Source organism: Gorilla gorilla, chromosome 11, assembly GCF_029281585.2.
Source record: "Gorilla gorilla gorilla isolate KB3781 chromosome 11, NHGRI_mGorGor1-v2.1_pri, whole genome shotgun sequence".
NCBI classification, from domain to species: domain Eukaryota; kingdom Metazoa; phylum Chordata; class Mammalia; order Primates; family Hominidae; genus Gorilla; species Gorilla gorilla.
Window position 1 is genome coordinate 2,612,859 of NC_073235.2, and position 144,179 is coordinate 2,757,037.

Sequence of the window (144,179 nt, forward strand, 5' to 3'; positions counted from 1 at the left end):
ATGAAAAACGTATCTGAAATAAAATTTTAAAGTATTTGGAAAATTACAGCTTAATCTCTTAAAGACAAATTTTCTATACAGTAACCTTTTTATGTGCTTTTGAAATGGGGTATACAATTATTTTCCCTGATGTGAGACAAAATATAGAAAGTTGGCATTTTATCTAAGAAGTTAACTTAGGAAGAAAGAGTGAGAGGCAGAGGAATGAGGGAAGAAAGGAAGGCTGATGATGGGATACCTTATCAAGTTGCCTAATGCTGTATTGGAACCTAATAGGCCTTCTAAGGAGTTTTATTACATAATGCAAGACTCCTCAATCTGGGAGGAGGAAAGGGACACCTACATGAGCATCCCACCTGCTTAAGTAAGAGCAGCCACAAACTGTGGGCCATTCCAGGTAAGTGTCATATCACACCTGCACCAACTAGTCAAAGCCTGGGTCAAAGCCTGTGCAGAACTGATTGCTACAGCAGAGGCTAAAACAAGAAATGGGGCTAAGAGAGTGAAAAGCAGTGCCCATATGTATCCAAAAACAGGTTGAAGATATCTTTAGGAAGGAACAGATAATTTTTTTTATTCATACAATAACAGATGCATATGAACTCCTCGACTAGTCACCCATTCCTGTCAGCCCTTGGGCTTCATAACTAAATCATTCTTCCTTTGTAATCCAGTCCCACATTTTCAGCTATCTCTATATGTTTATTATCTGAAATATTTCTTTGCTCTATACTCTTCCCCTAGTCTTCAACCAATTTCTTTCTTTATTGTCCCAACCCACAGACTGTTATTTCCACTTCGATGTCCCATAGAAGCTTCAAGGGTTTGAAATACCTAAAAAAACAACTCATCTTTCTCCCTAAAACTCCCTCTCCTTCTCCCACTTCAAAATTTCAACTAATGGCTCCCCCTGTTATTCCCACCAGAATCCTGAATGATCCCTGTTTCTCCTCATTCACTCCATACATGTAAATCTCATTAACGTTACTTTCTAGATATTTCATGAATCCTTTCCATTCATTCTGTACTAGAAAGTGTCCCCAGTTTAGACCCTGGTGGTTGGTGGCCTCTTACCTAGGCGCGCTCTCTCTCTCTCTCTCTCTCTCTCTGTGGGTGTGGGTGTGGGTGTGTGTGTCCTGAGAATTTATTTACTTCTGGTTTTTGTTTGTTTTTTAGTATCCAGAATCTACAGGGAACTTAAATCAATTAGAAAAAAAAATAACCCAATTAAAAAATGGGCAAAGGACATGAACAAACACTTCTCAAAAGAACACATACAAATGGCCAACAAATACACGAAAAAAAAAATGCTTAGAATCACTAATCATCAGAAAAATGCAAATCAAAACACAATGAGATACCATTTCATACCGGTTGGAATGGCTATTATTAAAAAGTCAAAATACAACAGATGCCAGCAGGGCTGTAGACAAGAGGAAGTGTCTGTATATTTTTAGCTATAGCCCTACTTCAAACGTGTCCCCATTACAGCCAAAAGAGCGGCCTATCTAAAGGACTGTTCTGATCAGCTCACTTACCTGACTGAAACCTTCAGTGACTCCCATGGCCTGCAGGTCAATGCACTAATTCATGACTATAACATCTGAGATATCCTTGATCTGGCTACTGGTCTAGCCCTCTGACTCACGCTTTATAAACCATGCATTCTGGAACTTTTTAGTTGTTTCCCACATCAGCATGCTACTTCCCATCCATGTAGATTTGCAGAGACCTCCTCATCTTTTTAATTCCCAGTTCCCACTCTCAACATGGGCCATCTCCTACCCACACTTCAAAACCTAAGCAAAACAACACCTTCCGTGACACCTCCATGCTGAGTCAGATGCCATCCCCTTTGTATTGTAGTTCTTTGCTTGTGTGCCTTTGTCTCACTTTGTTCTCTTTAAAATAAACTCCACGAGGACAATGATCACCTGCTATTTGTGTTAATATCTGCACCTAGTGGCATAGTGTCTGGAGTATAGTAGGATCTATTTTCAAGGAAAAAAAGATTATATCTATACCAATAGACATGAATTAGCGCTTTTTTTTTAAAGATAAGCTCCCTTTGAACTAAGTCAATGTTTACAAGAAGAGTTATACTAAAAAGTTCACTTTTGCTGCTTACGTTTCATTTATTTCAGGCAATTAATTCATTGTTATTGGTAAATCGATACTTTTTATTGATACTGAAAAGAGAGAAATAAACTAATGACTATCTCTGTTAGAGTAGATTTGTTCATATCTATCAGTAAAATGTTAATTATCTGAAAGTCAATAATAAAACATAAACTGTGATCTTAAATGTTTTTTAGGGGCTCAAAAATAATTAGAATTCATGTCAGCATATAAAAAAAGATCAGAGTATTTTTAAGATATGATAAAATTTTATTTTAGTTTCTTAATAGGGATTTTTGTGACCTTATAGAGTTCAACTAATTATAATTTTAAAAATAGGATTTATAGAGTTTTAGAATTAGAAACAATTTATAGATTATTTTATTTTTCTTTTGAGGAATCAGGTCATCAGAAGATCAAGGAACACCTATAATGTCACTAGATCCTAATTTAATTTAAATTTCAGAATCCAGGTATTCTAACTCCTGTCTTGATACTATTTCTACTTTATTATGTTGCTTCCCAGGGCTTTAAAAAATAAAAGCTGGGAAATTACATTTGCTTTGCATATACAGCACCAATTATCAAATTCAGCATAAAAGCATAACATGTATACATCAAAAAGAAAACATAAAAACTTCAAATTAAAAGCATCTCAAAACAATTGAATATAATAGGGAAACCTTATACAAATGCAACACTCACCCATTAATAAAAAGAAACCAATTGGAGAAAAAAGAAATTCAATATAAACATGTTGGAATATAACCTAATTCATTTTAATCCAATGCTTCAAATTGAAAAAAATTAGCACTAGTGTTATTTTCCTTTATCATTACAATCTTGCTTTTCATTACATTATGCTATGTTTTGTATTAAACATAAAATCAATTTTTCACCTTAACACATGCTAGAAATACAGAGTCACCATATTGGAAATCAGTAGAAAGTGTCTTTGTTTCTACTTTTTTTTCTTTGAAAAAGCTTTGGGAAAAAAAATCATTTACAATGTTTAATTTTAATAACTCAAAGAATGTAATTGATTTTTGTTTGTTTTTGACATGGAGTTTCACTCTTGTCACTCAGGCTGGAGTACAATGGCATGATCTCGGCTCACTGTAACCTCCACCTCCCAGGTTCAAATGATTCTTCTGTCTCAGCCTCCCGAGTAGCTGGGATGACAGGCACTCGCCACCACACCCGGCTAATTTTTGTATTTTTAGTAGAGATGGGGTTTCATCATGTTGGCCAGGCTGGTCTCAAACTCCTGACCTCAGGCGATCCGCCAACCTCGGCCTCCCAAAGAGCTGGGACTACAGGCGTGAGCCACCGTGCCCAGCAAATTGAATAGTTTTTAACTCAGAGGATAAATGCTTGAGGGGATGGAAAGCCCATTCCTCATGACGTGATTATTTCACACTGCATGCCTGTATCAAAACATCTCATGTACCCCACAAATATATAAACCTCCTATGTACCCACAAAAATTTTATAAAATAATGAAAATATTTTAAAACTAAAAAAAGGGTTTTTTAATTAAGCAACTTTATTTAAATAAAATCATTCTTCCTCATCCTCAGTCCTGGGATCTACCAGAAAGAATTAGCAACATCTTAAAGATGACAAAGTGTTAAAGATAAGCTGCTATTAAGTAAAAGTGTGAAGTGTGGAGGGGACAAGCTGGATGCCTGAACCATTTTGTTCTATCTTTAGGACAGTGAAAGAGCAAGAAGCAGGGTTGGGTGGGGGACACATATTCTGTTGAGCATTGTCACCACTATATTCACTGAAATTCATCTGCATGCTTGTATGTATACTTTTGATTCGCCTGATACACTGAAAATTATATGAAATTGTTCTCTATTCTTTAGATAATTATAATCTAAGTGCTAATATGAAGCTTAGAAATTATATGAAATATGTATGCCCACAACAAGACATTTCAGCTATTTCCTAGATAATAATCTCACTTCACCCTGCACAAAACAGGCACATGATCATGTCACTCTGACCTGGTTTGAGTCCAAGGAGGCTTTTGTTTTTAAAATAATTTAGGTTAGTAGTTAAAATATGAACTTTGGGCCAGGAGTGGGAGCTCATGCCTATAATCCCAGCACTTCGGGAGGCTGAGGCGGGCGGATGACTTGAAGTCAGGAGTAGGAGACTGGACTGGCCAACATGCTGAAACCCCATCTCTACTAAAAAAAAAAAAAAATAGAAAACTTAGCTGGGTGTGGTGGCGGGCACCTATAATCCCAGCTACTTGGGAGACTGAGGCAGGAGAATTGCTTGAGCCTGGGAAGTGGAGGTTGCAGTGAGCAGAGATCTTACCACTACACTCCAAAACAAACAACAAACAAAAAAATTCTAGAGTCACACTGAAAATCTTAACAACCTGCTTCTACTACCCATTTTTTAATTTTTATTTTGACCTGATTTTAGATTGATAGCAAAATGCACAAATAACACAAAGTGCCCCCTATGTCCCTCACCCTACTTCCCCTAATGCTAACATTTTCAGAGCCATCCTTATGTGCTCTATAAAAGAGCAGAGTTCTCCTTTTAGAGATTTGGAAAGATTATTAAAAGATAAGTTACAAAATACAGTACCTGACACGTATAAAATATTAAATAAATACTAGCCATGCTTAATTATTTTGTTTTAAGTCTATATGAGTCAAGTTTTAGTAGAAATATGGGCTAGAAAAAAAAAACAGAAAGCGGGACTCTGTGATCCGACTTGGGCTTATAGAACAGACTGCACTAGTTTGTTCTCATGCTGCTAATAAAGTCATACCCAAGACCGGGTAATTTAGAAAGGAAAGAGGTTTAAGGAACTCACAATTCCACATGGCTGGGGAGGCCTCATAGTCACGGCAGAAGGCAAAAAAGAAGCAAAGGCACATCTTAAATGGTAGCAGAGAAGAAAGCTTGTGTAGAGAAGCTCCCATTTTAAAAGCATCAGATCTCGTGAGACTTATTCGCTACCAGGAGAACAGTAGGGGGAACCCGCCCCTATGATTCAATGATCTCCACCTGACTCCATCCTTGACATGCGGGGATAATTACAATCAAGGTGAGATTCGGGTGGAGACACAGCCGAATCATATCAATGACTAATGAGAGTTACGTCCAGAACCTAATGAAAACCTGTCTGAGGCCACATTCCCTGTAAAGCAGATTTGAGATAGAGATTTGTGTAGAGAATATTTAACTGGGTAAAATCCTAGGAACCAACAACTGTGGCGAAAAAGCTGAATTGGATAAAGGGAGTTGAGATGTGAGGCAGTCACAACAAATACCTCAGCTAATCTCAAGGGGGAGCTGAGAAGCTGGGGCGACCCTTCAGAGTTGCCCTAAATTGAGGCAGGAGTATGGAGTTTTAATACCTTTCACTGGCCATTCTTCAGATACGAGTTGTCCCCAAGGATGGACATCAGCTTGACAAGTTATTAATTAGATCTCCTGAGAATAAATTCTAGAGAGAATCAGCTGAGAGGCATGATTTGCCAACACTCCCAATAGCTGGGCAAACTTCAGTTTTGAGGGAGGATTTGGGTCACACACAAAAGTCTCCACAACCAATTATTCATGGGAAATTCTATGTAGGCAGAGCTATTTCATGGCCAGTTAATCAAAACTACATAATCTATTTGGTTAAGCAAAAGAAATTAAAAAGATAAAATAAAATCTATGTATTAACACTCAAAAGTTTTTTAATGCATTTGCCTTGCATTTCGTATGTTTTGCCTTGCCTTTTATATGTTTTGCCTTGCATTTGTTTATTTGCTTTTAAGAACCTTTAGAGAACAATAATTACTAATATAATATGGAGTAGCACAGCATAGACGAGGGAAGCTAACTCTCTCCCTTTTCCCAGAACCTGGAACAGCTAAAGATCCTAAGCATTGTCAGCTTTGGTATCTGACATAGTTTGGATGTTTGTCCCCTTCAAATCTCACGTTAAAATGTGATCCCCAATGTTGGAGATAGATGCCTCCTGAATGGCTTGGTGCTGTCCTCTTGGTAATGAATGAGTTCTTACCCTGTGAGTTCATGCGATATCTGGTTGTTCAAAAGAGACTGACACCTCCTCCCTGTCTCTCTTGCTTCCTCTCTCACCATGTGATATGCTGGTTTCCCTTCACCTTCCACCATGATTGGAAGGTTCCTGAGGCCCTCCCTGGAAGCAGGTGCCAGTACTATGCTTCATGTACAGCCTTCACAACAAGGAGCCAAATAAACCGCATTTCTTTATAAATTACCCAGCCTCAGGTATTTCTTTATAACAATGCAAATGGGCTAACAGAGTATCATTCATGGACAGTGAGTGTATTAGTCAATTTTCATGCTGCTGATAAAGACATACCCAAGACTGGGTCATTTATAAAGAAAAAGAGGTTTAATGAATTCACAGTTCCACATGGCTGAGGAGGCCTCACAGTTATGGCAGAAGGCGAAAGGCGCATCTTACATGGCAGCAGGCAAACAGCAAATGAGAACCAAGTGAAAGGCGAAAGGGGTTTCCCCTTATAAAACCATCAGATCTCATGAGACTTATTCACTACCACTAGAACAGTGTGGGGAAAACTGCCCCCATGATCCACTTACCTCTCACTGGGTCCCTCCCACAACATGTGAATTATGGGAGCTACAGTGCAAGATGAGATTTCAGTGGGGACACAGCCAAACCATATCAGACAGTAATAACTTTCAATTAAATATAGCTAGACTTTCTGTCAGTGGGTCACAGCAGTCTAGAGAACACATTGAAAAACTCTGGGAACAGCAGATATAGAGGTCAGATCTAGAGATTTTGAACAAAGTTTAGTGCTACAATGCATTGGTGACCACAGACAAAAGGTGTCTGTTGTTGTTATAGTTTGTTTTCTGTCTTGTTTTTCATCATGGGAGGACAAGAAGAAAAAATGGGGGCAATGGTGAAGGAGAAATGAAAAAGACCTGCTTTTCTATGGGTGGAAGCGACTAAACGAGAGAATAAATTTGGATCACACAACAAATGCAAATCAAGTTAGAAGCATGAAAGGCATGATTAAGGCCATGGTTCTAATAGAGATCAGCCAGCGGAACCAGGATCATGCCACACCGAGAGAGGCTGCAGAGCCATTGCCTTCTCTCCTGTCAAAGCTAAATTAATGAAATGGAACTCACAGAAGCACTATGTAATCAAATATTGGTGGGACACAAGCAAATTCTGAAAAAGTTTCATTGATCAGTGATAATATCTTTTGGTGTAAATATCTCCTCAAAACATTTCAGGAAAAAAAAATAAAGCTATAATTTTCCTTTAGAAATATTTAACTTTGTTATACTAGTTTACTTATTTTTTACCTAATACTTCTGATATATTGTTATGTAGGTTAAAGATGCTCGATTCATGCCACTGTGGAAACCTCACATAATTTAGGCAATAATGCAAATTCTTTTCAAATTCTTTTATCAGTGTATTCACTTTATTTTTATTTCAAACACAATACAAAATTACAGGATGCTATCAAAGTGATGCTACAAAACCCCACTAAAATTTTTTCAGTTCTTCAAATCACACACTTACACACACACACACACACACACCACATGCATTCCCCGTACAGACCTTTTTTTGGGGGGCCTGAGTAAATAATTGCATTTTATTTTCAATTTTTCATTTTGAAATAATTAAAGACTTACCAAAAATGTTGCAAAACTACGTGCCTTTTTGAAGTAAAGTCTTGAAAAAGTTGTTTGGTATATCCTTTATAGTAATAAAAGAAAACACGTGTATATTCTGTTGATTAAAGGCATGCTGAGATCGTCAGACATGTGACTTCATCAGAGACTCCAATATAGAGCGCAGCTGTAACGACATCCTAAGAGTGTTCTAACTGAAATGTGTTGGAAGAAGGTTCTAATTTTTTTCAACCCTTCTCAAGTTGGCACTCAGCAGATTTCCACTCTATAAAAGTAACTCCTGCTCTGCAACTAATGTTCACAGATAAGCTCCAAACATATTTACAGCTCCACTTAAGTATAATGTACACACAGTAAAATTCACCCTTTTCAATGTGCAATTTAATGGGTTATGGCAGATGAATATCATCATTTGACCACAATCATGATCAAGATACAGAAAATCTGCATCATCACAAAACGTTTTCTTTTGCTGTTTTGCATTTGATCTTTTCTCCATTCCTGAACACAGGCAACCACTAATCTGCTTCTGTTTCTACAGTTTGCATTTTCTAGAGTATCCTATTAGTGGAATGATACATTGGTGTCTTTCATGTCTAGCTTCTTTCACTGAGCATAATGCTTTTGATATTCATTTATATTGCTGTTGTATCAGTTTGCTCCTTTTTATTGTTGAGTGGTACTCCATCTACAACTGGTTTATCCATTTACAAGTTGATGGACACATCTGCTATGAACTTCAAGGATGAGGCTTGGTACGGATATGTTTTTATTTATTTTGAGTCGCAGTGGAATTATTTGGCTATATGATCAGTACTAAGTTTAACATTAAAAGAAACTGCCAAACTGCTTTCCAAAATGTCTGTACCATTTTGAAGTCCCACTAGCCAGGTGTGAATAGCAATTCTTCACATCATGTGGTATGGTCAGTTCTGCTCGTGTCAGCCACTCCAGTGGGTGTACAGTGGTACCTCAATGTGGTTTTAACTTGCATTTCCCTGATGACGGGTAACGTTAAGTATCTTTTCATTTGTGTATTGGACATCATCTCTTTTTAAATTAAAATATCTGTACAAATATTTGGCCCATTTAGGTCAAAATATTACGTTAAATGAGTTATTTGTGTTTTGTTATTTAGTTTTTTAGTTATGTGTACATTCTAGATGAAAGTTCTTTATCAGACATATTTAAAATTATTCTGTCCCAATCTGTGGTTTGCCTTTTCATTTTTTGATGCTATGTTTTAAGTTGCAAAAGTCTTAATTTCATGAAGTCCAACTTACTATTTTTTTCCATTTTCATCCATCCTTTTCTTATCTAAAAAATTTTTAGCTATTGTAAGATTATTAAAAATTTTTCCTATTCAGTAAGCTTTATACATTTTATATTTACATTATGTATAAAATACATGTTGAGTTAATTTGAGGATATGGTGTGAGGTAATTCTGAAGTTCATATTCTCCATTTAATATCCAATTTTAATAGTACCATCTTTATAAAGACATTGATTTCCTTATTGAAATATTTTGGCAACTTTGGCCATGTAAGGCAGGATATATTTCCAAATTATTTATTCTGTTTCACTGATATATATGTCTTCTTCATGCCAGTAAGTTTACTGTACTGTTTAGTGTAGCTTTACAATATGTCTTGAAATTTGGAAAGTTTTCCAACTTTATTCTTCTTTCTAAAACATGCTCTGGCTATTCTAGGACTTCTGCATTTAAAAAAAAAAATTAGAATCAGCTTTGTAATTTCTCCAAAAAGGCCTATAGGTTTGACTGGGATTGTGCCAAATCTGGAGATCAGTTTCAGAAGAATTATCATCTAATAAGTATGACATGTATATTTACCAATGAACTTGATACATATTTCTACCTATTCAATCTCTCGTATTAGTGATTTAGAAATTTTGGATCAGCATACCTTTTATTAAATTTATTCTGAATTATTTTATTATTTTTGAGGCTATTATAAGTTAAATTGCTTACATAATTTTATTTTCTAATTGGTGTTGATTGTGTATAGAAACACAATTGATTTTATTTATTGATCTTTCATCCTACAACTTTGTTAAATTCACTTCATACCTCTAGCACACTTCTGCAGATGCCTAAGGATTTTCTATGTATATGTTGACATCACGTGAGAATAGTATTTTTCTTTCTTCCCAACTTGGGTGTCACTTATTTCTTATTTTCTTTTCTTTTCTCTTTATTTCTTTCTTCTTTCTGTCCATTCCTCCTTCCTTCCCTTCTTTCTTTCTCCCTGTTTTAGAATCAGTTTTGTAATTTATCCAAAAGGACCTATAAGGTTTCATGGGAATTCCACTGAATCTAGAGATCAATTTCAGGAGAATTATCATCTCATAAGTATTAAATATTTATCAATGAACTTGGTATATATTTCCACTTATTTAATATTGAATGCAATACTTTAAAGAACTAGGGAGAGAGGACATCATTGCATTTTTCATAATCTTATGTAGAAAGTATTAAGGCTTTCACCATTTTAAGTAAGATGTTTGCTATAGATTTTTTGTAAACACATAATCAGTTTGAAAATGTACTTTTCTATCCTCAGTTTGCTGGGAGTTTTTAATTTAAAAAATGTGTTACATTTTGTAAATTCCTTTTTTGCATCTATTGAGGGTGTCACGTGATTTTTCTTTTTTCTGTCAGCATGGTAGATTTTCAGTTGTTGAAACCAACTTGAGATAAACCCCACTTGGTTAAAACACATTATCATTTTTAAATATTCCTAGACTCAATTTGCTAATATTGTATTAAGAATGTTGCATCTAAGTTCATAATGGTTATCAGTCTGTCATTTTTGAGTTGTGATATCTGTATTTGTTTCTGATATCGAGAGAATCCACGTAAAACATCTACTTCTGTCATCAGTAATAATCTGACCAGGGATAACACCAACAGTTAGAGAGGAACCTGTCATTACCTGTGGCAGCAGAGATATCAGAGATTCCAAAAAGAAAAGCAGGGTTAAAATTTCAAATATAATCACATGAAATATCAGAAAGCCAGGGGATAGAAATATAGGAGAGCAAAATCTTAGAGGTCAAAACAAGTAGTTAAGTACTGCACATGATAATAAAAAGTAAAATCTTTTCCTAAGGCAGAGCCTGGCTGCTGCCTAGCTTCTTTGACAATTCTTGGTAGGCTTTCATGGCTTTATAAGGGCTTATACTTTAGGTAAAGTTATAGTCAGGGAAACGGTGGGTGTAGGTTGGCTCTGTAGAAATGAAGCATTACAGGAGCACTGCAGTGAGAAAGAAACTGATACTGATGATACTTCGGTCACACTAATAATACATGCTAATGATAATCATAGCAATCATGGTAATGACAGAAAATATATATATATAATATTAACATGCTTCTATTTGCACATATACATATGTGAATAGAAACATTGATTTAAAGACATGAAAGTATAGAAATAGCCTACACCTGATAAAGATATGCTCATACACAATAACAAACCTCAGTATAAACAGAGATTTTGATGTATCACAGAATTCTGCAATAGATCACAATTTTGACACTATGGGAAGTGTCATTTTCAGAACTTTTCTTTATCTCCATTATCTCCATTCTCTATTTCCAACATTCCTGGAGACTGAACTCAAGGATCAGTAAATATTCTCAACCTTAACCATAGCAGACTTCATTCATCCCATATATGCTTGTTATTTTTCCCCATTGACAGAAGGCATTGTACCATGAAATATACAACATATCTCTGACACACCTGACGAAAACAAACAATGGGGAAAGATTGACTATTTAATAAATGGTGATGGGAAAACTGGCTAGCCAAATGAAGAAAGCTGAAAGTGGACCCCTTCCTTACACCTTATAAAATAATTAACTCAAGATGGATTAAAGACTTAAACATAAGATCTAAAACCATAAAAACTCTAGAAGACAACCTAGCCAATACCATTCAGAACATAGGCATAGGCAAAGACTTCACGACTAAAACACCAAAAGCAGTGGCAACAAAAGCCAAAATTGAGAAATGGGATCTAATTAAACTAAAGATAGCTTCTGCACAGCAAAAGACACTATCATCGGAGTGAACACACAACCTACAGAGTGGGAGAAAATTTTTGCAATCTATCCATCTAACAAAGGGCTAATATCCAGAATCTACAAGGAACTTAAACAAATTTACAAGAAAAAAACAACCCCATCAAAAAGTGGGAAAAGGATATGAACAGACACTTCTCAAAAGAAGACATTTATGCGGCCAATAAACACATGAGAAAAAGCTCATCATAGGCTGGGCGTGGTGGCTCACGCCTGTAATCCCATCACTTTGGGAGGCCAAGGCGAGTGGATCACAAGGTCAGGAGTTTGAGACTTGCCTGGCCACTATGGTGAAACTCTGTCTCTACCAAAAACACACAAAAAAACTTTAGCCAGGCGTGGTGGTATATATCTGTAATCCCAGCTACTCAAGAGGCTAAGGCAGGAGAATTGCTTGAACCCATTAGGTGGAGGTTGCAGTGAGCCGAAATTGTGCCACTGCACTCCACCCTGGGTGACAGAGTGAGGCTGTCTCGAAGAAAAAAAAAAAAAAAAAAGCTCATCACCCCTGGTCCAATGAGATACCATCTCGCGCCAGTTAGAATGGCAATCATTAAAAAGTCAGGAAACAACAGGTGCTAGAGAGGATGTGGAGAAATAGGAATGCTTTTACACTGTTGGTGGGAGTGTAAATTAGTTCAACCATTGTGGAAGACAGTGTAGCAATTCCTCAAGGATCCAGAACTAGAAATATCATTTGACCTAACAGTCTCATTACTAGGTACACATCCAAAGGATTATAAATCATTCTACTATAAAGACACATTCACACATATGTTTATTGCAGCACTATTCACAAGAGCAAAGACTAGGAACCAACCCAAATGCCCATCAATGATAGACTGGATAAAGAATATGTGGCACATATACACCATGGAATACCATGCAGCTATAAAAAAGGATGGATTAATGTCTTTTGCAGAGACATGGATGAAGCTGGAAACCATCATTCTCAGCAAACTATCACAAGAACAGAAAACCAAACACCACATGTTCTCACTCATAAGTGGGAGTTGAACAATGAGAACACATAGACACAGGGAGGGGAACATCACACACTGGGGCCTGTCAGTGGGTAGGAAGGAAAGAGGAGGGATAGCATTAGGAGAAATACTTAATGTAGATGACGAGTTGATGGGTGCAGCAAACCACGACAGCACATGTATACCTATTTCACAAAACTGCAAGTTCTGCAAATGTATCCCAGAACTTAAAGTGTATGTATGTGTGTATATATATATACACACAAATGTAAATGTAAATGTAAATAAATTGAAAATGGTAAAAATAGAAATATGTTTCCTACACAAATAGTGACATAATAAAGCAAGATAGAATGTATGTTTGAGTTAAAAAAAATTGCTTAGAAGACAACTTGAATTCCATTCCAAGGAACTAGTTTTCAAAAGTTTACAACCAGATTTCAGTTTGGCAAAAGGCAACAATGCTGTTTTGAAAATAATTTCTGAAAAGAGCTTCCCCAGCAGTTCCAAATGGCAGTCCTGATACAAGGAAGTAGGGGCAATTTTGTTACCACCAGGAACACTGAATTTATTTTCAGACCTTGAAATTCTGGGAGGCCCTCGAATAATAATCAACTACAATATTTTACTTTACATAGAAATATTGTTTTAATGTTAATATAAAAGCTTGTATATGAACTAAAATTGTCAATCTGCCACTTTTAAGAAAGAAGAATCCATTATGTCCCTAATCTATAGTGAGTTGATATGTTCCATAAGCAGTTCTGGAAGGAGGCTACACTTAGAGCATAAATTGGTATAGATCGCTTTGCTCTCACAGATAGCGACACGATATTTTCTGCTGAATGGGAAAAAGTTTGAAGGCATAAATCAAGATAAAGCAATCATCTGACAAAGAATTACAAAGAGGCCCCATACCTTTTTCTTAGTGAACTCCATGTGACACATTGATTTTCCACTGAAGATAAAAGCCAAAATCATGTGTCATCAATAGAAAGCAAGCAAAACTATTTGGTTCAATATGTTATGGTACTTAACAAAAAAAACTTGCAGAGAGAAGACAAATCTAAAATGTTGCACATGATTCAAACAAGTCTGGATCAGAAGAGACATTTCAGAGGTCACTGCTAGAGAGTCGAGGATACATTAGAGAGAAATAAACTCCTGCTTTTTTGTTTATCTACTTACATACACAGATACTGTCTGATGAAGATGATTGATATCAGGTATGGTATTTGATGGTATAGTCATTTACAAAATAATTCATCCCTTATGATCTAATGCAATTTTCTTCATATTACACGTGTATATTTAAATACTTCCTTGTGAAGTGGAGGCTAGCCAGGCTGCTGTTAGCATATCCAGTACATTTCTGCAAATTCCAAAATGGCAAATCCCACAGTTGAAATTTCAACCTCTCTAGCGTCCCTCGGCTGGAGTGCATAATCACGGCAAAAGTCTGCAACATCAGAGGTGGCCGCCACAGACACAAAGTCTATGTTTCTCATTCCATTCTACCAAATCTATTCAGCAGTCTGGGTGAGGGGGCTTGGCAGTATCTATGAGCAGAAAGCATTCAAATGGCTGGTATATGTGCTTCCGGGGAAACTAAGGGGAAAAAAGAGAGAGGGAGGGAGGGAGGGAACAAGAAAGAAGAAGGAAACTCAAGGAGAGAGGAAGGGAAGGAGGCTGGCAAGAAGGGATGGAGGGAGCAAGGGAGGGAGGAATAAAGGAAGGAAGTTACACCAAGTTTCAAAACTGGCCACGGACTGAGAAGGATTAAGAGACAAACGGAATTGAAAGCATTTATGTTCATACTCGGTATTTTTCTTACCCATTCTTGCAAATTAGTAATTTAAAAATTTTCATTTCCACAAATCCACGTGTTTTCTTGTTCCTCTCTCTCCGCTCTTTTTCCTTCTTTCCTTCCTGCCTTTCTTCTTTCTTTTCAACATAGGTTATATAAATGTGTGAGAGCTATCACTAGTCTACATTAATCATCAGGATTTTCCTGTATATTTCCAATTAAGATGACCCATAATAATATTCTACTGTAATTTTGGAGGGTCCAAAATACTAGATGGCATTTAGTGTTTTGGAAATCATGACAAGTCTAACAGGACTTTAAAAAACCTATCAAGACATCTGATGTGTTTTCTTGCCCATACACTCTTTAATGAGGTCTGCTTGACCCTTTCTTCTTCCCTTCTCTAGTCATGGGTTCTTCACACTGAAAACTAAGCTTTGCATCAGTGTTTGATGAACAGGTGACATAATAAACTGCAGTTACATTTTAAATTCAGCTCAAGATGGTAGATGAGAAATCTAAGATTGTGAAGTGAGATTTAGCATGCTGTTCAGTATGCAACAAATCTGAGTGTTGCTCACACAGGATTCATACCAACAGGCTCCTTCCAAAACCTTTCCATGCAAATTCTAGCAAATGCACACTTGGAAGAAAAATGTTCCATGAAGTTGTATATGTAAATTTATACTTTCAGCATTTATGTATATAATTTCAGGGGAAGTGGGATCAACTTAACATTATTAAACATAGTCCAATGATATTTACAACATAACTTCAGAAACATTTTATTACTAGAAGTATTTTAAAAAGGATGTACCATTTAGGATTTAAGACACACCCCACAAATGAAAAAACAAATGAGATTATAAACAACATTTTTAAAAAAATTATGCCATCTTTTCACTACAAAATCCTCCTGGGGGAAAAATATCTTTTCCTTCATTATTAAAGGATGTTATCAGAGCACAGTGGAATTCTTTCAGATTTAGTCAGAAGGTTCTCTGGAGTTGACAGATCTATTGGAGAATATTTTCTTTGAAAGTCCATGTCCTTTCCCCAGGCCTACATCATATATAAATAAACATTTCAGAAAAGGGGCCATGTTAAGAAAAAGTGGGTTGAAGATTGTAAGACCTGGTTCCTGGGTGCCAAATAATTCACAAGTTGGAATAAGCTGGGTTTCTGTAACACTTCTCTATGACTGCCATTGATACTGAACTATGCCAAGGAACTAAGTCCTACCAAGGAAAAGCAGGAGGAAAACAGGTGTAAGAAAACATTTCCTGTCAGTGTGTCCAGAGATAGCATGAGTCAACAGCGGCTCCTCATGAAGCCATCGATTCGTAACACTGGAGTATCTAGAATGCATCTGGGTCGAATTATTAAAAAGAAAGTTCTTCTCAAGCTAGTTGTAATGGTAGCTAATTTAAAAAATTAATGTTCTGCGATTCTGATAAAAACCTATGTGGTGAACCAACAATAAAGGCGGCTGGAGATATTGGTATGAAATAGTTATTTTTCCTTATATACCTGGACGTTCATGTAAGAAATTATACTTTTGGAAGGTCTGTCATATTCTCAGTGTATAAGAGTTGAATCATTTTTAGAAGTTATTGTCAGAATTTTGCTTTAATAGTGCAGTAAAGTGTGCATTCTCTCTCTCTCATTTTCATTCAACGGCCTCTACAAATTGAGCCTGGCTCAAAGGTCTTTCCCTCTTGGAATATGACTCCTCCCCTGTCCCTCTACATAGGCTGTTCTATAACAAATTATTTTGCTGTCTTGATTTTTCAGAGACCTCATGCTAGTAGTAGAGAGCCAGGAGAAAGTGAGATGTCCTATATAAAAGGCCTGCTAGAAAAAGAAATCAGCACTGAGTTCTAAGGATACTGAACAACTTTTTAAAAAACAAGCAAGCCATATTAAACACATTAGTTACAACCAAATTAGATAAAACCATGAAAATTATCCAAGAAGAAAAAGTACATCACCTGTCTAGGTTTAAAATTGCTTAAGGCTGCCATCCAAGGACCACCTATGATAACAAATACAGTAGTCTGTATTGACACAAAGTTTTAGTGATAGACGTAATTACATTCTTCTGCTGGTGGTGTTCTAGAATAAATGGAATATCTGCTGATCAAATCTGAATGCATCCCATAATATTAGCATGTAGGATCCCAGATCTGCAGGCACTATCTCTTTCTCAGATCTACACTTTGAATATTATGTTAGTTAAAATGAGAAGTATGTTAGAAAATGTCTTTTACAAAAGAAATATTGGCTGAGTATGGTGGCTCATGCCTGTAATCCCAACACTCTGGGAGGCCAAGGTGAGAAGATCTCTTGAGCTCAAGAATTTGAGACCAGCTTGGGCAACATATCTATAAAAAATTTTAAAACTTAGCCGGTGTGGTGGTGCACACCTATAGGCACAGCTACTTCAGAGGCTGAATCAAGAGGATCACTTGAGCTTGGGAGTTTGAGGTTGCAGTGAACTATGAACATGGCACTGAACTCCAGTCTGGGCAACAGAGTGAGAACTTGTCTTCAAAAAAATAAAAAAGAAGAAAAAAATAGGAAATATTGTGTTCACATATGCTATGGTACTCTTTCTTATATAAACTATTTCTTTGCAGTATTCTAGAGGATTTAAGACAAATTTACCACTGAATAATTTCATATGGTATATTATTGCATTAGTATAGTATGTTATTATATAATTAGTATAAGTGACCAGTGCTGCAACAACCACATTCCAAAAAGTATTGTGATCCTCCAAAATTACAATGTCTAAATGACATTATTCTCCTTCATGAGACCATTATACCTTAATTTTTCAGCACCATGAAAATCTACAAATGCCCTCTAAAATATATTTAGAAAACGTGGGGAAAAAATAGATACAGTTTCAGAAGATACATATATTTTGAAAATTAGCCTTTTTGGAATAAATTATTCTTTATGACATATAAATAAACACATTTTTCAGACTGGCGGGGTAACATTTGCATCAGTCAAAATAATTAGATTACTAAAACCTGTAATCTTATTAGAAAAATGGTTTATTCAGAGAATCATTGGAATTATTAGCCTTCAAGCTGCTATAGATTGAATCTGATCAAAATAATTAAGATAATATTATTTCATTTTTCAGTATAATATCTCCTTAGTATTTCTGTTTCTTATTTAATATGTGATTATATTTACTTCTGTGAATAATATGGATGAAGATCATTACAGTGTCAAGATCACTGGGTTCAGAGCACAGAAACCTCAAGTCTATTCTTTTTTCTTAAATACCTGTAAGACTTTAAAGAAGACAGAGTTTCTGGACTCTAATTTCTCTATCTGTAGAATAAATGGGTTAGACCAAATAACTCCTTTCTGCTTATAAATTTTCTAATTATATGACTGAGCTTACACCTGGAAAACAGTCTATCTCCTGTATAAATTAATGATAGAAATGAAAACCACCACGTTTCATGAAATTAACCACATAAATATCAACATCAACTGCTCAGAAGGACTTAAGTGCAAGTATCACAGGAATTCTGAAGCACAGAGAACTAAATATAAGAAATGTAACACTCTTCGTATTTTCAAAGAAGATTTTAATAATATATGTAAACACAGTAGCCTGTTCATAAGAAAAAAGAAAAGGGACGTCTTAGCATATTCAGGGTTCAACCAAAACTACTACTGGAATGTAAGTCAAAGTAATATTCACCTAACTGTCATAATTGGCATGAATAATTTTAAGTAAAACACTTTTATTTGATATTAAATGTGAACAATAAGCCAAAACAGAGAAAATTAATCAATTGATCATTTATTGAAACTGAAATAAAAATATATAATTATTGAAGCCTCTTATATACATAAACCAATCATTGCTTAAATGAGCTGACATACTAGCTCCATAGTTTTATGTCACTAAGGAACTCTTTTGAACACAATAAAGAAACCAGAATTGAGCACAAAGAATGATGAACTGGGAAGTTCATGGCTTTCTATCTACTAATTAGGAGTACAATCATTCAGTCAAACAGCCACTCAACAAACATTTAGCATACAGCTTCTGGATACCAGGTACTGGTGTAGGTGCTAGAGCAACAAGGAAATAGTCCCTGCATTCAGTGAGCTCACAGGCAAGTAAACAAGTAAGTATAAAGACTGCATGACTGATTGGGAGTGGTGGTTCATGCCTGTAATCCCAGCACTTTGGGAGGCCATCATGGGCAGATCACGAGGTCAAGAGATCGAGACCATCCTGGCCAACATAGTGAAACCCCGTCTCTACTAAAAATACAAAAATTAGCTGGGCACGGTGGTGCACGCCTGTAGTTACTTGGGAGGCTGAGGCAAGAGAATCAGTTGAACCTGGAAGGCAAAGGTTGCAGTGAGCTGAGATCACACCACTGCACTCCAGCCTGGTGACAGAGTGAGACTCTGTCTCAAAAAAAAAAAAAAAAAAAAGACTCCATGATAAATGTGTATCTACAAAGGGCACAAAGGAATGAGTAGCTAATCCCCAAAGCCATATGGAGCAGTCAGTATAAGCTTCAGGAAAAGAAACTGAAGTAAAAAGCTAACCTGAATCTGAAAAAAATGAGTAGGTATTTTCCAAGCACGTTTCAGGGGAAAAGTTGCAGGATGCAGAAGTCCTCCCAAGTACAAAAAGAGAATGAACTCTGGACAACTGGCAATTTATGGCACACAGGAATCAGTAAATGTAGGGATGAGAGGCACACAGAAACATGGGCAAAAACAGGAATTTTGACTTTATTCCATAAATCATGGAAAGCCACCAATGGGTTTTAAGTAATAAAATACTAAGACCAGGTTTGCATTTTAGAAAGATCAATTTGATTTCAGTGAGGAGGTCCAAAAATGAGAGCAGCAAGGCCAGATAGAAGTCCTGCTGCAACTAGCTATGGTTAGAGATGCAGACCAAAACTAAGGTGAAATCATTTAGAAGAAAGAACGTGGATATAAGAGCCATTGGTTTGGCCTCTCCACATCATTTTTCTAATTTTATTTTCATTTATTTATTTATTTATTTTTTGAGACAGAGTCTCGCTCTGTCACCCAGGCTGGAGTGCAGTGGCGTGATCTTGGCTCACTGCAAGTTCTGCCTCCCGGGTTCACACTATTCTCCTGCCTCAGCCTCCCGAGTAGCTGGGACTACAGGCACGCGCCACCACGCCCAGCTAATTTTTTCTATTTTTTAGTAGAGATGGGGTTTCACCTTGTTAGCCAGGATGGTCTCGATCTCCTGACCTCGTGATCCACCCACCTCGGCCTCCCAATGTGCTGGGATTACAGGCTTGAGCCACCATGCCCAGCTGGCCTCTCCACATCTTTACTGTTATACTGATAACATGGGGATGAAAATAAATATTATTTGTATTTAAACTATTATTGTTATGTGAAAATTAAACAAATAACATACTATGATAACATCGGAGGTTCAAGAAATATTAAGTCTTGAAAATAGGAAAGATGAAAGGAAGGAAACAGGGAGTGGGGAGGAAAGTAGGAGAAAGGAGAGAATATAGGAATGAGAGAGGAGGAAAATAATAAGAAAGAAGTAGAAAGCTAGGTACGGTGGCTCATGACTGTAATCCCAGCGCTTTGGGAGGCCGAGTCAGGCAGATCACAAGGTCAGGAGTTCAAGACCAGCCTGGCCAATATGGTGAAACCTTGTCTCCACTAAAAATACAAAAATTAGCTGGGTGTGGTGGCAGGCACCTATAGTCCCAGCTACTCGGGAGGCTGAGGCAGGAGAATCACTTGACCCTGGGAGGCAGAGGTTGCAGTGAGCTGAGATCACACCACTGCACTCCAGCCTGGGTGACAGAGAAAGATGCTGTCTCAAAAAAAAAAAAAAGAAAGAAAAAAAAAAAGAAAGAAGTAGAAAAAGATATAGTATTTCTTAATCAGCAGAAGCTACTCTTATTTTTCAATACTCTACCTTTCTAATGTATCACTGACAAGGAAAGGTCTTGAATAATTGACTGAAGTCAGAATAGGTAAGGCACTCTACCTGTGGATACATGAGAGGCCTTAAAAAGTTCATGGAAAATGTATATTATGAAAAAAACTATGCAAAGGTTTCAATTTTGGCAGCAAAATAAACTCATACTAATTTATTATAGCATGTTTGAACAGGATCTAGTTTGAGACAGTAAGAAGGAGTAGACATTAGTTTGAAAAGAGCCCCTAGCAGAGCAATGTAAATTCTGCTAAAATTGAAGCAAGAACAAACATTAGATTATGATGAAGCTTGAGTGAAAGAATGGTGAAATCACTGATGCTTTACAAGAAGCTTGAGGGGACAATGCACCAAAGAAATCAGTAGTTCACAAGCGGACAGCTTTTTTAAAGAAGAAACGAGATGATGTGGAAGATGAAGTCCACAGGGACAGATCATCCATATCAATTTGCAAGGAAAAAAATTAATCTTGTTTGTGCCCTAATTGAAGAGGACTGATAATCAACAGCACAAACAATAGCCAACATCATAGACATCTTAATTGGTTCAGCTTACACAGTTCTGACTAAAAAATTAAAGTTGAACCAACTTTCCACTGCATGGGTGCCAAAAGTGTTGTGCTCAGATCAGCTGCAGACAAGAGGAGAGCTCTCAATGGAAATTTTAAAGAACTAGGGTCAAGATCCTGAAGGATTTCTTTGAAGAATTGTAACAGAAGATAAAACATGGCTTTCCCAGTATGATCCTGAGGGCAAAACACAATCAAAGCAATGGCTACCAAAGGTGGAAGTGGTCCAGTCAAAGCTAAAGGGGATCACTCAAGAGCAAAGGTCACGGCAACAGTTTTTTGGGGACATTCCAGGCATTTTGCTTGTTGACTTTGTGGAAGGTCAAAGAACAATAATATCTGCATATCATGAGAGTGTTTTGAATAAGTTAGCCAAAGTTTTAGGGCAAAATACCTGGGAAAGCTTTAGCAGACAGTCCTCTAACACCACAATGTTTCTGCTCATTCCTGTCATCAAGCAAAGGCAATTTTGTGAGAGTCTCAATGGGAAATTGTCAGGCATACACCTTACAGCTCTGATTTGGCTCCTTCTGACTTCTTTTTGTTTCCCAATCTCAACAAATGTGGAAAGGGCACCCATTTTTCTTAAGTTAATAATGTATAAGAGACTGCATTGACATTGTTAAGTTCCCAGGACCATCAGTTCTTTAGGGATGAAAACCGAAGATCACATTTTCAATGTTTATCTTTTAACTTCATTTTTCCACAAACTTTTTGAAGTTTCTCCATACAAATGTCTCCATACAAATGAGCACTTGCAAAATAAGCAGAGAGTCTCATTCAATGGACAGAAAGTTCTGTGCCATCTAAAAATTATCTTAAGCAAGTTCAATGTGTAGCAACAGACTGTATTGATAAATATCAGTTAGGTTGACTTCTGCAATGACCATGATGGAGTAACAAGAACTAGACTTTCTCTCCCTCCTGAAACAACCAAAAAAATGGCCAAAATGTATGCCACAAAAGTTTGCAAGACCCTGTAAAGTCAGTCTCAAACAAGGTGAGCCTATCAACTGCCCTAATTTATGCCTGGAGAAAGTTTTCCAGCCCACTACTGCAGGAGAAAAGCCCAAGAGGAGCCCATCGTTCTCCCTGAGCTGAGGGGACAGAGCTGAGAGTCCACAGAAACCATGTTGACATGAGCTCTCAGGACAAGGTTTCCGAGAAGAAGGGGCTGCACAGAAAGAGAACTCCAGAGCTCTGCAAAGGGTCCCCCTAAAGTACATAGCTAAGTAATTGTTAGGACAGGCCTAGAGAAAAGTACCTACGGTTGGGGAAACAACACCCAGATAAGATGAAAAGTAACAGTACACATGCTCACCAAGGTCCAGTAATAGTGCTTATTTTATCAGCCAAACCAGAAACACCTCAAGATTCCCAGGGATACCCAGAAGGATCTTGCCTCACTAGTTGGGAGTGATTAGCTCTAAAATGAGAACTGGTCTGATCCCACCTAATGAATTTTTAAAGCAAGACCAAAAAGAGTCAAACTCTTTCCAACTAAACTTAAATACATACCAATACAAAGATCAAGAATATTTATATATACTTCCAGCACTCAATAAGATAAAAGTCACCATATCTGACATCCAGACACAGTTTAGCAGAGACACAACAGTAACAACAAAAGACAGAAGAACGTGGCTCATAATAAGGAGAAAAATCACTGAGTCAGAACTGATCCAGAGTAAATCAAGGTGCCAGAGTTATCAGTTAAGAACATTCAAATGCTTATTGAAACAGTATTCTATATGTTCTAAAATAGAGACATGCAAGATACACTAAAGGAGGCTGGGTGCAGTGGCTCACGCCTGTAATCTCAGCATTTTGCGAGGCCGAGGCAGGTGGATCACGAAGTCAGGAGTTCAGGACCAGCCTGACCAATATGGTGAAATCCCATCTCTACTAAAAATACAAAAATTAGCGGGGCATAGTAGCATGCGGCTGTAGTCCCAGCTACATGGTAGGCTGATAGCACATTAGTCATTAAAGAAGAAAAGATAGACACCTCTCAAAATAAAATAGAGAGAGAAAATAAATTTTTAAAAAACATGAACAGAGCAATAGTAGACAGTAAATTTCAAGTAACTGAATTTACGTGTAATCTCAGTTCCCAAAGGAGAGGAGAGGGAAGATGTGAAAACATTTGGGACTTTGAGTCAGGCAAAGCTTTCTTTGATATGACCCCACAGCATGATTTATATAATAATATATTGATAAGAAGAACTCATCCAATTTAAAAAAAAGAATCTGCTCTTCAAAAGAATCTATTAAGAGACTGAAAAGACAAGCTGCAGGCTGGGAGAAAATATTTGCAATTCATAAATCTGATGAAAGGCTTGCATCAAAAATATATTTTAAAAGCTCAAAATTTAATAATGAAAAACAAACAACCCCATTTAAAACTTGGGTGAAAGACTGGAACACACATTTCAAAGTAGACATTTGTTTGGTAAATAAGCACATATGCTCAACATAATTAATGCTTAGGGCAATGCAAATTAAAACCAAAATGAGACGCCACTATCTATTTTTAAATAGCTAAGATTAGCATGACTGATAACAGCCAAGCACTGGCTTGGATGTGGAGAAGCTGAAACTCTCATACACTGCTGATGGGAATACAAAAAAGTGTAACCTTTGAAAAACAGTTTAAGAGTCCCTTAAAAAGTTAAACATACTTCTGCCGTAAGACTCAGCCATTGCACTCCTGGGTATTTACCCAAGAGAGATAAAAGTAGGTGTTCATATAATGATATCAACACAAATGTTCATAGCACATGTATTCATAATAGCCCAAACTAGAAACAGTCTAAATATCAATCAATACATTAATGAATTAACTTGCTTTATCCGAATTAATTATGGATACATACTATAACATGAATGAATCTCAAAATAACTATACTAAGTGAAACAAGGCAGACTCTAGAGGTAAAACATGCAGAGAAAAAAACATAAAATGTCAGACAAAAAAGTGCATAGTGTAAAATTTTATTTATATACATTTTTTGACTGTATAAATTACTGTCCAGTGACAGAAAGCAGTTTGGTGGTTTTTAAGGGCCAGGAATGAGGGGCCAGAGAAATGTATTATAAAGAGGCATCAGGAAACTGGAGGTGAAGTATATTTCCATCACCTCGATTGTGTGCTGATGGTTTCTAAACTTTCAATATTTTTAGTTTATTATATGTTATACAAAATAAAGCTTGTAATAAAAATCAAAAGATTGAGCCATCCTTATTTTCTCTATAAAAGAGCAGAATTCTCCTTTTAGAGATTTGGAAAGATTATTAAAAGGTAAGTTACAAAATACAGTACCTGACACGTATAAAATATTAAATAAATACTAGCCATGCTTAATTATTTTGTTTTAAGTCTATATGAGTCAAGTTTTAGTAGAAATATGGGCTAGAAAAAAAAAACAGAAAGCGGGACTCTGTGATCTGACTTGGGCTTATAGAACAGACTGCACTAGTTTGTTCTCATGCTGCTAATAAAGTCATACCCAAGACCGGGTAATTTAGAAAGGAAAGAGGTTTAAGGAACTCACAATTCCACATGGCTGGGGAGGCCTCATAGTCACGGCAGAAGGCAAAAAAGAAGCAAAGGCACATCTTAAATGGTAGCAGAGAAGAAAGCTTGTGTAGGGAAACTCCCATTTTAAAAGCATCAGATCTCGTGAGACTTATTCGCTACCAGGAGAACAGTAGGGGGAACCCGCCCCTATGATTCAATGATCTCCACCTGACTCCATCCTTGACATGCGGGGATAATTACAATCAAGGTGAGATTCGGGTGGAGACACAGCCGAATCATATCAATGACTAATGAGAGTTATGTCCAGAACCTAATGAAAACCTGTCTGAGGCCACATTCCCTGTAAAGCAGATTTGAGATAGAGATTTGTGTAGAGAACATTTAACTGGGTAAAATCCTAGGAGCCAACAACTGTGGCGAAAAAGCTGAATTGGACAAAGGGAGTTGAGATGTGAGGCAGTCACAACAAATACCTCAGCTAATCTCAAGGGGGAGCTGAGAAGCAGGGGTGACCCTTCAGAGTTGCCCTAAATTGAGGCAGGAGTATGGAGTTTTAATACCTTTCACTGGCCATTCTTCAGATACGAGTTGTCCCCAAGGATGGACATCAGCTAGACAAGTTATTAATTAGATCTCCTGAGAATAAATTCTAGAGAGAATCAGCTGAGAGGCATGATTTGCCAACACTCCCAATAACTGGGCAAACTTCAGTTTTGAGGGAGGATTTGGGTCACACACAAAAGTCTCCACAACCAATTATTCATGGGAAATTCTATGTAGGCAGAGCTATTTCATGGCCAGTTAATCAAAACTACATAATCTATTTGGTTAAGCAAAAGAAATTAAAAAGATAAAATAAAACCTATATATTAACACTCAAAAGTTTTTAATGCATTTCCCTTGCATTTCATATGTTTTGCCTTTCATTTCATATGTTTTGCCTTGCATTTGTTTATTTGCTTTCAAGAACCTTTAGAGAACAATAATTACTAATATAATATGGAGTAGCACAGCATAGACGAGGGAAGCTAACTCTCTCCCTTTTCCCAGAACCTGGAACAGCTAAAGATCCTAAGCATTGTCAGCTTTGGTATCTGACATAGTTTGGATGTTTGTCCCCTTCAAATCTCACGTTAAAATGTGATCCCCAATGTTGGAGATAGATGCCTCTTGAATGGCTTGGTGCTGTCCTCTTGGTAATGAATGAGTTCTTACCCTGTGAGTTCATGCGATATCTGGTTGTTTAAAAGAGACTGACACCTCCTCCCTGTCTCTCTTGCTTCCTCTCTCACCATGTGATATGCTGGTTTCCCTTCACCTTCCACCATGATTGGAAGGTTCCTGAGGCCCTCCCTGGAAGCAGGTGCCAGTACTATGCTTCACGTACAGCCTTCAGAACAAGGAGCCAAATAAACCTCATTTCTTTATTAATTACCCAACCTCAGGTATTTCTTTATAACAATGCAAATGGGCTAACAGAGTATCATTCATGGACAGCGAGTGTATTAGTCAATTTTCATGCTGCTGATAAAGACATACCCAAGACTGGGTCATTTATAAAGAAAAAGAGGTTTAATGAATTCACATATCTGCACCGCTAGCTGTATAAATATGGAAATATCTTCACTGCTACCTGTACAAGTATGGAAATATCTACAGCGCTACCTGTATAAACATGGAAATATCTACACCGCTATCTGTATAAACATGGAAATATCTACACCGCTATCTCTAAACATGGAAATATCTACAGCGCTATCCGTATGAACATGGAAATATCTACACCGCTATCTGTATAAACAAGGAAATAACTACACCACCATCTCTATAAACATGGATATATCTACAGGGCCATCTGTATAAACATGGAAATAACTACACCGCTATCTGTATATACATGGAAATATATACACCGCTATCTCTATAAACATGGAAATATCTACACCGTTATCTATATAAACATGGAAATAACTACACCTCTATCTCTATAAACATGGAAATATCTACACTGCTATCTGCATAAACATGGAAATATCTAAACCGCTACCTGTAAAACAGGGAAATATCTACACCGCTATCTCTATAAACATAGAAACATCTACACTGCTATCTTTATAAACATTGAAATACCTACACCGCTATTTGTATAAACATGGAAATATCTACAACGCTATCTCTATAAACATGGAAATAACTACACCGCTATCTCTATAAACGTGGAAATATCTACACCACCATCTGTATGAACATGGAATTATCTACAACGTCATCTGTATGAACATTGAAATATCTTCACCGCTATCTGTATAAACATGGAAATATCTACACCGCTATCTGTATATACATGGAAATATCAACACCGCTATCTCTATCAACATGGAAATATCTACACCGCTATCTCTATAAACATGGAAATACCTACACCGCCATCTGTATCGACATGAAAATATCTACACCGCCATCTGTATAAACATGGAAATATCTACACTGCTATCTGTATTAAGATGGAAATAACTACACCGCCATCGATATAAACATGGAAATATCTACACCGCCATCTGTATGAACATGGAAATATCTACAGGGCAATTTCTATAAAGATGGAAATTTCTACACCGCAATCTGTTTAAACATGGAAATATCTACACCTCTATCTGTATTAAGATGGAAATATCTACACTGCCATCTCTATAAAGATGGAAATATCTACACCGCCATCTGTATGAACATGGAAATATCTACACCGCTATCTGAATATACATGGAAATATCTACACCGCTATCTCTATAAACATGGAAATATCTAAACAGCTACCTGTAAAACAGGGAAATATCTACACCGCTATCTCTATAAACATTGAAATATCTACACTGCAATCTTTATAAACATTGAAATACCTACAATGCTATTTGTATAAACATGGAAATATCTACAACGCTATCTCTATAAACAGGGAAATAACTACACCGCTATCTCTATAAACGTGGAAATATCTACACCGCCAACTGTATGAACATGGAAATATCTACAACGCCATCTGTATGAACATTGAAATATCTACACCGCTATCTGTATAAACATGGAAATATCTACACCGCTATCTGTATATACATGGAAATATCTACACCGCTATCTCCATCAACTTGGAAATATCTACACCGCTCTCTCTATAAACATGGAAATACCTACACCGCCATCTGTATCGACATGAAAATATCTACACCGCCATCTGCATAAACATAGAAATATCTACACCGCTATCTGTATTAAGATGGAAATATCTACACCGCCATCTATATAAACATGGAAATATCTACACCGCCATCTGTATTAATATGGAAATATCTACAGCGCAATCTCTATAAAGATGGAAATATCTACACCGCCATCTGTTTAAACATGGAAATATCTACACCTCTATCTGTATTAAGATGGAAATATCTACACTGCCACCTCTATAAAGATGGAAATATCTACAACGCCATCCCTATGAACATGGAAATATCTACACCGCCATCTGTATAAACATGGAAATATCTACACAGCTATCTGTAAAAACATGGAAATATCTAGAGCGTAATTTGTATAAACATGGAAAAACCTGACCCGCTATGTGTATTAACATGGAAATATCTACACCGCCATCTGTGTGAACGTGGAAATATCTACACCGCCAACTCTGTAAACATGGAAATATCTACACCGCCATCTGTAGGAACATGGAAATATCTACAACGCTATCTCTATAAACATGGAAATGTCTACAACGCCATCTGTATATACATGGAAATACGTACACCGCTATCTGGATAAACATGGAAATATCTACACCGCTATATTTATAAACACGGAAATATCTACACCGCAATTTGTATGCACATGGAAATATCTACAGCACCATCTGTAGGAACATAGAAATGTCTAAACCGCTATCTCTATAAACTTGGAAATACCTACACCGCTATCTGTATAAACATGGAAATATCTACACCACAATCTCTATAAACGTGGAAATGTCTACACCGATATCTGTATAAACAAGGAAATACATACAAAGCTATTTGTATAAACATGGAAATATCTACTCCGCTATCTGTGTAAACATGGAAATATCTACACCGCTATCAGTATAAACATGGAAATATCTACAATGCTACCTGTATAAACATGGAAATATCTACACCGCTGTCTGTGTAAACATGGAAATATCTACACCGCTATCTCTTAAAACATGGAAATATCTACAACGTAATGTGTACAAACATGGAAATACCTACACCGCTGTCTGTATAAACATGGAAATATCTACACCGCCATCTGTAGGAACATGTACATATATAAACCGCCAACTGTATAAACATGGAAATATCTACACCGCCATCTGTAGGAATATGGAAATATCTACACCGCTTTCTCTATAAACAAGGAAATATCTTCACCGCCATCTGTATAAATATGGAAATATGTACACTGCTATCTGGATAAACATGGAAATATCTACACTGCTATATCTATAAACATGGAAATATCTACACCGCCATCAGTATGAACATGGAAATATCTACACCGATATCTGAATAAACATGGAAATATCTACAACGCTATCTGTGTAAACATGGAAATATCTACACCGCTATCTTTTAAAACATGGAAATATCTAAACCGCTACCTTTATAAACATCGAAATATCTACACTGCTATCTGCATAAAAGTGGAAATATCTACACCGCTATCCGCATAAACTTCGAAATATCTACACCGCTGTCTGTGTAATCATGGAAATATCTACACCACCAACTGGGGGAAAATGGAAATATCTACACCGTTCTCTCTATAAACATGCAAATATCTACCCAGCCATCTGTAGAAACATGGAAATATCTACATCGCGATCTGTATAAACATGGAAATATTTACACTGATATCTCTATAAATATGGAAATATCTACAAAGCTATCTGTATAAACATGGAAATATCTACACCGCTATCTGTGTAAACATGGAAATATCTACACCGCTCTCTGTGTAAACATGGAAATATCTACACTGCTATTTCTTAAAACTTGGAAATATCTACACCGTTATGTGTATAAAGATGGAAATATCTACACTGCTATCTGTATAAACATGGAAATATCTACACCGCCATCTGTATGAATATGGAAATATCTACACCGCCAACTCTATAAACATGGAAATATCTACACCGCCATCTGTAGGAAGATGGAAATATCTACACCGCTATCTCTATAAACATGGAAATATCTACACCGCTTTCTGTGTAAACATGGAAATATCTACACCTCCAACTGTAGGAACATGGAAATATCTACACCGCTATCTCTATAAACGTTGAAATATCTACAGAACTATGTGTATAAACATGGAAATAAATACACCGCTATCTGTATAAACTTGGAAATATCTACACCGCCATCTGTGTAAACATGGAAATATCTACACCACTATCTGTATAAACATGGAAATATCTACACCGCTATCTGTATAAACATGGAAATATCTACACCGCTATCCGTATAAACATGCAAATATCTACACAGCCTTGTGTATAAACAAGGAAATATCTACACCGCTATCTGTATAAACAAGGAAATATCTACAGGGCCATCTGTATAAACATGGAAATAACTACACTGCTATCGGTATATACATGGAAATGTCTACACCGCTATCTCTATAAACATGGATATATCTACACCGTTATCTGTATAAACATGGAAATCACTACACCGCTATCTCTATAAACATGGAAATATCTACACTGCTATCTGCATAAACACGGAAGTATCTAAACCGCTACCTGTAAAACAGGGAAATATCTACACCGCTATCTCTATAAACATGGAAATATCTACACCGCTATCTGTATAAACATAGAAATATCTACACCGCTATCTGTATAAAGATAGAAACATCTACATCACTATCTGAATAAACATGGAAATATCTACAAAGCCATCTTTATAAACATGGAAATATCTACACTGCCATCTCTATAAACATAGAAATACCTACAACGCCATCTGTATGAACATGGAAATATCTACACAGCCATCTGTATAAACATGGAAATACATACACCGCCATATGTATGAAGATGGAAATAGCTACACCGCCATGTGTATAAAGATGGAAATATCTACACCGCTATCTTTATGAACATGGAAATATCTACACCGCCATCTGTATAAACAAAGAAATATCTATACCGCCATCTGTATACACATGGAAATATCTACACCGCTATCTGTATAAACATGGAAATATCTACACTGCTATCTGTATAAACATAGAAATATCTACACCACTATCTGTATAAAGATGGAAACATCTACATCGCTATCTGAATAAACATGGAAATATCTACACCGCCATCTTTATAAACATGGAAATATCTACACCGCCCTCTCTATAAACATAGAAATATCTACACTGCCATCGGTATGAACATGGAAATATCTACACTGCCATCTCCATAAAGATGGAAATGTCTACACAGCCATCTGTATAAACATGGAATTATCTACACCACCATCTGCATAAACATGGAAATATCTAAACCGCCATCAGTATGAACATGGAAATATGTACACCGCCATCTTTATACAGATGGAAATATCTACACTGCCATCTGTATAAACATGGAAATATCTACACCGCCATCTGTACAAAGATGGAAATTTCTACACCGTCATCTGAATAAACGTGGAAATATCTACACCACCATGTGTATGAACATGGAAATATCTACACCGCCATCTGTATGAACTAGGAAATACCTACACCGCCATCTGTATGAACATGGAAATATCTACACCGCCATCTGTATGAACATGCAAATATCTTCACCGCCATCTGTATGAACATGGAAATATCTACACCGCCATCTGTATGAACATGCAAATATCTTCACCGCCATCTGTAAGAACATGGAAATATCTACACTGTCATCTGTATGAACATGGAAATATCCACACTGCTATCTGTATGAACATAGAAATATCTAGTACGCTATCTCTATAAACATGGAAATGTCTACACCGCTATCTGTGTAAACAAGGAAATATCTACACTGCCATCTCTAAAAACATGGAAATATCTACACTTCCATCTGTATAAACAAGGAAATATCTACACAGCCATGTGTACATACATGGAAATATTTACTCCGCTATCCGTATAAACATGGAAATATCTACAGCGTTATCTATATAAACATGGAAATAACTACAACGCTATCTCTATAAACATGGATATATCTACACCGCTATCTGTATAAACATGGAAATATCTACACTGCTATCTGCAAAACAGAGAAATACCTACACCGCTATCTGAATAAGCATGGAAATATCTTCACCACCATCTTTATTAACATGGAAATATCTACACAGCCATCTGTATAAACATGGAAATACCTACACCGCTATGTGTATAAACATGGAAATATCTAGAACGCCTTCTTTATAAACATGGAAATATCTACACCGCCATCTCTATAAACATGGAAATATCTACACCGCCATGTGTATAAACATGGAAATATCTACACCGCTATCTGTATGAACATGGACATATCTACACCGCTTTCTGAATAAACATGGATATATCTACACAGCCTCTGTATAAACATGGAAATATCTACACCGCCATCTCTATAAACATGGAAATATCTACACCGCCATCTGTATGAACATGGAAATATCTACACCGGCAACTGTATGAACATGGAAATATCTACAACGCTATCAGTATGAACATGGAAATATCTACACCACTATCTGTATAAACGTGGAAGTATCTACACTGCTATCTGTGTAAACATGGAAATATCTACATCGCTGTCTGTTAAAACTTGAAAATATCTACACCGTTATGTGTGTAAACATGGAAATATCTTCACCGCCATCTGTATGAACATGGAGTTATCTACACTGCCATCTATATAGACATGGAAATTTCTACACCGCCATCTGTAGGAACATGGAAATATCTACACCACCATCTGAATGAACATGCAAATATCTTCACCGCCATCTGTATGAACATGGAAATATCTATACCACCATCTGTATGAATTTGGAAATATCTACACCGCTAACTGTATGAACATGGAAATATCTGCACCGCTATCTCTATGAACATGGAAATATCTACACCGCTATCTGTATAAAGAAGGAAATATCTACACTGCCATCTCTATAAACATGGAAATATCTTCACCGCCATTTGTATGAACATGGAAACATCTACATCGCCATGTGTATGAACATGGAAATATCTACACCGCTATCTGCATAAAAATTGAAATATCTACACTGATATCTCTAAAAAGATGGAAATATCTACACCGCTTTCTGTATAAACATGGAAATATCTACACAGCCATCTGTATAAACATGGAAATATCTACACCGCTCTCTGTGTAAACATGGAAATATCTACACCGATATCTCTGTAACCATGGAAACATCTACACCGATTTCTGTATAAACATGAAAATATCTACACCACTATCTGTGTGAACATGGAAATATCTACACCGTTATCTGTGTGAACATGGAAATATCTACACCGCTATCTCTATAAACATGGAAATATCCTCACCTCCATCGGTAAGAACATGGAAATATCTACACTGCCATCTGTATGAACATGGAAATATCTACACTGCTATCTCTCTAAACATGGAGATATCTACACCGCTATATGTATAAACATATAAAAATCTACACAGCCATCTGTAGGAATATGTAAATATCTACACCTTTATCTGTATACACATGGAATTATCTACAATGCTATCTGTATGAACATGGAAATATCTACACCGCTATATGTGCACACATGGAAATATCTACACCGCTATCTCCATAAACTTGGAAATGTCTACAACGCTATCCGTATAAACATGGAAATATCTACACAGCCATCTGTAGGAACATGTAAATATCTACCCCGTGATCTGTATACACATGGAAATATGTACACCGCTATCTGTATAAACATGAAATATCTACAGCGCTATCTGTGTAAACATGGAAATATCTACACCGCTATCTGTGTAAACATGGAATTATCTACACTGCTATCTGTATGAAGATGGAAATATCTACACAGCCATCTGTAGGAATATGTAAATATCTACACCGTTATCTATATACACATGGAATTATCTACATCGCTATCTGTATGAACATGGAAATATCTACACCGCTATCTGTGTAAACATGGAAATATCTACACCGCTATCCGTGTATACATGGAAATATCTACACCGCTTTCTCTATAAACATGGAAATATCTACACAGCCATCCATATAAACATGGAAATATCTACACTGCGATCTGTATAAACCTGGAAATATCTACACCGATATCTCTATAAACATGGAAATATCTTCACCGCTATCTGTATAAACATGGAAATATCTGCAACGTTATGTGTATAAACATGGAAATATCTACACCGCTATCTATATAAACATGGAAATAACTACAGTGCTCTGTGTATAAACATGGAAATATCTAGCCCGACATCTTTATAAACATGGCAATATCTACACCGCCAACTCAATATACATGGCAATATCTAAACCGCCACCTCTATGAACATTTAAATATGTACACCGCCATCTCTATAAAGATTTAAATATGTACACCGCCATCAGTATGAACTTAGAAATATCTACACTGCTATGTGTATAAACGTGGAAATATCTACTCCGCTATCTCTATATACATGGCAATATCTACACCACTATCTGTATAAACATGGAAATATCTACACTGATATCCCTATAAAGATGGAAATACCTACACCGCTATGTGTATAAAGATGGAAATATCTACACTGCTATCTCTATAAACATGGAAATATCTACACCGATATCCCTATAAACATGGAAATATCTACACCACTATGTGTATAAAGATGGAAATATCTACACCGCTGTCTGTGTAAACATGGAAATATCTACACCGCTATCTGTGTAAACATGGAAATATCTACACCGCTATCTCCACAAACATGGAAATATCTTCACTGCCATCTCTATAAACGTGGAAATATCTACACAGCCATCTGCATAAAGATGGAAATATCTACAACGCCATCAGTATAAACATGGAAATATCTACACCGCCATCTGTATGAACATGGAAATATCTACACAGCCATCTGTATGAACATGGAAATATCTACACCGCCATCTGTATGAACATGCAAATATCTTCACTGCCACCTGTATGAAGATGGAAATATCAACAACGCCATCTGAATGAACATGGAAATATCTACACTGATATCTGTATAAACTTGGAAATATCTACACCGCTATCTCTACATACATGGACATATCTACAGCATTATCTGTATAAGCATGGAAATAACTTCACCGCTATCCCTATAAACATGAATACATCTACACCGTTATCTGTATAAACATGGAAATATCTACACCGCTATCCGTGAAACTGGGAAATATCCACACCGCTATCTCTATAAACACGGAAATATCTACACTGCTATCTGTATAAACATGGAAATATCTACATCGCTATCTGTATAAAGATGGAGATATCTACACAGCCATCTGTAGGAACATGTAAATATCTACACCGTTATCTGTATACACATGAAAATATCTACACCGCTATCTGTATAAAGATGGAAATATCTACTCCGCTATCTGTATACACATGGAAATATCTACACCGCTATCTGTATAAAGATGGAAATATCTACTCCGCTATCTGTGTAAACATGGAAATATCTACAATGATATCTGTGAAAACATGGAAATATGTACACCGCTATCTCTATAAACATGCAAATACGTACACCGCCATCTGTATGAACATGGAAATATCTACACCGTCATCTGTAGGAACATGGAAATATCTACACCGCTATCTACACCGCCCTCTGTATGAACATGGAAATATCTACACTACACTCTTTAGGAACATGGAAATATCTACACCGCCATCTGTATGAACATGGAAATACCTACACTGCCATCTCTATAAAGATGGAATTATCTACACCGCTCTCTATATAAACATGGAAATATCTTCACCGCCATCTCTATAAACATGGAAATATCTACTCCGCCATCTGTATGAAAATGGAAATATCTACACAGCCATTTGTATAAAGATGGAAATATCTACTCAACTATCTGTATGAACATGGAAATATCTACACGCTATCTGTATAAACATGGAAATATCTACACCGCTATCTGAATAAACTTGGAAATATCTACACCGCAATCTCTTTAAACATGGAAATAAGTAAAGCGCAATGTGTAAACATGGAAATATCTAGAACGCCATCTTTATAAACATGGAAATATCTAAACCGCCATATGTATGAACATGGAAATATCTACACCGCCACCTCTATAAACATGGAAATATCCACACTGCTATCTGTTTGAACATGGAAATATCTACACCGCTATCTGTATAAACATGGAAATATCTACACGGCTATCTCTATAAACTTGGCAATATCTACACCGCTATCTCTATAAACATGGAAATATCTACAATGCTCTCTATAAACTTGGAAATAACTACAATACTATCTCTATAAACGTGGAAATATGCGGACCGCCATCTCTATAATCATGGTAATATCTACACCACCATCGGTATAAACATGGAAATATCTACACCGCCATCTGTATAAACATGGAAATATCTACAACGCCATCTGTTTGAACATGGAAATATGTACAAAGCCATCTGTATGAACATGGAAATATCTACACCGCCATCTCTATAAACATGGAAATATCTACAGCGTTATCTGTATAAACATGGAAATAACCACACAGCTATCACTATAAACATGAATATATCTAAACCGCTATCTGTATAAACATGGAAATATCTACACCGCTATCCGTGAAACTGGGAAATATCCACACCGCTATCTCTATAAACACGGAAATATCTACACCACTATCTCTACAATCATGGAAATACCTACAACACTACCTCTATAAACATGGAAATATCTAGAGAGCAATGTGTATGAACATGGAAATATGTACACCGCTATCTCTATAAACATGGAAATATCTACACCGCCATCTGTATGAACATGGAAATATCTACCCGCCATCTGTATAAACACAGAAATATTTATACCGCCATCTCTATACACATGAAAATATCTACACCGCTATCTGTTTAAACATGGAAATATCTACACCGCTATCTGTATGAACATGGAAATATCTACAACGCTATCTGTATAAACATGGAAATATCTACACCGCTATCTGTATAAAGATGTAAATATCTACACCGCTATCTTCATAAACATTGGAATATCTACACCGCCATCTGTATGAACATGGAAATATCTACACAGCCATCTGTATGAACATGGAAATATCTACACCGCCATCTGTATGAACATGCAAATATCTTCACTGCCACCTGTATGAAGATGGAAATATCAACAACGCCATCTGTATGAACATGGAAATTTCTACACTGATATCTGAATGAACTTCGAAATATCTACACCGCTATCTCTATAAACATGGACATATCTACAGCGTTATCTGAATAAGCATGGAAATAACTACACGGCTATCTCTATAAACATGAATATATCAACACCGTTATCTGTATAAACATGGAAATATCTACACTGCTATCCGTGAAACTGGGAAATATCCACACCGCTATCTCTATAAACACGGAAATATCTACACTGCTATCTGTATAAACATGGAAATATCTACACCGCTATCTGTATAACGAAGTAAATATCTACACCGCTATCTTCATAAACATGGAAATATCTACACCGCCATCTTAATAAACATGGAAATATCTACACTGCAATCTGTATGAACATGGAAATATCTACACTGCCATCTCTATAAACATGGAAATATCTACACCGTTCTCTGTATAACCATCGAAATATCTACACTGCTATCTGTCTAAACATGGAAATATCTACACTGCTATCTGTGTAAACATGGAAATATCTACACAGCTATCTCTAAAAACATGGAAATATATACACCCCTATCTGTTTAAATATGGAAATATCTACACCGCAATGTCTATGAACATGGAAATATCTACACAGCCAACTGTATGAACATGGAAATGTCTAAACCGCCAGCTGTATAAACATGGAAATATCTACAATGCTATCTGCATAAAAGTCGAAATATCTCCACCGCTATCTGCATAAACTTGGAAATATCTACACCACTATCTGTGTAAACATTGAAATGGCTACACCACCAATTATAGGAACACGGAAATATCTACACAGCTATCTCTATAAGCATGGAAATATCTACAAAGCTATCTGTATAAAGATGGAAATATCTACACAGCCATCTGTAGGAACATGTAAATATCTACACCGTTATCTGTATACACATGGAAATATCTACACCGCTATCTGTATAAAGATGGAAATATCTACTCCGCTATATGTGTAAACATGGAATTATCTACACTGCTATCTGTGTAAACATGGAAATATGTACACCGCTATCTCCATAAACATGGAAATACGTACACCACCATCTGTATGAACATGGAAATATCTACACCGTAATCTGTATGAACATGGAAATATCTACACCGACATCTGTAGGAACATGGAAATATCTACACCGCTATCTGAATGAACATGGAAATATCTACACCGCTATCTGTATGAACATGGAAATATCTTCACCGTCATCAGTATGAACATGGATATATCTACACAGCCATCTGGATGAACATGGAAATATCTACACAGCCATCTGGATGAACATGGAAATATCTACACCGATATCTGTATGAACATGGAAATAGCTACACCGCTATCTGTATGAACATGGAAATATCTACACCAATATCTGTATGAACATGGAAATATCTACACCGCTATCTGAATGAACATGGAAATATCTACACCGCTATCTGTATGAACATGGAAATATCTTCACCGTCATCAGTATGAACATGGATATATCTACACAGCCATCTGGATGAACATGGAAATATCTACACAGCCATCTGGATGAACATGGAAATATCTACACCGATATCTGTATGAACATGGAAATAGCTACACCGCTATCTGTATGAACATGGAAATATCTACACCAATATCTGTATGAACATGGAAATATCTACACCGCTATCTGTACGAACATGGAAATATCTTCACCGCCATCTGTATGAACATGGATATATCTACACAGCCATCTGGATGAACATGGAAATATCTACACCGCTATCTGTATGAACATGGAAATATCTACACCGCTATCTGTTTGAACATGGAAATATCTACACCGCTATCTGCATGAAAATGGAAATATCTACACAGCTATTTCCATATACATGGAAATATCTACAAAGCTATGTCTTTACACATGGAAATAACGACACCACTATCTCTATAAACATGGAAATATCTACACCGCCATCTGTATGAGCATGGAAATATCTGCACCGTAATCTGTATGAACATATAAATATCTACACCGCCATCTGTATTAAGATGGAGATATCTACACCGCTATCTGTATAAACTTGGAAATATCTACACCGCTATCTGTATAAACATGGAAATATCTAAACCGCTACCTGTATAAACATGGAAATATCAGCACAGCTATCTGTATGAACAAGGAAATATCAGCCCCTCTATCTGTATGAACATGGAAATATCTACACCACTATCTGTATGAACATGGAAATATCTACACCGCTATCTGTATGAACATGGAATTATCTTCACCGCCATCTGTATGAACATGGATATGTCTACACAGCCATCTGGATGAACATGGAAATATCTACACCGCTATCTGTATGAACATGGAAATAGGTACACCGCTATCTGTATGAACATGGAAATATCTACACCACTATCTGTATGAACATGGAAATATCTACACCGCTATCTGTAGGAACATGGAAATATATTCACCGCCATCTGTATGAACATGGACATATCTACACAGCCATCTGGATGAACATTGAAATATCTACACCACTATCTGTATAAACATGGAAATATCTACACCGCTATCTGTATAAACATGGAAATATTTACACCGCTACCTGTATAAACATGGAAATATAAGTACCGCTATCTGTATGAACAAAGAAATATCTACACCGCTATCTGTATGAACATAGAAATATCTACACCGCTATCTGTATGAGCATGGAAATAGCTACACCGCTATCTGTATGAACATGGAAATATCTACAGCACTATCTGTATGAACATGGAAATATCTACACCGCTATCTGAATGAACATGGATATATCTACAAAGCCATCTGGATGAACATGGAAATATCTACACCGCTATCTGTATGAACATGGAAATATCTACACCGCTATCTGTGTAAACATGCATACACCTTCACCGCTATCTGTATAAACATGGAAATAACTACACCGCTATCTGTATGAACATGGAAATATCTACACCGCTATCTGTTTGAACATGGAAATATCTAAACCGCTATCTGCATGAAAATGGAAATATCTACACAGCTATCTGCATATACATGGAAATATCTACACAGCTATCTCTTTACACATGGAAATAACTACACCGCTATCTGTATGAACATGGAAATATCTACACCGGCATCTGTATGAACATGGAAATATCTGCAAGGCCATCTGTATGAACATATAAATATCTACAGAGCCATCTGTATTAAGATGGAGATATCTACACCGCTATCTGTACGAACATGGAAATATCTACACCGCTATCTGTGTAAACATGGAAATATCTACACCGCTATATTTATAAACACGGAAATAACTACACCGCTATCTGTATGAACATGGAAATAGCTACACCGCTATCTGTATGAACATGGAAATATCTACACCACTATCTGTATGAACATGGAAATATCTACACCGCTATCTGTTTGAACATGGAAATATCTACACCGCTATCTGCATGAAAATGGAAATATCTACAAAGCTATCTGCATGTACATGGAAATATCTACAAAGTTATCTGTTTACACAAGGAAATAACTACACCACTATCTCTATAAACATGGAAATATCTAAACCGCCATCTGTATGGACATGGAAATATCTGCACCGCCATCTGAATGAACATATAAATATCTGCAGCGCCATCTGTATTAAGATGGAGATATCTACACCGCTGTCTGTATAAACTTGGAAATATCTACACTGCTATCTGTATAAACATGGAAATATCTACACCGCAATCTGTATAAACATGGAAATATCTACACCGCTACCTATATAAACATGGAAATATAAGCACCGCTATCTGTATGAACATGGAAATATCTACACCGCTATCTGTACGAACATGGAAATATCTACACCGCTATCTGTATGAACATGGAAATAGCTGCACCGCTATCTGTATGAACATGGAAATATCTACACCACTATCTGTATGAACATGGAAATATCTACACCGCTATCTGTATTAACATGGATATATCTACACAGCCATCCGTATGAACATGGAAATACCTACACCGCTATCTGTATGAACATGGAAATATCTACACCGCTATCTGTGTAAACATTCATACATCTTCACCGCTATCTGTATAAACATGGATATATCTACAAAGCTATCTGTATGAACATGGAAATATCTACACCGCTATCTGTTTGAACATGGAAATATCTAAACCGCTATCTGCATGAAAATGGAAATATCTACACAGCTATCTGCATATACATGGAAATGTCTACACAACTATCTCTTTACACATGGAAATAGCTACAACGCTATCTGAATGAACATGGAAATATCTACACCTGCATCTGTATGAACATGGAAATATCTGCACGGCCATCTGTATGAACATATAAATATCTACACCGCCATCTGTATTAAGATGGAGATATCTACACCGCTATCTGTATAAACATGGAAATATCTACACTGCTATCTGTATGAACATGGATATATGTACACCGCTACCTGTATAAACATGGAAATAAACGCACCGCTATCTGTATGAACATGGAAATATCAGCCCCTCTATCTGAATGAACATGGAAATATCTACACCACTATCTGTATGAACATGGAAATAACTGCACCGCTATCTGTATGAACATGGAATTATCTTCACCACCATCTGTATGAACATGGATATGTCTACACAGCCATCTGGATGAACATGGAAATATCTACACCGCTATCTGTATTAACATGGAAATAGCTACACCACTATCTGTATGAAGATGGAAATATCTACACCACTATCTGCATGAACATGAAAATATCTACAAAGCTATCTGAACATGGAAATATCTTCACCGCCATCTGTATGAACATGGATATATCTACACAACCATCTGGATGAACATGGAAATATCTACACCGCTATCTGTATAGACATGGAAATATCTACACTGCAATCTGTATAAACATGGAAATATTTACACCGCTACCTGTATAAACATGGAAATATAATCACCGCTTTCTGTATGAACATGGAAATGTCTACACCGCTATCTGTACGAACATGGAAATATCTACACCGCCATCTGTATGAACATGGAAATATCTACACAGCCATCTGTATGAACATGGAAATATCTACACCGCCATCTGTATGAACATGCAAATATCTTCACTGCCACCTGTATGAAGATGGAAATATCAACAACGCCATCTGTATGAACATGGAAATTTCTACACTGATATCTGAATGAACTTCAAAATATCTACACCGCTATCTCTATAAACATGGACATATCTACAGCATTATCTGAATAAGCATGGAAATAACTACACGGCTATCTCTATATACATGAATATATCAACACCGTTATCTGTATAAACATGGAAATATCTACACTGCTATCCGTGAAACTGGGAAATATCCACACCGCTATCTCTATAAACACGGAAATATCTACACTGCTATCTGTATAAACATGGAAATATCTACACCGCTATCTGTATAACGAAGTAAATATCTACACCGCTATCTTCATAAACATGGAAATATCTACACCGCCATCTTAATAAACATGGAAATATCTACACTGCAATCTGTATGAGCATGGAAATATCTACACTGCCATCTCTATAAACATGGAAATATCTACACCGTTCTCTGTATAACCATCGAAATATCTACACTGCTATCTGTCTAAACTTGGAAATATCTACACTGCTATCTGTGTAAACATGGAAATATCTACACAGCTATCTCTAAAAACATGGAAATATATACACCCCTATCTGTTTAAATATGGAAATATCTACACCGCAATGTCTATGAACATGGAAATATCTACACAGCCATCTGTATGAACAAGGAAATGTCTAAACCGCCAGCTGTATAAACATGGAAATATCTACAATGCTATCTGCATAAAAGTCGAAATATCTCCACCGCTATCTGCATAAACTTGGAAATATCTACACCACTATCTGTGTAAACATTGAAATGGCTACACCACCAATTATAGGAACACGGAAATATCTACACAGCTATCTCTATAAGCATGGAAATATCTACAAAGCTATCTGTATAAAGATGGAAATATCTACACAGCCATCTGTAGGAACATGTAAATATCTACACCGTTATCTGTAAACACATGGAAATATCTACACCGCTATCTGTATAAAGATGGAAATATCTACTCCGCTATCTGTGTAAACATGGAATTATCTACACTGCTATCTGTGTAAACATGGAAATATGTACACCGCTATCTCCATAAACATGGAAATACGTACACCACCATCTGTATGAACATGGAAATATCTACACCGTCATCTGTATGAACATGGAAATATCTACACCGACATCTGTAGGAACATGGAAATATCTACACCGCTATCTACACCGCCCTCTGTATGAACATGGAAATATCTACACCGCTATCTGAATGAACATGGAAATATCTACACCGCTATCTGTATGAACATGGAAATATCTTCACCGTCATCAGTATGAACATGGATATATCTACACAGCCATCTGGATGAACATGGAAATATCTACACAGCCATCTGGATGAACATGGAAATATCTACACCGATATCTGTATGAACATGGAAATAGCTACACCGCTATCTGTATGAACAAGGAAATATCTACACCAATATCTGTATGAACATGGAAATATCTACACCGCTATCTGTATGAACATGGAAATATCTTCACCGCCATCTGTATGAACATGGATATATCTACACAGCCATCTGGATGAACATGGAAATATCTACACCGCTATCTGTATGAACATGGAAATATCTACACCGCTATCTGAACATGGAAATATCTACACCGCTATCTGCATGAAAATGGAAATATCTACACAGCTATTTCCATATACATGGAAATATCTACAAAGCTATGTCTTTACACATGGAAATAACGACACCACTATCTCTATAAACATGGAAATATCTACACCGCCATCTGTATGAGCATGGAAATATCTGCACCGTAATCTGTATGAACATATAAATATCTACACCGCCATCTGTATTAAGATGGAGATATCTACACCGCTTTCTGTATAAACTTGGAAATATCTACACCGCTATCTGTATAAACATGGAAATGTCTAAACCGCTACCTGTATAAACATGGAAATATCAGCACAGCTATCTGTATGAACAAGGAAATATCAGCCCCTCTATCTGTATGAACATGGAAATATCTACACCACTATCTGTATGAACATGGAAATATCTACACCGCTATCTATATGAACATGGAATTATCTTCAGCGCCATCTGTATGAACATGGATATGTCTACACAGCCATCTGGATGAACATGGAAATATCTACACCGCTATCTGTATGAACATGGAAATAGGTACACCGCTATCTGTATGAACATGGAAATATCTACACCACTATCTGTATGAACATGGAAATATCTACACCGCTATCTGAATGAACATGGAAATATATTCACCGCCATCTGTATGAACATGGACATATCTACACAGCCATCTGGATGAACATGGAAATATCTACACCACTATCTGTATAAACATGGAAATATCTACACCGCTATCTGTATAAACATGGAAATATTTACACCGCTACCTGTATAAACATGGAAATATAAGTACCGCTATCTGTATGAACAAAGAAATATCTACACCGCTATCTGTATGAACATGGAAATATCTACACCGCTATCTGTATGAGCATGGAAATAGCTACACCGCTATCTGTATGAACATGGAAATATCTACAGCACTATCTGTATGAACATGGAAATATCTACACCGCTATCTGAATGAACATGGATATATCTACAAAGCCATCTGGATGAACATGGAAATATCTACACCGCTATCTGTATGAACATGGAAATATCTACACCGCTATCTGTGTATACATGCATACACCTTCACCGCTATCTGTATAAACATGGAAATAACTACACCGCTATCTGTATGAACATGGAAATATCTACACCGCTATCTGTTTGAACATGGAAATATCTAAACCGCTATCTGCATGAAAATGGAAATATCTACACAGCTATCTGCATATACATGGAAATATCTACACAGCTATCTCTTTACACATGGAAATAACTACACCGCTATCTGTATGAACATGGAAATATCTACACCGGCATCTGTATGAACATGGAAATATCTGCACGGCCATCTGTATGAACATATAAATATCTACAGAGCCATCTGTATTAAGATGGAGATATCTACACCGCTATCTGTACGAACATGGAAATATCTACACCGCTATCTGTGTAAAAATGGAAATATCTACACCGCTATATTTATAAACACGGAAATAACAACACCGCTATCTGTATGAACATGGAAATAGCTACACCGCTATCTGTATGAACATGGAAATATCTACACCACTATCTGTATGAACATGGAAATATCTACACCGCTATCTGTTTGAACATGGAAATATCTACACCGCTATCTGCATGAAAATGGAAATATCTACACAGCTATCTGCATGTACATGGAAATATCTACAAAGTTATCTGTTTACACAAGGAAATAACTACACCACTATCTCTATAAACATGGAAATATCTAAACCGCCATCTGTATGAACATGGAATTATCTGCACCGACATCTGAATGAACATATAAATATCTACAGCGCCATCTGTATTAAGATGGAGATATCTACACCGCTATCTGTATAAACTTGGAAATATCTACACTGCTATCTGTATAAACATGGAAATATCTACACCGCAATCTGTATAAACATGGAAATATCTACACCGCTACCTATATAAACATGGAAATATAAGCACCGCTATATGTATGAACATGGAAATATCTACACCGCTATCTGTACGAACATGGAAATATCTACACCGCTATCTGTATGAACATGGAAATAGCTGCACCGCTATCTGTATGAACATGGAAATATCTACACCACTATCTGTATGAACATGGAAATATCTACACCGCTATCTGTATTAACATGGATATATCTACACAGCCATCCGTATGCACATGGAAATACCTACACCGCTATCTGTATGAACATGGAAATATCTACACCGCTATCTGTGTAAACATTCATACATCTTCACCGCTATCTGTATAAACATGGATATATCTACAAAGCTATCTGTATGAACATGGAAATATCTACACCGCTATCTGTTTGAACATGGAAATATCTAAACCGCTATCTGCATGAAAATGGAAATATCTACACAGCTATCTGCATATACATGGAAATGTCTACACAACTATCTCTTTACACATGGAAATAGCTACAACGCTATCTGAATGCACATGGAAATATCTACACCGGCATCTGTATGAACATGGAAATATCTGCACGGCCATCTGTATGAACATATAAATATCTACACCGCCATCTGTATTAAGATGGAGATATCTACACCGCTATCTGTATAAACATGGAAATATCTACACTGCTATCTGTATGAACATGGATATATCTACACCGCTACCTGTATAAACATGGAAATAAACGCACCGCTATCTGTATGAACATGGAAATATCTGCCCCTCTATCTGAATGAACATGGAAATATCTACACCACTATCTGTATGAACATGGAAATAACTGCACCGCTATCTGTATGAACATGGAATTATCTTCACCACCATCTGTATGAACATGGATATGTCTACACAGCCATCTGGATGAACATGGAAATATCTACACCGCTATCTGTATTAACATGGAAATAGCTACACCACTATCTGTATGAAGATGGAAATATCTACACCACTATCTGCATGAACATGAAAATATCTACAAAGCTATCTGAACATGGAAATATCTTCACCGCCATCTGTATGAACATGGATATATCTACACAACCATCTGGATGAACATGGAAATATCTACACCGCTATCTGTATAGACATGGAAATATCTACACTGCAATCTGTATAAACATGGAAATATTTACACCGCTACCTGTATAAACATGGAAATATAATCACCGCTTTCTGTATGAACATGGAAATGTCTACACCGCTATCTGTACGAACATGGAAATATCTACACCGCTATCTGTATGAACATGGAAATAGCTACACCGCTATCTGTTTGAACATGGAAATATCTACAGCACTATCTGTATGAACATGGAAATATCTACACAGCCATCTGTATGAACATGGAAATATCTACACCGCTATCTGAATGAACATGGATATATCTACACAGCCATCTGGATGAACATGGAAATATCTACACCGCTATTTATATGAACATGGAAATATCTACACCGCTATCTGTGTAAACATGCATACATCTTCACCACTATCTGTATAAACATGGAAATAACTAAACCGCTATCTGTATGAACATGGAAACACCTACACCGCTATCTGTTTGAACATGGAAATAACTAAACCGCTATATGCATGAAAATGGAAATATCTACACAGCTATCTGCATATACGTGGAAATATCTACACAGGTATCTCTTTACACATGGAAATATCTACACCGCTATCTGTATGAACATGGAAATATCTACACCGGCATCTGTATGAACATGGAAATATCTGCACGGCCATCTTTATGAACATATAAATATCTACACCGCCATCTGTATTAAGAAGGAGATATCTACACCGCTATCTGTATAAACATGGAAATTTCTACAACGCTATCTGTATAAACATGGAAATATCTACACCGCTATATTTATAAACATGGAAATATCTACACCGCTATCTGTATGAACATGGAAATAGCAACACCGATATCTGTATGAACATGGAAATATCTACACCACTATCTGTATGAACATGGAAATATCTACACCGCTATCTGTTTGAACATGGAAATATCTACAGCGCTATCTGCATGAAAATGGAAATATCTACACAGCTATCTGCATATACATGGAAATATCTACAAAGCTATCTCTTTATACATGGAAATAACTACACGACTATCTCTATAAACATGGAAATATCTACACCGCCATCTGTATGAACATATAAATATCTACACCGCCATCTGTTTTAAGATGGAGATATCCACACCGCTATCTGTATAAACTTGGAAATATCTACACCGCTATCTGTATAAACATGGAAATATCTACACCGCTATCTGTACGAACATGGAAATATCTACACCGCTATCTGTATGAACATGGAAATAGCTGCACCGCTATCTGTATGAACATGGAAATATCTACAACGCTATCCGTATGAACATGGAAATATCTACACCGCCATCTGTATGAACATGGATATGTCTACACAGCCATCTGGATGAACATGGAAATATCTACACCGCTATCTGTATGAACATGGAAATAGCTACACCGCTATCTGTATGAATATGGAAATATCTACACCACTATCTGTATGAACATGGAAATATCTACACCGCTATCTGTATGAACATGGAAATATCTTCACCGCCATCTGTATGAACATGGATATATCTACACAGCCATATGGATGAACATGGAAATATCTACACCGCTATCTGCATGAACATGGAAATAGCTACACCGCTATCTGTATGAACTTGGAAAAAGCTACACCGCCATCTGTATGAACATGGAAATATCTGCACCACCATCTCTATGAACATATAAATATCTACACCGCCATCTGTATTAAGATCGAGATATCTACACCGCTATCTGTATAAACCTGGAAATATCTACACCGCTATCTGTATAAACATGGAAATATCCACACCGCTATCTGTATGAACATGGAAATATCTACAGCACTATCTGTATGAACATGGAAATATCTACACCGCTATCTGAATGAACATGGATATATCTACAAAGCCATCTGGATGAACATGGAAATATCTACACCGCTATCTGTATGAACATGGAAATATCTACACCGCTATCTGTGTATACATGCATACACCTTCACCGCTATCTGTATAAACATGGAAATAACTACACCGCTATCTGTATGAACATGGAAATATCTACACCGCTATCTGTTTGAACATGGAAATATCTAAACCGCTATCTGCATGAAAATGGAAATATCTACACAGCTATCTGCATATACATGGAAATGTCTACACAACTATCTCTTTACACATGGAAATAGCTACAACGCTATCTGAATGCACATGGAAATATCTACACCGGCATCTGTATGAACATGGAAATATCTGCACGGCCATCTGTATGAACATATAAATATCTACACCGCCATCTGTATTAAGATGGAGATATCTACACCGCTATCTGTATAAACATGGAAATATCTACACTGCTATCTGTATGAACATGGATATATCTACACCGCTACCTGTATAAACATGGAAATAAACGCACCGCTATCTGTATGAACATGGAAATATCTGCCCCTCTATCTGAATGAACATGGAAATATCTACACCACTATCTGTATGAACATGGAAATAACTGCACCGCTATCTGTATGAACATGGAATTATCTTCACCACCATCTGTATGAACATGGATATGTCTACACAGCCATCTGGATGAACATGGAAATATCTACACCGCTATCTGTATTAACATGGAAATAGCTACACCACTATCTGTATGAAGATGGAAATATCTACACCACTATCTGCATGAACATGAAAATATCTACAAAGCTATCTGAACATGGAAATATCTTCACCGCCATCTGTATGAACATGGATATATCTACACAACCATCTGGATGAACATGGAAATATCTACACCGCTATCTGTATAGACATGGAAATATCTACACTGCAATCTGTATAAACATGGAAATATTTACACCGCTACCTGTATAAACATGGAAATATAATCACCGCTTTCTGTATGAACATGGAAATGTCTACACCGCTATCTGTACGAACATGGAAATATCTACACCGCTATCTGTATGAACATGGAAATAGCTACACCGCTATCTGTTTGAACATGGAAATATCTACAGCACTATCTGTATGAACATGGAAATATCTACACAGCCATCTGTATGAACATGGAAATATCTACACCGCTATCTGAATGAACATGGATATATCTACACAGCCATCTGGATGAACATGGAAATATCTACACCGCTATTTATATGAACATGGAAATATCTACACCGCTATCTGTGTAAACATGCATACATCTTCACCACTATCTGTATAAACATGGAAATAACTAAACCGCTATCTGTATGAACATGGAAACACCTACACCGCTATCTGTTTGAACATGGAAATAACTAAACCGCTATATGCATGAAAATGGAAATATCTACACAGCTATCTGCATATACGTGGAAATATCTACACAGGTATCTCTTTACACATGGAAATATCTACACCGCTATCTGTATGAACATGGAAATATCTACACCGGCATCTGTATGAACATGGAAATATCTGCACGGCCATCTTTATGAACATATAAATACCTACACCGCCATCTGTATTAAGAAGGAGATATCTACACCGCTATCTGTATAAACATGGAAATTTCTACAACGCTATCTGTATAAACATGGAAATATCTACACCGCTATATTTATAAACATGGAAATATCTACACCGCTATCTGTATGAACATGGAAATAGCAACACCGATATCTGTATGAACATGGAAATATCTACACCACTATCTGTATGAACATGGAAATATCTACACCGCTATCTGTTTGAACATGGAAATATCTACAGCGCTATCTGCATGAAAATGGAAATATCTACACAGCTATCTGCATATACATGGAAATATCTACAAAGCTATCTCTTTATACATGGAAATAACTACACGACTATCTCTATAAACATGGAAATATCTACACCGCCATCTGTATGAACATATAAATATCTACACCGCCATCTGTTTTAAGATGGAGATATCCACACCGCTATCTGTATAAACTTGGAAATATCTACACCGCTATCTGTATAAACATGGAAATATCTACACCGCTATCTGTACGAACATGGAAATATCTACACCGCTATCTGTATGAACATGGAAATAGCTGCACCGCTATCTGTATGAACATGGAAATATCTACAACGCTATCCGTATGAACATGGAAATATCTTCACCGCCATCTGTATGAACATGGATATGTCTACACAGCCATCTGGATGAACATGGAAATATCTACACCGCTATCTGTATGAACATGGAAATAGCTACACCGCTATCTGTATGAATATGGAAATATCTACACCACTATCTGTATGAACATGGAAATATCTACACCGCTATCTGTATGAACATGGAAATATCTTCACCGCCATCTGTATGAACATGGATATATCTACACAGCCATATGGATGAACATGGAAATATCTACACCGCTATCTGCATGAACATGGAAATAGCTACACCGCTATCTGTATGAACTTGGAAAAAGCTACACCGCCATCTGTATGAACATGGAAATATCTGCACCACCATCTCTATGAACATATAAATATCTACACCGCCATCTGTATTAAGATCGAGATATCTACACCGCTATCTGTATAAACCTGGAAATATTTACACCGCTATCTGTATAAACATGGAAATATCCACACCGCTATCTGTATAAACATGGAAATATCCACACCGCTACCTGTATAAACATGGAAATATCAGCACCGCTATCAGTATAAACATGGAAATATTTACAAAGCTACATGTGTGAACATGGAAATATCTACACTGCTATCTGTATGAACATGGAAATATCTTCACCGCCATCTGTATGAACATGGATATATCTGCACAGCCATCTGTATGAACATGGATATATCTGCACAGCCATCTGGATGAACATGGAAATATCTACACCGCTATCTCCATGAACATGGAAATAGCTACTCCGCTATCTGTATGAACATGGAAATATCTACACCAATATCTGTATGAACATGGAAATATCTACACCGCTATCTGTATGAACATGGAAATATCTTCACTGCCATCTGTATGAACATGGATATATCTACACAGCCGTCTAGATGAACTTGCAAATATCTACACCGCTATCTGTATGAACATGGAAATATCTACACCGCTATCAGTGTAAACATGCTTACATCTTCACTGCTATCTGTATAAACATGGAAATATCTACACCACTATCTGTATGAACATGGAAATATCTACACCGCTATCTGTTTGAACATGGAAATATCTACACCGCTATCTGCATGAAAATGGAAATATCTACACAGCTATCTGCATATACATGGATATATCTACAAAGCTATCTCTGTACACATGGAAATAACTACACCACTATCTCTATAAACATGGAAATATCTACACCGCCATCTGTATGAACATGGAAATATCTGCACCGCCATCTGTATTAAGATATAAATATCTACACCGCTTTCGGTATAAACTTGGAAATATCTACACCGCTATCTGCATAAAAATGGAAATATCTACATCGCTATCTGTATAAACATGGAAATATCTACACCGCTACCTGAATAAACATGGAAATATAAGCACCGCTATCTGTATCAACATGGAAATATCTACACCGCTATCTGTTTGAACATGGAAATATTTACACCGCTATCTGTGTAAACATGCATACATCTTCACCGTTACCTGTATAAACATGGATATATCTACACCGCTATCTGAATGAACATGGAAATATCTACACCACTATCTGTTTGAACAAGGAAATATCTAAACCGCTATCTGCATGAAAATGGAAATATCTACACAGAAATCTGCATATACATGGAAATATCTACACAGCTATCTCTTTACACATGGAAATAACTACACCGCTATCTGTATTAACATGGAAATATCTGCACGGACATCTGTATGAACATATAAATATCTACACCGCCATCTGTATTAAGATGGAGATATCTACACCGCTATCTGTATAAACTTGGAAATATCTACACCGCTACCTGTATAAACATGGAAATATCAGCACCGCTATCAGTATGAACATGGAAATATGAGCCCCTCCATCTGTATGAACACGGAAGTATCTACACCACTATCTGTATGAACATGGAAATATCTACACCGCTATCTGTATGAACACGGAAATATCTTCACCGCCATCTGTATGAACATGGGTATATCTACACAGCCATCTGGATGAACATGGGAATATCTACACCGCTATCTGTATGAACATGGAAGTAGCTGCACAGCTATCTGTATGAACATGGAAATATCTACACCACTATCTGTATGAACATGGAAATATCTTCACCGCTACCTGTATGAACATGGAAATATCTTCACCGCCATCTGTATGAACATGGATATATCTACACAGCCATCTGGATGAAAATGGAAATATCTACACCGCTATCTCCATGAACATGGAAATAGCTACACCGCTATCTGTGTAAACATGGAAATATCTACACCGCCATCTCTTAAAACTTGGAAATATCTTCACCGTTATGTGAATAAACATGGAAATATCTTCACCGTCATCTGTATGAACATGGAAATATCTACACTGCCATCTATATAAACATGGAAACATCTACACCGCCATCTGTTTGAACATGAAAATATCTACACCGCCAACTCTATAAACATTGAAATATCTACACCGCTATCTGTATAAACATGGAAATATCTATACCGCTATTTGTGTAAACATGGAAATATCTACACCGCTATCTGTGTAAACATGGAAGTATCTACACGGCTATCTCCATAAACATGGAAATATCTTCACCGCCATCTGTATGAACATGGAAACATCTACATCGCCATCTGTATAAACATGGAACTATCTACACTGCTGTCTCTATAAACATGGAAATATCTACAACGCTATCTGTATATACATGGAAATATCTACACCGCCATCTGTATAAACATGGAAATATCTACACCGCCATCTGTATGAACATGGAAATACCCAAACCGCCAACTCTATAAACATGGAAATATCTACAGCGCCTTGTGTAGGAACATGGAAATATCTACACCGCTTTCTGTTTAAACATGGAAATATCTACACCGCTATCTGCATAAAAGTGGAAATATCTACACCGCTATCAGCATAAACTTGGAAATATCTACACTGCTATCTGTGTAAACATGGAAATATCTACCCCACCAACAGTAAGAACATGGAAATACCTGCACCGCTATCTCCATAATCATGGGAATATCTACACCGCTATCAGTATAAACATGGAAATACCTAAACAGCCATCTGTAGGAACATGTGAATATCTACACCATTATCTGTATACACATGTAAATATCTACACCACTATCTGTATACGCATGGAAATATCTACACCGCTATCTCTTAAACCTTGGAAATATCTACACGGTTATGTGTATAAACATGGAAATATCTTCACCGCCATCTGTATGAACATGGAAATATCTCCGCTGCCAACTATATAAACATGGAAATTTCTACACCGCCAACTATATAAACATGGAAATATCTACACCACTATCTGTATAAACATGGAAACTTCTACACAGCTATCTGTGTAAACATGGAAATATATACACCGCTATCTGTGTAAACATGGAAATGTCTACACCGCTATCTGAGTAAACATGGAAATATCTACACCACCAATTGTAGGAACATGGAAATATCTACACCGCTATCGCTGTAAACATGGAAATATCTACACTGCTATCTGTATAAACATGGAAATATCTACACCGCTATCTGTGTAAACATGGAAAGATCTACGCCGCTATCTCTGAAAACATGGAAAGATCTACACCATTATGTGTATAAAGACGTAAATATCTACACCGCTATCTGTATAAACATGGAAATATCTACGCAGCCATCTGTAGGAACATGTAAATATCTACACAGTTATCTGTATACACATGGAAATAACTACACCGCTATCTGTATAAACATGGAAATATCTACACCGCTATCTGTGTAAACATGGAAATATCTACACCGCTGTCTGTGTAAACATGGAAATATCTACAACGCCATCTCTTAAAACTTGGAAATATCTTCACCGTTATGTGGATAAACATGGAAATATCTTCACAGTCATCCGTATGAAATGGAAATATCTGCACTGCCGCCTATATAAACATGGAAATATCTACACCGCCATCTGTTTGAACATGAAAATATCTACACCGCCAACTCTATAAACATTGAAATACCTACACCGCTATCTGTATAAACATGGAAATATCTACACCGCTATCTGTGTAAACATGGAAATATCTACACCACTATCTGTGTAAAAATGGAAGTATCTACAGGGCTATCTCTATAAACATGGAAATATCTTCACTGCCATCTGTATGAACATGGAAATATCTACATCGCGATCTGTATAAACATGGAAATATCTACACTGCTGTCTCTATAAACATGGAAATGTCTACAACGCTATCTGTATAAACATGGAAATATGTACACCGCTATCTGTATGAACATGGAAATATCTACCTGCTATCTCTATGAACATGGAAATTTCTACACCGCTATCTGTATGAACATTGAAATAGCTACACCGCTATCTGTATGAACATGGAAATATCTACACCGCTATCTGTATGAACACGGAAATATCTTCACCGCCATCTGTATGAACATGGGTATATCTACACAGCCATCTGGATGAACATGGGAATATCTACACCGCTATCTGTATGAACATGGAAGTAGCTGCACGGCTCTCTGTATGAACATGGAAATATCTACACCACTATCTGTATGAACATGGAAATATCTTCACCGCTACCTGTATGAACATGGAAATATCTTCACCGCCATCTGTATGAACATGGATATATCTACACAGCCATCTGGATGAAAATGGAAATATCTACACCGCTATCTCCATGAACATGGAAATAGCTACACCGCTATCTGTGTAAACATGGAAATATCTACACCGCCATCTCTTAAAACTTGGAAATATCTTCACCGTTATGTGAATAAACATGGAAATATCTTCACCGTCATCTGTATGAACATGGAAATATCTACACTGCCATCTATATAAACATGGAAACATCTACACCGCCGTCTGTTTGAACATGAAAATATCTACACCGCCAACTCTATAAACATTGAAATATCTACACCGCTATCTGTATAAACATGGAAATATCTATACCGCTATTTGTGTAAACATGGAAATATCTACACCGCTATCTGTGTAAACATGGAAGTATCTACACGGCTATCTCCATAAACATGGAAATATCTTCACCGCCATCTGTATGAACATGGAAACATCTACATCGCCATCTGTATAAACATGGAACTATCTACACTGCTGTCTCTATAAACATGGAAATATCTACAACGCTATCTGTATATACATGGAAATATCTACACCGCCATCTGTATAAACATGGAAATATCTACACCGCCATCTGTATGAACATGGAAATACCCAAACCGCCAACTCTATAAACATGGAAATATCTACAGCGCCTTGTGTAGGAACATGGAAATATCTACACCGCTTTCTGTTTAAACATGGAAATATCTACACCGCTATCTGCATAAAAGTGGAAATATCTACACCGCTATCAGCATAAACTTGGAAATATCTACACCGCTATCTGTGTAAACATGGAAATATCTACCCCACCAACAGTAAGAACATGGAAATACCTGCACCGCTATCTCCATAATCATGGGAATATCTACACCGCTATCAGTATAAACATGGAAATACCTAAACAGCCATCTATAGGAACATGTGAATATCTACACCATTATCTGTATACACATGTAAATATCTACACCACTATCTGTATACGCATGGAAATATCTACACCGCTATCTCTTAAACCTTGGAAATATCTACACGGTTATGTGTATAAACATGGAAATATCTTCACCGCCATCTGTATGAACATGGAAATATCTCCGCTGCCAACTATATAAACATGGAAATTTCTACACCGCCAACTATATAAACATGGAAATATCTACACCACTATCTGTATAAACATGGAAACTTCTACACAGCTATCTGTGTAAACATGGAAATATATACACCGCTATCTGTGTAAACATGGAAATGTCTACACCGCTATCTGAGTAAACATGGAAATATCTACACCACCAATTGTAGGAACATGGAAATATCTACACCGCTATCGCTGTAAACATGGAAATATCTACACTGCTATCTGTATAAACATGGAAATATCTACACCGCTATCTGTGTAAACATGGAAAGATCTACGCCGCTATCTCTGAAAACATGGAAAGATCTACACCATTATGTGTATAAAGACGTAAATATCTACACCGCTATCTGTATAAACATGGAAATATCTACGCAGCCATCTGTAGGAACATGTAAATATCTACACAGTTATCTGTATACACATGGAAATAACTACACCGCTATCTGTATAAACATGGAAATATCTACACCGCTATCTGTGTAAACATGGAAATATCTACACCGCTGTCTGTGTAAACATGGAAATATCTACAACGCCATCTCTTAAAACTTGGAAATATCTTCACCGTTATGTGGATAAACATGGAAATATCTTCACAGTCATCCGTATGAAATGGAAATATCTGCACTGCCGCCTATATAAACATGGAAATATCTACACCGCCATCTGTTTGAACATGAAAATATCTACACCGCCAACTCTATAAACATTGAAATACCTACACCGCTATCTGTATAAACATGGAAATATCTACACCGCTATCTGTGTAAACATGGAAATATCTACACCACTATCTGTGTAAAAATGGAAGTATCTACAGGGCTATCTCTATAAACATGGAAATATCTTCACTGCCATCTGTATGAACATGGAAATATCTACATCGCGATCTGTATAAACATGGAAATATCTACACTGCTGTCTCTATAAACATGGAAATGTCTACAACGCTATCTGTATAAACATGGAAATATCTACACCGCTATCTGTATAAACATGGAAATATCTACACCGCTATCTCTATAACCATGGAAATATCTACACCGCTATCTGTATAAACATGGAAATATCCACACTGCTATCTGTATAGACATCGAAATATCTACACCGCTACCTGTATAAACAGGGAAATATCAGCACCGCTATCTGAATGAACATGGAAATATCAGCCCCCCTATCTGTATGAACATGGAAATATCTACACCACTATCTGTATGAACATGGAAATATCTACACCGCTATCTGTATGAGCATGGAAATATCTTCACCGCCATCTGTATGAACATGGATATATCTACAAAGCCATCTGGATGAACATGGAAATATCTACACCGCTATCTGTATGAACATGGAAATAGCTACACCGCTATCTGTATGAACATGGAAATAACTACACCACTATCTGTATCAACATGGAAATATCTACACCGCTATCTGTATGAACATGGAAATACCTTCACCGCCATCTGTATGAACATGGATATATCTACACAGCCATATGGATGAACATGGAAATATCTACACCGCTATCTGCATGAACATGGAAATAGCTACACCGCTATCTGTATGAACATGGAAATAGCTATACCGCCATCTGTATGAACATATAAATATCTACACCGCCATCCGTATTAAGATGGAGATATCTACACCACTATCTGTATAAACCTGGAAATATCTACACCGCTATCTGTATAAACATGGAAATATCCACACCGCTACCTGTATAAACATGGAAATAGCACCACTATCTGTATGAACATGGAAATATCTACACCGCTATCTGTATGAACATGGAAATATCTACATCGCTATCTGTATGAACATGGAAATAGCTACACCGCTATCTTTATGAACATGGAAATATCTACACCACTATCTGTATGAACATGGAAATATCTACACCGCTATCTGTATGAACATGGATATACCTACACAGCCATCTGGATGAACATGGAAATATCTACACCACTATCTGTGTAAACATGCGTACATCTTCACCGCTATCTATATAAACATGTAAATATCTACACCGCTATCTGTATGAACATGGAAATATCTAAACCGCTATCTGTATGAAAATGGAAATATCTACACCGCTATCTGAATAAACATGGAAATATCTGCACAGCTATCTGTATGAACATGGAAATATCTACACCGCTATCTGTGTAAACATGCATACATCTTCACCGCTATCTACATAAACTTGGAAATATCTACACCGCTATCTGTATGAACATGGAAATATCTACACCGCTATCTGTTTGAACATGGAAATATCTAAACCGCAATCTGCATGAAAATGGAGATATCTTCACAGCTATCTGCATATACATGGAAATATCTACACAGCTATCCCTTTACACATGGAAATAACTACACCGCTATCTCTATGAACATGGAAATATCTGCACCGCCATCTGTATGAACATATAAATATCTACACCGCCATCTGTATTAAGATGGAGAAATCTACACCGCTATCTGTATAAATATGGAAATATCTACACCGTTATCTCAATAAACATGGAAATATCTACACCGCTACCTGTATAAACATGGAAATATCAGCACCGCTATCTGTATGAACATGAAAATATCAGCCCCTCTATCTGTATGAACATGGAAATATCTACACCACTATCTGTATGAACATGGAAATATCTACACCGCTATCTGTATGAGCATGGAAATATCTTAACCGCCATCTGTATGAACATAGATATATCTACACAGCCATCTGGATGAACATGGAAATATCTACACCGCTATCTGTATGAGCATGGAAATATCTTCACCGCCATCTGTATGTACATGGATATATCTACACAGCCATCTGGATGAACATGGAAATATCTACACCGCTATCTGTATGAACATGGAAATACCAACACCGCTATCTGTATGAACATGGAAATATCTACACCGCTATCTGTTTGAACATGGATATATCTACACAGCCATATGGGTGAACATGGAAATATCTACACCGCTATCTGCATGAACATGGAAAAATCTACACCGCTATCTGTATGAACATGGAAATAGCTACACCGCCATCTGTATGAACATGGAAATATCTGCACCGCCATCTGTATGAACATATAAATATCTACACCTCCATCTGTATTAAGATGGAGATATCTACACTGCTATCTGTATAAACCTGGAAATATCTACGCCGCTATCTGTATAAACATGGAAATATCCACACCGCTATCTGTATAAACATGGAAATATCCACACCGCTACCTGTATACACATGGAAATATCAGCACCGCTATTAGTATGAACATGGAAATATCTACACCGCTATCTGTACGAACATGGAAATATCTATACCGCCATCTGTATGAACATGGAAATAGCTACACCGCTATCTGTATGAACATGGAAATAGCTACACCGCTATCTGTATGAACATGGAAATATCTACACCGCTATCTGTATGAACATGGATATATCTACACAGCCATCTGTATGAACATTTAAATATCTACACCGCTATCTGTATGAACATGGAAATATCTACACCGCTATCTGTGTAAACTTGCATACATCTTCACCGCTATCTGTATAAACATGGAATTATCTACACCGCTATCTGTATGAACATGGAAATATCTACACCGCTATCTGTTTGAACATGGAAACATCAAAACCGCTATCTGCATGAAAATGGAAATATCTTCACAGCTATCTGCATATACATGGAAATATCTACACAGCTATCTCTTTACACATGGAAATAACTACACCGCTATCTGTATGAACATGGAAATATCTACACCGCCATCTGTATGAACAAGGAAATATCTGCACGGCCATCTGTATGAACATATAAATATCTACACCGCCATCTGTATTAAGATGGAGATATCTACACCGCTATCTGTATAAACATGGAAATATCTACTCCGCTATCTGTATAAACATGGAAATATCTACACCGCTATCTGTATAAACATGGAAATATCTACACCGCTACCTGTATAAACATGGAAATATCAGCACCGCTCTCTGTATGAACATGGAAATATCAGCCCCTCTATCTGTATGACCATGGAAATATCTACACCACTAACTGTATGAACATGGAAATATCTACACCGCTATCCATATGAACATGGAAATATCTTCACCGCCATCTGTATGAACAAGGATATGTCTACACAGCCATCTGGATGAACATGGAAATATCTACACCGCTATCTGTATGAACATGGAAATAGCTAAACCGCTATGTGTATGAATATGGAAATATCTACACCACTATCTGTATGAACATGGAAATATCTACACCGCTGTCTGTATGAACATGGAAATATCTTCACCGCCATCTGTATGAACATGGATATATCTACACTGCCATATGGATGAACATGGAAATATCTACACCGCTATCTGCATGTACATGGAAATAGCTACAACGCTATCTGTATGAACTTGGAAATAGCTACACCGCCATCTGTATGAACATGGAAATATCTGCACCACCATCTCTATGAACCTATAAATATCTACACCGCCATCTGTATTAAGATCGATATATCTACACCACTATCTGTATAAACCTGGAAATATCTACACCGCTATCTGTATAAACATGGAAATATCCACACCGCTATCTGTATAAACATGGAAATATCCACACCGCTACCTGTATAAACACGGAAATATCAGCACCGCTATCAGTATGAACATGGAAATATCTACAAAGCTATGTGTATGAACACGGAAAGATCTACACCGCTATCTGTATGAACATGGAAATATCTTCACCGCCATCTGTATGAACATTGATATATCTGCACAGTCATCTGGATGAACATGGAAATATCTACACCGCTATCTCCATGAACATGGAAATAGCTACACCGCTATCTGTATGAACATGGAAATATCTACTTCAATATCTGTATGAACATGGAAATATCTACACCGCTATCTGTATGAACATGGAAATATCTTCACCGCCATCTCTATGAACATGGATATATCTACACAGCCATCTAGATGAACATGCAAATATCTACACCGCTATCTGTATGAACTTGGAAATATCTACACCGCTATCAGTGTAAACATGCTTACATCTTCACTGCTATCTGTACAAACATGGAAGTATCTACTCCGCTATCTGTATGAACATGGAAATATCTACACCGCTATCTGTTTGAACATGGAAATATCTACACCGCTATCTGCATGAAAATGGAAATATCTACAGAGCTATCTGCATATACATGGATATATCTACAAAGCTATCTCTTTACACATGGAAATAACTACACCACTATCTCTATAAACATGGAAATATGTACACTGCCATCTGTATGAACATGGAAATATCTGCACCGCCATCTGTATTAAGATATAAATATCTACACCGCTATCTGTATAACCTTGGAAATATCTACAACGCTATCTGCATAAAAATGGAAATATCTACATCGCTATCTGTATAAACATGGAAATATCTACACCGCTACCTGAATAAACATGGAAATATAAGCACCGCAATCTGTATCAACATGGAAATATCTACACCGCTATCTGTACGAACATGGAAATATCTACACCGCTATCTGTATGAACATGGAAATATCTGCACCGGTATCTGTATGAACATGGAAATATCTACAGCACTATCAGTATGAACATGGAAATATCTACACCGCTATCTGTATGAACATGGATATATCTACACAGCCATCTGGATGAACATGGAAATACCTACACCGCTATCTGTTTGAACATGGAAATATCTACACTGCTATCTGTGTAAACATGCATACATCTTCACCGCTTTCTGTATAAACATGGATATATCTACACCGCTATCTGTATGAACATGGAAATATCTACACAGCCATCTGTATAAACATGGAAATACATACACCGCCATATGTATGAAGATGGAAATAGCTACACCGCCATGTGTATAAAGATGGAAATATCTACACCGCTATCTTTATGAACATGGAAATATCTACACCGCCATCTGCATAAACAAAGAAATATCTATACCGCCATCTGTATACACATGGAAATATCTACACCGCTATCTGTATAAACCTGGAAATATCTACACTGCTATCTGTATAAACATAGAAATATCTACACCACTATCTGTATAAAGATGGAAACATCTACATCGCTATCTGAATAAACATGGAAATATCTACACCGCCATCTTTATAAACATGGAAATATCTACACCGCCCTCTCTATAAACATAGAAATATCTACACTGCCATCGGTATGAACATGGAAATATCTACACTGCCATCTCCATATAGATGGAAATGTCTACACCGCCATCTGTATAAACATGGAAATATCTACACCACCATCTGCATAAACATGGAAATATCTAAACCGCCATCAGTATGAACATGGAAATATGTACACCGCCATCTTTATACAGATGGAAATATCTACACTGCCATCTGTATAAACATGAAAATATCTACACCGCCATCTGTACAAAGATGGAAATTTCTACACCGTCATCTGAATAAACGTGGAAATATCTACACCACCATGTGTATGAACATGGAAATATCTACACCGCCATCTGTATGAACTAGGAAATACCTACACCGCCATCTGTATGAACATGGAAATATCTACACCGCCATCTGTATGAACATGCAAATATCTTCACCGCCATCTGTATGAACATGGAAATATCTACACCGCCATCTGTATGAACATGCAAATATCTTCACCGCCATCTGTATGAACATGGAAATATCTACACTGTCATCTGTATGAACATGGAAATATCCACACTGCTATCTGTATGAACATGGAAATATCTACTACGCTATCTCTATAAACATGGAAATGTCTACACCGCTATCTGTGTAAACAAGGAAATATCTACACTGCCATCTCTATAAACATGGAAATATCTACACTTCCATCTGTATAAACAAGGAAATATCTACACAGCCATGTGTACATACATGGAAATATTTACTCCGCTATCCGTATAAACATGGAAATATCTACAGCGTTATCTATATAAACATGGAAATAACTACAACGCTATCTCTATAAACATGGATATATCTACACCGCTATCTGTATAAACATGGAAATATCTACACTGCTATCTGCGAAACAGAGAAATACCTACACCGCTATCTGAATAAGCATGGAAATATCTTCACCACCATCTTTATTAACATGGAAATATCTACACAGCCATCTATATAAACATGGAAATACCTACACCGCTATGTGTATAAACATGGAAATATCTAGAACGCCTTCTTTATAAACATGGAAATATCTACACCGCCATCTCTATAAACATGGAAATATCTACACCGCCATGTGTATAAACATGGAAATATCTACACCGCTATCTGTATGAACATGGACATATCTACACCGCTTTCTGAATAAACATGGAAATATCTACACAGCCTCTGTATAAACATGGAAATATCTACACCGCCATCTCTATAAACATGGAAATATCTACACCGCCATCTGTATGAACATGGAAATATCTACACCGGCAACCGTATGAACATGGAAATATCTACAACGCTATCAGTATGAACATGGAAATATCTACACCACTATCTGTATAAACGTGGAAGTATCTACACTGCTATCTGTGTAAACATGGAAATATCTACATCGCTGTCTGTTAAAACTTGAAAATATCTACACCGTTATGTGTGTAAACATGGAAATATCTTCACCGCCATCTGTATGAACATGGAATTATCTACACTGCCATCTATATAAACATGGAAATTTCTACACCGCCATTTGTAGGAACATGGAAATATCTACACCACCATCTGAATGAACATGCAAATATCTTCACCGCCATCTGTATGAACATGGAAATATCTATACCACCATCTGTATGAATTTGGAAATATCTACACCGCTAACTGTATGAACATGGAAATATCTGCACCGCTATCTCTATGAACATGGAAATATCTACACCGCTATCTGTATAAAGAAGGAAATATCTACACTGCCATCTCTATAAACATGGAAATATCTTCACCGCCATTTGTATGAACATGGAAACATCTACATCGCCATGTGTATGAACATGGAAATATCTACACCGCTATCTGTATAAAAATTGAAATATCTACACCGATATCTCTAAAAAGATGGAAATATCTACACCGCTTTCTGTATAAACATGGAAATATCTACACAGCCATCTGTATAAACATGGAAATATCTACACCGCTCTCTGTGTAAACATGGAAATATCTACACCGATATCTCTGTAACCATGGAAATATCTACACCGATTTCTGTATAAACATGAAAATATCTACACCACTATCTGTGTGAACATGGAAATATCTACACCGTTATCTGTGTGAACATGGAAATATCTACACCGCTATCTCTATAAACATGGAAATATCCTCACCTCCATCGGTAAGAACATGGAAATATCTACACTGCCATCTGTATGAACATGGAAATATCTACACTGCTATCTCTCTAAACATGGTGATATCTACACCGCTATTTGTATAAACATATAAAAATCTACACAGCCATCTGTAGGAATATGTAAATATCTACACCTTTATCTGTATACACATGGAATTATCTACAATGCTATCTGTATGAACATGGAAATATCTACACCGCTATATGTGCACACATGGAAATATCTACACCGCTATCTCCATAAACTTGGAAATGTCTACAACGCTATCCGTATAAACATGGAAATATCTACACAGCCATCTGTAGGAACATGTAAATATCTACCCCGTGATCTGTATACACATGGAAATATGTACACCGCTATCTGTATAAACATGAAATATCTACAGCGCTATCTGTGTAAACATGGAAATATCTACACCGCTATCTGTGTAAACATGGAATTATCTACACTGCTATCTGTATGAAGATGGAAATATCTACACAGCCATCTGTAGGAATATGTAAATATCTACACCGTTATCTATATACACATGGAATTATCTACATCGCTATCTGTATGAACATGGAAATATCTACACCGCTATCTGTGTAAACATGGAAATATCTACACCGCTATCCGTGTATACATGGAAATATCTACACCGCTTTCTCTATAAACATGGAAATATCTACACAGCCATCCATATAAACATGGAAATATCTACACTGCGATCTGTATAAACCTGGAAATATCTACACCGATATCTCTATAAACATGGAAATATCTTCACCGCTATCTGTATAAACATGGAAATATCTGCAACGTTATGTGTATAAACATGGAAATATCTACACCGCTATCTATATAAACATGGAAATAACTACAGTGCTCTGTGTATAAACATGGAAATATCTAGCCCGACATCATTATAAACATGGCAATATCTACACCGCCAACTCAATATACATGGCAATATCTAAACCGCCACCTCTATGAACATTTAAATATGTACACCGCCATCTCTATAAAGATTTAAATATGTACACCGCCATCAGTATGAACTTAGAAATATCTACACTGCTATGTGTATAAACGTGGAAATATCTACTCCGCTATCTCTATATACATGGCAATATCTACACCACTATCTGTATAAACATGGAAATATCTACACTGATATCCCTATAAAGATGGAAATACCTACACCGCTATGTGTATAAAGATGGAAATATCTACACTGCTATCTCTATAAACATGGAAATATCTACACCGATATCCCTATAAACATGGAAATATCTACACCACTATGTGTATAAAGATGGAAATATCTACACCGCTGTCTGTGTAAACATGGAAATATCTACACCGCTATCTGTGTAAACATGGAAATATCTACACCGCTATCTCCACAAACATGGAAATATCTTCACTGCCATCTCTATAAACGTGGAAATATCTACACAGCCATCTGCATAAAGATGGAAATATCTACAACGCCATCAGTATAAACATGGAAATATCTACACCGCCATCTGTATGAACATGGAAATATCTACACAGCCATCTGTATGAACATGGAAATATCTACACCGCCATCTGTATGAACATGCAAATATCTTCACTGCCACCTGTATGAAGATGGAAATATCAACAACGCCATCTGAATGAACATGGAAATATCTACACTGATATCTGTATAAACTTGGAAATATCTACACCGCTATCTCTACATACATGGACATATCTACAGCATTATCTGTATAAGCATGGAAATAACTTCACCGCTATCCCTATAAACATGAATACATCTACACCGTTATCTGTATAAACATGGAAATATCTACACCGCTATCCGTGAAACTGGGAAATATCCACACCGCTATCTCTATAAACACGGAAATATCTACACTGCTATCTGTATAAACATGGAAATATCTACATCGCTATCTGTATAAAGATGGAGATATCTACACAGCCATCTGTAGGAACATGTAAATATCTACACCGTTATCTGTATACACATGAAAATATCTACACCGCTATCTGTATAAAGATGGAAATATCTACTCCGCTATCTGTATACACATGGAAATATCTACACCGCTATCTGTATAAAGATGGAAATATCTACTCTGCTATCTGTGTAAACATGGAAATATCTACACTGCTATCTGTGTAAACATGGAAATATGTACACCGCTATCTCCATAAACATGGAAATACGTACACCGCCATCTGTATGAACATGGAAATATCTACACCGTCATCTGTATGAACATGGAAATATCTACACCGCTATCTACACCGCCCTCTGTATGAACATGGAAATATCTACACTACACTCTTTAGGAACATGGAAATATCTACACCGCCATCTGTATGAACATGGAAATACCTACACTGCCATCTCTATAAAGATGGAATTATCTACACCGCTCTCTATATAAACATGGAAATATCTACACCGCCATCTCTATAAACATGGAAATATCTACTCCGCCATCTGTATGAAAATGGAAATATCTACACAGCCATTTGTATAAAGATGGAAATATCTACTCAACTATCTGTATGAACATGGAAATATCTACACGCTATCTGTATAAACATGGAAATATCTACACCGCTATCTGAATAAACTTGGAAATATCTACACCGCAATCTCTTTAAACATGGAAATAAGTAAAGCGCAATGTGTAAACATGGAAATATCTAGAACGCCATCTTTATAAACATGGAAATATCTAAACCGCCATATGTATGAACATGGAAATATCTACACCGCCACCTCTATAAACATGGAAATATCCACACTGCTATCTGTTTGAACATGGAAATATCTACACCGCTATCTGTATAAACATGGAAATATCTACACCGCTATCTCTATAAACTTGGCAATATCTACACCGCTATCTCTATAAACATGGAAATATCTACAATGCTCTCTATAAACTTGGAAATAACTACAATACTATCTCTATAAACGTGGAAATATGCGGACCGCCATCTCTATAATCATGGTAATATCTACACCACCATCGGTATAAACATGGAAATATCTACACCGCCATCTGTATAAACATGGAAATATCTACAACGCCATCTGTTTGAACATGGAAATATGTACAAAGCCATCTGTATGAACATGGAAATATCTACACCGCCATCTCTATAAACATGGAAATATCTACAGCGTTATCTGTATAAACATGGAAATAACCACACAGCTATCACTATAAACATGAATATATCTAAACCGCTATCTGTATAAACATGGAAATATCTACACCGCTAACCGTGAAACTGGGAAATATCCACACCGCTATCTCTATAAACACGGAAATATCTACACCACTATCTCTACAATCATGGAAATACCTACAACACTACCTCTATAAACATGGAAATATCTAGAGAGCAATGTGTATGAACATGGAAATATGTACACCGCTATCTCTATAAACATGGAAATATCTACACCGCCATCTGTATGAACATGGAAATATCTACCCGCCATCTGTATAAACACAGAAATATTTATACCGCCATCTCTATACACATGAAAATATCTACACCGCTATCTGTTTAAACATGGAAATATCTACACCGCTATCTGTATGAACATGGAAATATCTACAACGCTATCTGTATAAACATGGAAATATCTACACCGCTTTCTGTATAAAGATGTAAATATCTACACCGCTATCTTCATAAACATTGGAATATCTACACCGCCATCTGTATGAACATGGAAATATCTACACAGCCATCTGTATGAACATGGAAATATCTACACCGCCATCTGTATGAACATGCAAATATCTTCACTGCCACCTGTATGAAGATGGAAATATCAACAACGCCATCTGTATGAACATGGAAATTTCTACACTGATATCTGAATGAACTTCGAAATATCTACACCGCTATCTCTATAAACATGGACATATCTACAGCGTTATCTGAATAAGCATGGAAATAACTACACGGCTATCTCTATAAACATGAATATATCAACACCGTTATCTGTATAAACATGGAAATATCTACACTGCTATCCGTGAAACTGGGAAATATCCACACCGCTATCTCTATAAACACGGAAATATCTACACTGCTATCTGTATAAACATGGAAATATCTACACCGCTATCTGTATAACGAAGTAAATATCTACACCGCTATCTTCATAAACATGGAAATATCTACACCGCCATCTTAATAAACATGGAAATATCTACACTGCAATCTGTATGAACATGGAAATATCTACACTGCCATCTCTATAAACATGGAAATATCTACACCGTTCTCTGTATAACCATCGAAATATCTACACTGCTATCTGTCTAAACATGGAAATATCTACACTGCTATCTGTGTAAACATGGAAATATCTACACAGCTATCTCTAAAAACATGGAAATATATACACCCCTATCTGTTTAAATATGGAAATATCTACACCGCAATGTCTATGAACATGGAAATATCTACACAGCCATCTGTATGAACATGGAAATGTCTAAACCGCCAGCTGTATAAACATGGAAATATCTACAATGCTATCTGCATAAAAGTCGAAATATCTCCACCGCTATCTGCATAAACTTGGAAATATCTACACCACTATCTGTGTAAACATTGAAATGGCTACACCACCAATTATAGGAACACGGAAATATCTACACAGCTATCTCTATAAGCATGGAAATATCTACAAAGCTATCTGTATAAAGATGGAAATATCTACACAGCCATCTGTAGGAACATGTAAATATCTACACCGTTATCTGTATACACATGGAAATATCTACACCGCTATCTGTATAAAGATGGAAATATCTACTCCGCTATCTGTGTAAACATGGAATTATCTACACTGCTATCTGTGTAAACATGGAAATATGTACACCGCTATCTCCATAAACATGGAAATACGTACACCACCATCTGTATGAACATGGAAATATCTACACCGTCATCTGTATGAACATGGAAATATCTACACCGACATCTGTAGGAACATGGAAATATCTACACCGCTATCTACACCGCCCTCTGTATGAACATGGAAATATCTACACCGCTATCTGAATGAACATGGAAATATCTACACCGCTATCTGTATGAACATGGAAATATCTTCACCGTCATCAGTATGAACATGGATATATCTACACAGCCATCTGGATGAACATGGAAATATCTACACAGCCATCTGGATGAACATGGAAATATCTACACCGATATCTGTATGAACATGGAAATAGCTACACCGCTATCTGTATGAACATGGAAATATCTACACCAATATCTGTATGAACATGGAAATATCTACACCGCTATCTGTACGAACATGGAAATATCTTCACCGCCATCTGTATGAACATGGATATATCTACACAGCCATCTGGATGAACATGGAAATATCTACACCGCTATCTGTATGAACATGGAAATATCTACACCGCTATCTGTTTGAACATGGAAATATCTACACCGCTATCTGCATGAAAATGGAAATATCTACACAGCTATTTCCATATACATGGAAATATCTACAAAGCTATGTCTTTACACATGGAAATAACGACACCACTATCTCTATAAACATGGAAATATCTACACCGCCATCTGTATGAGCATGGAAATATCTGCACCGTAATCTGTATGAACATATAAATATCTACACCGCCATCTGTATTAAGATGGATATATCTACACCGCTATCTGTATAAACTTGGAAATATCTACACCGCTATCTGTATAAACATGGAAATATCTAAACCGCTACCTGTATAAACATGGAAATATCAGCACAGCTATCTGTATGAACAAGGAAATATCAGCCCCTCTATCTGTATGAACATGGAAATATCTACACCACTATCTGTATGAACATGGAAATATCTACACCGCTATCTGTATGAACATGGAATTATCTTCACCGCCATCTGTATGAACATGGATATGTCTACACAGCCATCTGGATGAACATGGAAATACCTACACCGCTATCTGTATGAACATGGAAATAGGTACACCGCTATCTGTATGAACATGGAAATATCTACACCACTATCTGTATGAACATGGAAATATCTACACCGCTATCTGTATGAACATGGAAATATATTCACCGCCATCTGTATGAACATGGACATATCTACACAGCCATCTGGATGAACATGGAAATATCTACACCACTATCTGTATAAACATGGAAATATCTACACCGCTATCTGTATAAACATGGAAATATTTACACCGCTACCTGTATAAACATGGAAATATAAGTACCGCTATCTGTATGAACAAAGAAATATCTACACCGCTATCTGTATGAACATGGAAATATCTACACCGCTATCTGTATGAGCATGGAAATAGCTACACCGCTATCTGTATGAACATGGAAATATCTACAGCACTATCTGTATGAACATGGAAATATCTACACCGCTATCTGAATGAACATGGATATATCTACAAAGCCATCTGGATGAACATGGAAATATCTACACCGCTATCTGTATGAACATGGAAATATCTACACCGCTATCTCTGTAAACATGCATACACCTTCACCGCTATCTGTATAAACATGGAAATAACTACACCGCTATCTGTATGAACATGGAAATATCTACACCGCTATCTGTTTGAACATGGAAATATCTAAACCGCTATCTGCATGAAAATGGAAATATCTACACAGCTATCTGCATATACATGGAAATATCTACACAGCTATCTCTTTACACATGGAAATAACTACACCGCTATCTGTATGAACATGGAAATATCTACACCGGCATCTGTATGAACATGGAAATATCTGCACGGCCATCTGTATGAACATATAAATATCTACAGAGCCATCTGTATTAAGATGGAGATAACTACACCGCTATCTGTACAAACATGGAAATATCTACACCGCTATCTGTGTAAACATGGAAATATCTACACCGCTATATTTATAAACACGGAAATAACTACACCGCTATCTGTATGAACATGGAAATAGCAACACCGATATCTGTATGAACATGGAAATATCTACACCACTATCTGTATGAACATGGAAATATCTACACCGCTATCTGTTTGAACATGGAAATATCTACACCGCTATCTGCATGAAAATGGAAATATCTACACAGCTATCTGCATGTACATGGAAATATCTACAAAGATATCTGTTTACACAAGGAAATAACTACACCACTATCTCTATAAACATGGAAATATCTAAACCGCCATCTGTATGAACATGGAAATATCTGCACCGCCATCTGAATGAACATATAAATATCTACAGCGCCATCTGTATTAAGATGGAGATATCTACACCGCTATCTGTATAAACTTGGAAATATCTACACTGCTATCTGTATAAACATGGAAATATCTACACCGCAATCTGTATAAACATGGAAATATCTACACCGCTACGTATATAAACATGGAAATATAAGCACCGCTATCTGCATGAACATGGAAATATCTACACCGCTATCTGTACGAACATGGAAATATCTACACCGCTATCTGTATGAACATGGAAATAGCTGCACCGCTATCTGTATGAACATGGAAATATCTACACCGCTATCTGTATGAACATGGAAATATCTACACCGCTATCTGTATTAACATGGATATATCTACACAGCCATCCGTATGAACATGGAAATACCTACACCGCTATCTGTATGAACATGGAAATATCTACACCGCTATCTGTGTAAACATTCATACATCTTCACCGCTATCTGTATAAACATGGATATATCTACAAAGCTATCTGTATGAACATGGAAATATCTACACAGCTATCTGTTTGAACATGGAAATATCTAAACCGCTATCTGCATGAAAATGGAAATATCTACACAGCTATCTGCATATACATGGAAATGTCTACACAACTATCTCTTTACACATGGAAATAGCTACAACGCTATCTGAATGAACATGGAAATATCTACACCGGCATCTGTATGAACATGGAAAAATCTGCACGGCCATCTGTATGAACATATAAATATCTACACCGCCATCTGTATTAAGATGGAGATATCTACACCGCTATCTGTATAAACATGGAAATATCTACACTGCTATCTGTATGAACATGGATATATCTACACCGCTACCTGTATAAACATGGAAATAAACGCACCGCTATCTGTATGAACATGGAAATATCAGCCCCTCTATCTGAATGAACATGGAAATATCTACACCACTATCTGTATGAACATGGAAATAACTGCACCGCTATCTGTATGAACATGGAATTATCTTCACCACCATCTGTATGAACATGGATATGTCTACACAGCCATCTGGATGAACATGGAAATATCTACACCGCTATCTGTATTAACATGGAAATAGCTACACCGCTATCTGTATGAAGATGGAAATATCTACACCACTATCTGCATGAACATGAAAATATCTACAAAGCTATCTGAACATGGAAATATCTTCACCGCCATCTGTATGAACATGGATATATCTACACAACCATCTGGATGAACATGGAAATATCTACACCGCTATCTGTATAGACATGGAAATATCTACACTGCAATCTGTATAAACATGGAAATATTTACACCGCTACCTGTATAAACATGGAAATATAATCACCGCTTTCTGTATGAACATGGAAATGTCTACACCGCTATCTGTATGAACATGGAAATAGCTACACCGCTATCTGTTTGAACATGGAAATATCTACAGCACTATCTGTATGAACATGGAAATATCTACACCGCTATCTGAATGAACATGGATATATCTACACAGCCATCTGGATGAACATGGAAATATCTACACCGCTATTTATATGAACATGGAAATATCTACACCGCTATCTGTGTAAACATGCATACATCTTCACCACTATCTGTATAAACATGGAAATAACTAAACCGCTATCTGTATGAACATGGAAACACCTACACCGCTATCTGTTTGAACATGGAAATAACTAAACCGGTATATGCATGAAAATGGAAATATCTACACAGCTATCTGCATGTACATGGAAATATCTACAAAGTTATCTGTTTACACAAGGAAATAACTACACCACTATCTCTATAAACATGGAAATATCTAAACCGCCATCTGTATGAACATGGAAATATCTGCACCGCCATCTGAATGAACATATAAATATCTACAGCGCCATCTGTATTAAGATGGAGATATCTACACCGCTATCTGTATAAACTTGGAAATATCTACACTGCTATCTGTATAAACATGGAAATATCTACACCGCAATCTGTATAAACATGGAAATATCTACACCGCTACCTATATAAACATGGAAATATAAGCACCGCTATCTGTATGAACATGGAAATATCTACACCGCTATCTGTACGAACATGGAAATATCTACACCGCTATCTGTATGAACATGGAAATAGCTGCACCGCTATCTGTATGAACATGGAAATATCTACACCGCTATCTGTATGAACATGGAAATATCTACACCGCTATCTGTATTAACATGGATATATCTACACAGCCATCCGTATGAACATGGAAATACCTACACCGCTATCTGTATGAACATGGAAATATCTACACCGCTATCTGTGTAAACATTCATACATCTTCACCGCTATCTGTATAAACATGGATATATCTACAAAGCTATCTGTATGAACATGGAAATATCTACACCGCTATCTGTTTGAACATGGAAATATCTAAACCGCTATCTGCATGAAAATGGAAATATCTACACAGCTATCTGCATATACATGGAAATGTCTACACAACTATCTCTTTACACATGGAAATAGCTACAACGCTATCTGAATGAACATGGAAATATCTACACCGGCATCTGTATGAACATGGAAATATCTGCACGGCCATCTGTATGAACATATAAATATCTACACCGCCATCTGTATTAAGATGGAGATATCTACACCGCTATCTGTATAAACATGGAAATATCTACACTGCTATCTGTATGAACATGGATATATCTACACCGCTACCTGTATAAACATGGAAATAAACGCACCGCTATCTGTATGAACATGGAAATATCAGCCCCTCTATCTGAATGAACATGGAAATATCTACACCACTATCTGTATGAACATGGAAATAACTGCACCGCTATCTGTATGAACATGGAATTATCTTCACCACCATCTGTATGAACATGGATATGTCTACACAGCCATCTGGATGAACATGGAAATATCTACACCGCTATCTGTATTAACATGGAAATAGCTACACCACTATCTGTATGAAGATGGAAATATCTACACCACTATCTGCATGAACATGAAAATATCTACAAAGCTATCTGAACATGGAAATATCTTCACCGCCATCTGTATGAACATGGATATATCTACACAACCATCTGGATGAACATGGAAATATCTACACCGCTATCTGTATAGACATGGAAATATCTACACTGCAATCTGTATAAACATGGAAATATTTACACCGCTACCTGTATAAACATGGAAATATAATCACCGCTTTCTGTATGAACATGGAAATGTCTACACCGCTATCTGTACGAACATGGAAATATCTACACCGCTATCTGTATGAACATGGAAATAGCTACACCGCTATCTGTTTGAACATGGAAATATCTACAGCACTATCTGTATGAACATGGAAATATCTACACCGCTATCTGAATGAACATGGATATATCTACACAGCCATCTGGATGAACATGGAAATATCTACACCGCTATTTATATGAACATGGAAATATCTACACCGCTATCTGTGTAAACATGCATACATCTTCACCACTATCTGTATAAACATGGAAATAACTAAACCGCTATCTGTATGAACATGGAAACACCTACACCGCTATCTGTTTGAACATGGAAATAACTAAACCGGTATATGCATGAAAATGGAAATATCTACACAGCTATCTGCATGTACATGGAAATATCTACAAAGTTATCTGTTTACACAAGGAAATAACTACACCACTATCTCTATAAACATGGAAATATCTAAACCGCCATCTGTATGAACATGGAAATATCTGCACCGCCATCTGAATGAACATATAAATATCTACAGCGCCATCTGTATTAAGATGGAGATATCTACACCGCTATCTGTATAAACTTGGAAATATCTACACTGCTATCTGTATAAACATGGAAATATCTACACCGCAATCTGTATAAACATGGACATATCTACACCGCTACCTATATAAACATGGAAATATAAGCACCGCTCTCTGTATGAACATGGAAATATCTACACCGCTATCTGTACGAACATGGAAATATCTACACCGCTATCTGTATGAACATGGAAATAGCTGCACCGCTATCTGTATGAACATGGAAATATCTACACCACTATCTGTATGAACATGGAAATATCTACACCGCTATCTGTATTAACATGGATATATCTACACAGCCATCCGTATGAACATGGAAATACCTACACCGCTATCTGTATGAACATGGAAATATCTACACCGCTATCTGTGTAAACATTCATACATCTTCACCGCTATCTGTATAAACATGGATATATCTACAAAGCTATCTGTATGAACATGGAAATATCTACACCGCTAACTGTTTGAACATGGAAATAACTAAACCGCTATATGCATGAAAATGGAAATATCTACACAGCTATCTGCATATACGTGGAAATATCTACACAGGTATCTCTTTACACATGGAAATAACTACACCGCTATCTGTATGAACATGGAAATATCTACACCGGCATCTGTATGAACATGGAAATATCTGCACGGCCATCTTTATGAACATATAAATATCTACACCGCCATCTGTATTATGAAGGAGATATCTACACCGCTATCTGTATAAACATGGAAATTTCTACAACGCTATCTGTATAAACATGGAAATATCTACACCGCTATATTTATAAACATGGAAATATCTACACCGCTATCCGTATGAACATGGAAATAGCAACACCGATATCTGAATGAACATGGAAATATCTACACCACTATCTGTATGAACATGGAAATATCTACACCGCTATCTGTTTAAACATGGAAATATCTACACCGCTATCTGCATGAAAATGGAAATATCTACACAGCTATCTGCATATACATGGAAATATCTACAAAGCTATCTCTTTATACATGGAAATAACTACACGACTATCTCTATAAACATGGAAATATCTACACCGCCATCTGTATGAACATATAAATATCTACACCGCCATCTGTTTTAAGATGGAGATATCCACACGGCTATCTGTATAAACTTGGAAATATCTACACCGCTATCTGTATAAACATGGAAATATCTACACCGCTATCTGTACGAACATGGAAATATCTACACCGCTATCTGTATGAACATGGAAATAGCTGCACCGCTATCTGTATGAACATGGAAATATCTACAACGCTATCTGTATGAACATGGAAATATCTTCACCGCCATCTGTATGAACATGGATATGTCTACACAGCCATCTGGATGAACATGGAAATATCTACACGGCTATCTGTATGAACATGGAAATAGCTACACCGCTATCTGTATGAATATGGAAATATCTACACCACTATCTGTATGAACATGGAAATATCTACACCGCTATCTGTATGAACATGGAAATATCTTCACCGCCATCTGTATGAACATGGATATATCTACACAGCCATATGGATGAACATGGAAATATCTACACCGCTATCGGCATGAACATGGAAATAGCTACACCGCTATCTGTATGAACTTGGAAAAAGCTACACCGCCATCTGTATGAACATGGAAATATCTGCACCACCATCTCTATGAACATATAAATATCTACACCGCCATCTGTATTAAGTTCGAGATATCTACACCGCTATCTGTATAAACCTGGAAATATCTACACCGCTATCTGTATAAACATGGAAATATCCACACCGCTATCTGTATAAACATGGAAATATCCACACCGCTACCTGTATAAACATGGAAATATCAGCACCGCTATCAGTATAAACATGGAAATATTTACAAAGCTACATGTGTGAACATGGAAATATCTACACCGCTATCTGTATGAACATGGAAATATCTTCACCGCCATCTGTATGAACATGGATATATCTGCACAGCCATCTGTATGAACATGGATATATCTGCACAGCCATCTGGATGAACATGGAAATATCTACAACGCTATCTCCATGAACATGGAAATAGCTACACCGCTATCTGTATGAACATGGAAATATCTACACCAATATCTGTATGAACATGGAAATATCTACACCGCTATCTGTATGAACATGGAAATATCTTCACTGCCATCTGTATGAACATGGATATATCTACACAGCCGTCTAGATGAACTTGCAAATATCTACACCGCTATCTGTATGAACATGGAAATATCTACACCGCTATCAGTGTAAACATGCTTACATCTTCACTGCTATCTGTATAAACATGGAAATATCTACACCACTATCTGTATGAACATGGAAATATCTACACCGCTATCTGTTTGAACATGGAAATATCTACACCGCTATCTGCATGAAAATGGAAATATCTACACAGCTATCTGCATATACATGGATATATCTACAAAGCTATCTCTGTACACATGGAAATAACTACACCACTATCTCTATAAACATGGAAATATCTACACCGCCATCTGTATGAACATGGAAATATCTGCACCGCCATCTGTATTAAGATATAAATATCTACACCGCTTTCTGTATATACTTGGAAATATCTACACCGCTATCTGCATAAAAATGGAAATATCTACATCGCTATCTGTATAAACATGGAAATATCTACACCGCTACCTGAATAAACATGGAAATATAAGCACCGCTATCTGTATCAACATGGAAATATCTACACCGCTATCTGTTTGAACATGGAAATATTTACACCGCTATCTGTGTAAACATGCATACATCTTCACCGTTATCTGTATAAACATGGATATATCTACACCGCTATCTGAATGAACATGGAAATATCTACACCACTATCTGTTTGAACAAGGAAATATCTAAACCGCTATCTGCATGAAAATGGAAATATCTACACAGAAATCTGCATATACATGGAAATATCTACACAGCTATCTCTTTACACATGGAAATAACTACACCGCTATCTGTATTAACATGGAAATATCTGCACGGACATCTGTATGAACATATAAATATCTACACCGCCATCTGTATTAAGATGGAGATATCTACACCGCTATCTGTATAAACTTGGAAATATCTACACCGCTACCTGTATAAACATGGAAATATCAGGACCGCTATCAGTATGAACATGGAAATATGAGCCCCTCCATCTGTATGAACACGGAAGTATCTACACCACTATCTGTATGAACATGGAAATATCTACACCGCTATCTGTATGAACACGGAAATATCTTCACCGCCATCTGTATGAACATGGGTATATCTACACAGCCATCTGGATGAACATGGGAATATCTACACCGCTATCTGTATGAACATGGAAGTAGCTGCACAGCTATCTGTATGAACATGGAAATATCTACACCACTATCTGTATGAACATGGAAATATCTTCACCGCTACCTGTATGAACATGGAAATATCTTCACCGCCATCTGCATGAACATGGATATATCTACACAGCCATCTGGATGAAAATGGAAATATCTACACCGCTATCTCCATGAACATGGAAATAGCTACACCGCTATCTGTGTAAACATGGAAATATCTACACCGCCATCTCTTAAAACTTGGAAATATCTTCACTGTTATGTGAATAAACATGGAAATATCTTCACCGTCATCTGTATGAACATGGAAATATCTACACTGCCATCTATATAAACATGGAAACATCTACACCGCCATCTGTTTGAACATGAAAATATCTACACCGCCAACTCTATAAACATTGAAATATCTACACCGCTATCTGTATAAACATGGAAATATCTATACCGCTATTTGTGTAAACATGGAAATATCTACACCGCTATCTGTGTAAACATGGAAGTATCTACACGGCTATCTCCATAAACATGGAAATATCTTCACCGCCATCTGTATGAACATGGAAACATCTACATCGCCATCTGTATAAACATGGAACTATCTACACTGCTGTCTCTATAAACATGGAAATATCTACAACGCTATCTGTATATACATGGAAATATCTACACCGCCATCTGTATAAACATGGAAATATCTACACCGCCATCTGTATGAACATGGAAATACCCAAACCGCCAACTCTATAAACATGGAAATATCTACAGCGCCTTGTGTAGGAACATGGAAATATCTACACCGCTTTCTGTTTAAACATGGAAATATCTACACCGCTATCTGCATAAAAGTGGAAATATCTACACCGCTATCAGCATAAACTTGGAAATATCTACACCGCTATCTGTGTAAACATGGAAATATCTACCCCACCAACAGTAAGAACATGGAAATACCTGCACCGCTATCTCCATAATCATGGGAATATCTACACCGCTATCTGTATAAACATGGAAATACCTAAACAGCCATCTGTAGGAACATGTGAATATCTACACCATTATCTGTATACACATGTAAATATCTACACCGCTATCTGTATACGCATGGAAATATCTACACCGCTATCTCTTAAACCTTGGAAATATCTACACGGTTATGTGTATAAACATGGAAATATCTTCACCGCCATCTGTATGAACATGGAAATATCTCCTCTGCCAACTATATAAACATGGAAATTTCTACACCGCCAACTATATAAACATGGAAATATCTACACCACTATCTGTATAAACATGGAAACTTCTACACAGCTATCTGTGTAAACATGGAAATATATACACCGCTATCTGTGTAAACATGGAAATGTCTACACCGCTATCTGAGTAAACATGGAAATATCTACACCACCAATTGTAGGAACATGGAAATATCTACACCGCTATCGCTGTAAACATGGAAATATCTACACTGCTATCTGTATAAACATGGAAATATCTACACCGCTATCTGTGTAAACATGGAAAGATCTACGCCGCTATCTCTGAAAACATGGAAAGATCTACACCATTATGTGCATAAAGACGTAAATATCTACACCGCTATCTGTATAAACATGGAAATATCTACGCAGCCATCTGTAGGAACATGTAAATATCTACACAGTTATCTGTATACACATGGAAATAACTACACCGCTATCTGTATAAACATGGAAATATCTACACCGCTATCTGTGTAAACATGGAAATATCTACACCGCTGTCTGTGTAAACATGGAAATATCTACAACGCCATCTCTTAAAACTTGGAAATATCTTCACCGTTATGTGGATAAACATGGAAATATCTTCACAGTCATCCGTATGAAATGGAAATATCTGCACTGCCGCCTATATAAACATGGAAATATCTACACCGCCATCTGTTTGAACATGAAAATATCTACACCGCCAACCCTATAAACATTGAAATACCTACACCGCTATCTGTATAAACATGGAAATATCTACACCGCTATCTGTGTAAACATGGAAATATCTACACCACTATCTGTGTAAAAATGGAAGTATCTACAGGGCTATCTCTATAAACATGGAAATATCTTCACTGCCATCTGTATGAACATGGAAATATCTACATCGCGATCTGTATAAACATGGAAATATCTACACTGCTGTCTCTATAAACATGGAAATGTCTACAACGCTATCTGTATAAACATGGAAATATCTACACCGCTATCTGTATAAACATGGAAATATCTACACCGCTATCTCTATAACCATGGAAATATCTACACCGCTATCTGTATAAACATGGAAATATCCACACTGCTATCTGTATAGACATCGAAATATCTACACCGCTACCTGTATAAACAGGGAAATATCAGCACCGCTATCTGAATGAACATGGAAATATCAGCCCCCCTATCTGTATGAACATGGAAATATCTACACCACTATCTGTATGAACATGGAAATATCTACACCGCTATCTGTATGAGCATGGAAATATCTTCACCGCCATCTGTATGAACATGGATATATCTACAAAGCCATCTGGATGAACATGGAAATATCTACACCGCTATCTGTATGAACATGGAAATAGCTACACCGCTATCTGTATGAACATGGAAATAACTACACCACTATCTGTATCAACATGGAAATATCTACACCGCTATCTGTATGAACATGGAAATACCTTCACCGCCATCTGTATGAACATGGATATATCTACACAGCCATATGGATGAACATGGAAATATCTACACCGCTATCTGCATGAACATGGAAATAGCTACACCGCTATCTGCATGAACATGGAAATAGCTACACCGCCATCTGTATGAACATATAAATATCTACACCGCCATCCGTATTAAGATGGAGATATCTACACCACTATCTGTGTAAACCTGGAAATATCTACACCGCTATCTGTATAAACATGGAAATATCCACACCGCTACCTGTATAAACATGGAAATAGCACCACTATCTGTATGAACATGGAAATATCTACACCGCTATCTGTACGAACATGGAAATATCTACATCGCTATCTGTATGAACATGGAAATAGCTACACCGCTATCTGTATGAACATGGAAATATCTACACCACTATCTGTATGAACATGGAAATATCTACACCGCTATCTGTATGAACATGGATATACCTACACAGCCATCTGGATGAACATGGAAATATCTACACCACTATCTGTGTAAACATGCGTACATCTTCACCGCTATCTATATAAACATGGAAATATCTACACCGCTATCTGTATGAACATGGAAATATCTAAACCGCTATCTGTATGAAAATGGAAATATCTACACCGCTATCTGAATAAACATGGAAATATCTGCACAGCTATCTGTATGAACATGGAAATATCTACACCGCTATCTGTGTAAACATGCATACATCTTCACCGCTATCTACATAAACTTGGAAATATCTACACCGCTATCTGTATGAACATGGAAATATCTACACCGCTATCTGTTTGAACATGGAAATATCTAAACCGCAATCTGCATGAAAATGGAGATATCTTCACAGCTATCTGCATATACATGGAAATATCTACACAGCAATCCCTTTACACATGGAAATAACTACACCGCTATCTCTATGAACATGGAAATATCTGCACCGCCATCTGTATGAACATATAAATATCTACACCGCCATCTGTATTAAGATGGAGAAATCTACACCGCTATCTGTATAAATATGGAAATATCTACACCGCTATCTCAATAAACATGGAAATATCTACACCGCTACCTGTATAAACATGGAAATATCAGCACCGCTATCTGTATGAACATGAAAATATCAGCCCCTCTATCTGTATGAACATGGAAATATCTACACCACTATCTGTATGAACATGGAAATATCTACACCGCCATCTGTATGAGCATGGAAATATCTTAACCGCCATCTGTATGAACATAGATATATCTACACAGCCATCTGGATGAACATGGAAATATCTACACCGCTATCTGTATGAGCATGGAAATATCTTCACCGCCATCTGTATGAACATGGATATATCTACACAGCCATCTGGATGAACATGGAAATATCTACACCGCTATCTGTATGAACATGGAAATACCTACACCGCTATCTGTATGAACATGGAAATATCTACACCGCTATCTGTTTGAACATGGATATATCTACACAGCCATATGGGTGAACATGGAAATATCTACACCGCTATCTGCATGAACATGGAAAAATCTACACCGCTATCTGTATGAACATGGAAATAGCTACACCGCCATCTGTATGAACATGGAAATATCTGCACCGCCATCTGTATGAACATATAAATATCTACACCTCCATCTGTATTAAGATGGAGATATCTACACTGCTATCTGTATAAACCTGGAAATATCTACGCCGCTATCTGTATAAACATGGAAATATCCACACCGCTATCTGTATAAACATGGAAATATCCACACCGCTACCTGTATACACATGGAAATACCAGCACCGCTATTAGTATGAACATGGAAATATCTACACCGCTATCTGTACGAACATGGAAATATCTATACCGCCATCTGTATGAACATGGAAATAGCTACACCGCTATCTGTATGAACATGGAAATAGCTACACCGCTATCTGTATGAACATGGAAATATCTACACCGCTATCTGTATGAACATGGATATATCTACACAGCCATCTGGATGAACATTTAAATATCTACACCGCTATCTGTATGAACATGGAAATATCTACAGCACTATCTGTATGAACATGGAAATATCTACACCGCTATCTGAATGAACATGGATATATCTACACAGCCATCTGGATGAACATGGAAATATCTACACCGCTATTTATATGAACATGGAAATATCTACACCGCTATCTGTGTAAACATGCATACATCTTCACCACTATCTGTATAAACATGGAAATAACTAAACCGCTATCTGTATGAACATGGAAACACCTACACCGCTATCTGTTTGAACATGGAAATAACTAAACCGGTATATGCATGAAAAAGGAAATATCTACACAGCTATCTGCATGTACATGGAAATATCTACAAAGTTATCTGTTTACACAAGGAAATAACTACACCACTATCTCTATAAACATGGAAATATCTAAACCGCCATCTGTATGAACATGGAAATATCTGCACCGCCATCTGAATGAACATATAAATATCTACAGCGCCATCTGTATTAAGATGGAGATATCTACACCGCTATCTGTATAAACTTGGAAATATCTACACTGCTATCTGTATAAACATGGAAATATCTACACCGCAATCTGTATAAACATGGAAATATCTACACCGCTACCTATATAAACATGGAAATATAAGCACCGCTATCTGTATGAACATGGAAATATCTACACCGCTATCTGTACGAACATGGAAATATCTACACCGCTATCTGTATGAACATGGAAATAGCTGCACCGCTATCTGTATGAACATGGAAATATCTACACCACTATCTGTATGAACATGGAAATATCTACACCGCTATCTGTATTAACATGGATATATCTACACAGCCATCCGTATGAACATGGAAATACCTACACCGCTATCTGTATGAACATGGAAATATCTACACCGCTATCTGTGTAAACATTCATACATCTTCACCGCTATCTGTATAAACATGGATATATCTACAAAGCTATCTGTATGAACATGGAAATATCTACACCGCTATCTGTTTGAACATGGAAATATCTAAACCGCTATCTGCATGAAAATGGAAATATCTACACAGCTATCTGCATATACATGGAAATGTCTACACAACTATCTCTTTACACATGGAAATAGCTACAACGCTATCTGAATGAACATGGAAATACCTACACCGGCATCTGTATGAACATGGAAATATCTGCACGGCCATCTGTATGAACATATAAATACCTACACCGCCATCTGTATTAAGATGGAGATATCTACACCGCTATCTGTATAAACATGGAAATATCTACACTGCTATCTGTATGAACATGGATATATCTACACCGCTACCTGTATAAACATGGAAATAAACGCACCACTATCTGTATGAACATGGAAATATCAGCCCCTCTATCTGAATGAACATGGAAATATCTACACCACTATCTGTATGAACATGGAAATAACTGCACCGCTATCTGTATGAACATGGAATTATCTTCACCACCATCTGTATGAACATGGATATGTCTACACAGCCATCTGGATGAACATGGAAATATCTACACCGCTATCTGTATTAACATGGAAATAGCTACACCACTATCTGTATGAAGATGGAAATATCTACACCACTATCTGCATGAACATGAAAATATCTACAAAGCTATCTGAACATGGAAATATCTTCACCGCCATCTGTATGAACATGGATATATCTACACAACCATCTGGATGAACATGGAAATATCTACACCGCTATCTGTATAGACATGGAAATATCTACACTGCAATCTGTATAAACATGGAAATATTTACACCGCTACCTGTATAAACATGGAAATATAATCACCGCTTTCTGTATGAACATGGAAATGTCTACACCGCTATCTGTACGAACATGGAAATATCTACACCGCTATCTGTATGAACATGGAAATAGCTACACCGCTATCTGTTTGAACATGGAAATATCTACAGCACTATCTGTATGAACATGGAAATATCTACACCGCTATCTGAATGAACATGGATATATCTACACAGCCATCTGGATGAACATGGAAATATCTACACCGCTATTTATATGAACATGGAAATATCTACACCGCTATCTGTGTAAACATGCATACATCTTCGCCACTATCTGTATAAACATGGAAATAACTAAACCGCTATCTGTATGAACATGGAAACACCTACACCGCTATCTGTTTGAACATGGAAATAACTAAACCGCTATATGCATGAAAATGGAAATATCTACACAACTATCTGCATATACGTGGAAATATCTACACAGGTATCTCTTTACACATGGAAATAACTACACCGCTATCTGTATGAACATGGAAATATCTACACCGGCATCTGTATGAACATGGAAATATCTGCACGGCCATCTTTATGAACATATAAATATCTACACCGCCATCTGTATTATGAAGGAGATATCTACACCGCTATCTGTATAAACATGGAAATTTCTACAACGCTATCTGTATAAACATGGAAATATCTACACCGCTATATTTATAAACATGGAAATATCTACACCGCTATCTGTATGAACATGGAAATAGCAACACCGATATCTGAATGAACATGGAAATATCTACACCACTATCTGTATGAACATGGAAATATCTACACCGCTATCTGTTTGAACATGGAAATATCTACACCGCTATCTGCATGAAAATGGAAATATCTACACAGCTATCTGCATATACATGGAAATATCTACAAAGCTATCTCTTTATACATGGAAATAACTACACGACTATCTCTATAAACATGGAAATATCTACACCGCCATCTGTATGAACATATAAATATCTACACCGCCATCTGTTTTAAGATGGAGATATCCACACCGCTATCTGTATAAACTTGGAAATATCTACACCGCTATCTGTATAAACATGGAAATATCTACACCGCTATCTGTACGAACATGGAAATATCTACACCGCTATCTGTATGAACATGGAAATAGCTGCACCGCTATCTGTATGAACATGGAAATATCTACAACGCTATCTGTATGAACATGGAAATATCTTCACCGCCATCTGTATGAACATGGATATGTCTACACAGCCATCTGGATGAACATGGAAATATCTACACGGCTATCTGTATGAACATGGAAATAGCTACACCGCTATCTGTATGAATATGGAAATATCTACACCACTATCTGTATGAACATGGAAATATCTACACCGCTATCTGTATGAACATGGAAATATCTTCACCGCCATCTGTATGAACATGGATATATCTACACAGCCATATGGATGAACATGGAAATATCTACACCGCTATCTGCATGAACATGGAAATAGCTACACCGCTATCTGTATGAACTTGGAAAAAGCTACACCGCCATCTGTATGAACATGGAAATATCTGCACCACCATCTCTATGAACATATAAATATCTACACCGCCATCTGTATTAAGATCGAGATATCTACACCGCTATCTGTATAAACCTGGAAATATCTACACCGCTATCTGTATAAACATGGAAATATCCACACCGCTATCTGTATAAACATGGAAATATCCACACCGCTACCTGTATAAACATGGAAATATCAGCACCGCTATCAGTATAAACATGGAAATATTTACAAAGCTACATGTGTGAACATGGAAATATCTACACCGCTATCTGTATGAACATGGAAATATCTTCACCGCCATCTGTATGAACATGGATATATCTGCACAGCCATCTGTATGAACATGGATATATCTGCACAGCCATCTGGATGAACATGGAAATATCTACAACGCTATCTCCATGAACATGGAAATAGCTACACCGCTATCTGTATGAACATGGAAATATCTACACCAATATCTGTATGAACATGGAAATATCTACACCGCTATCTGTATGAACATGGAAATATCTTCACTGCCATCTGTATGAACATGGATATATCTACACAGCCGTCTAGATGAACTTGCAAATATCTACACCGCTATCTGTATGAACATGGAAATATCTACACCGCTATCAGTGTAAACATGCTTACATCTTCACTGCTATCTGTATAAACATGGAAATATCTACACCACTATCTGTATGAACATGGAAATATCTACACCGCTATCTGTTTGAACATGGAAATATCTACACCGCTATCTGCATGAAAATGGAAATATCTACACAGCTATCTGCATATACATGGATATATCTACAAAGCTATCTCTGTACACATGGAAATAACTACACCACTATCTCTATAAACATGGAAATATCTACACCGCCATCTGTATGAACATGGAAATATCTGCACCGCCATCTGTATTAAGATATAAATATCTACACCGCTTTCTGTATAAACTTGGAAATATCTACACCGCTATCTGCATAAAAATGGAAATATCTACATCGCTATCTGTATAAACATGGAAATATCTACACCGCTACCTGAATAAACATGGAAATATAAGCACCGCTATCTGTATCAACATGGAAATATCTACACCGCTATCTGTTTGAACATGGAAATATTTACACCGCTATCTGTGTAAACATGCATACATCTTCACCGTTATCTGTATAAACATGGATATATCTACACCGCTATCTGAATGAACATGGAAATATCTACACCACTATCTGTTTGAACAAGGAAATATCTAAACCGCTATCTGCATGAAAATGGAAATATCTACACAGAAATCTGCATATACATGGAAATATCTACACAGCTATCTCTTTACACATGGAAATAACTACACCGCTATCTGTATTAACATGGAAATATCTGCACGGACATCTGTATGAACATATAAATATCTACACCGCCATCTGTATTAAGATGGAGATATCTACACCGCTATCTGTATAAACTTGGAAATATCTACACCGCTACCTGTATAAACATGGAAATATCAGCACCGCTATCAGTATGAACATGGAAATATGAGCCCCTCCATCTGTATGAACACGGAAGTATCTACACCACTATCTGTATGAACATGGAAATATCTACACCGCTATCTGTATGAACACGGAAATATCTTCACCGCCATCTGTATGAACATGGGTATATCTACACAGCCATCTGGATGAACATGGGAATATCTACACCGCTATCTGTATGAACATGGAAGTAGCTGCACAGCTATCTGTATGAACATGGAAATATCTACACCACTATCTGTATGAACATGGAAATATCTTCACCGCTACCTGTATGAACATGGAAATATCTTCACCGCCATCTGTATGAACATGGATATATCTACACAGCCATCTGGATGAAAATGGAAATATCTACACCGCTATCTCCATGAACATGGAAATAGCTACACCGCTATCTGTGTAAACATGGAAATATCTACACCGCCATCTCTTAAAACTTGGAAATATCTTCACCGTTATGTGAATAAACATGGAAATATCTTCACCGTCATCTGTATGAACATGGAAATATCTACACTGCCATCTATATAAACATGGAAACATCTACACCGCCATCTGTTTGAACATGAAAATATCTACACCGCCAACTCTATAAACATTGAAATATCTACACCGCTATCTGTATAAACATGGAAATATCTATACCGCTATTTGTGTAAACAAGGAAATATGTACACCGCTATCTGTGTAAACATGGAAGTATCTACACGGCTATCTCCATAAACATGGAAATATCTTCACCGCCATCTGTATGAACATGGAAACATCTACATCGCCATCTGTATAAACATGGAACTATCTACACTGCTGTCTCTATAAACATGGAAATATCTACAACGCTATCTGTATATACATGGAAATATCTACACCGCCATCTGTATAAACATGGAAATATCTACACCGCCATCTGTATGAACATGGAAATACCCAAACCGCCAACTCTATAAACATGGAAATATCTACAGCGCCTTGTGTAGGAACATGGAAATATCTACACCGCTTTCTGTTTAAACATGGAAATATCTACACCGCTATCTGCATAAAAGTGGAAATATCTACACCGCTATCAGCATAAACTTGGAAATATCTACACCGCTATCTGTGTAAACATGGAAATATCTACCCCACCAACAGTAAGAACATGGAAATACCTGCACCGCTATCTCCATAATCATGGGAATATCTACACCGCTATCTGTATAAACATGGAAATACCTAAACAGCCATCTGTAGGAACATGTGAATATCTACACCATTATCTGTATACACATGTAAATATCTACACCGCTATCTGTATACGCATGGAAATATCTACACCACTATCTCTTAAACCTTGGAAATATCTACACGGTTATGTGTATAAACATGGAAATATCTTCACCGCCATCTGTATGAACATGGAAATATCTCCTTTGCCAACTATATAAACATGGAAATTTCTACACCGCCAACTATATAAACATGGAAATATCTACACCACTATCTGTATAAACATGGAAACTTCTACACAGCTATCTGTGTAAACATGGAAATATATACACCGCTATCTGTGTAAACATGGAAATGTCTACACCGCTATCTGAGTAAACATGGAAATATCTACACCACCAATTGTAGGAACATGGAAATATCTACACCGCTATCGCTGTAAACATGGAAATATCTACACTGCTATCTGTATAAACATGGAAATATCTACACCGCTATCTGTGTAAACATGGAAAGATCTACGCCGCTATCTCTGAAAACATGGAAAGATCTACACCATTATGTGCATAAAGACGTAAATATCTACACCGCTATCTGTATAAACATGGAAATATCTACGCAGCCATCTGTAGGAACATGTAAATATCTACACAGTTATCTGTATACACATGGAAATAACTACACCGCTATCTGTATAAACATGGAAATATCTACACCGCTATCTGTGTAAACATGGAAATATCTACACCGCTGTCTGTGTAAACATGGAAATATCTACAACGCCATCTCTTAAAACTTGGAAATATCTTCACCGTTATGTGGATAAACATGGAAATATCTTCACAGTCATCCGTATGAAATGGAAATATCTGCACTGCCGCCTATATAAACATGGAAATATCTACACCGCCATCTGTTTGAACATGAAAATATCTACACCGCCAACTCTATAAACATTGAAATACCTACACCGCTATCTGTATAAACATGGAAATATCTACACCGCTATCTGTGTAAACATGGAAATATCTACACCACTATCTGTGTAAAAATGGAAGTATCTACAGGGCTATCTCTATAAACATGGAAATATCTTCACTGCCATCTGTATGAACATGGAAATATCTACATCGCGATCTGTATAAACATGGAAATATCTACACTGCTGTCTCTATAAACATGGAAATGTCTACAACGCTATCTGTATAAACATGGAAATATCTACACCGCTATCTGTATAAACATGGAAATATCTACACCGCTATCTCTATAACCATGGAAATATCTACACCGCTATCTGTATAAACATGGAAATATCCACACTGCTATCTGTATAGACATCGAAATATCTACACCGCTACCTGTATAAACAGGGAAATATCAGCACCGCTATCTGAATGAACATGGAAATATCAGCCCCCCTATCTGTATGAACATGGAAATATCTACACCACTATCTGTATGAACATGGAAATATCTACACCGCTATCTGTATGAGCATGGAAATATCTTCACCGCCATCTGTATGAACATGGATATATCTACAAAGCCATCTGGATGAACATGGAAATATCTACACCGCTATCTGTATGAACATGGAAATAGCTACACCGCTATCTGTATGAACATGGAAATAACTACACCACTATCTGTATCAACATGGAAATATCTACACCGCTATCTGTATGAACATGGAAATACCTTCACCGCCATCTGTATGAACATGGATATATCTACACAGCCATATGGATGAACATGGAAATATCTACACCGCTATCTGCATGAACATGGAAATAGCTACACCGCTATCTGTATGAACATGGAAATAGCTACACCGCCATCTGTATGAACATATAAATATCTACACCGCCATCCGTATTAAGATGGAGATATCTACACCACTATCTGTATAAACCTGGAAATATCTACACCGCTATCTGTATAAACATGGAAATATCCACACCGCTACCTGTATAAACATGGAAATAGCACCACTATCTGTATGAACATGGAAATATCTACACCGCTATCTGTACGAACATGGAAATATCTACATCGCTATCTGTATGAACATGGAAATAGCTACACCGCTATCTGTATGAACATGGAAATATCTACACCACTATCTGTATGAACATGGAAATATCTACACCGCTATCTGTATGAACATGGATATACCTACACAGCCATCTGGATGAACATGGAAATATCTACACCACTATCTGTGTAAACATGCGTACATCTTCACCGCTATCTATATAAACATGGAAATATCTACACCGCTATCTGTATGAACATGGAAATATCTAAACCGCTATCTGTATGAAAATGGAAATATCTACACCGCTATCTGAATAAACATGGAAATATCTGCACAGCTATCTGTATGAACTTGGAAATATCTACACCGCTATCTGTGTAAACATGCATACATCTTCACCGCTATCTACATAAACTTGGAAATATCTACACCGCTATCTGTATGAACATGGAAATATCTACACCGCTATCTGTTTGAACATGGAAATATCTAAACCGCAATCTGCATGAAAATGGAGATATCTTCACAGCTATCTGCATATACCGGGAAATATCTACACAGCTATCCCTTTACACATGGAAATAACTACACCGCTATCTCTATGAACATGGAAATATCTGCACCGCCATCTGTATGAACATATAAATATCTACACCGCCATCTGTATTAAGATGGAGAAATCTACACCGCTATCTGTATAAATATGGAAATATCTACACCGCTATCTCAATAAACATGGAAATATCTACACCGCTACCTGTATAAACATGGAAATATCAGCACCGCTATCTGTATGAACATGAAAATATCAGCCCCTCTATCTGTATGAACATGGAAATATCTACACCACTATCTGTATGAACATGGAAATATCTACACCGCCATCTGTATGAGCATGGAAATATCTTAACCGCCATCTGTATGAACATAGATATATCTACACAGCCATCTGGATGAACATGGAAATATCTACACCGCTATCTGTATGAGCATGGAAATATCTTCACCGCCATCTGTATGAACATGGATATATCTACACAGCCATCTGGATGAACATGGAAATATCTACACCGCTATCTGTATGAACATGGAAATACCTACACCGCTATCTGTATGAACATGGAAATATCTACACCGCTATCTGTTTGAACATGGATATATCTACACAGCCATATGGGTGAACATGGAAATATCTACACCGCTATCTGCATGAACATGGAAAAATCTACACCGCTATCTGTATGAACATGGAAATAGCTACACCGCCATCTGTATGAACATGGAAATATCTGCACCGCCATCTGTATGAACATATAAATATCTACACCTCCATCTGTATTAAGATGGAGATATCTACACTGCTATCTGTATAAACCTGGAAATATCTACGCCGCTATCTGTATAAACATGGAAATATCCACACCGCTATCTGTATAAACATGGAAATATCCACACCGCTACCTGTATACACATGGAAATACCAGCACCGCTATTAGTATGAACATGGAAATAACTACACCGCTATCTGTACGAACATGGAAATATCTATACCGCCATCTGTATGAACATGGAAATAGCTACACCGCTATCTGTATGAACATGGAAATAGCTACACCGCTATCTGTATGAACATGGAAATATCTACACCGCTATCTGTATGAACATGGATATATCTACACAGCCATCTGGATGAACATTTAAATATCTACACCGCTATCTGTATGAACATGGAAATATCTACACCGCTATCTGTGTAAACTTGCATACATCTTCACCGCTATCTGTATAAACATGGAATTATCTACACCGCTATCTGTATGAACATGGAAATATCTACACCGCTATCTGTTTGAACATGGAAACATCAAAACCGCTATCTGCATGAAAATGGAAATATCTTCACAGCTATCTGCATATACATGGAAATATCTACACAGCTATCTCTTTACACATGGAAATAACTACACCGCTATCTGTATGAACATGGAAATATCTACACCGCCATCTGTATGAACAAGGAAATATCTGCACGGCCATCTGTATGAACATATAAATATCTACACCGCCATCTGTATTAAGATGGAGATATCTACACCGCTATCTGTATAAACATGGATATATCTACTCCGCTATCTGTATAAACATGGAAATATCTACACCGCTATCTGTATAAACATGGAAATATCTACACCGCTACCTGTATAAACATGGAAATATCAGCACCGCTCTCTGTATGAACATGGAAATATCAGCCCCTCTATCTGTATGACCATGGAAATATCTACACCACTAACTGTATGAACATGGAAATATCTACACCGCTATCCATATGAACATGGAAATATCTTCACCGCCATCTGTATGAACAAGGATATGTCTACACAGCCATCTGGATGAACATGGAAATATCTACACCGCTATCTGTATGAACATGGAAATAGCTAAACCGCTATGTGTATGAATATGGAAATATCTACACCACTATCTGTATGAACATGGAAATATCTACACCGCTGTCTGTATGAACATGGAAATATCTTCACCGCCATCTGTATGAACATGGATATATCTACACTGCCATATGGAGGAACATGGAAATATCTACACCGCTATCTGCATGTACATGGAAATAGCTACAACGCTATCTGTATGAACTTGGAAATAGCTACACCGCCATCTGTATGAACATGGAAATATCTGCACCACCAACTCTATGAACATATAAATATCTACACCGCCATCTGTATTAAGATCGAGATATCTACACCGCTATCTGTATAAACCTGGAAATATCTACACCGCTATCTGTATAAACATGGAAGTATCCACACCGCTATCTGTATAAACATGGAAATATCCACACCGCTACCTGTATAAACACGGAAATATCAGCACCGCTATCAGTATGAACATGGAAATATCTACAAAGCTATGTGTATGAACACGGAAATATCTACACCGCTATCTGTATGAACATTGATATATCTGCACAGCCATCTGGATGAACATGGAAATATCTACACCGCTATCTCCATGAACATGGAAATAGCTACACCGCTATCTGTATGAACATGGAAATATCTACTTCAATATCTGTATGAACATGGAAATATCTACACCGCTATCTGTATGAACATGGAAATATCTTCACCGCCATCTCTATGAACATGGATATATCTACACAGCCATCTAGATGAACATGCAAATATCTACACCGCTATCTGTATGAACTTGGAAATATCTACACCGCTATCAGTGTAAACATGCTTACAACTTCACTGCTATCTGTACAAACATGGAAGTATCTACTCCGCTATCTGTATGAACATGGAAATATCTACCCCGCTATCTGTTTGAACATGGAAATATCTACACCGCTATCTGCATGAAAATGGAAATATCTACAGAGCTATCTGCATATACATGGATATATCTACAAAGCTATCTCTTTACACATGGAAATAACTACACCACTATCTCTATAAACATGGAAATATCTACACTGCCATCTGTATGAACATGGAAATATCTGCACCGCCATCTGTATTAAGATATAAATATCTACACCGCTATCTGTATAACCTTGGAAATATCTACAACGCTATCTGCATAAAAATGGAAATATCTACATCGCTATCTGTATAAACATGGAAATATCTACACCGCTACCTGAATAAACATGGAAATATAAGCACCGCAATCTGTATCAACATGGAAATATCTACACCGCTATCTGTACGAACATGGAAATATCTACACCGCTATCTCTATGAACATGGAAATATCTGCACCGCTATCTGTATGAACATGGAAATATCTACAGCACTATCTGTATGAACATGGAAATATCTACACCGCTATCTGTATGAACATGGATATATCTACACAGCCATCTGGATGAACATGGAAATACCTACACCGCTATCTGTTTGAACATGGAAATATCTACACCGCTATCTGTGTAAACATGCATACATCTTCACCGCTTTCTGTATAAACATGGATATATCTACACCGCTATCTGTATGAACATGGAAATATCTACACAGCCATCTGTATAAACATGGAAATACATACACCGCCATATGTATGAAGATGGAAATAGCTACACCGCCATGTGTATAAAGATGGAAATATCTACACCGCTATCTTTATGAACATGGAAATATCTACACCGCCATCTGTATAAACAAAGAAATATCTATACCGCCATCTGTATACACATGGAAATATCTACACCGCTATCTGTATAAACCTGGAAATATCTACACTGCTATCTGTATAAACATAGAAATATCTACACCACTATCTGTATAAAGATGGAAACATCTACATCGCCATCTGAATAAACATGGAAATATCTACACCGCCATCTTTATAAACATGGAAATATCTACACCGCCCTCTCTATAAACATAGAAATATCTACACTGCCATCGGTATGAACATGGAAATATCTACACTGCCATCTCCATAAAGATGGAAATGTCTACACCGCCATCTGTATAAACATGGAAATATCTACACCACCATCTGCATAAACATGGAAATATCTAAACCGCCATCAGTATGAACATGGAAATATGTACACCGCCATCTTTATACAGATGGAAATATCTACACTGCCATCTGTATAAACATGGAAATATCTACACCGCCATCTGTACAAAGATGGAAATTTCTACACCGTCATCTGAATAAACGTGGAAATATCTACACCACCATGTGTATGAACATGGAAATATCTACACCGCCATCTGTATGAACTAGGAAATACCTACACCGCCATCTGTATGAACATGGAAATATCTACACCGCCATCTGTATGAACATGCAAATATCTTCAACGCCATCTGTATGAACATGGAAATATCTACACCGCCATCTGTATGAACATGCAAATATCTTCACCGCCATCTGTATGAACATGGAAATATCTACACCGCTATCCGTGAAACTGGGAAATATCCACACTGCTATCTCTATAAACACGGAAATATCTACACTGCTATCTGTATAAACATGGAAATATCTACATCGCTATCTGTATAAAGATGGAGATATCTACACAGCCATCTGTAGGAACATGTAAATATCTACACCGTTATCTGTATACACATGGAAATATCTACACCACTATCTGTATAAAGATGGAAATATCTACTCCGCTATCTGTATACACATGGAAATATCTACACCGCTATCTGTATAAAGATGGAAATATCTACTCCGCTATCTGTGTAAACATGGAAATATCTACACTGCTATCTGTGTAAACATGGAAATATGTACACCGCTATCTCTATAAACATGGAAATACGTACACCGCCATCTGTATGAACATGGAAATATCTACACCGTCATCTGTAGGAACATGGAAATATCTAAACCGCTATCTACACCGCCCTCTGTATGAACATGGAAATATCTACACTACACTCTTTAGGAACATGGAAATATCTACACCGCCATCTGTATGAACATGGAAATACCTACACTGCCATCTCTATAAAGATGGAATTATCTACACCGCCATCTGTATAAACATGGAAATATCTACACCGCCATCTCTATAATCATGGACATATCTACTCCGCCATCTGTATGAAAATGGAAATATCTACACAGCCATCTGTATAAAGATGGAAATATCTACTCAACTATCTGTATGAACATGGAAATATCTACACGCTATCTGTATAAACATGGAAATATCTACACCGCTATCTGAATAAACTTGGAAATATCTACACCGCAATCTCTTTAAACATGGAAATAAGTAAAGCGCAATGTGTAAACATGGAAATATCTAGAACGCCATCTTTATAAACATGGAAATATCTAAACCGCCATATGTATGAACATGGAAATATCTACACCGCCACCTCTATAAACATGGAAATATCCACACTGCTATCTGTTTGAACATGGAAATATCTACACCGCTATCTGTATAAACATGGAAATATCTACACCGCTATCTCTATAAACTTGGCAATATCTACACCGCTATCTCTATAAACATGGAAATATCTACAATGCTCTCTATAAACTTGGAAATAACTACAATACTATCTCTATAGACATGGAAATATGCGGACCGCCATCTCTATAATCATGGTAATATCTACACCACCATCTGTATAAATATGGAAATATCTACACCGCCATCTGTATAAACATGGAAATATCTACAACGCCATCTGTTTGAACATGGAAATATGTACAAAGCCAACTGTATGAACATGGAAATATCTACACCGCCATCTCTATAAACATGGAAATATCTACAGCGTTATCTGTATAAACATGGAAATAACCACACAGCTATCACTATAAACATGAATATATCTAAACCGCTATCTGTATAAACATGGAAATATCTACACCGCTATCCGTGAAACTGGGAAATATCCACACCGCTATCTCTATAAACACGCAAATATCTACACCACTATCTCTACAATCATGGAAATACCTACAACACTACCTCTATAAACATGGAAATATCTAGAGAGCAATGTGTATGAACATGGAAATATGTACACCGCTATCTCTATAAACATGGAAATATCTACACCGCCATCTGTATGAACATGGAAATATCTACCCGCCATCTGTATAAACACAGAAATATTTATACTGCCATCTCTATACACATGAAAATATCTACACCGCTATCTGTTTAAACATGGAAATATCTACACCGCTATCTGTATGAACATGGAAATATCTACACCGCTATCTGTATAAACATGGAAATATCTACACCGCTATCTGTATAAAGATGTAAATATCTACACCGCTATCTTCATAAACATTGGAATATCTACTGCGCCATCTGTATGAACATGGAAATATCTACACAGCCATCTGTATGAACACGGAAATATCTACACCGCCATCTGTATGAACATGCAAATATCTTCACTGCCACCTGTATGAAGATGGAAATATCAACAACGCCATCTGTATGAACATGGAAATTTCTACACTGATATCTGAATGAACTTGGAAATATCTACACCGCTATCTCTATAAACATGGACATATCTACAGCGTTATCTGAATAAGCATGGAAATAACTACACGGCTATATCTATAAACATGAATATATCTACACCATTATCTGTATAAACATGGAAATATCTACACTGCTATCCGTGAAACTGGGAAATATCCACACCGCTATCTCTATAAACACGGAAATATCTACACTGCTATCTGTATAAACATGGAAATATCTACACCGCTATCTGTATAACGAAGTAAATATCTACACCGCTATCTTCATAAACATGGAAATATCTACACCGCCATCTTAATAAACATGGAAATATCTACACTGCCATCTCTATAAACATGGAAATATCTACACCGTTCTCTGTATAACCATCGAAATATCTACACTGCTATCTGTCTAAACATGGAAATATCTACACCGCTATCTGTGTAAACATGGAAATATCTACACAGCTATCTCTAAAAACATGGAAATATCTACACCCCTATCTGTTTAAATATGGAAATATCTACACCGCAATGTCTATGAACATGGAAATATCTACACACCCATCTGTATGAACATGGAAATGTCTAAACCGCCAGCTGTATAAACATGGAAATATCTACAATGCTATCTGCATAAAAGTGGAAATATCTCCACCGCTATCTGCATAAACTTGGAAATATCTAAACCTCTATCTGTGTAAACATTGAAATGGCTACACCACCAATTATAGGAACATGGAAATATCTACACAGCTATCTCTATAAGCATGGAAATATCTACAAAGCTATCTGTGTAAAGATGGAAATATCTACACAGCCATCTGTAGGAACATGTAAATATCTACACCGTTCTCTGTATAAGAATCGAAATATCTACACTGCTATCTGTCTAAACATGGAAATATCTACACCGCTATCTGTGTAAACATGGAAATATCTACACAGCTATCTCTAAAAACATGGAAATATCGACACCCCTATCTGTTTAAATATGGAAATATCTACACCGCAATGTCTATGAACATGGAAATATCTACACAGCCATCTGTATGAACATGGAAATGTCTAAACCGCCAGCTGTATAAACATGGAAATATCTACAATGCTATCTGCATAAAAGTGGAAATATCTCCACCGCTATCTGCATAAACTTGGAAATATCTACACCACTATCTGTGTAAACATTGAAATGGCTACACCACCAATTATAGGAACATGGAAATATCTACACAGCTATCTCTATAAGCATGGAAATATCTACAAAGCTATCTGTGTAAAGATGGAAATATCTACACAGCCATCTGTAGGAACATGTAAATATCTACACCGTTATCTGTATACACATGGAAATATCTACAACGCTATCTGTATAAAGATGGAAATATCTACTCCGCTATCTGTGTAAACATGGAATTATCTACACTGCTATCTGTGTAAACATGGAAATATGTACACCGCTATCTCCATAAACATGGAAATACGTACACCACCATCTGTATGAACATGGAAATATCTACACCGTCATCTGTATGAACGTGGAAATATCTACACCGACATCTGTAGGAACATGGAAATATCTACACCGCTATCTACACCGCCCTCTGTATGAACATGGAAATATCTACACCGCTATCTGAATGAACATGGAAATATCTACACCGCTATCTGTATGAACATGGAAATATCTTCACAGTCATCAGTATGTACATGGATATATCTACACAGCCATCTGGATGAACATGGAAATATCTACACAGCCATCTGGATGAACATGGAAATATCTACACCGATATCTGTATGAACATGGAAATAGCTACACCGCTATCTGTATGAACATGGAAATATCTACACCAATATCTGTATGAACATGGAAATATCTACACCGCTATCTGTACGAACATGGAAATATCTTCACCGCCATCTGTATGAACATGGATATAACTACACAGCCATCTGGATGAACATGGAAATATCTACACCGCTATCTGTATGAACATGGAAATATCTACACCGCTATCTGTTTGAACATGGAAATATCTACACCGCTATCTGCATGAAAATGGAAATATCTACACAGCTATTTCCATATACATGGAAATATCTACAAAGCTATGTCTTTACACATGGAAATAACGACACCACTATCTCTATAAACATGGAAATATCTACACCACCATCTGTATGAGCATGGAAATATCTGCACCGTCATCTGTATGAACATATAAATATCTACACCGCCATCTGTATTAAGATGGAGATATCTACACCGCTATCTGTATAAACTTGGAAATAACTACACCGCTATCTGTATAAACATGGAAATATCTAAACCGCTACCTGTATAAACATGGAAATATCAGCACAGCTATCTGTATGAACAAGGAAATATCAGCCCCTCTATCTGTATGAACATGGAAATATCTACACCACTATGTGTATGAACATGGAAATATCTACACCGCTATCTGTATGAACATGGAATTATCTTCACCGCCATCTGTATGAACATGGATATTTCTACACAGCCATCTGTATAAACATGGAAATATCTACACCGTTATGTGAATAAAGATGGAAATATCTACACTGCTATCTGTAAAAACATGGAAATATCTACACCGCCATCTGTATGAACATGGAAATGTCTAAACCGCCAACTCTATAAACATGGAAATATCTACAGCGCTATGTGTTGGAACATAGAAATATCTACACCGCTTTCTGTATAAACATGGAAATATCTACACCGCTATCTGCATAAAAGTGGAAATATCTTCACCGCTATCTGCATAAACTTGGAAATATCTACACCACTATCTTGTAAACATGGAAATATCTAAAAAAACAACTGTGAGAACATGGAAATATCTACACCGCTATCTCTATAAACATGGAAATATCTACACCGCTATCTGAATTAACTTGGAAATATCTACACAGCCATCTGAAGGAACATGTAAATATCTACACAGTTATCTGTATACACATGGAAATATCTACACCGCTATCTGTATAAACATGGAAATATCTACACCGCTATCTGTGTAAACTTGGAAATATCTACACCGCTATCTGTGTAAACATGGAAATATCTACACCGCTATCTCTAAAAACATGGAAAGATCTACACCATTATGTGTATAAACATGGAAATATCTACACCGCTATCTGTATAAACATGGAAATATCTACACCGCCATCTGTATGAACGTGGAAATGTCTAAACCGCCATCTCTATAAACATGTAAATATCTACACCGCCCTCTGTAGGAACATGGAAATATCTACAACGCTATCTGTTTAAACATTGAAATATCTACACCGCTATCTGCCTAAAAGTGGAAATATCTACACTGCTATCTGCATAAACTTGGAAATACCTACACCGCTATCTGTGTAAACATGGAAATATCTAAACCACCAACTGTAGGAACATGGAAATATCTACATCACTATCTCCACAAACATTGACATATCTACACCGCTATCTGTATAAACATGGAAATATCTACACAGCCATCTGTAGGAACATGTAAATATCTACACCGCTATCTCTATAAACATGGAAATATCTACACTGCTATCTGTATAAACATGGAAATATCTACACCGCTATCTGTGTAAACATGGAAAGATCTACACCGCTATCTCTGAAAACATGGAAAGATCTACACCATTATGTGTATAAAGAAGTAAATATCTACACCGCTATCTGTATAAACATGGAAATATCTACGCAGCCATCTGTAGGAACATGTAAATATCTACACAGTTATCTGTATACACATGGAAATATCTACACTGCTATCTGTATATACATGGAAATATCTACACCGCTATCTGCATAAAAGTGGAAATATCTTCACCGCTATCTGCATAAACTTGGAAATATCTACACCACTATCTTGTAAACATGGAAATATCTAAAAAAACAACTGTGAGAACATGGAAATATCTACACCGCTATCTCTATAAACATGGAAATATCTACACCGCTATCTGAATTAACTTGGAAATATCTACACAGCCATCTGTAGGAACATGTAAATATCTACACAATTATCTGTATACACATGGAAATATCTACACCGCTATCTGTATAAACATGTAAATATCTACACCGCTATCTGTGTAAACTTGGAAATATCTACACCGCTATCTGTGTAAACATGGAAATATCTACACCGCTATCTCTAAAAACATGGAAAGATCTACACCATTATGTGTATAAACATGGAAATATCTACACCGCTATCTGTATAAACATGGAAATATCTACACCGCCATCTGTATGAACGTGGAAATGTCCAAAACCGCCATCTCTATAAACATGTAAATATCTACACCGCCCTCTGTAGGAACATGGAAATATCTACAACGCTATCTGTTTAAACATTGAAATATCTACACCGCTATGTGCCTAAAAGTGGAAATATCTACACTGCTATCTGCATAAACTTGGAAATACCTACACCGCTATCTGTGTAAACATGGAAATATCTAAACCACCAACTGTAGGAACATGGAAATATCTACACCACTATCTCCACAAACATTGACATATCTACACCGCTATCTGTATAAACATGGAAATATCTACACAGCCATCTGTAGGAACATGTAAATATCTACACCGCTATCTCTATAAACATGGAAATATCTACACTGCTATCTGTATAAACATGGAAATATCTACACCGCTATCTGTGTAAACATGGAAAGATCTACACCGCTATCTCTGAAAACATGGAAAGATCTACACCATTATGTGTCTAAAGAAGTAAATATCTACACCGCTATCTGTATAAACATGGAAATATCTACGCAGCCATCTGTAGGAACATGTAAATATCTACATAGTTATCTGTATACACATGGAAATATCTACACTGCTATCTGTATAAACATAGAAATATCTACACCGCTATCTGTGTAAACATGGAAAGATCACCGCTATCTCTGAAAACATGGAAAGATCTACACCATTATGTGTATAAAGACGTAAATATCTACATCGCTATCTGTATAAACATGGAAATATCTACGCAGCCATCTGTAGGAATATGTAAATATCTACACAGTTATCTGTATACACATGGAAATATCTACACCGCTATCTGTATAAACATGGAAATATCTACACCGCTATCTGTGTAAACATGGAAATATCTACACCGCCATCTCTTAAAACTTGGAAATATCTTCACCGTTATGTGTATAAACATGGAAATATGTTCACCGTCATCAGTATGAACATGGAAATGTCTACACTGCCATCGATATAAACATGGAAATATCTACACCACCATCTGTTTGAACATGAAAATATCTACACCGCCAACTCTATAAACATTGAAATATCTACACCGATATCTGTATAAACATGGAAATATCTACACCGCTATCTGTGTAAACATGGGAATATCTACACCGCTATCTGTGTAAACATGGAAGTATCTACACCGCTATCTCTATAAACATGGAAATATCTTCACCGCCGTCTGTATGAACATGGAAATATCTACATCGCCATCTGTAAAACATGGAAATATCTACACTGCTGTCTCTATAAACATGGAAATACCAACAACGCTATCTGTATAAACATGGAAATATCTACACCGCTATCTGTATAAACATGGAAATATCTACACCGCTATCTCTATAAACATGGAAATATCTACACCGCTATCTGTATAAACATGGAAATATCTACACCGCTATCTGTGTAAACATGGAAATATCTACACCGCTATCTGTGTAAACATGGAAATATCTACACCGCTATCTGTACAAACATGGAAATATCTACACAGCCATCTGTAGGAATATGTAAATATCTACACCGTTATTTCTATACACATGGAATTATCTACACCGCTATCTGTATGAACATGGAAATATCTACACCGCTATCTGTGTAAACATGGAAATATCTACACCGCTATCTGTGTAAACATGGAGATATCTACAAAGCTATCTCTATAAACATGAAAATATCCACACAGCCATCCATATAAACATGGAAATATCTACACTACGCTCTGTATAAACCTGGAAATATCTACACTGATATCTCTATAAACATGGAAACATCTACACCACTATCTCTATAAACATGGAAATATCTACACCGCTATCTGTGTAAACATGGAAATATCTACACCGCTTTCTGTGTAAACATGGAAATACCTACACCGCTATATCTATAAACATGGAAATATCTACACCGCCATCTGTATGGTTATGGAAATATCTACACCGCCATCTGTATAAACATGGAAATACCTACAACGTTATCTGTGTACACGTGGAATTATCTACACCGCTATCTGTATAAACTTCGAAATATCTACAATGCTATCTGCGTAAACATGGAAATATCTACACCGCTATCTCTATATACATGCAAATATCTACACCGCTATCTGTTTAAACATGGAAATATCTACACCGCTATGTGCCTAAAAGTGGAAATATCTACACCGCTATCTGCATAAACTTGGAAATACTTACACCGCTATCTGTGTAAACATGCAAATATCTAAACCACCAACTGTAGGAACATGGAAATATCTACACCACTATCTCCACAAACATTGACATATCTACACCGCTATCTGCATAAACATGGACATATCTACACAGCCATCTGTAGGAACATGTGAATATCTACACCACTATCTCTATAAACATGGAAATATCTACACTGCTATCTGTATAAACTTAGAAATATCTACACCGCTATCTGTGTAAACATGGAAAGATCTACACCGCTATCTCTGAAAACATGGAAAGATCTACACCATTATGTGTATAAAGATGTAAATATCTACACCGCTATCTGTATAAACATGGAAATATCTACGCAGCCATATGTAGGAACATGTAAATATCTACACAGTTATCTGTATACACATGGAAATATCTACACCGCTATCTGTATAAACATGGAAATATCTACACCGCTATCTGTGTAAACATGGAAATATCTAAACCGCTATCTGTGTAAACATGGAAATATCTACACAACCATCTCTTAAAACTTGGAAATATCTTCACCGTTATGTGTATAAACATGGAAATATGTTCACCGTCATCTGTATGAACATGGAAATGTCTACACTGCCATCGATATAAACATGGAAATATCTACACCGCCATCTGTTTGAACATGAAAATATCTACAATGCCAACTCTATAAACATTGAAATATCTACACCGATATCTGTATAAACATGGAAATATCTACACCGCTATCTGTGTAAACATGGGAATATCTACACCGCTATCTGTGTAAACATGGAAGTATCTACACCGCTATCTCTATAAACATGGAAATATCTTCACCGCCATCTGTATGAACATGGAAATATCTACATCGCCATCTGTATAAACATGGAAATATCTACACTGCTGTCTCTATAAACATGGAAATATCAACAACGCTATCTGTATAAACATGGAAATATCTACACCGCTATCTGTATAAACATGGAAATATCTACACCACTATCTGTGTAAACATGGAAATATCTACACCGCTATCTGTACAAACATGGAAATATCTACACAGCCATCTGTAGGAATATGTAAATATCTACACCGTTATCTCTATATACATGGAATTATCTACACCGCTATCTGTATGAACATGGAAATATCTACACCGCTATCTGTGTAAACATGGAAATATCTACACCGCTATCTGTATAAACATGGAGATATCTACACTGCTATCTCTATAAACATGGAAATATCCACACAGCCATCCATATAAACATGGAAATATCTCCACTAAGCTCTGTATAAACCTGGAAATATCTACACTGATATCTCTATAAACATGGAAACATCCACACCGCTATCTCTATAAACATGGAAATATCTACACCGCTATCTGTTTAAACATGGAAATATCTACACCGCTTTCTGTGTAAACATGGAAATACCTACACCGCTATATCTATAAACATGGAAATATCTACACCGCCATCTGTATGGGTATGGAAATATCTACACCATCTGTATAAACATGGAAATATCTACACCGTTATCTGTGTACACGTGGAATTATCTACACCGATATCTGTATAAACTTGGAAATATCTACAATGCTATCTGCGTAAACATGGAAATATCTACACCGCTATCTCTATATACATGCAAATATCTACACCGCTATCTGTGTAAACATGGAAATATCTACACCGATATCTCTGTAAACATGGAAATATCTACACCGCTATCTCTGTAAACATGGAACTATCTACAGAGTCATCTGTATAAACATGGAAATATCTACACCGCTATGTGTGTAAACATGGAAATAACTACACCGCTATCTCTAAAAACATGGAAAGATCTACACCATTATGTGTATAAAGACGGAAATATCTACATCGCTATCTGTATAAACATGGAAATATCTACACCGCCATCTGTATGAACGTGGAAATGTCTAAACCGCCATCTCTATAAACATGTAAATATCTACACCGCCCTCTGTAGGAACATGGAAATATCTACAACGCTATCTGTTTAAACATTGAAATATCTACACTGCTATCTGCCTAAAAGTGGAAATATCTACACCGCTATCTGCATAAACTTGTAAATACCTACACCGCTATCTGTGTACACATGGAAATATCTACACCACCAACTGTAGGAACATGAAAATATCTACACCGCTATCTGTATGAACATGGAAATATCTTCACCGCCATCTGTATGAACATGGATATATCTACACAGCCATATGGATGAACATGGAAATATCTACACCACTATCTGCATGAATATGGAAATAGCTACACCGCTGTCTGTATGAACATGGAAATAGCTACACCGCCATCTGTATGAACATGGAAATATCTGCACCGCCATCTGTATGAACATATAAATATCTACACCGCCATCAGTATTAAGATGGAGATATCTACAGCGCTATCTGTATAAACCTGGAAATATCTACACCGCTATCTGTATAAACATGGAAATATCCACACCGCTATCTGTATAAACATGGAAATATCAGCACCGCTATCTGCATGAACACGGAAATATCTACACCGCTATCTGTACGAACATGGAAATATCTACACCGCTATCTGTATGAACATGGAAATAGCTGCACAGCTATCTGTATGAACATGGAAATATCTACACCGCTATCTGTATGAACATGGAAATATCTACACCGGTATCTGTATGAACATGGATATATCTACACAGCCATCTGGATGAACATGGAAATATCTACACCGCTATCTGTATGAACATGGAAATATCTACACCGCTATCTGTGTAAACATGCATACATCTTCACCGCTATCTGTATAAACATGGATATATCTACACCGCTATCTGTACTAACATGGAAATATCTACACCGCTATCTGTTTGAACATGGAAATCTCTAAACCGCTATCTGCATGAAAATGGAAATACCTACACAGCTATCTGCATATACATGTAAATATCTACACAGCTATCTCTTTACCCATGGAAATAACTACACCGCTATCTGTATGAACATGGAAATATCTACACCGCCATCTGTATGAACATGGAAATGTCTAAACCGCCAACTCTATAAACATGGAAATATCTACAGCGCTATGTGTTGGAACATAGAAATATCTACACCGCTTTCTGTATAAACATGGAAATATCTACACCGCTATCTGCATAAAAGTGGAAATATCTTCACCGCTATCTGCATAAACTTGGAAATATCTACACCACTATCTTGTAAACATGGAAATATCTAAAAAAACAACTGTGGGAACATGGAAATATCTACACCGCTATCTCTATAAACATGGAAATATCTACACCGCTATCTGTATAAACTTTGAAATATCTACACAGCCATCTGTAGGAACATGTAAATATCTACACAGTTATCTGTATACACATGGAGATATCTACACCGCTATCTGTATAAACATGGAAATATCTACACCGCTATCTGTGTAAACTTGGAAATATCTACACCGCTATCTGTGTAAACATGGAAATATCTACACCGCTATCTCTAAAAACATGGAAAGATCTACACCATTATGTGTATAAAGATGGAAATATCTACACCGCTATCTGTATAAACATGGAAATATCTACACCGCCATCTGTATGGGTATGGAAATATCTACACCGCCATCTGTATAAACATGGAAATATCTACACCGTTATCTGTGTACACGTGGAAATATCTACACCGCTATCTGTATAAACTTGGAAATATCTACAATGCTATCTGCATAAACATGGAAATATCTACACCGCTATCTCTATATACATGCAAATATCTACACCGCTATCTGTGTAAACATGGAAATATCTACACCGATATCTCTGTAAACATGGAAATATCTACACCGCTATCTCTGTAAACATGGAAATATCTACAGAGTCATCTGTATAAACATGGAAATATCTACCCCGCTATCTGTGTAAACATGGAAATATCTACACCACTATCTGTACAAACATGGAAATATCTACACAGCCCTCTGTAGGAATATGTAAATATCTACACCGTTATCTGTATACACATGGAATTATCTACACCGCTATCTGTATGAACATGGAAATGTCTACACCTCTATCTGTGTAAACATGGAAATATCTACACCGCTATCTGTGTAAACATGGAGATATCTACACCGCTATCTCTATAAACATGGAAATATCCACACTGTAAATCTATATAAACATGGAAATATCTGCACTACGCTCTGTATAAACCTGGAAATATCTACACTGATATCTCTATAAACATGGAAATAACTACACCGCTATCTGTGTAAACATGGAAATATCTACACCGCTGTCTGTGTAAACATGGAAATACCTACACCGCTATATCTATAAACATGGAAATATCTACACCGCCATCTGTATGGGTATGGAAATATCTACACCGCCATCTGTATAAACATGGAAATATCTACACCGTTATGTGTATAAAGATGGAAATATCTACACCGCTATCTGTAAAAACATGGAAATATCTACACCGCCATCTGTATGAACATGGAAATGTCTAAACCGCCAACTCTATAAACATGGAAATATCTACAGCGCTATGTGTTGGAACATAGAAATATCTACACCGCTTTCTGTATAAACATGGAAATATCAACACCGCTATCTGCATAAAAGTGGAAATATCTTCACCGCTATCTGCATAAACTTGGAAATATCTACGCCACTATCTTGTAAACATGGAAATATCAAAATAACAACTGTGGGAACATGGAAATATCTACACCGCTATCTCTATAAACATGGAAATATCTACACCGCTATCTGTATAAACTTTGAAATATCTACACAGCCATCTGTAGGAACATGTAAATATCTACACAGTTATCTGTATACACATGGAGATATCTACACCGCTATCTGTATAAACATGGAAATATCTACACTGCTATCTGTGTAAACTTGGAAATATCTACACCGCTATCTGTGTAAACATGGAAATATCTACACCGCTATCTCTAAAAACATGGAAAGATCTACACCATTATGTGTATAAAGATGGAAATATCTACACCGCTATCTGTATAAACATGGAAATATCTACACCGCCATCTGTATGGGTATGGAAATATCTACACCGCCATCTGTATAAACATGGAAATATCTACACCGTTATCTGTGTACACGTGGAAATATCTACACCGCTATCTGTATAAACTTGGAAATATCTACAATGCTATCTGCGTAAACATGGAAATATCTACACCGCTATCTGTATGAACATGGAAATATCTACACCGATATCTCTGTAAACATGGAAATATCTACACCGCTATCTCTGTAAACATGGAAATATCTACAGAGTCATCTGTATAAACATGGAAATATCTACACCGCTATCTGTGTAAACATGGAAATATCTACACCGCTATCTCTAAAAACATGGAAAGATCTACACCATTATGTGTATAAAGACGGAAATATCTACATCGCTCTCTGTATAAACATGGAAATATCTACACCGCCATCTGTATGAACGTGGAAATGTCTAAACCGCCATCTCTATAAACATGTAAATATCTACACCGCCCTCTGTAGGAACATGGAAATATCTACAACGCTATCTGTTTAAACATTGAAATATCTACACTGCTATCTGCCTAAAAGTGGAAATATCTACACCGCTATCTGCATAAACTTGTAAATACCTACACCGCTATCTGTGTACACATGGAAATATCTACACCACCAACAGTAGGAACATGAAAATATCTACACCGCTATCTGTATGAACATGGAAATATCTTCACCGCCATGTGTATGAACATGGATATATCTACACAGCCATATGGATGAACATGGAAATATCTACACCACTATCTGCATGAACATGGAAATAGCTACACCGCTATCTGTATGAACTTGGAAATAGCTACACCGCCATCTGTATGAACATGGAAATATCTGCACCGCCATCTGTATGAACATATAAATATCTACACCGCCATCAGTATTAAGATGGAGATATCTACACCGCTATCTGTATAAACCTGGAAATATCTACACCGCTATCTGTATAAACATGGAAATATCCACACCGCTACCTGTATAAACATGGAAATATCAGCACCGCTATCTGTATGAACATGGAAATCTCTACACCGCTATCTGTACGAACACGGAAATATCTACACCGCAATCTGTATGAACATGGAAATAGCTACACCGCTATCTATATGAACATGGAAATATCTACACCGCTATCTGTATGAACATGGAAATATCTACACCGCTATCTGTATGAACATGGATATATCTACACAGCCATTTGGATGAACATGGAAATATCTACACCGCTATCTGTATGAACATGGAAATATCTACACCGCTATCTGTGTAAACATGCATACATCTTCACCGCTATCTGTATAAACATGGAAATATCTACACCGCTATCTGTACGAGCATGGAAATATCTACACCGCTATCTGTATAAACATGGAAATATCTACACCGCTACCTGTATAAACATGGAAATATCAGCACCGCTTTCTGTGAACATGGAAATATCAGCCCCTCTATCTGTATGAACATGGAAATATCTATACCACTATCTATATGAACATGGAAATATCTACACCGCTATCTGCATGAACATGGAAATATCCACACTGCTATCTGTGTAGACATGGAAATATCTACACCGCTATCTGTATAAACATGGAAATATCTACACCGCTCTCTGTGTAAACATGGAAATATCTACACCGCTATCTGTGTAAACATGGAAATATCTACACCGCTATCTGTACAAACATGGAAATATCTACACAGCCCTCTGTAGGAATATGTAAATATCTACACCGTTATCTGTATACACATGGAATTATCTACACCGCTATCTGTATGAACATGGAAATGTCTACACCTCTATCTGTGTAAACATGGAAATATCTACACCGCTATCTGTGTAAACATGGAGATATCTAAACCGCTATCTCTATAAACATGGAAATATCCACACAGCCATCTATATAAACATGGAAATATCTGCACTACGCTCTGTATAAACCTGGAAATATCTACACTGATATCTCTATAAACATGGAAATAACTACACCGCTATCTCTATAAACATGGAAATATCTACACCGCTATCTGTGTAAACATGGAAATATCTACACCGCTGTCTGTGTAAACATGGAAATACCTACACCGCTATATCTATAAACATGGAAATATCTACACCGCCATCTGTACGGGTATGGAAATATCTACACCGCCATCTGTATAAACATGGAAATATCTACACCGTTATGTGTATAAAGATGGAAATATCTACACCGCTATCTGTAAAAACATGGAAATATCTACACCGCCATCTGTATGAACATGGAAATGTCTAAAACGCCAACTCTATAAACATGGAAATATCTACAGCGCTATGTGTTGGAACATAGAAATATCTACACCGCTTTCTGTATAAACATGGAAATATCTACACCGCTATCTGCATAAAAGTGGAAATATCTTCACCGCTATCTGCATAAACTTGGAAATATCTACACCACTATCTTGTAAACATGGAAATATCTAAAAAAACAACTGTGGGAACATGGAAATATCTACACCGCTATCTCTATAAACATGGAAATATCTACACCGCTATCTGTATAAACTTTGAAATATCTACACAGCCATCTGTAGGAACATGTAAATATCTACACAGTTATCTGTATACACATGGAGATATCTACACCGCTATCTGTATAAACATGGAAATATCTACACCGCTATCTGTGTAAACTTGGAAATATCTACACCGCTATCTGTGTAAACATGGAAATATCTACACCGCTATCTCTAAAAACATGGAAAGATCTACACCATTATGTGTATAAAGATGGAAATATCTACACCGCTATCTGTATAAACATGGAAATATCTACACCGCCATCTGTATGGGTATGGAAATATCTACACCGCCATCTGTATAAACATGGAAATATCTACACCGTTATCTGTGTACACGTGGAAATATCTACACCGCTATCTGTATAAACTTGGAAATATCTACAATGCTATCTGCATAAACATGGAAATATCTACACCGCTATCTCTATATACATGCAAATATCTACACCGCTATCTGTGTAAACATGGAAATATCTACACCGATATCTCTGTAAACATGGAAATATCTACACCGCTATCTCTGTAAACATGGAAATATCTACAGAGTCATCTGTATAAACATGGAAATATCTACCCCGCTATCTGTGTAAACATGGAAATATCTACACCACTATCTGTACAAACATGGAAATATCTACACAGCCCTCTGTAGGAATATGTAAATATCTACACCGTTATCTGTATACATATGGAATTATCTACACCGCTATCTGTATGAACATGGAAATGTCTACACCTCTATCTGTGTAAACATGGAAATATCTACACCGCTATCTGTGTAAACATGGAGATATCTACACCGCTATCTCTATAAACATGGAAATATCCACACTGTAAATCTATATAAACATGGAAATATCTGCACTACGCTCTGTATAAACCTGGAAATATCTACACTGATATCTCTATAAACATGGAAATAACTACACCGCTATCTCTATAAACATGGAAATATCTACACCGCTATCTGTGTAAACATGGAAATATCTACACCGCTGTCTGTGTAAACATGGAAATACCTACACCGCTATATCTATAAACATGGAAATATCTACACCGCCATCTGTATGGGTATGGAAATATCTACACCGCCATCTGTATAAACATGGAAATATCTACACCGTTATGTGTATAAAGATGGAAATATCTACACCGCTATCTGTAAAAACATGGAAATATCTACACCGCCATCTGTATGAACATGGAAATGTCTAAACCGCCAACTCTATAAACATGGAAATATCTACAGCGCTATGTGTTGGAACATAGAAATATCTACACCGCTTTCTGTATAAACATGGAAATATCAACACCGCTATCTGCATAAAAGTGGAAATATCTTCACCGCTATCTGCATAAACTTGGAAATATCTATGCCACTATCTTGTAAACATGGAAATATCAAAAAAACAACTGTGGGAACATGGAAATATCTACACCGCTATCTCTATAAACATGGAAATATCTACACCGCTATCTGTATAAACTTTGAAATATCTACACAGCCATCTGTAGGAACATGTAAATATCTACACAGTTATCTGTATACACATGGAGATATCTACACCGCTATCTGTATAAACATGGAAATATCTACACCGCTATCTGTGTAAACTTGGAAATATCTACACCGCTATCTGTGTAAACATGGAAATATCTACACCGCTATCTCTAAAAACATGGAAAGATCTACACCATTATGTGTATAAAGATGGAAATATCTACACCGCTATCTGTATAAACATGGAAATATCTACACCGCCATCTGTATGGTTATGGAAATATCTACACCGCCATCTGTATAAACATGGAAATATCTACACCGTTATCTGTGTACACGTGGAAATATCTACACCGCTATCTGTATAAACTTGGAAATATCTACAATGCTATCTGCGTAAACATGGAAATATCTACACCGCTATCTCTATATACATGCAAATATCTACACCGCTATCTGTGTAAACATGGAAATATCTACACCGATATCTCTGTAAACATGGAAATATCTACACCGCTATCTCTGTAAACATGGAAATATCTACAGAGTCATCTGTATAAACATGGAAATATCTACACCGCTATCTGTGTAAACATGGAAATATCTACACCGCTATCTCTAAAAACATGGAAAGATCTACACCATTATGTGTATAAAGACGGAAATATCTACATCGCTCTCTGTATAAACATGGAAATATCTACACCGCCATCTGTATGAACGTGGAAATGTCTAAACCGCCATCTCTATAAACATGTAAATATCTACACCGCCCTCTGTAGGAACATGGAAATATCTACAACGTTATCTGTTTAAACATTGAAATATCTACACTGCTATCTGCCTAAAAGTGGAAATATCTACACCGCTATCTGCATAAACTTGTAAATACCTACACCGCTATCTGTGTACACATGGAAATATCTACACCACCAACAGTAGGAACATGAAAATATCTACACCGCTATCTGTATGAACATGGAAATATCTTCACCGCCACCTGTATGAACATGGATATATCTACACAGCCATATGGATGAACATGGAAATATCTACACCACTATCTGCATGAACATGGAAATAGCTACACCGCTATCTGTATGAACATGGAAATAGCTACACCGCCATCTGTATGAACATGGAAATATCTGCACCGCCATCTGTATGAACATATAAATATCTACACCGCCATCAGTATTAAGATGGAGATATCTACACCGCTATCTGTATAAACCTGGAAATATCTACACCGCTATCTGTATAAACATGGAAATATCCACACCGCTACCTGTATAAACATGGAAATATCAGCACCGCTATCTGTATGAACATGGAAATATCTACACCGCTATCTGTACGAACACGGAAATATCTACACCGCTATCTGTATGAACATGGAAATAGCTACACCGCTATCTATATGAACATGGAAATATCTACACCGCTATCTGTATGAACATGGAAATATCTACACCGCTATCTGTATGAACATGGATATATCTACACAGCCATTTGGATGAACATGGAAATATCTACACCGCTATCTGTATGAACATGGAAATACCTACACCGCTATCTGTGTAAACATGCATACATCTTCACCGCAATCTGTATAAACATGGAAATATCTACACCGCTATCTGTGTAAACATGCATACATCTTCTCCGCTACCTGTATAAACATGGAAATATCTACACCGCTATCTGTGTAAACATGGAAATATCTACACCGCCATCTCTTAAAACTTGGAAATAACTTCACCGTTATGTGTATAAACATGGAAATATCTTCACCGTCATCTGTATGAACATGAAAATATCTACACCGCCAACTCTATAAACATTGAAATACCTACACCGCTATCTGTATAAACATGGAGATATCTACACCACTATCTGTGTAAACATGGAAATATCTACACCGCTATCAGGGTAAACACGGAAGTATCTACACCGCTATCTCTATAAACATGGAAATATCTTCACCGCCATCTGTATGAACATGGAAATATCTACATCGCCATCTGTATAAACAAGGAAATATCTACACTGCTGTTTCTATAAACATGGAAATATCAACAACGCTATCTGAATCAACATGGAAATATCTACCCCGCTATCTGTGTAAACATGGAAATATCTACACCACTATCTGTGTAAACATGGAAATATCTACACCGCTATCTGTACAAACATGGAAATATCTACACAGCCATCAATAGGAATATGTAAATATCTACACCGTTATCTCTATACACATGGAATTATCAACACCGCTATCTGTATGAACATGGAAATATCTACACCGCTATCTGTGAAAACATGGAAATATCTACACCGCTATCTGAGTAAACATGGAGATATCTGCACCGCTATCTCTATAAACATGGAGATATCCACACAGCCATCCACATAAACATGGAAATATCTACACTACGCTCTGTATAAACCTGGAAATATCTACACTGATATCTCTATAAACATGGAAACATCTACACCGCTATCTCTATAAACATGGAAAGATCTACACCGCTATCTGTGTAAACATGGAAATATCTACACCGCTTTCTGTGTAAACATGGAAATACCTACACCGCTATATCTATAAACATGGAAATATCTACACCACCATCTGTATGGGTATGGAAATAACTACACCGCTATCTGTATGAACATGGAAATATCTACACCGCTATCTGTATGAACATGGATATATCTACACAGCCATTTGGATGAACCTGGAAATATCTACACCGCTATCTGTATGAACATGGAAATATCTACACCGCTATCTGTGTAAACATGCATACATCTTCACCGCTATCTGTATAAACATGGAAATATCTACACCGCTATCTGTACGAACATGGAAATATCTACACCGCTACCTGTATAAACATGGAAATATCAGCACCGCTTTCTGTGAACATGGAAATATCAGCCCCTCTATCTGTATGAACATTGAAATATCTATACCACTATCTGTATGAACATGGAAATATCTACACCGCTATCTGCATGAACATGGAAATATCCACACTGCTATCTGTGCAGACATGGAAATATCTACACCGCTATCTGTATAAACACGGAAATATCTACACCTCTCTCTGTGTAAACATGGAAATATCTACACCGCTATCTGTGTAAACATGGAAATATCTACACCGCTATCTGTACAAACATGGAAATATCTACACAGCCCTCTGTAGGAATATGTAAATATCTACACCGTTATCTGTATACACATGGAATTATCTACACCGCTATCTGTATGAACATGGAAATGTCTACACCTCTATCTGTGTAAACATGGAAATATCTACACCGCTATCTGTGTAAACATGGAGATATCTTAACCGCTATCTCTATAAACATGGAAATATCCACACAGCCATCTATATAAACATGGAAATATCTGCACTACGCTCTGTATAAACCTGGAAATATCTACACTGATATCTCTATAAACATGGAAATAACTACACCACTATCTCTATAAACATGGAAATTTCTACACCGCTATCTGTGTAAACATGGAAATATCTACACCGCTGTCTGTGTAAACATGGAAATACCTACACCGCTATATCTATAAACATGGAAATATCTACACCGCCATCTGTACGGGTATGGAAATATCTACACCGCCATCTGTATAAACATGGAAATATCTACACCGTTATGTGTATAAAGATGGAAATATCTACACCGCTATCTGTAAAAACATGGAAATATCTACACCGCCATCTGTATGAACATGGAAATGTCTAAAACGCCAACTCTATAAACATGGAAATATCTACAGCGCTATGTGTTGGAACATAGAAATATCTACACCGCTTTCTGTATAAACATGGAAATATCTACACCGCTCTCTGCATAAAAGTGGAAATATCTTCACCGCTATCTGCATAAACTTGGAAATATCTACACCACTATCTTGTAAACATGGAAATATCTAAAAAAACAACTGTGGGAACATGGAAATATCTACACCGCTATCTCTATAAACATGGAAATATCTACACCGCTATCTGTATAAACTTGGAAATATCTACACAGCCATCTGTAGGAACATGTGAATATCTACACAGTTATCTGTATACACATGGAAATATCTACACCGCTATCTGTATAAACATGGAAATATCTACACCGCTATCTGTGTAAACTTGGAAATATCTACACCGCTATCTGTGTAAACATGGAAATATCTACACCGCTATCTCTAAAAACATGGAAAGATCTACACCATTATGTGTATAAAGATGGAAATATCTACACCGCTATCTGTATAAACATGGAAATATCTACACCGCCATCTGTATGAACGTGGAAATCTCTAAACCGCCATCTCTATAAACATGTAAATATCTACACCGCCCTCTGTAGGAAAATGGAAATATCTACAACGCTATCTGTTTAAACATTGAAATATCTACACCGCTATCTGCCTAAAAGTGGAAATATCTACACCGCTATCTGCATAAACTTGGAAATACCTACACCGCTATCTGTGTAAACATGGAAATATCTAAACCACCAACTGTAGGAACATGGAAATATCTACACCACTATCTCCACAAACATTGACATATCTACACCGCTATCTGTATAAACATGGAAATATCTACACAGCCATCTGTAGGAACATGTAAATATCTACACCACTATCTCTATAAACATGGAAATATCTACACTGCTATCTGTATAAACATGGAAATATCTACACCGCTATCTGTGTAAACATGGAAAGATCTACACCGCTATCTCTGAAAACATGGAAAGATCTACACCATTATGTGAATAAAGACGTAAATATCTACACTGCTATCTGTATAAACATGGAAATATCTTCACAGCCATCTGTAGGAACATGTAAATATCTACACAGTTATCTGTATACACATGGAAATATCTACACCGCTATCTGTATAAAAATGGAAATATCTACACCGCTATCTGTTTAAACATGGAAATATCTAAACCGCTATCTGTGTAAACATGGAATTATCTACACCGCTATCTGTATGAACATGGAAATGTCTACACCTCTATCTGTGTAAACATGGAAATATCTACACCGCTATCTGTGTAAACATGGAGATATCTACACCGCTATCTCTATAAACATGGAAATATCCACACAGCCATCTATATAAACATGGAAATATCTACACTACGCTCTGTATAAACCAGGAAATATCTACACTGATATCTCTATAAACATGGAAATAACTACACCGCTATCTCTATAAACATGGAAATATCTACACCGCTATCTGTGTAAACATGGAAATATCTACACCGCTGTCTGTGTAAACATGGAAATACCTACACCGCTATATCTATAAACATGGAAATATCTACACCGCCATCTGTATGGGTATGGAAATATCTACACCGCCATCTGTATAAACATGGAAATATCTACACCGTTATGTGTATAAAGATGGAAATATCTACACTGCTATCTGTAAAAAGATGGAAATGTCTACACCGCCATCCGTATGAACATGGAAATGTCTAAACCGCCAACTCTATAAACATGGAAATATCTACAGCGCTATGTGTTGGAACATAGAAATATCTACACCGCTTTCTGTATAAACATGGAAATATCTACAACGCTATCTGCATAAAAGTGGAAATATCTTCACCGCTATCTGCATAAACTAGGAAATATCTACACCACTATCTTGTAAACATGGAAATATCTAAAAAAACAACTGTGGGAACATGCAAATATCTACAACGCTATCTCTATAAACATGGAAATATCTACACCGCTATCTGTATAAACTTGGAAATATCTACACAGCCATCTGTAGGAACATGTAAATATCTACACAGTTATCTGTATACACATGGAAATATCTACACCGCTATCTGTATAAACATGGAAATATCTACACCGCTATCTGTGTAAACTTGGAAATATCTACACCGCTATGAGGGTAAACATGGAAGTATCTACACCGCTATCTCTATAAACATGGAAATATCTTCACCGCCATCTGTATGAACATGGAAATATCTACATCGCCATCTGTATAAACAAGGAAATATCTACACTGCTGTTTCTATAAACATGGAAATATCAACAACGCTATCTGTATAAACCAGGAAATATCTACACTGCTATCTGTATAAACATGGAAATATCTACACCGCTATCTCTATAAACATGGAAATATCTACACCGCCATCTGTATAAACATGGAAATATCTACACAGCCATCCGTAAGAATATGTAAATATCTACACCGTTATCTCTATACACATGGAATTATCAACACCGCTATCTGTATGAACATGGAAATATCTACACCGTTATCTGTGAAAACATGGAAATATCTACACCGCTATCTGAGTAAACATGGAGATATCTGCACCGCTATCTCTATAAACATGGAAATATCCACACAGCCTTCCACATAAACATGGAAATATCTACACTACGCTCTGTATAAACCTGGAAATATCTACACTGATATCTCTATAAACATGGAAACATCTACACCGCTATCTCTATAAACATGGAAATATCTACACCGCTATCTGTGTAAACATGGAAATATCTACACAACTTTCTGTGTAAACATGGAAATACCTACACCGCTATATCTATAAACATGGAAATATCTACACCGCCATCTGTATGGGTATGGAAATATCTACACCGCTATCTGTATGAACATGGAAATATCTACACCGCTATCTGTATGAACATGGATATATCTACACAGCCATTTGGATGAACATGGAAATATCTACACCGCTATCTGTATGAACATGGAAATATCTACACCGCTATCTGTGTAAACATGCATACATCTTCACCGCTATCTGTATAAACATGGAAATATCTACACCGCTATCTGTACGAACATGGAAATATCTACACCGCTATCTGTATAAACATGGAAATATCTACACCGCTACCTGTATAAACATGGAAATATCAGCACCACTTTCTGTGAACATGGAAATATCAGCCCCTCTATCTGTATGAACATGGAAATATCTATACCACTATCTGTATGAACATGGAAATATCTACACCGCTATCTGCATGAACATGGAAATATCCACACTGCTATCTGTGTAGACATGGAAATATCTACACCGCTATCTGTATAAACATGGAAATATCTACACCGCTCTCTGTGTAAACATGGAAATATCTACACCGCTATCTGTGTAAACATGGAAATATATACACCGCTATCTGTACAAACATGGAAATATCTACACAGCCCTCTGTAGGAATATGTAAATATCTACACCGTTATCTGTATACACATGGAATTATCTACACCGCTATCTGTATGAACATGGAAATGTCTACACCTCTATCTGTGTAAACATGGAAATATCTACACGGCTATCTGTGTAAACATGGAGATATCTACACCGCTATCTCTATAAACATGGAAATATCCACACAGCCATCTATATAAACATGGAAATATCTGCACTACGCTCTGTATAAACCTGGAAATATCTACACTGATATCTCTATAAACATGGAAATAACTAGACCGCTATCTCTATAAACATGGAAATATCTACACCGCTATCTGTGTAAACATGGAAATATCTACACCGCTGTCTGTGTAAACATGGAAATACCTACACCGCTATATCTATACACATGGAAATATCTACACCGCCATCTGTACGGGTATGGAAATATCTACACCGCCATCTGTATAAACATGGAAATATCTACACCGCTATCTGTGTAAACTTGGAAATATCTACACCGCTATCTGTGTAAACATGGAAATATCTACACCGCTATCTCTAAAAACATGGAAAGATCTACACCATTATGTGTATAAAGATGGAAATATCTACACCGCTATCTGTATAAACATGGAAATATCTACACCGCCATCTGTATGAACGTGGAAATGTCTAAACCGCCATCTCTATAAACATGTAAATATCTACACCGCCCTCTGTAGGAACATGGAAATATCTACAACGCTATCTGTTTAAACATTGAAATATCTACACCGCTATCTGCCTAAAAGTGGAAATATCTACACCGCTATCTGCATAAACTTGGAAATACCTACACCGCTATCTGTGTTAACATGGAAATATCTAAACCACCAACTGTAGGAACATGGAAATATCTACACCACTATCTCCACAAACATAGACATATCTACACCGCTATCTGTATAAACATGGAAATATCTACACAGCCATCTGTAGGAACATGTAAATATCTACACCACTATCTCTATAAACATGGAAATATCTACACTGCTATCTGTATAAACATGGAAATATCTACACCGCTATCTGTGTAAACATGGAAAGATCTACACCGCTATCTCTGAAAACATGGAAAGATCTACACCATTATGTGTATAAAGACGTAAATATCTACACCGGTATCTGTATAAACATGGAAATATCTACGCAGCCATCTGTAGGAACATGTAAATATCTACACAGTTATCTGTAAACACATGGAAATATCTACACCGCTATCTGTATAAACATGGAAATATCTACACCGCTATCTGTGTAAACATGGAAATATCTACACCGCTATCTGTGTAAACATGGAAATATCTACACCGCCATCTCTTAAAACTTGGAAATAACTTCACCGTTATGTGTAAAAACATGGAAATATCTTCACCGTCATCTGTATGAACATGAAAATATCTACACCGCCAACTCTATAAACATTGAAATACCTACACCGCTATCTGTATAAACATGGAAATATCCACACCGCTATCTGTGTAAACATGGAAATATCTACACCGCTATCTGTGTAAACATGGAAGTATCTACACCGCTATCTCTATAAACATGGAAATATCTTCACCGCCATCTGTATGAACATGGAAATATCTACATCGCCATCTGTATAAACAAGGAAATATCTACACTGCTGTTTCTATAAACATGGAAATAACAAAAACGCTATCTGTATAAACATGGAAATATCTACACCGCTATCTGTATAAACATGGAAATATCTACACCGCTATCTCTATAAACATGGAAATATCTACACCGCCATCTGTATAATCATGGAAATATCTACACCGCTATCTGTGTAAACATGGAAATATCTACACCACTATCTGTGTAAACATGGAAATATCTACACCGCTATCTGTACAAACATGGAAATATCTACACAGCCACCCGTAGGAATATGTAAATATCTACACCGTTATCTCTATACACATGGAATTATCAACACCGCTATCTGTATGAACATGGAAATATCTACACCGCTATCTGTGAAAACATGGAAATATCTACACCGCTATCTGAGTAAACATGGAGATATCTGCACCGCTATCTCTATAAACATGGAAATATCCACACAGCCATCCACATAAACATGGAAATATCTACACTACGCTCTGTATAAACCTGGAAATATCTACACTGATATCTCTATAAACTTGGAAACATCTACACCGCTATCTCTGTAAACATGGAAATATCTACACCGCTATCTGTGTAAACATGGAAATATCTACACCGCTTTCTGTGTAAACATGGAAATACCTACACCGCTATATCTATAAACATGGAAATATCTACACCGCCATCTGTATGGGTATGGAAATATCTACACCGCCATCTGTATAAACATGGAAATATCTACACCGTTATCTGTGTACACATGGAATTATCTACACCGCTATCTGTATAAACTTGGAAATATCTACAATGCTATCTGTGTAAACATGGAAATATCTACACCGCTATCTCTATATACATGCAAATATCTACACCGCTATCTGTGTAAACATGGCAATATCTACACCGATATCTCTGTAAACATGGAAATATCTACACCGCTATCTCTGTAAACATGGAAATATCTACAGAGTCATCTGTATGAACATGGAAATATCTACACCGCTATCTGTGTAAACATGGAAATATCTACACCGCTATCTCTAAAAACATGGAAAGATCTACACCATTATGTGTATAAAGACGGAAATATCTACACCGCTATCTGTATAAACATGGAAATATCTACACCGCCATCTGTATGAACGTGGAAATGTCTAAACCGCCATCTCTATAAACATGTAAATATCTACACCGCCCTCTGTAGGAACATGGAAATATCTACAATGCTATCTGTTTAAACATTGAAATGTCTACACGGCTATATGCCTAAAAGTGGAAATATCTACACCGCTATCTGCATAAACTTGGAAATACCTACACCGCTATCTGTGTACACATGGAAATATCTACACCACCCACTGTAGGAACATGAAAATATCTACACCGCTATCTGTATGAACATGGAAATATCTTCACCGCCATCTGTATGAACATGGATATATCTACACAGCCATATGGATGAACATGGAATTATCTACACCGCTGTCTGCATGAAGATGGAAATAGCTACACCGCTATCTGTATGAACATGGAAATAGCTACACCACCATCTGTATGAACATGGAAATATCTGCAACGCCATCTGTATGAACATATAAATATCTACTCCGCCATCCGTATTAAGATGGAGATATCTACACCGCTATCTGTATAAACCTGGAAATATCTACACCGCTATCTGTATAAACATGGAAATATCCACACCGCTATCTGTATAAACATGGAAATATCCACACCGCTACCTGTATAAACATGGAAATATCAGCACCGCTATCTGTATGATCATGGAAATATCTACACCGCTATCTGTACGAACATGGAAATATCTACACCGCTATCTATATGAACATGGAAATAGCTACACCGCTATCTGTATGAACATGGAAATATCTACACCACTATCTGTATGAACATGGAAATATCTACACCGCTATCTGTATGAACATGGATATATCTACACAGCCATCTAGATGAACATGGAAATATCCACACCGCTATATGTATAAACATGGAAATATCTACACCGCTATCTGTGTAAACATGCATATATCTTCACCGCTATCTGTATAAACATGGAAATACCTACACCGCTATCTGTATGAACATGGAAATATCTACACCGCTATCTGTTTGAACATGGAAATATCTAAACCGCTATCTGCATGAAAATGGAAATATCTACACAGCTATCTGCATATACATGTAAATATATACACAGCTATCTCTTTGCACATGGAAATAACTACACCGCTATCTGTATGAACATGGAAATATCTACACCGCCATCTGTATGAACATGGAAATATCTGCATGGCCATCTGTATGAACATTTAAATATCTACACTGCCATCTGTATTAAGATGGAGATATCTACACCGCTATCTGTATAAACATGGAAATATCTACACCGCTATCTGTATAAACATGGAAATATCTACACCGCTACCTGTATAAACATGGAAATATCAGCACCGCTTTCTGTATGAACATGGAAATATCAGCCCCTTTATCTGTATGAACATGGAAATATCTACACCACTATCTGTATGAACATGGAAATATCTACACCACGATCTGTATGAACATGGAAATATCCACACTGCAATCTGTATAGACATGGAAATATCTACACCGATATCTGTATAAACATGGAAATATCTACACCACTACCTGTGTAAACATGGAAATATCTACACCGCTATCTGTGTAAACATGGAAATATCTACACCGCTATCTGTACAAACATGGAAATATCTACACAGCCATCTGTAGGAATATGTAAATATCTACACCGTTATCTGTATACACATGGAATTATCTACACCGCTATCTGTATGAACATGGAAATGTCTACACCTCTATCTGTGTAAACATGGAAATATCTACACCGCTATCTGTGTAAACATGGAGATATCTACACCGCTATCTCTATAAACATGGAAATATCCACACAGCCATCTATATAAACATGGAAATATCTACACTACGCTCTGTATAAACCTGGAAATATCTACACTGATATCTCTATAAACATGGAAATAACTACACCGCTATCTCTATAAACATGGAAATATCTACACCGCTATCTGTGTAAACATGGATATATCTACACCGCTGTCTGTGTAAACATGGAAATACCTACACCGCTATTTCTATAAACATGGAAATATCTACATCGCCATCTGTATGGGTATGGAAATATCTACACCGCCATCTGTATAAACATGGAAATATCTACACCGTTATGTGTTTAAAGAAGGAAATATGTGCACTGCTATCTGTAAAAACATGGAAATATCTACACCGCCATCTGTATGAACATGGAAATGTCTAAACCGCCAACTCTATAAACATGGAAATATCTACAGCGCTATGTGTTGGAAAATAGAAATATCTACACCGCTTTCTGTATAAACATGGAAATATCTACACCGCTATCTGCATAAAAGTGGAAATATCTTCACCGCTATCTGCATAAACTTGGAAATATCTACACCACTATCTTGTAAACATGGAAATATCTAAAAAAACAACTGTGGGAACATGGAAATATCTACACCGCTATCTCTATAAACATGGAAATATCTACACCGCTATCTGTATAAACTTGGAAATATCTACACAGCCATCTGTAGGAACATGTAAATATCTACACAGTTATCTGTATACACATGGAAATATCTACACCGCTATCTGTATAAACATGGAAATATCTACACCGCTATCTGTGTAAACATGGAAATATCTAAACCGCTATCTGTGTAAACATGGAAATATCTACACCGCCATCTCTTAAAACTTGGAAATATCTTCACCATTATGTGTATAAACATGGAAATATGTTCACCGTCATCTGCATGAACATGGAAATGTCTACACTGCCATCGATATAAACATGGAAATAGCTACACCGCCATCTGTTTGAACATGAAAATATCTACACCGCCAACTCTATAAACATTGAAATATCTACACCGCTATCTGTATAAACATGGAAATATCTACACCGCTATCTGTGTAAATATGGGAATATCTACACCGCTATCTGTGTAAACATGGAAGTATCTACACGGCTATCTCTATAAACGTGGAAATATCTTCACCGCCATCTGTATGAACATGGAAATATCTACATCGCCATCTGTATAAACATGGAAATATCTACACTGCTGTCTCTATAAACATGGAAATATCAACAACGCTATCTGTATAAACATGGAAATACCTACAACGCTATCTGTATAAACATGGAAATATCTACACCGCTATCTCTATAAACATGGAAATATCTACAGCGCTATCTGTATAAACATGGAAATATCTACACCGCTATCTGTGTAAACATGGAAATATCTACACCACTATCTGTGTAAACTTGGAAATATCTACACCGCTATCTGTGTAAACATGGAAATATCTACACTGCTATCTCTAAAAACATGGAAAGATCTACACCATTATGTGTATAAAGATGGAAATATCTACACCGCTATCTGTATAAACATGGAAATATCTACACCGCCATCTGTATGAACGTGGAAATGTCTAAACCGCCATCTCTATAAACATGTAAATATCTACACCGCCCTCTGTAGGAACATGGAAGTATCTACAACGCTATCTGTTTAAACATTGAAATATCTACACCGCTATCTGCCTAAAAGTGGAAATATCTACACCGCTATCTGCATAAACTTGGAAATACCTACACCGCTATCTGTGTATACATGGAAATATCTAAACCACCAACTGTAGGAACATGGAAATATCTACACCACTATATCCACAAACATTGACATATCTACACCGCTATCTGTATAAACATGGAAATATCTACACAGCCATCTGTAGGAACATGTAAATATCTACACCACTATCTCTATAAACATGGAAATATCTACACTGCTATCTGTATAAACATGTGAATATCTACACCGCTAACTGTGTAAACATGGAAAGATCTACACCGCTATCTCTGAAAACATGGAAAGATCTACACCATTATGTGTATAAAGACGTAAATATCTACACCGCTATCTGTCTAAACATGGAAATATCTACGCAGCCATCTGTAGGAACATGTAAATACCTACACAGTTATCTGTATACACATGGAAATATCTACACCGCTCTCTGCATAAACATGGAAATATCTACCCCGCTATCTGTGTAAACATGGAAATATCTACACCGCTATCTGTGTAAACATGGAAATATCGACACCGCCATCTCTTAAAACTTGGAAATATCTTCACCGTTATGTGTATAAACATGGAAATATCTTCACCGTCATCTGTATGAACATGGAAATATCTACACTGCCATCGATATAAACATGGAAATATCTACACCGCCATCTGTTTGAACATGAAAATATCTACACCGCCAACTCTATAAACATTGAAATATCTACACCGCTATCTGTATAAACATGGAAATATCTACACCGCTATCTGTGTAAACATGGAAATATCTACACCGCTATCTGTGTAAACATGGAAGTATCTACACCGCTATCTCTATAAACATGGAAATATCTTCACCGCCATCTGTATGAACATGGAAATATCTACATCGCCATCTGTATAAACATGGAAATATCTACACTGCTGTCTCTATAAACATGGAAATATCAACAACGCTATCTGTATAAACATGGAAATATCTACACCGCTATCTGTATAAACATGGAAATATCTACACCGCTATCTCTATAAACATGGAAATATCTACAGCGCTATCTGTATAAACATGGAAATATCTTCACCGCTATCTGTGTAAACATGGAAATATCTACGCCACTATCTGTGTAAACATGGAAATATCTACACCGCTATCTGTACAAACATGGAAATATCTTCACAGCCATCTGTAGGAATATGTAAATATCTACACCGTTATCTCCATACACATGGAATTATCTACACCGCTATCTGTATGAACATGGAAATATCTACACCGCTATCTGTGTAAACATGGAAATATCTACACCGCTATCTGTGTAAACATGGAGATATCTACACCGCTATCTCTATAAACATGAAAATATCCACACAGCCATCCATATAAACATGGAAATATCTACACTACGCTCTGTACAAACCTGGAAATATCTACACTGATATCTCTATAAACATGGAAACATCTACACCGCTATCTCTATAAACATGGAAATATCTACACCGCTATCTGTGTAAACATGGAAATATCTACACCGCTTTCTGTTTAAACATGGAAATACCTACACCGCTATATCTATAAACATGGAAATATCTACACCGCCATCTGTATAAACATGGAAATATCTACACCGTTATCTGTGTACACATGGAATTATCTACACCGCTATCGGTATAAACTTGGAAATATCTACAATGCTATCTGCGTAAACGTGGAAATATCTACACCGCTATCTCTATATACATGCAAATATCTACACCGCTATCTGTGTAAACATGGTAATATCTACACCGATATCTCTGTAAACATGGAAATATCTACACCGCTATCTCTGTAAACATGGAAATATCTACAGAGTCATCTGTATAAACATGGAAATATCTACACCGCTATCTGTGTAAACATGGAAATATCTACACCGCTATCTCTAAAAACATGGAAAGATCTACACCATTATGTGTATAAAGACGGAAATATCTACACCGCTATCTGTATAAACATGGAAATATCTACTCCGCCATCTGTATGAACGTGGAAATGTCTAAACCGCCAACTGTATAAACATGTAAATATCTACACCGCCCTCTGTAGGAACATGGAAATATCTACAACGCTATCTGTTTAAACATTGAAATATCTACACTGCTATCTGCCGAAAAGTGGAAATATCTACACCGCTATCTGCATAAACTTGGAAATACCTACACCGCTATCTGTGTACACATGGAAATATCTACACCACCAACTGTAGGAACATGAAAATATCTACACCGCCAACTCTATATACATTGAAATACCTACACCGCTATCTGTATAAACATGGAAATATCTACACCGCTATCTGTGTAAACATGGAAATATCTACACCGCCTTCTGTGTAAACATGGAAATATCTACACCGCCATATCTATAAACATGGAAATATCTTCAACTCCATCTGTATGAACATGGAATTATCTACACTGCCATCTGTATGAACATGGATACATCTGCACCGCTATCTGTATAAACATGGAAATGTCTACACCGCCATCGGTAGGAAAATGAAAATATCTACACCGCCATCTGTATGAACAGGGAACTATGTACACCACCATCTGTATCAACATGAAAATACCTACACCGCCATCTGTATCACAATGGAAATATCTGCACCGCCATCTCTATAACAATGGAAATATCTAAACTGCCGTCTGTATGGAAATGGAAAAATCTACACCACCATCTGTATAAAGGTGGAAATATCTACACCGCTATCTGTGTGAACATGGATATATCTACAACGCTATCTGTAAAAACATGGAAATATCTACACCTCCATCTGTATAAACATGGAAATATCTACACCGCCATCTGTAGAAACATGGAAATATCTACACCGCCATCTCTATAAACATGGAAATATCTTCACAGCTATCTGTATAAACATTTAAATATCTTCACCGCCATCTCTATAAACATAGAAATATCTACACCGCCATCTGTATGAACATGGAAATATGTACACCGCCATCTGTATAAATGTGGAAATATCTACACCGCTATCTGTATGAACATGGCAATATGTACACCGCTACCTGTATTAACATGGAAATATCTACACCGCTATCTGTATAAACATGGAAATATCTACACCGCTGTCTCTATAAACATGGAAATATGTGCGCCGCTATCTCTATAAATATTGAAATATATACACCTCTGTCTCTATAAACATGGAAATATCTACAATGCTATCTGTATAAACATGGAAATATCTACACCGCTATCTGTATAAACATGGAAATATCTACACTGCTATCTCTATAAACATGGATATATCTACACCGCTATCTCTATTAACATGGAAATATCTACACCACTGTCTGTATGAACATGGAAATATCCACACCGCTATCTGTATAGACATGGAAGTATCTACACCGGTAACTGTATAAACATGGAAATATCTACACCGCTATCGGTATAAATGTCTGTATTTGCTCTTAATTTATACCCAAGGCTGGGATGTTTCATATGATAAAAAGACCAAATACAGAAATAGACTATATTTGGTCTGGCAATTGATCTCTGCAATAATCAAACCTCAAAGACAATCAAACCTGAAATCTAAGCTACATATTAAAAGCTTGGTTTTTAGGTTGCACGTTGCTGTGTATGCTGGCTTCATAGAAAATGCAAGTAGCAATGGCCATTTTTTAATAGTCATTAGCCTTGAAGCTCTCCTACTTTTGAATCACATAGAAATAGAAATCAAATCTCACTATATTTTTTTTTGAAACAGGGTCTGGCTTCGTTGCCCAGGCTGAAGAGCAGGGCATGATCTTGGCTCACACCTCTGCCTCTCGGACTCAAGCCATCCTCCCACCTCAGCCTTGGAGTAGCTGGGACCACAGGCATGTGCCACCATACCCAGCTAATATTTTTATTTTTGTACAAATGGGGTTTGTCATCTTTCCCAGGCAGGCCTCAAACTCCAAGACTCAAGCAATACACCTGCCTTGAATTCCCAAAGTACTGGGTTTACAGGTGACAGCCATTACGCCCAGCAACTAAACTTCTAAAAATCAATTTAACATAAAATTATCTAAGCGTGCAAGGAAAGATAAGAAGCCTAAGGAACCAGTGAGTTGAAGAATAAATGCAGTTTAAATCATACATGTAAACAACATGATGTGATGTGGTAGGAATCATCTAACATGCTTTAAAGCATGAGTAAAAGGTCTTTACTTAGAAAACTGGATCTTAGTTTAGGATATCTTTAGATAAGAGTATGAAAAGTCATATCATATTGATAAGTAAAGTGCTTCCTTTGGCTAATTTTAAGGATAGGACATTTACTTTCATATAATTCATAGGAATCTTAGACTTAAAAATAAAATTTCCCTTCTCAAATCCTTACTTTCATACATTTTTTGCATTTCTTTCACTTTTGTGTTAATGGCCTATGTCTCAACATATTCTATTAAGCCTTCTGGAAACACATACTTTGTTTCCAGCCTCTTCAGAGAACCATCACTCCAATTCCTAGGCTTCTGAAGAAGCAGACCCAAGCTTATAGTTATTACATATTTCCAAATCTAGGTGACCAACAAAAATTGATACTTTTCCCATCATACCTTTAAGTTAATAATCAGGTGTATGCTGAGAGGTAAGGACCCAAGAGTGTTGGTTGTCTAATTCTGCAGCTGTATAAACAAATCTTAATGCTTGAAAATATTCAAAGGTTATTCTCACGTTGATTGTTGGTAACTATGTGTAACAACATGAAAAGAAAAAAAAATCAAAGAATTACGTCTGAGGATAATACACAATCTCTAAGGGTAAGAAGAGCAACAAAAATTCTGCTTCAATTACCACTGAAATAATATATTTATCCTGTAAAATCTATGGTGGCTGGTTGTAAAAACTAGGCATTAGCAAACTGATAAAGACTTTTTAATGAAACCATTATGAAACATAGTTTTTAAAAAGTTAAATACACCCACACCAGTTTTTCACATTCTTTGGGCTGCTTTAATGCTGCCATTAAATAATTGATTTAGTTGTGACATAGATCCTATGTTCCATGGAGTCTACCATTCATAAAGATGCAATGTAAGGTAACAAAAATATAAATTGTGTGTGTGGGGGGGGAGAAGTCAAGAGTATTTTTATGTGACAGAAGTTAAGTTGTTATCAGTGTAAAATAGTCTGTTACAAATACAGGACTCTGTATGTTAGTTTCACTAACCAGAAAGAAAGAAATTACAGCAGATACACACACACACACCAAAAAAAGGAAAAGAAACAAAGCTTAGCACCACAGAAAACCACCAAACTAGAGGGATAAACAATAAGAAAGGAAGAAGTGAACAAGTAATCTAAAAAACAACTAATGAAATGATAGAAGGAAGTCCTAATTTATCAATAATAAACTTGAATAGAAGTGGATTAAACTCTACTTAAAAGATATAAAGTGGATGAATGGATTCAGATAGCAAAACCCACCTATATGCTGCCTACATGATACTTACCTCACTATTAAAGACAAATAGACTGAAAGTGAAGAGATGGAAAAATATATTTTATGCAAACAAATGAAAAGCAAGCAGGAGTAGCCACAGTCATGTCATATTTTAAAAGGCTTTAAATAAAAAAACTATATAAAAAAAGAATGTCACTGTATAATGAAATGATAAAAGGCCCAATTCAATAAGAGGACATAACATATATATTACTTAGGTGTAACTATATATGTACCCAACACCAGAACAACCAGATATATAAAGCAAATATTAGATTTAAAGGTAGAGATAGACTGCAATACAATATTAGTAGGAAATTTCAACACTCCACTTTAAAAATGGACAGATTCTATGAAGAGAAAATCAACCAAAAAATGACAGACTCAAACTATACCATAGAACAAATGGACCTAGCAGGTAAAGAAGATCTCACCTGATATGGTTTGGCTGTATATCCCCACCGAAATCTCATCTTGATTATAGCTCCCATAATTCATACATGTTGTGGGAGGGAACCAGTGGGAGATAATTGAATCATGGGGGTGGTTCCCCCATACTGTTCTTGTGGTAGTGAATACGTCTAACAAGATCTGATGGTTTTATAAGGGGGAACCCTTTCACTTGGTTCTCAATTCTATTTTGTTTGCTACCATGTAAGATGTGTCTTTCGCCTTCCATCATGATTGGGAGACCTCCCCAGCCACGTGGAACTATGAGTCCACTAAACCTCTTTTTCTCTGTAAATTACCCAGTCTCGGGTATGTCTTTATCAGCAGTATGAAAACAGACTAATACATCATCCAACAGCTGCAGAATACAAATTATTCTCAACTGTACACCAAACATTCTCTAGGACCAATCATACATTATGACACATAATAAGTCTTAACAAACTTAAGAAGACAGAGATCATATGAAGTATCTTTTCTGATTCCAGGGATATAAAGCCAGAAATCAACAACAGGAAAGCCCTTGGAAATTTTATAAAAACATGGAAATTAAATAGCACGCACCCAAGAAATCAATAGGTCTCATTAAGACATTAATAGGAAAATTTCAAAAGTCACTGAGACAAGTAAGAATGAAAATCCAACATACCCAAACCTATGGAACGTAGCAAAAGCAGTTCTAAGAGGGAAATTTATAGCAATAAAAGCCTACACCAAAAAAGAAGAAAGATTTTCAAATCACAAAGCAAAATTATACACTTCAAGTAACTAGAACATCAAAAACAAACTAAACCCAAAATTGGTAGAAGGAAGGAAATAATAAAGCTCACAGCAGATATAAATGAAACAGACACTAAAAAATATTTCAAAAGATAAATAAGACAAAGTGTAAAGGTAAAACTGACAAACCTTTAGCTAAACTAAGACAAAAGGAGAGAAAATTCAAATAAATAAAAGATGAAAAAGGAGACATTACAACTGATACACCACAGAAATAGAAGGGATTGTAAGACATTACTCATAACTATATGCCAACAAATTTGATAGTGTAGAATAAAATGAATAAATTTCTGCACACATACAACTACCCAGATTAAATTGTGAGGAAATATAACATCTGAACACATCAAGAATGAGTTTGGAAATTGAATCAATAATAAAACATCTTCCATCAAAACAACAACAACAACAACCAACACCCAGGACCTGATGTCTTCACTGCTGAATTCTACCAAACAGTTAAAGAATATCTACCAATTCTCCACAAACTTTTCCACAAAAGTAATGAGGAAGGAATACTTCCATACTCATCTTATGAGGCTCGCAACATCCTGATTCTAAAACCAGACAAAGACACGCACAAAATGAAAATAACAGGCCAATATTCCTGAAGAACATAGATACAAAAATTCTCAACAAGATACAAGTGAACTGACTTCGACAGCACACTAAAAAGAGTATTCACTATAATCAAGTGGGGTTCATCCCAGGGATGAAAGGATGGCTTAACATGCACAAATCAGTAAATATGATACACCACCACAATAGAAAGAAGAACAAAAACCATGTGATCATTTCAACAGATGCAAAAAGAACACTTGACAAAAGTCAACATTCCTTTATGATAAAAACTGTCAAGAAAGTAGGTATAGGAGTGTACCTCAACGCAGTAAAGGCCATAGGTGACAAACCCACAGCTAACATCTTATTTATGGTGAATAGTTAAATGCTTTTCCTCTTTGATATGGAGGAAGACAAGGATGTCAACTTCTACCACTTCTATTTAGCATAGTACTGGAGGTCAGAGCCAGAGCAATTAGACAAAAGAAATAAATAAGAGGGATCCAAACTGGAAAGAAGGAAGTCAGATTGTTTCTGTTTGTAGAAAATGTGATCTCACATACATATGTATACATCTATATATATGATCATATAGATATATATGATCTCTCTCTCTTTAGGGTTCTTTCTATATATACTTATATAGAGTGAGAACCCTAAAGACTTGACCAAAAACTACTAGAAATCATAAATAAATTCAGTAAAGTTGTAGTATACAAAATCAACACAGAAAATTCAGTGGTGTTTCTATACACTAATAGTGAACTATCTGAAAAAGTCATCAAGAAAGGAATTCCATTTACAATAGCTACCAAGAAATCTGCAGATAAATTTAATCAAGGTCGTGAAAGATCTCTTCAATGAAAACTATAACACACTGATGGAAAAATTTACGATACACAAAAAATGGACACTATATACTCATGGAATGGAAGAATTGATACTATTGAAATGACCATACTAACAAAATGTCCTACAGATTCAATGCAATCCCTATCAAAATACCAATGAAATTCTTCACAGAAATAGAAAAAAATACCCTAAAATTTGTATGAAACCAGAAAAGACCCCAAATAACCAAAGCAATCCTGTGCAAAAATAACAAAGCTGGAGGCACCACACTACCTGACTTCAAAATATACTACAAAGCCATAGTAAGCAAAACAGCATGGCACTGCCATAAAGCAAACACATAGACCAATGGAAGAGAATATACAGCTCAGAAATAAATTCTCATACCTAAAGTCAACTGATTTTCAAAAAAGGAGTCAAGAGCACACACAGGGGTAAAGACAGTCTCTTCATTAAATGGTACTGAGAAGATTGGATATCTACATGTGGGATAATGAAATTAGACCCCTATCTTTTACCTTATACAAAAATCAACTCAAATGCGATTAAAGACCTAAAGGTAAGATTGAAAACTATGAAAAACTACTAGAAGATAACATGTGGGAAATTCTCTATAACTTTGGGTTCTACAAGGATTTTTTAAATGAGACGTCAAAAGCACAGGCAACAAAAGCAAAAAGAGATAAATGGGGTTTCATCAAACTAAAATGCTTTTGCACAGCAAAGGAAACTTAACAGAGTGAAAAAACAACTTACAGAATAGGATACAATATTTGCAAACTATACATCTGCTAAGGAGTTAATGCCCAGATTATATAACAAACTTAAACAACTCAACAGCAAAAACATAAATAACTTATTTAAAAATGGGCAAAACTGGGAGGCTGAGGCAGGCGGATTGCCTGAGGTCAGGAGTTTGAGACCAGCCTGACCAATATGGTGAAATCATTTCTCTACTAAAAATATAAAAATTTAGCCAAACATGATGGTGTGTGCCTGTAACCCCAGCTACTCAGCAGGCTGAGGCAGGGGAATTGCTTGAACCAGGGAGATGGAGGTTGCCGTGAGCCCCGATTGCACCACTGCACTCCAGCTTGGGCAACAGAGCAAGACGCCTTCGCAAAAAAAAAAAAAAAAAAAGGACAAAATAAACTAAAAGAAATGCCACAAGAGAAAATATAGAAAGGGTCAAGACGAATATATAATAAAATCATGTTCAACATCACTAACCATCAGGGAAATGCAAATCAAAACCGCAATGAGATACCAGTTCACCCATTAGAATGGCTATTAGCAAAAAGGTAAAAGATAACAAGAGTTGGCAAGGAAGTGGAGAAAACGGAACACTTACGCACTGTTGATGGGGTTGTAAACTAGTACAACCATTAAGCAAAACTTTATGGAAGTTCGCTAAAAAATAAAAAATAAAAAAAAAACAATCATTCGATCACATAACCCAGCAATCCCACTACTGGGTATATATCCATAGGAAATGAAATCATTGTGTTTGAAAAATATCTGCACTCTTATGTTTACTGTAGCACTATTTCTAATAATTAGATATGGAATCAACCTATGTGTATAAAAACAAACAAGTGAATTATATATATATAATATATATTATGTATATTATATATAATACATATTATGTATATTATATATAATATATTATGTATAATATATAATATATTATATATTAATATATTATTAATATTAATGTATTATATATTAATATTAATAATATTAATAATAAATAATAAGTATTATTTAATAATTAATAATAATTAATAATAATTAATATTAATATTAATATATTATTAATATATAATATATATTATATGTATAATATACATTATATATTATGTATATTTTATATATAATACATATTATGTATATTATATACATAATATATATTATGTATATTATAATATATATAATGTATAATGTATATAATATACGTTATGTATATTATATATAATATACATTATGTATGTTATGTATATTATATATCACATATAATATATATTATTATTATATATAATTATATATAATTATAATTATATATAATTTTATGTGTAATTATAATTATGCATGAAATTAATTATAATTATATGTAATTTTATGTGTAATTATAATTATACATACAATTATATATGTATATATATATATATATATATGGACACACAATGAAATACTATTCAGCCATAGAAAAAGAATGAATTTCTGCCAGTTGCAACAACATGGATGACCCTGTAGGATACAATGTTAAGTGAAATAAGCCAGACACAGAAAGCAAATACCGCATGATCTCGCTCATATGTGGAATCTTAAAAAAAAAAATGTTAATAGAGAAGTAGAGTAGAATAGTGGTTACCAAACAGTGAGGAAGAAGCGGGGAGGGCAAAATGGAGATAGATTGGTTAACAGTTATGAAATCACAATTATATAGGAAGAATAAGTTGTAGTGTTCTTTGCAAAGCAGGGTGACTATAGTTAAAAGTAAAGTATTGTATATTACAAAGTATCTAGAAGAAAGGATTTTGAAATTTCTTATTAAAAAGAAATGATGAATGCATGAGGTAATTAATACACTAACTATCCTTATTGGATCATTAGACAACATACATATTCATTGAAACATCAAATTGTATCCTATAAATCTATATAATTACAATGTGAAAATTTTTTAAAAATAAATTAATGAATTAAATAACAATTTTAAAATGTTCTCAATCACCAATGCAAAGTTTAGGAGCTTTGTTCTTGACTCAGCCTTAAGACTGAAAACTAATGTGTTAGAAATATTTGTAGATCCTCTCAATTTTGAAAGAATCCTAGCTAAACTACTGAAATATAAAATATATTCTATGTAATATGCTCTTAGGTATATTCTTAGGTGAACTCTGCTTTTAGATGAAGCTTATAAAAATGAAAAACGTATCTGAAATAAAATTTTAAAGTATTTGGAAAATTACAGCTTAATCTCTTAAAGACAAATTTTCTGTACAGTAACCTTTTTATGTGCTTTTGAAATGGGGTATACAATTATTTTCCCTGATGTGAGACAAAATATAGAAAGTTGGCATTTTATCTAAGAAGTTAACTTAGGAAGAAAGAGTGAGAGGCAGAGGAATGAGGGAAGAAAGGAAGGCTGATGATGGGATACCTTATCAAGTTGCCTAATGCTGTATTGGAACCTAATAGGCCTTCTAAGGAGTTTTATTACATAATGCAAGACTCCTCAATCTGGGAGGAGGAAAGGGACACCTACATGAGCATCCCACCTGCTTAAGTAAGAGCAGCCACAAACTGTGGGCCATTCCAGGTAAGTGTCATATCACACCTGCACCAACTAGTCAAAGCCTGGGTCAAAGCCTGTGCAGAACTGATCGCTACAGCAGAGGCTAAAACAAGAAATGGGGCTAAGAGAGTGAAAAGCAGTGCCCATATGTATCCAAAAACAGGTTGAAGATATCTTTAGGAAGGAACAGATAATTTTTTTTATTCATACAATAACAGATGCATATGAACTCCTCGACTAGTCACCCATTCCTGTCAGCCCTTGGGCTTCATAACTAAATCATTCTTCCTTTGTAATCCAGTCCCACATTTTCAGCTATCTCTATATGTTTATTATCTGAAATATTTCTTTGCTCTATACTCTTCCCCTAGTCTTCAACCAATTTCTTTCTTTATTGTCCCAACCCACAGACTGTTATTTCCACTTCGATGTCCCATAGAAGCTTCAAGGGTTTGAAATACCTAAAAAAACAACTCATCTTTCTCCCTAAAACTCCCTCTCCTTCTCCCACTTCAAAATTTCAACTAATGGCTCCCCCTGTTATTCCCACCAGAATCCTGAATGATCCCTGTTTCTCCTCATTCACTCCATACATGTAAATCTCATTAACGTTACTTTCTAGATATTTCATGAATCCTTTCCATTCATTCTGTACTAGAAAGTGTCCCCAGTTTAGACCCTGGTGGTTGGTGGCCTCTTACCTAGGCGCTCTCTCTCTCTCTCTCTCTCTCTCTCTGTGGGTGTGGGTGTGGGTGTGTGTGTCCTGAGAATTTATTTACTTCTGGTTTTTGTTTGTTTTTTAGTATCCAGAATCTACAGGGAACTTAAATCAATTAGAAAAAAAAATAACCCAATTAAAAAATGGGCAAAGGACATGAACAAACACTTCTCAAAAGAACACATACAAATGGCCAACAAATACACGAAAAAAAAATGCTTAGAATCACTAATCATCAGAAAAATGCAAATCAAAACACAATGAGATACCATTTCATACCGGTTGGAATGGCTATTATTAAAAAGTCAAAATACAACAGATGCCAGCAGGGCTGTAGACAAGAGGAAGTGTCTGTATATTTTTAGCTATAGCCCTACTTCAAACGTGTCCCCATTACAGCCAAAAGAGCGGCCTATCTAAAGGACTGTTCTGATCAGCTCACTTACCTGACTGAAACCTTCAGTGACTCCCATGGCCTGCAGGTCAATGCACTAATTCATGACTATAACATCTGAGATATCCTTGATCTGGCTACTGGTCTAGCCCTCTCTGACTCACGCTTTATAAACCATGCATTCTGGAACTTTTTAGTTGTTTCCCACATCAGCATGCTACTTCCCATCCATGTAGATTTGCAGAGACCTCCTCATCTTTTTAATTCCCAGTTCCCACTCTCAACATGGGCCATCTCCTACCCACACTTCAAAACCTAAGCAAAACAACACCTTCCGTGACACCTCCATGCTGAGTCAGATGCCATCCCCTTTGTATTGTAGTTCTTTGCTTGTGTGCCTTTGTCTCACTTTGTTCTCTTTAAAATAAACTCCACGAGGACAATGATCACCTGCTATTTGTGTTAATATCTGCACCTAGTGGCATAGTGTCTGGAGTATAGTAGGATCTATTTTCAAGGAAAAAAAGATTATATCTATACCAATAGACATGAATTAGCGCTTTTTGTTTTAAAGATAAGCTCCCTTTGAACTAAGTCAATGTTTACAAGAAGAGTTATACTAAAAAGTTCACTTTTGCTGCTTACGTTTCATTTATTTCAGGCAATTAATTCATTGTTATTGGTAAATCGATACTTTTTATTGATACTGAAAAGAGAGAAATAAACTAATGACTATCTCTGTTAGAGTAGATTTGTTCATATCTATCAGTAAAATGTTAATTATCTGAAAGTCAATAATAAAACATAAACTGTGATCTTAAATGTTTTTTAGGGGCTCAAAAATAATTAGAATTCATGTCAGCATATAAAAAAAGATCAGAGTATTTTTAAGATATGATAAAATTTTATTTTAGTTTCTTAATAGGGATTTTTGTGACCTTATAGAGTTCAACTAATTATAATTTTAAAAATAGGATTTATAGAGTTTTAGAATTAGAAACAATTTATAGATTATTTTATTTTTCTTTTGAGGAATCAGGTCATCAGAAGATCAAGGAACACCTATAATGTCACTAGATCCTAATTTAATTTAAATTTTAGAATCCAGGTATTCTAACTCCTGTCTTGATACTATTTCTACTTTATTATGTTGCTTCCCAGGGCTTTAAAAAATAAAAGCTGGGAAATTACATTTGCTTTGCATATACAGCACCAATTATCAAATTCAGCATAAAAGCATAACATGTATACATCAAAAAGAAAACATAAAAACTTCAAGTTAAAAGCATCTCAAAACAATTGAATATAATAGGGAAACCTTATACAAATGCAACACTCACCCATTAATAAAAAGAAACCAATTGGAGAAAAAAGAAATTCAATATAAACATGTTGGAATATAACCTAATTCATTTTAATCCAATGCTTCAAATTGAAAAAAATTAGCACTAGTGTTATTTTCCTTTATCATTACAATCTTGCTTTTCATTACATTATGCTATGTTTTGTATTAAACATAAAATCAATTTTTCACCTTAACACATGCTAGAAATACAGAGTCACCATATTGGAAATCAGTAGAAAGTGTCTTTGTTTCTACTTTTTTTTCTTTGAAAAAGCTTTGGGAAAAAAAATCATTTACAATGTTTAATTTTAATAACTTAAAGAATGTAATTGATTTTTGTTTGTTTTTGACATGGAGTTTCACTCTTGTCACTCAGGCTGGAGTACAATGGCATGATCTCGGCTCACTGTAACCTCCACCTCCCAGGTTCAAATGATTCTTCTGTCTCAGCCTCCCGAGTAGCTGGGATGACAGGCACTCGCCACCACACCCGGCTAATTTTTGTATTTTTAGTAGAGATGGGGTTTCATCATGTTGGCCAGGCTGGTCTCAAACTCCTGACCTCAGGCGATCCGCCAACCTCGGCCTCCCAAAGAGCTGGGACTACAGGCGTGAGCCACCGTGCCCAGCAAATTGAATAGTTTTTAACTCAGAGGATAAATGCTTGAGGGGATGGAAAGCCCATTCCTCATGACGTGATTATTTCACACTGCATGCCTGTATCAAAACATCTCATGTACCCCACAAATATATAAACCTCCTATGTACCCACAAAAATTTTATAAAA